Here is a 144,179-nt window from a genome sequence, read left to right on the forward strand (position 1 = left end):
ACAAAATCCAAAGGATATCACCATAAAGAAGTGATCAAAGGAAACACTGCCAATACTGGGAAAACAGACATCGTGTTTCCTGATCTGGTACACTGAAAAGGACAAGGCTGCACTTTCGTATTATCTTGGATGGGAGCAAAACAGCAACAATAAAAACAATAAACCACATAATCTGAATCTATTTATAAGGATATCTTATTGTATATCAAGTGAGGGAAATTTTACAAAATAATTGTCATGTATTGTATAAAAAATACCAAGGGAAAACAACTTGAAGGAAATCAGAGAGATTGTGTCCGAATGGACATTAAAGGGAGATGAGAAATAAATGTAATTTGTGCGACTTTATATGGTTCTGGACTGAAAAGACTAGATATAAAGGACATAAATAGGATGCTTGAGATCAGTAGGATGGCAGTTCTCTGCATTACACTGGTATTCCCTAATATGCCAGAGGTCCTCTCTAATGCAGTAAAGAAAATGAACATATAACAATTGGAAAAGAGAAAAGCAAGCTGTCCTTCCTTAACACAAGTCAGTATTTCCACAACTGTCCACCTTCACTAAAGTCCTACTCTGGATACCCTATTTACTCTTTCAACCCATCCCAAACCCCTGTTTTTCCTCAACTGTAACTTGCTCTTTTTCTCCCTTTTCATAGGAGCATCTCATTCTAATATTCCATGAAATCTAATTACCTAGGTGCAGTTTCCATCAACTACAATATTGCTTACATAAGGACTGACTCCTTTTTATGTCTTGGACGTGAATATATCCCATTTACTAGAATATGCCTTACTCACAAGATTGCTGCTATATTTCTTGAGACACTGAACACATATGACAATAGACCTGTGTTCTTCATTTGCATCACTTCGGATAGTTTTTCTAACTCCATTATGTCTTCTTTCCGTTTCATGATTTCTTTGCATAGTATTGTCATTGTAACAATCTTAATTCTTCCAATGCAAGAGCACAGGATATCTTTCCATTTCTTTATCTTCAATCTTCTTAATCAATGTTTTATAGTTTTCTGAATATGTCTTTCAAGCCCTCAGTTAATTTGCTACTAGGTATTTTGTTCTTTCTGATGTGATCTGAAGCAATTTTTTTTTTTTTTACTTTTTCTTTCTGATAGTTCATTATTAGTGTATAGAAATACAACAGATGTCTGTATATTTGTACTATATCCTATAGCTTTGCTGAATTCGTTAATTAGTTCTAAGAGTTTTGAGGTGGACACTAGGGTTTTCTATATAAAGTATCATGTTATCTGAAAATACTGTTTTACCTCTTACCTTCGAACTTGGATGCTTTTGCTTGTCTGATTGCTGGGGCTAGGACTTCCAATACTATGTGAAATAGAAGTGGTGGAAGTGGGCATCCTTCTCTTCTTCCTGAATTTAGGGGAAAGCCTTTCAGCTTTCCACCAGTATGATGTTTGCTGTGGGTTTGTCATAAATGGCCTTTATTGAGATATGTTCCCTATATACCCACCTGGATGGGTTTTCATCATGAATGGATGCTGAATTTTGTCAAATGCTTCTTCTCTGTCTACTGAGATGATCATGTTATTTTTCATCCTTCCTTCTGTTAATGTGGTGTCCTACATTGATTAGTTTTCTCTGTCCTCGGACTGGGTCACATCCACATCCCAAGGTTGAGTCTGTTCCTCGATTTTGGCTGCCCCACGTCTATTGCACACCTGTGGCATGGAGTTAGCAGGACCAGATCATTATTGGGTACAAAAGTCGGATCCTTCATAGGAAAGCCATCAATATTTGTTCCCAGTGAAACGACAGTCCTGTCCGGTCACATGTGGGGAGGGGGCGTCCTGAGCAGAACTCTTTGTGTCTGTGTGAGGGTGGCAAGAGGGTTTCCGAATGGACAAAGTGTTGAGTCCCCAAAGCAGGGTAGGGAGTGAGAGAGGAGCGCTGTGACCAGACTCCTCATGGCCTGAACCAGTCAACCTAGCACTGTATCCTAAATCCCTGTCCATTGCTAGGAGTTCACAAGCAGATGACACCCCTTCTCTCACCCTGAGTTTCTTCTCTAGAAATGGTCCATCTGTTGCATGATGACTGCACCTGTTCCTCCCATTATGTTACCATGTCAAACTCCTCCGAACCCCAGTGGCGTCCTTATCAGCTGCATTCATAGGGCATTTTCTCCACGGTGAACTCTCTGATGATGAATTAAGCTGCACTTTTGGATAAAAGATTTACCACATTCTTTGCACTCATGAGGCCTTTCTCCAGTGTGGATTTTCCTATGGGTACTGAGGATTTGTCTCTGGCTAAAAGATTTTCCACATTCACTGCACTCATAAGGCCTTTCTCCAGTATGAACACTCTGATGATTTCGGAGGCCAGACCTAGAAGTAAAAGATTTCCTACATTCCTTACACTCATAAGGCCTTTCTCCTGTGTGAACTCTCTGATGATTTTGGAGGCCAGATCTCGCAGTAAAAGATTTCCCACATTCCTTACACTCATAAGGCCTTTCTCCTGTGTGAATTCTCTGATGATTTTGGAGCCCAGCTCTCGCAGTAAAAGATTTCCCACATTCATTACACTCATAAGGCCTTTCTCCTGTGTGAACTCTCTGATGTTTAATAAGGCCAGAAATAACAATAAACAATTTCCCACATTCACGGCACTCATAAGGTCTTTCTCCAGTATGAACTCTCTGGTGATTTCGGAGGCCAGACCTAGCAGTAAACGATTTCCCACATTGGCTGCACTCATAAGGCCTTTCTCCTGTGTGAACTCTCTGGTGTATAAGAAGTTGACATCTATGAATAAAGGACTTCCCACATTCACTGCACACATAAGGCCTTTCTCCTGTGTGAATTCTCTGGTGTATAAGAAGTTGACATCTATGAATAAAAGATTTCCCACATTCACTGCACACATAAGGCCTTTCTCCTGTGTGAACTCTCTGGTGTATAAGAAGTTGACATCTATGGAAAAAGGATTTCCCACATTGGCTGCACTCATAAGGCCTTTCTCCAGTATGAATTCTCTGATGATTTTGGAGGCCAGACCTAGCTGTAAAAGATTTCCCACATTGATTACACTCATAAGGCCTTTCTCCTGTGTGAACTCTCTGGTGTATAAGAAGTTGACATCTATGAATAAAGGATTTCCCACATTCACTGCACTCATAAGGCCTTTCTCCTGTGTGAACTCTCTGGTGTATAAGAAGGTGACATCTATGAATAAAGGATTTTCCACATTCATTGCACTCATAAGGCCTTTCTCCTGTGTGAACTCTCTGATGATTTTGGAGGGCAGACCTAGCTGTAAAAGATTTCCCGCATTCATTGCATTCATAAGGCCTTTCTCCTGTGTGAACTCTCTGGTGTATAAGAAGTTGACATCTATGGATAAAGGATTTCCCACATTGGCTGCACTCATAAGGTCTTTCTCCAGTATGAATTCTCTGATGATTTTGGAGGCCAGACCTAGCTGTAAAAGATTTCCCACATTGGCTGCACTCATAAGGCCTTTCTCCTGTGTGAACTCTCTGGTGTATAAGAAGTTGACATCTATGGATAAAGGACTTCCCACACTGGCTGCACTCATAAGGCCTCTCTCCAGTATGAATTCTCTGATGATTTTGGAGGGCAGACCTAGCTGTAAAAGATTTCCCACATTCGCTGCACTCATAAGGCCTTTCTCCTGTGTGAACTCTCTGGTGTATAAGAAGTTGACATCTATGGATAAAGGATTTCTCACATTGGCTGCACTCATAAGGCCTTTCTCCAGTATGAATTCTCTGATGATTTTGCAGGACAGACCTAACTGTAAAAGATTTCCCACATTCACTGCACTCATAAGGCCTTTCTCCTGTGTGAACTCTCTGGTGTATAAGAAGTTGACATCTATGAATAAAGGATTTCCCACATTCACTGCACTCATAAGGCCTTTCCCCTGTGTGAACTCTCTGGTGTATAAAAAGTTGACATCTATGGATAAAGGATTTCCCACATTCACTGCACTCATAAGGCCTTTCTCCAGTGTGAACTCTCTTATGTTGAAGGAAATTGGACTTTTTGCTAAAAGATTTTCCACATTCACTGCATTCATAATGCTTTTCTCCAGTGTGAACTCTCTGATGTTGAATGAAGCTGGACCTCTGGAGAAAAGATTTAGCACATTTCTTGCATGCATAAGGCTTTTCTCCAGTGTGGCTCTTCCTATGCACACTGAGGTGGTGGCTTCGGCTAAAGGATTTTCCGCATTCGCTGCACTCATAAGGCTTTCCTCCAGTGTGAACTCTCTGGTGCTGCATAAGATTACAACTTTGGGTGCAGGCTTTCCCACATTTGCTGCACTCACAAAACCCTTCACTAGTGACGACTCTCTCACACATATCTGTGTGGCTGGAGGCTTTCTTGCCTTCTCCCCAGCTCCGATTAATTGTTCCACTGTGAAAAACAGCTTCACACTCGTGACTGTTGTTTCGTTCCTTCCTGATATTACTGGCCTGTTGCTGAAGTCCCATGTTGGCTGCTAATTTCTTCCCAATTTCACTGTACACAGAGAGATTCCCTGAAGCGTAGACTGTGAAGCTCTTCAAAAATGCAAGTCTCCCCACATCACATCGGAAGGGTTTCTCTCTAATGTGCTGCTTCCGGTGCTGTTGAAGGTTTGCAGTGAAATAGAACTGTTTCCCACATGCCCCACATGTGTATGCTTTCTGGCCCCTATTTGTTCCCTGCTCTTCAGCCAAGTGCAAAATGTCTCTCAAGACTGGGACGCACATCTTACAGGGCTGAGCCTTCTCAGGAGATGAACCTGCCCTGGGGGTCCTAATCTGTGATACTCCCTCCACACATATGTTCTCTTCAGAAGGTGTCTCTTCATCGACTCCACGCCAAGAACCTGAAAACAAAGACGTGATGGTGAAATTCATGTTGACGTTGTTGGATGGGGGTGACACCATCACAACTGTATGTCTGACACATGAAAGAACCAATCCACGGGACTGTGTTCAGCAAATGGAGTTGGGGTCAAATTGAGGATGCAGCTGTTCTGCATTATTGGGACTTAAGGTCACAGAATTGAGGAGGCCTCACCAAGCATAGGACACAAGGACTGGATGTGGCCCAAGGGTGAAAGGCATGTTCTACAATTCACTCCTCTGTCAATGGCTTTCACCAGGACCACATCTGCTGCTGATCTGTGATACTGTGCACAAGTATATGCCCATGCACCAGAAAATCCGACTGAAACAGTAGCTGGTATTCATGGAACATTAAAGTACACCTGCCTAATGCCATTCAACGATACCTGCACAATGTCATAAAGTACTATAGAGAAAACAATGTAAAGACTACATGAGAGAAGTGGCTTAGAGAGGTGGTAGGGAATAAATCCCAGGCTGCAGTCAGAATAAAAATGAGTAGTCGTAGAAATGACAAGTTGGCAGAGTACCAAGAATGGAGAAAAGACAAAAGAAGTGATTTGGGGCCACTGGCAATGGGGCTAAAACACCAGTCACACAAGATATGTTCCTGATATGACTTAAAACACAGACCTGATATCAAGCCCTCCCCCAGCTGCCATTCATCTTGGCCAGACTACCTGTGAGCTCTTTTTGCTGAGACCAGAGTCATGTCCATCCTGTGAAGCCCCAAGGACTCTCCATCTCCAGTTGAACAACTACATGGGACACAAATGACACAAGGCCTAATGGAATGTCAGGATGGGTGAGTGGCCAATACGAACCCAGAGGAACTAAGCACACAACAGACAAAAGAACGATATTTAAATACTACAAACAGAAACGTCAGTGGAGCCAGAGGGAAGGATGTACAGTGGATGGAGTACAAAATGCTAGGAAACAAAATGGAAACAAAATGTTAGGTGTTTTTCTCCCCACCTGAAAAACAGGGGATGGGTTAGGAATCCATCTCCCTACGTGAAAAACACTGGCTGGAGTAAAAGGTGTTAGGAATCCACTCCCAACCTGAACAACAGTGGATGGAGTACAAGGTGTTATGAATCCGTCTCCCCACCTGATTTTAAGGGCCAGTGTCTCTTTTCCTACTCTTCATTTTTCTGGTTTTTCGCTTTTGAAGAGTGAGATATTTAAAGACTAACATTCAAAATCAGCCATCAAAAGTCATAGTGCACCCCCAAGAAAGGCACAGTGAAAACCCCTTAAGTTTACACCTCATGTTGATATCCAGGAAAGAGTCACCTGAAAACTTCAACAACAAAGAGAAGCCCCCACCAGCAAACCCTTGTTAAAGTGAATACAGGATCTCCAGAGTTACCATATTATAAGATACAAATGCTCAGTTTTCAATGACAAAAACTTACAAGACATACAAAGAAACAGGAATGTATGATGCAATGGAAAATAATAAATCAACCGCAACTATAACTTATAAACAGGTACACAAAAAATAGATGGCGAACTAAATAGAAAGACTTAAAAACAACTGACTAAAGGATGTTCAAATAGCTAAAAAAACAAAACAAAACAAAACAGGTGTACAGAAAAAAAAATGTTGCCTGAACAAATTGGGAATAACAATAAAGAAAGAGAAAGTATAAGTATTGTAAAAATGGAAATTTGGGAACTGAAAAGTACAATTGCTAAAAAAAAAACAGGTGTACAGAAAAAAGTGTTGCCTGAACAAAGTAGGAATAACAATAAAGAGATAGAAAGTATAAGTATTGTAAAAAAGGAAATTTGGGAACTGAAAAGTACAATTGCTGAAGTGGAAAAAAAAAAAAAACCACTAGAGGGATTTGAAACAGAAAAACATAGCACACTTATGGATTGATATGAATAGGAACATCCAAAAATCTAAGTAAACTCCAAGCAGAATAGACTGTGAGAGCCATACTGCAGCACATTATAATAAAACTGTTGAAATGCAGAGACAAAGAATCTTGAAATCAGCAAGAGAAGTGACTCATTCCAGACAAGGGATCCCCAAGAAGGTTATCAGCACATTTCTAATCAGAAATCTGGCCAGAAAGCAGTGGGCTGATATATTTAAATTGTTGAAGGAAAACAATATGTCAACCAATAACCCTGCAGCAGGGAAACATCCTTCAAAAACTAAGGAAAATTAACATATTCCAACGTAAACAAAAGCTAAAGAAGTTCTTTAACACTAGCCTTGCCTTGCAGCAAATGCTAAATGGAGTCTTTCAGGTTGAAATGAAAAAAACACTAAATGGTAATTCAAAGTTATTTGAAAATAATGATCTCTGATAAAGGTAAATCCATAGAAAATTATAAAAGCTACTGCAATTGTAAGTTTATAACAGCACTTTTTCTTTTTCTACCTGATTGCACAGAATAATGCATTTAAAGAAACCGTAGTCTCAGGTTAAACACACTGCATACAAGTATGTAATTTTGTAAAATCAATACTAGAAAATGGTGGGGATAGAGCAGTACAGAAGGAGAGATGTTTTTGTAATGTTATTGATGGTAAGCTGGTGTAAATTAAAATTAGTATGTTGGTAGGTTTAGGATATAAAATGTAATCCCCATGGTAACTACAAATAATCATATAATGTACACAAAGGAAATGAAAAAACAATTAAAACATCACTAAACAAATTTAAATACAAAAGGAGAAAATAACAAAAAAATAAGGAACAACAAGCTCTAAGGCATACAGAAAACAAAGAGCAAAATGACAAAAATACCTCTTATCAGTAATTGCTCTAAATGTGAATGGATTAAACTCTCAAAGCAAAAGACAGACTGACAGATTTTTTTAAATGATCCAACTGTATGCTGTTGACAAAAGTCAATTAAATTGAAAATGAAAGGTTAGAAAGATATTTCATGCAAATAGTAACCAAAAGAACACAGGGGTGGCTATTATTCATATCAAACAATAAAGAAATCTAGGGACTTCCCTGGTGGTGCAGTGGTTGGGAATCTGCCTGCCAATGTAGGGGACACAAGTTTGATCCCTTGTCTGGGAAGATTCCACATGCCGTGGAGCAACTAAGCCCATGCGCCACAACTAATGAGTCCACGTGCCACAACTACTGAAGCCCACACGCCTAGAGCCTGTGCTCTGCAATGAGAAGCCACCACAATGAAAAGCCCGCGTGCCGCAACGAAGACCCAATGCAGCCAAAAATAAATACATAAAATAAATAAATTTTTAGAAAAAAGACCCAATGCAGCCAAACATAAATAAATAAAAAAATAAAAATAAGTATACATATTTACACACCTCATAATAGACCACCAAAAGATATAAAGCAAAACCTGACAGAACTGAAAAGAGAAACAGTTCTACTATAGTATGGGGACACTTCAATGCTCTGCTCTCAGCAATAGACAGGAACAATAGTTTAAATTAGATTAAGATCATACAAACTGTCCTCTCCAACTGAAACAGAATGAAGATAGAGATCAATCACATATGGAAAACTTAAATATCCACAAATTTCTGGAAATTAAACAACATGTTTTGAAACAACCAATAAGTCCATGAAAAAAAACTCACACAGGAAACTAGAAAATACTTAAGAGACTAAAGAAAACAATAATATAACATACTAAAACTTATAGGATGCCACAAAAGCAGTACTAAGGAGAAAATTTACATCTATAAATGCTTACATATAAACAAAGAAATATCATCAATCAACAACTTACCTTTACAACTTGAAGAACTACAAAACAAACAAACTAAACAAAGCCTTCTGAAAAAGGAAATGATGAAGATTAGAAAAACAAAATAGCCAGAACATTCTGTTCTTAACAAAGCCTGCCCTGAGTAGAAACTACTTAACCAGAGCCTAACCTACTGTCATTTTATCAGAGCCTAACTTACCTGGGAAAGAGGAAATACCCAACCACAGCCCCCAATACCCATCCTGTCCCAACTAAGGCAGGGAAAATTAAATTGAGAAGAAGTTGTGAAGTTCAGGATCCAGGCACACAGGCTCATTAAAAGATTGAAAATTAAATATAATATGAATGCTAACAGCAACATGCATGCTTCCACTCTCCACATCTTACCAACACATCAATAAAAGCCTATCTACAATGGTTCCTTTTAGGCAATACATCATGCCAGTTACAAAGAAAAAAATTACAGGGCCAACTAAAAGGCCAAAAAACAAATTTTGAAAAGGCAAAGGAAACTTCAGAACTAGAATCATGTATCACAGGTAGGGACTTCTCTAGGGATCCAGCAGTTAAGTCTCCACAGTTCCACTGTAAGGGGCACTGGTTCGATCCCTGGTAAGGGAACTAAGATCTTGCATGACAGGAAGGGAAGGGAGGGGAGGGGAGGGGAGGGGAGAGGAAGGGAGGGGAGGAAGAAAGAAAAGAGGGAGGGTGGGAGGGATATCACAGGGATGTTGGAATGATCAAATTGGTAATGTAAAACAATTATGATTAATATGCTAATTAATGCCTGCTAATGGATAAAGCAGACAGCATATAAGACAAGAAAGGCAAGGCAAGCAGAGATGAAAATTCTAATAAAGAACCAAAAGGAAATGCTAGAGATCAAAAAGAACAGAAGAGGAATGAAGAATGAATAGGATGGGCTTATTAAGACTGGACACAACTCAGGAAAGAATCTCTCAGCTTGAGGTTCTCGTAGTAGAAACTTCTAAAACTGAAAAACAAAGAGAAAAAGGACTAAAAAAAAAAAGAATATCTAAAAACTGTATAATACCTGCAAATGCTTTAACATACATATATAGAAACATCAAAAGGAAAAAAAGAATAAGGAATAGAAAAAATATTTGAAGCAATAATGATGGAGAATTTCCACCAAGTTGTCAGACACCAACCCACAGATTCAGGAAGCTCAGAGAACATCAAGCAGGTTTAATGCCAAAAAACTACACCTAAGCTGGGGCTTCCCTGGTGGCACATTGGTTAAGAACCCACCTTCCAATGCAGGGGACACAGGTTCGAGCCCTGGTCCAGGAAGATCCCACATGCTGTGGAGCAACTAAGCCTGTGTGCCACAACTACTGAGCCTGCATTTTAGAGCCCGCAAGCCACAACTACTGACCCCACGTGCCACAACTACTGAAGCCTGTGAACCTAGAGCCCGTGCTCCGCAACAAGAGAAGCCACGACAATGAGAAGCCCGCACACCGCGATGAAGAGTAGCCCCCGCTCACCGCAACTAGAGAAAGCCCGCGCACAGAAACGAAGACCCAACACAGCCATAAATAAATAAATATATTAAAAAAAAAAAAAACTACACCTAAGCATATCACATTCAAATACAGAAAAAAAAAATCCCAAAAGAAACCAGAGGAATAAACACTTTAGTTATGGGGAAGCAACAAAAAGAATAACATCTGAATTTTCAGAAATCATGCAAACAAGAAGAGAAAGGAGTGAAACATTTAAAGTTTGGGGTGGGGGTGGGGGTGGGGTGGCCAATGTCAGCCTAGAATTCAGAATGCAATAAAATTACTCTTCAACAGTGATGGTGAAATAAACACTTTCTTATATGCACAAAAATCGTGCGAATTCATTAAAAAAAGTTCTTTAGAGAGATGGAAAATAATACAGATCAGAAATTTGGGTTTCACAGAGAAAGAAAGAGCATTGTAGAATTTTAAAAGTTTCACTGACATATAATTGATGTGGAACATTTTATTTGTTTAAGCTGTACAACATAATTTGATATGTGTATACATTGTGCAATGATTACAATAAGTTTAGTTAACACCACAATACAATTTTTTTCTTCTGATGAGAACTTTTAGGATTTACTCTCTTAGCAAATTTGAAATACACCATACAGTATAATTAACTATAATCACTAAGCTATGCATTACATCCCCGGGACTTATTCACGTTACAACTAGAAGTCTGTAGCTTCTGACACCATTCACGCATTTCATCTAACCCTGTTCGCCCATCCCCTACTCTGGCAACCGCTAATTTCTGTGCTGTCTCTGAGTTTGGGGGTGTGTGTGTGTGTGTGGTTTTTTTTTTTCTTTAAAGATTCCAGGGACTTCCCCAGTTGTCCAGTGGTAAAGAATGTGCCTTCCAATGCAGGGGACGCAGGTTCGATTCCCTGGTCGGGAAACTAAAATCTGACATTCTGCGGGAAAACTAAGCACGCACGCCACAACTACTGAGCTCGCGCGCCTCAACTAGAGACTCTGCGTGCCACAAGTACAGAGCCCACAAACCCTGGAGCCTGTGCACCACATCTAGAGAAGAGAAAAACCTGCACACCACAACTAGAGAGAAGCTTGTGCTGCAACGAAGAGCCCGAGCGTCCCAACGAAAGATCCTGCATGCCTCGATGAAGATCCCGCGTGCTGCAACTAAGACTCGTCACAGCCAAAAGGAAAAGATTCCACATGTATGTGTAATTATGGAGTACAACTGACTCTTGAACAACATGGGTTAGAACTGCATGGGTCCACTTACACATGGTTATGTTTAATTAAATAAACACAGCACCACATGATCTGTAGTTGAATGAATCCACAAATGCGAAACTTCAGAATCACAGGGCTGACTGTGAAACTTCATCATCTGCAGATTTCAGTATATGCAGGGGCTCCTGGAATCAATCCTCTCTGGAAACTGGCAAACAACTGTATTTGTCTTTCCCTGTCAGACTTATTTCACTTAGCATAATGCTCTCAAGGTCCATCCATGTTATTACAAATGGCAGAATTTCTTTCTTTTTTAATAGTTGAACAATATTGAATAGTGTTCCATATGCAGCACATTTGTTACCCATTCATCCATCAATGGACACTTAGACTCTTTTCATGTCTTGGATAGTGTAAATAATGCTGCAATAAACAGGGGGTACAGATATCTTTTTTTTTTTAAATATATTTATTTATTTATTTTTGGCTGCTTTGGGTCTTCGTTGCTGCACACGGGCTTTCTCTAGTTGTGGCGAGCTGGGGCTACTCTTTGTTGTGGTGCATGGGTTTCTCATTGCGGTGGCTTCTCTTGTTGCAGAGCACAGGCTCTAGGCACGGGGGCTTCAGTAGTTGTGGCACACAGGCTTCAGTAGTTGTGACACACGGGCTTAGCTGCTCTGCAGCATGTGGGATCTTACCAGACCAGGGCTCGAACCTGTGTCCCCTGCATTGGCAGGTGGATTCTTAACCACTGCGTCACCAAGGAAGTCCCCAGATATCTTTTTGATATGATGATCTCACACCCTTTGGATAAACACACAGAGGTGGAATTGCTGGATCATACCGTAGTTCCTTAATTAATATTTTAAGGACTTCCCTGTGGTGCAGTGGTTAAGAACCTGCCTGCCAATGCAGGGGACATGGGTTCGATCCCTGAGCCGGGAAGATCCCACATGCCGCGGAGCAACTAAGCCCATGCACCGCAACTACTGATCCTGTGCTATAGAGCCTGCACACCACAACTACTGAAGCTCACACGCCTAGAACCCCTGCTCTGCAACAAGAGAAGCCACTACAATGAGAAGCCCATGCACCACAAAGAACAGTAGCTCCCACTCAGCTCAACTAGAGAAAGCCCACTCTCAATGAAGACCCAATGTAGCCATAAATAAATAGATAGATAGACAGATAGATAGATAGATAAATAAATAAATAATGTCGGGTGCAGGAATGGAGCAACCTTTGGGCAGTATGGATCCGTACCCTCACTTGGCCCAAGAGAGGGCAAGCAAGGAGGGATCTCTAAAGCGGACTGCAACACTGCTGAACCTGAATGGTCACCTGCAAGACTTTGGGGCTACAAGTTTCATGGCACTAAGGAGTAGGGATGCACTCTGCCTAGCCATTGTAACCGCAGCACGTAACCGCAGCACATAACTGCAGCACGTAACTTTAGGAAGAAAGCAGTGCCCATGGTCCAGATGTGAGAAGGACAGAACTACCTTGGGGAAAAGGAGAAAGGCAGAGCCTAGCTCAGAGGATGGGGATGGGTGTGAGGGCCTTACCCAGCATGCAGACAAGGGCAAAGTTCTCCAGCATGACATCAAGGTACAGGTGTATCTGAACCTCATCAAGAAGACACCATTCCTCGCAGGAGAAGTACACGGCCACATCCTCAAAGGTCACACTGCCCTGGTATAACAGGGACAAATATAACCATGAACAGTCTCATTCCTGAAAACCCACAGTCCATATTCCCACACATTTCCCCTACCACCCAACCAGATGGAGCCTCTCAAGACCTGGGGAAGAGAACCTCCCTCCTTTGATCTGAACCTCCCATTGCCTCCAGAATACACAGGTAGTCATTTCAAGTCTAACTCCAGTTCTTCCCTGTTTATTTCCATCAGAAAAAAGGAGACTTGCACTTACCTAAACAAGCTCAGCCTCACCTCAAAACACTGCCACAGGGACTTCCCTCGTGGTCCAGTGGTTAAGGCTACGAGTTTCCACTTCAGGGGGCACAGGTTCAATCCCTGGTGGGAGAACTAAGGATCCCGCATGACGTGTGGTGTGGCCAAAAAAAACATTAAAAAAACAACGCCACATACTGGTACCGGTTCCAGGAGTAACCTTCCACACCTCCTTCCATCAGTGGTGGGAAACTAGAACCCCCTCCACAAAAGCTGGCCTGCACTCAGGAAACCAAGTATGGGGTTGTCCAGGGTCCCCAAACCAAAGTGCTGGGAGAATGGCAGGTGAAGAACCCTAAGACACCTCAAATACACAGAATGTGTGCGTGGGGCGTGAGAACAAGTGAGGGACTGGGACAACCTCCACTTGCCCAAAGTGCTTCTCCAGCCCATGGAATCTGTGGGAAAAGGCAGGCAATGGAGGAAAGTGACCTAGGCAGTGCTTCAGGGGCTCACACCTTCCCTGGACCTGTGCCCAGTACCAGAGCCAGGTAAACTCTGGCTGACTTGCTAACCTCTCCTCTGTGCCTCCATCCTCAGTGCTCCCACTTACCAGTTGTGACCCTGAAAAAAGCCACAACTTCCCTCTGCCTCAATGTCCCCATCACTCCCCTACATTCTGCTTTCCGTTGAACACTTTGTAGAATTTTTAAAAGCCTAGCTCAGATTGTGCCCTTCCTTTGCTCAAAACTCTCCACCGCTCCCAGGGCCCTAAGAAGAGAAACACAACCACTCATCTACCACTCCAGGTGCAGCCTGGCCTCAAACTGCGTTCCTCGCAGAAACAAGATGGACTCCGGGCTCCCGAATATTCCCGCTTCAGTTGTATCTCCAAGCCTCACTCAAACCACATTACAACGGTGGTCAGAAATAGGGACGCCACCCCTGCAGGCCTCACCGTCCTGGACCAGACGCCTCTCACTCAGGGGTTTCGTATTTGGGTGGGGAAACGGGCAGGGGAGAACCCGGAGCCCGCAGCATTTACCTGAGCCGGGTCTCTCAGCGCAGCCGCCGCCATCGGAGCTCCTGGGCGGAGAGGAGTGGCGACAGTCGAGGGATCCGGTCGGACTTTGTACCGATGCACCCCGCAGGCGGCGGTGTCCCCAACAGTCAGGCCGTCCCTTTGCAGTGTGTACAAAGCCTCCTCCTGCGTCTTCTTAGCCCGTCACCTCGGTCCCATCACCGCACACTCCGACCTTCCGACTAGCTCCACGATCAAAATGGGCGCCACGAGGACGCCGGAAGTTCTTCTCCCGGAGGTTCGCCCTCCCGGAAATGCCCCCTTCCTGGATTTTCATTGGATGAACGTCGCTGCCCTAGCGCAAACTCTTCTGGGTAATGTAGTGCCAAGATCTCAGGGAAGGTCACCGCGCACCTGAATCGCCGGGAGAAAGACAAGCTGCACCAAGGAAGCACTGGAAAATGACCTCTAGGGCTGGAAAGGGGCTCCTATCTTCTTAAGGGAGCGGGGAAGATTTGTTGTTCTTTTTCTAATTCTCATAGATAGTAGTTTAGGGGCTCCAATCTTCTTGAGGGGGAAGGGAACCTTTGTCGTTCTTCTTTTTCTAATTCTCATAGGTAGGAGGTTAGGCTATTTATTTGAGATGTCTCTTGTTCCTTGAGACCTGCATTGCTATAGACTTCCCTCCTAGAATTGCTTTTGCTTCATCCCATAAATTTTGGAGTGTTATGCTTCAGTTTACATTTGTCTTAAGATATTTTCTGCTTTCCCATTTGATTTCTTCACTGACCCATTTGTTTTTTAGTAGCATGTTATTTAGACTCCACATATTTGTTCTTTTCCCATTTTTCTTATTGTAGTTGATTTCTGGAGAGATCCCTGCTCGCCTAGTGGTTAGGATTCAGTGCTTTCATTGCCGTGGCAGGGTTCCATCCCTGTTCAGGGAACTGAGATCCCACAAGTCGTGTTACAGGGCCCCCACAAAAAAATAATAATAATTACTGTAGTTGTGTTTTTGATGTCGTATTTTACATCTTTGTGCTTATCCTGTTGTGTGTAGTTCTACTTCCTTCTACATTTTAAAAAATCTACTTACCAGCTTATTTAAACGATCTTCATTCTTTACTATATATTTGCCTTCCCTAGTGGGATTTTCCCTTTCCTGAAGATTATTACTTATTTTCCATTTAGAGAAGACTCTTCAACACTTCTATTACGGTAGGATTAGTATTGATGAATTCTTTTGGGTTTTGCTGATCTGGGAAGTTCTTTATCTCTCCTTTTCTAAATGATAATCTTGCTGGGTAGAGTATCCTAGGTTGCAGCTTTCTCCCTTTCAGCACTTTGAATATATCCTGCCATTCCCTTCTGGCCTGCAAAGTGTCTGCAGAGAAAACAGCTGATAGCATTATTGGGATTCCCTAGTTTATGACTCTTTCTTTTTCTCTTGATGCATTGAGAACTCTATCTTCAACTTTTGCCATTTTCTTATGATATGTCTTGGTGTGGGTCTGTTTGGGTTCATCTTGTTTGGGAATCCTGTGTATCAATACTTCCTGTACCTGAATACCAGTTTCCCTCTTCAGGTAAAGGAAGTTTTCAGCTATAATGTCTTGAAAAATATTTTTGTTCCCATGCTCCCTCTCTTTTCCTTCTGGAACCCCTATAATTTGAATATTGGAACACAAAGTTATCCTAGAGATCTTGTACATTCCTTTCATTTTTAAAAAAAAGTGGTTTTTCTGTCTGCTTTCCTGATTCTGTGATTTCCATTATTCTATCTTCCAGACCACTTATGCATTCTCTGTATCTCTTCATCTGCTGTTCATTCCTGCTAGCGTGCTTTTTATTTGAGCCATTGAACTTTTTTTTTTTTTTTTTGGCCGCTCCACGCAGCTTGTCGGATCTCAGTTCCCCAACCAGGGATTGATCCCAGGCCACAGCAGTGAAAGCCCAGAATACTAACCACTAGGCAACCAGAGAACTCCCTTGAAGTATTTATTTTTCATTGGGTCTCCTTTTGTTTTCTAGTTCTCTGTTAAAATGTCCAGTGTTTAGGTCAATCATTTTTCCTAGTTCAGTTAATATTTTTATTACCAATGTTTTGAATTATTTACATTGTAACAGTTATTTCTGTTTCATTGTTTATTCTTTCAGGGGTTTTCTCTTCCTCTCAATTGAGAGTATTTCACTGGCAATTTTCATTTTATTTAACTTTCTCTACCTCTATACACTTAGGTGATACAGTTTCCCTTTGGGGTCTTGAAGGGGTGTCCTTCTGAGGGACTATGACTATGCAGAGTGGGTATACCCAATGCTTTTGGTGGGAGGGCTGGATTTGATGTGGGTGCAAGTCACGTCTTTCCTCAGAGCGTGATGGCAGCTATCACCACAGTAACGGCTGAGACTGGAGATTGAGGGACTACAGCCAGCACCGGGTGTGGGACCTGATCCCAAGTTGCAGGAACAGAAGCCATGAGGGTCAGGCTGGGGCTGGCTCTGTTCCCATTAAGTGTGTGTTCTTCCCTCTCCCCACACTGGGACTTTAGCCACAGGAAGGGAGTGCTGAAACAAGTGGAGTTTTCCTGCATACAGGGGTCTGGTATGCTGCCTGTGTAGGCCTCTGTGGCTACGCTCAGATGCAACCTAGGGTCTTTTCCCCAGTTGTGGCTGCCCGAGATCCAGTGCTGCACTGTGGCATGCAGTGGGCTGGAGCATTTTCTTGGCTTGGACAGGGTGCACTGGACTGGGGACCATGGTGAGGTGATCATGGTGAACTCAACAGCTGCTAGAGGCCTCTCTCTGTCCTGCACTGGAAACAAGACCTCTTGCTCTCTCACAGCTGATCAGTATCTCCACTCTCCCTCACTCCCGCTGTGTTGTGGCACCACTCCATAGGGAGGAGGCGGGCCCCTGTGGTTTCTGTGCATGTATGGTGGGGTGGATGAGCTGTGGCCAACCAGCTGCCATCAGAAGACTGGGCTGCTTCTGATATACCTGGGAAGTAAGTGCCAAGAATGGCTACCAAAGCCCCACTCTGACTCTGCACTGGGACCAGGTTGCCTCTGCTTCCAAAAGTCGACTCTTTTCCCAGGTCTTGGTGGCCACACACGCAGTCCCATGCTCTGGCATGGAGTTAGTGAGGCCAGAGCATTTGCTCCACTCTGACTTGGGTGTGCTAAGATCCTGGTCACCAGAAACCTGCAAAAACCTGCTAATGCAGACCTCTCTCTGCCTGGCCGCAGGGACAGGCATTTGCTTGCTCACTCCTCCCAAGCAAAGTCCAGGCTCCTCCAGCCTTTCTATCTGTCCCAGTGGTCCTCCACCCTGTCAAGGAGGCTTGTCTCCACAACATAAACACGAGGACTGGAACACCTAGTCTGTACTTCAAGCCACTCACTCCCCGGGGAGTGAGCTCACTGCCCGAGTGATCGCCCTTCCTCTCTGAGTCCCACATCTCCTGACCACATTGCTTTTCTTCCCTTCCTGCCCAATTACGTGTATATGTTTCTTACAGCCTTGGTTGTACAGGAGTCCTTCTGCCAGTTTTCAGTGAGGATTGTTCCAAAGTAAATGTATTTTTGATGTGTTCGTGGGGGAACGTGAGCTCCATGCCCTCCTACCCTGCCACCTTGATTTCCTCTCAGCTGGTCCATAATGAACAAAAACAACCAAACGAGAAATGAACCTATATTGTTTGGAGGACAAGCCTGCTTAGCCCAGTTTTATTAAGAAACCCGAAAAGGCAGTTTAATAAGAATAACTCCCCCACTGATGTCTGATCAAACATCCATTTCCTACCCTTGATATCTGATCTGAATAGCAAGATTCTTATTAAGTCGGTTTAGCAAGAACACCCGTTACCCTGTTTTCTGTTGGCAATTTTCCATCCACTGACTCCTTTATTCTACTTCTTGGCTATAAATCCTCAGCTGTCTTTACTTAATGTTGAATTCAATCTTTCAGTCTTTGGGGACTCCTTTAAAGAACACCTTGCCCATCCTGATACCCTGTGACCCTCCACCCAAGAGCCCTGCTCATACCCTACACCCTATGCTGAGGGACAAGAGTATATTTTACTGGGAACCAACATTGATGGCTTTCCTGTGAATGACCTCCAGCTCCACTATCCCCAGTGCACACCACCTCTCTGCAAACAGCCTCCCTCTTAGGAAGTTCTTCACAGGGACAGCAGCACCACCCAGCAACACACACAGGTCTTCGGTTTCACCTCAGATGTGACACAGGCCTCCACCACCACATGCAGTGATTTGTTTCCAAGGTCATGTCCATCTTCACGAACCTGCTTCATGATGTGCCTGTGTCCAAATTCTCCCAGTCACTATTCCGAGTACTGTGAGGGACCCTGAAGGACTAGGAATGTCCACTGTAGCCCTCTCCCAGTCCCCAAGTCTCTTCCTCCTAAATCTAGGACCCACTGCCTAACTGCTCCTCCTACCCACCAGAAAAATATGTCACCAAATAATGATTGCTAATCTTCAAGAACGTGCCCACATCTCCTCGGGACTCATGCTTGACAAACCTAAGTCTAAATGCTATGTGCTGAATGCAGGCTGACACCTCCCATAAAGCCTGTAAAACCCCACCCCAAGTCCTTCTGCTTGCTTGACAAAGCTGCTCACAGGTGTGAATCTCCAGGTTGTAACAAGGTGGTTACCCAGTCCCTGGTCTGAAAACCATCAGTGCATCATCATACCTGCAGTCATGTGGGACAAGTTGTTCTTTCCAAACCAGTCTGCACTCACCTCATCACACATTATCCAGGAGGACTGGGAGATTATCTGCAGCCCACACACCAGAATGTTGGGCATCCCTATCACATGCCTGCCACAAAATCTCGCTGGAGTATTTGTGAGTTTTGTAGCCACACCTGCTGTGCTGGGTCAGCACCTCCCACTTTATTTCCCAAGCAGGTTCTCACTTCTGTCATAAATCCTTTGTGCTGTGGTACAGGAGTTTGTAGGTCCAGGATGCATTGAAGTGTGTTAGCAATCAAAATCTGTCACAGTGTCCCCAGTTGTGCTGATATGCACTGATATTTAGAAAACTTTCGTGTGTAATAAAGTTACTGGAGTTATGAAAGGGCTCTTTTATTTTAGAAACACATTTTAAGAAATTATGTATTCAGGGGCTTCCCTGGTGGTGCAGTGGTTGAGAATCTGCCTGCCAATGCAGGGGACATGGGTTCGATCCCTGGTCTGGGAAGATCCCACATGCCAAGTGCTGCAATTACTGAAGCCCATGCGCCTAGAGCCCGTGCTCCACAACAAGAGAAGCCACCACAATGAGAAGCCCATGCACCACAAAGAAAAGTAGCCCCCACTCGCTGCAACTAGAGAAAGCCTGTGCGCAGCAATGAAGACCCAACACAGCCAAAAATAAATAAAATAAATTTAAAAAAAAAGAAATTTATGTATTCAAAGACATGATACCTGGGATTATAAATTGTAAAAACCACTAAGTAAATCACGATACACAAACACAAAAAATCTGCAAAAATACAGTAAATGATGTTAAGATACAGGAAGGTTCCTACACATTCCATTTATATATACATTTGAAAAAAGTTATTTCAAGAGTAGAATATGCTCTTGCATCAGTATTTTTAATTTTGAGGATGAATTAAAAATGACAGGAGGAAACTTGTTTCAGGGCTTTACACAAGTATCACAGTGTTAAAATGTACATTTAAGAATACATGTAATTTGGGCTTCCCTGGTGGCGCAGTGGTTGAGAATCTGCCTGCTAATGCAGGGGACACGGGTTCGAGCCCTGGTCTGGGAAGATCCCACATGCCGCGGAGCAACTGAGCCCGTGAGCCACAACTACTGAGCCTGCGCGTCTGGAGCCTGTGCCCCGCAACGGGAGGGGCCGCGATAGTGAAAGGCCTGCGCACCGCGACGAAGAGCGGCCCCCGCACCGCGATGAACAGTGGCCCCCGCTTGCTGCAACTAGAGAAAGCCCTCGCACGAAACGAAGACCCAACACAGCCAAAGATAAATAAATCAATAAATAAAGTAGAAAAAAAAAAAAGAATACATGTAATTTATTTTCAGTCAACTACACATACATTAAACGATTTTTAAAACAAATATGCAAAACCTGTCACTTTATAATCATTCTACTATGGTTTATTAGTGACATTCTTAAAATTATTTGTGGCTACTGCACCTGTAAGGTAGAAAAAGAATACAATGGTGGGCTCCTGGCAATGCTTCCCAACTCCATATTCAGTGACATTATGTTGTGTTGGCAATTTGACATTGGATATGCTGGGAGTATTACACCAGGGAAACTGGCAAAGACTACAAACCAGGATTTCATTTACTGTGTTCCTGAATATCTGGACTTAGGACTGAGGTAGGATATGGGAGTTCCCTGGTGGCCTAGTGGTTAGGATTCTGGGCTTTCAGTGCTTGGGCCTGGGTTTGATGTCTGGTCGGGGAACTGAGGTCCCACAAGCTGTGTGGTGTGGGGGAAAAAAAGGGGGGGGGGGTGAGAATAAAAAAAAGGAAAAAAACCTGAGGTAGCATATGTTAATAGTGCAGATTTATCTTTAACATATATAATGTATGTGGCCATTACATTATGCATAAGACCAAAATTAAGAAAAAATTGAGAACATATTCACTATGCCAAATTACAGTTCCATGCAGAAGTCACTCACATTGGGTAAATGTGTGAAATCTCACAGATACCTTTGTTGTTTCCCTGATCTCCTACTTGTCAAGGAAAGAGAAAATAGACAAGAACTCACAAAATAAAAGCAGGTAAAAGGCAGAAATAGAAATTTATCAAAACAAGATGTGCAGGTAAAAAATAGACACATTAAAAACAAAAAAAAAAAAACTCAAACTCAAGAATCCTGAGAGAGGGAATCCCCTGGCAGTCCACTAGTTATGGCTCTGCACTTCCACTGCAGGAAGCACAGGTTCAATCCCTGGTTGGGGAACTAAAATCCCACATGCCACAAAGTGCACCCAAAAAAAAAAAAAAAAATGAGAAAAAAGCAATTAAAATCATACTGATTTTATACCACGATTTTACAGTCTTCATCAGAGGGGTCAGCCTGCATTCAGTCTTAGCTTTTAAGTTAGGTTGGTCAAGTGTAGGTTGCAAAAGGGAGGCAGGAAAGTTCTTGCTGGTTAAAAATCATTATTTGGTGACTTACATTTTGGGGAGGGGGGGTGGGGGAGGAGCAGTAAGGGGATGGGAAAAGGGATTAGGAGGAAGAGCCTTGGGGACCAGGCCATGTGAGGGCCACAGCAGACATTCCTAGTCCTTCAGTGTCCTTCACACTGCCCAGAACAGTGAGCAGGTCAACTGCATAATGGGGAAACAGGGACATCCTGAAGTGGGTTTATGAAAAAGGAAAGGACCTTGAAAATGAATCACTGCATATGGCAGTGGAGCCAGTGTCACATCTGGGGTGACTCCAATGATCTTCTCCACAGTGCCTGGCTTGGTGTTGTTGTCACTGTAAGAACGTCCCAAGAGGGAGGGTGTCTGCAGGAAGGAGATGTACACTGGGAAAAATGAAGCTGGAGGCCCAGGTGGAGAAGAACACATCAGGTGTTGGTAGTTCATCGTCGGGACAAAGCAGATGGAGTCCCTGCTTGAAGCAGAAGAGAGGCCACTGGAAGGGTGCAGTGTAGAGGAAGCACTCTCATCAAAGGCCTGGCAGTAGTGAGGCCTTGTGGAATTCCCTCAACGTCTCTGGGCTGCACATGCCTTCCTTTACAAATGGGAATAAAAACACTATGAGCACTGGTTTGGTTGGGTAGATGAATGGAGTCATTTCCAAGAAAGCCATCAATGTTGTTTCCCAGAGAAAAGACAGCCTTATCCATCAGCATGGGGCTATGGTTATCATCAGGGCTCCTGGGGTGGGGGGCAAAAGTGTCCAGATGGACAACATGTCTTTGAGTCCTCAACGGGGGAAAGGGGGGAAGAGGACTGAAGTGACCAGACTCCCCATGTCCTGAACCAGGGAACCTGGCATTGAATCCAGATCGCTGTTCACAACAGATGATACATTCTCTCTGGGCCGCCACAGTTTGTCCCAAGAAAGGGTACATTTGCTGCACAGTAACTGCAGGGGTTCTTCCCACCCTGTTACAATCTCAAACTCCTTGAACATCAGTCCCATCTATATTCGCTATATTCATAAGGTCCTTTTACCCGTGTGAACTGATGTTTAATGAAGTGGCTCCTTTCAATAAGATTTATCACATTCCTTGCACTCACAAGGCTTTTCTCCAGTGTGGATTTTCCTATGGATATGGAGGAGCTGTCTTCGGCTGAAGGACTTCCCACATTCAGTGCACTCATAAGGCCTTTCTCCAGTGTGAACTCTCTGATGACGACGAAGGCTTGACCTATCAGTAAAACATTTCCCACATTCATTGCACTTATAAGGCCTTTCTCCTGTGTGAATTCTCTGATGAACATAAAGATCAGATATAATACTAAAACATTTCCCACATGCACTGCACTCATAAGGTCTTTCTCCACTGTGAACTCTCTGATGACGATGAAGGCTCGAGCTACCAGTAAAACACTTCCCACATTCACTGCACTCATAAGGCCTTTCTCCACTGTGAACTCTCTGATGATAATAGAGACCAGAACTAGTAGTAAAAGATTTCCCACATTCACTGCACTCATAAGGCCTTTCTCCACTGTGAACTCTCTGATGATAATAGAGACCAGAACTAGTAGTAAAAGATTTCCCACATTCACTGCACTCATAAGGCCTTTCTCCACTGTGAACTCTCTGATGATAATAGAAACCAGAGCTAGTAGTAAAAGATTTCCCACATTGACTACACTCATAAGGCTTTTCTCCACTGTGAACTCTCTGATGGTAATGAAGGCTCGTCTTAGCAGTAAAAGATTTTCCACATTTATTGCATTCATAAGGCTTTTCTCCAGTATGAACTTTCTTATGGGCACTGAGGTGTCCGTTTCGGCTAAAGAATTTCCCACATTCACTGCACTCGAAAGGCTTTTCTCCACTGTGAACTCTCTGATGATTACAAAGGATCGACCTATTACTAAAAGATTTCCCACATTCACTGCACTCATAAGGCCTTTCTCCAGTGTGAACTCTCCTATGATAATAGAGACCAGACCTAGTAGTAAAAGATTTTCCACATTCACTGCACTCATAAGGCCTTTCCCCACTGTGAACTCTCTGATGTGTAAGGAAACTAGATTTGTGGGTAAAAAATTTTCCACATTGGCTGCATTCATAAGGCCTTTCTCCAGTGTGAACTTTCTGGTGCTGACTATGGTTACTTCTTTGGGTGTAGGCTTTCCCACAGTTGCTGCATTCACAAAACCCTTCAGTAGTGAGGACTCTCTCATCCTGAATAAGTATTTCTGTGTGGCTGGAGAATTTGTTGCCTTCTCCCCAGCTGTGATGACTTTTCCCACTGTCAAAAACAGCTTCACACTCCTTACTGTTGTTCAGTTTCTTCCTGGTATTAGTGACCTGTTTCTGAAGTCCAATTTTGGCCACGTAGTTGTTCCCAATCTCCATGTAGGTAGAGAGATTCCCTGTTACATGGATTGTGCAGCTTTTCAAAAATGCGGGTCTCCCCATATCACAGCTGAAGGGTTTCTCTCTAATGTGCTGCTTCTGGTGCTCTTGAAGGTTTGCAGTGAAATAGAACTGTTTCCCACATGCCCCACATGTGTATGCTTTCTGCCCCCTATTTGTTCCTTGCTCTTCAGCCAAGTGCAAAATGTCTCTCAAGACTGGGATGCACATCTTACAGGGCTGGGCCTTCTCAGGAGATGAACCTGCACTGGGAGTACTGATCTGTGACACTCTTTCTGCAGATACGCTCTGTTCAGAAGGTGTCTCTTCATCCTCAACCCGGTGCCAAGAACCTGAAAACAAAGAAGTGATGGTGAAGTTCTTGTTCACGTTATTGGGTGTGAGTGACACCATCACAACAGTATATCTGACACATGAAGGAAGCAGTCCACAGGATTGTGTTCAGGAAATGGAGTTGGGGTCAAATTGGGAAAGGTGCTCTCACCAAGTACAGGACACAGGGACTGGATGTGGCCCAAGGCAAAAGGCGAGTTCTACAATTCACTCCTCTGTCAATGGCTTTTACCAGTACCACATCTACTGGTGACCTATCATAATATGCAGAAGTGTATTTTCAGGCCCCAGAAAATCTGACTGCAACTGGTAGCTGGTGTTCAAGAAATATTAAAGGATATATACATGGTTGAGGACATAAACAATACCAGTAAGTACTAAGGGGAAAACAATGTGAAGACCACATGAGATAAATGGGTTAGAGAGGTGGCAGGGAAATTATCCCAGGCTGGAGTCAGAATAAAAATGGGAAGTAGGGAATTCCCTGGTGGTCCAGTGGTTAAGACTCCATGCTTCCAATGCAGGGAGTGTGGGTTCAACCCCTGGTTGGGAAACTAGGATCCCACAGGCCGTGGGGCATGGTCAAAAAAAAAAAAGAAAAAGAAAAAGGACAAGTTAGCAGAATGTCAAGAATGGAGAAAGGACAAGAGAAGTAATTGGGGGCCACTGGCAATGGCCCTAAAACACTACTCAAATGAGATATGTTCCAGGTATTACTTCTCAACACAGACCTTATAACAAGCCCTCTCCCAGCTGCCATTCATCTTACCAGGATACCTGTAAGCTCTTTATACTGAAACTAGAGTCATGTCCATCCCATGAAACCACCAAGGACTCTCCATCCCCAGCTGAAAAACTACACGTGACAGAAATGATACAAGCCCTAACAGAGTCAGGACAAGTAAGTGGCCAACATGAGCCCAGAGGAACTCAGTACACAATAGACCAAGGAACGATATTTAAATACCACAAAAAGAACGTCCAGTGGAGCCAGAGGGGGTAAGGATGCACAGTGGATCAAGTACAGACTGTTAAGAATCCATCTCCCCACCTAAACAGGAACAATCTAACTGATGTAATTCTTTTGCAACTATGGAGTCTACTGAAGATTTGCAGTGTCCCACAAAACGAAGTTTGAACAGATGAAACTTTAAAACCAGAATCAGATATCACAGGAATGTTGCGATGATCATGCTGGGAATATAAAACAATTATGATTAATATGCTAATTAATGTCTGCGAATGGATAAAGCAGACAGCATACGAGAGCAGAAGGGCAATGTAAGCAGAGAGATGGGAAATCTAACAAAGAATCAAGAAATGCTAGAGAACGAGAACACCATAAGAGAAATGAAAAATGACTGTGATAGGCTTATTTATAAACTGGACATAAAGGTGAGGAAAGAATCTGAGCTTGATGTTCTCTTAGGAAAAACTTCCAAAACTGAAAAGAAAAAAGGACAAGACAAAAAAAAAAAATCCAATATTGGTGGGACAACTACAAAAGGTTTAACATACACATATGGAAACATCAAAAGGAAAAAGAGACAAAGGAACAGAAAAAATATTTGAGGCAATAATGATGGAGAATTTCCACCAAATTACTATCAGACACCAAAGCACAGATCCAGGAAGCTCAGAGAACATCAAGTAGGTTTAATGTGAAAAAACTACACCTAGGAATATCACATTCAAATGCACAAAAAAGTCCTGAAAGAAGCCATAGGAATAAACACCTTACCCACAGAGAAGCAACAAAAACAATTACAGTTGAATTCTCCTCAGAACTCATGCAGACAAGAAGAGAACGAAGTGAAACATTTAAAGTGCTCGGGGGCTTCCCTGGTGGCGCAGTGGTTAAGAATCTGCCTGCCAATTCAGGGGACACGGGTTCGAGCCCTGGTCTGGGAAGATCCCACATGCCGTGGAGCAACTAAGCCCAGGAGCCACAACTACTGAGCCTGCACGTCTGGAGCCTGTGCTCCGCAATGGGAGAGACCGCGACAGTGAGAGGGCAGCACACCGCGATGAAGAGTGGCCCCTGCTCGCCGCAACTGGAGAAAGCCCACACACAGAAACGAAGACCCAACACAGCCAAAAATTAATTAATTAATTAATTAATTTTTAAAAAAATTTAAAAAAAAAAAGTGCTTGGGGTGGGTGTGGGAGATGACCTTCAGCAACCCAGAATTTGGTATCCAGCAAAAATTACCCTTCAACACTGATGGTGAAATAAACACTTTCTTACATACAGAAAAATTGTGGGAATATATTAAAAGAAGTTCTTCAGAGAGATGAAGGGACTTCCCTGGCAGTCCAGTGGTTACCATGTACGCTTCCACTGCAGGGGGCATGGATTTGATCCCTAGTCGAGGAACTAAGATGCTGCATGTGGCACAGCATGGCCAAAAAAAAAAAAAAAAAAAGGACAGAGAAATGGTAAATGATATAGATCAGAAATTTGGGTTTCATAGAGAAAGGAAGAGCATCAGAATAAAAAATATTTTACTGACACATAATTGTTAAGGAACATCGTATATCTTTAAGCTGTACAACATGATTCTATATGTGTACACACTGAAATGACTACCACATAAGTTCAGTTGAATTATGTCTTACAATTTTCTTTCTTCTGACAAGAACTTTTAAGATCTACTTTCTTAAAAACTTCTAAATATACAATACAGTTTTGTTAACTAAAGTCACTATGCTGTGAATTACATCCCCAGGACTTAATCATCTTATAACTAGAAGTCTGTAACTTCTGAAACACTTCACCCATGTCATCTACCCACCTTCCCGCATTCTGGCAATCACTAATCTGTTGTCTGCATCTCAGTTTGGTGGTGGTGTTGTTGCTGTTTTTTCCAAAGATTTCCCATGTAAGTATAATCATGTAGTACAGTTAAACCTTGAATAACATGGGTTAGAATTGCTTGGGTCCATTTATTCAGGGATATTTTCCAATAAATGCACAGCACTACATGATCTTTAGTTGGATGAATCAAAAAATGGGAAACTTGGGCTTCCCTGGTGGTACAGTGGTTAAGAATCCACCTGCCAATGCAGGGGACATGGGTTCGAGCCCTGGGCTGGGAAAATTCCTACATGCCGTGGAGCAACTAAGACCGTGTGCCACAACTACTGAGCCTGCACTCTAGAGCCCACGAGCCACAAATGCTGAAGCCTGTGTGCCACAACTACTGAAGCCTGCACGCCTAGAGCCTGTCCTCTGCAACAAGAGAAGCCACTGCAATGAGAAACTCACGCACCACAACAAAGAGTAGCCCCCGCTCGTTGCAACTAGAGGAAGCCCACGTGCAGCAACGAAGACCCAACACAGTCAAAATAAATAAAATTAATTAATTAATCAATATTTTTAAAACAATGGGAAACTTCAGAATCACAGGGCTGACTATGGGACTTAAACATCCCCAGATTTCAGTATATGCAGGGGATCCTGGCACCAATCCTCTGTGGAAACATAGGGACAACAGGATTTCTCTCTCTGACTTATTTCACTTAGCATAATGCCCATAAAATCCAATCATGTTGCTGTAAATGGGAAAATTTCCTTCTCTTTTTAATGGTTGAATAAAACTGAATAGTATTCCATATATAAGACGTGTTTGTTATCCACTCATCCATCAATGGACACTTAGGTTGTTTCCATGTCTTGGATATTGTAAATAATGCAGCAATAAACATGGAGTACACATATCTTTTTGAGATGATGATTTCACTCCCCTAGATAAATACATAGAGGTGGAACTGATGGACCATATGGTAGTTCCTTTCTTAATTGTGTAAGGATTCTCTACTCTTTTCCATGTGGTAGAAATAATGTACATTCCCACCAACAGTGCACATGGGGTCCCTTTTCTTCACACCTTCTCCTATACTTATTTATTGTCTTTTTCATAACAGACATTATAACAGGTGTGAGGTGGTATCTCATTGTGGTATTAATTTGCATTTCCCCAACAATTAGTGATATTGAGCACCTTTTCATGTAGAAGGTCACCGTTTGCATATCTTCTTCTGAAAACTGTCTATTTAGATATAACAGTTTGTACAAAACAACAATAGCAACAGTGTACTACATCATGTATTTTTAAACATACCCATATATGTATGTTTACGTAAAATTAAAACAAAAGACAACAATAATACAATGGAGAAGATGGAAAATCAGGATTTTTTTAAAATTATGAGCTTTTTAAACTGCCCACGAAACCACATATTGTCATTTGAATGTGGGCTTGAATTAGCTGTAAATACATATTGGAAACTCTATCGCGACTACATAAAAAATGAAAAGGAACAAGTATAGATGATATGCTAACAGAGGAGAGAAAAAGGGTCATTCAAAATGCTTCATTAAAATCACAAAAAGAAGGGTGGAAGACTCAACTAGGAACAAAGAACAAGGGCAATGAAAAGAAAATGGTAACAAATATGTTAGATGTTTTTCCAACTGTATCAATATATTAAACATCGATAGTCTCAATGCACCAATTTAAAGACAGATTATCAGAGTGGATCAAAAAACAAGACTGAATTATATGTTGTCTCCGAGAAACCCACTTTAAATACAAAGATGCACATAGAGGAAGCTCCCTGGTGGTGCGGTGGTTAAGAATCCACCATCTAATGCAGGGGATGCGGGTTTGATCCCTGGTCTGGGAACTAGATTCTACTTGCAGGCCGTAACTAAGAGTTCGCACACCAAAACTAAGGAGCCTGTGAGCTGCAACTAAGGAGCCCATCGGCCACAACTAAGGACCCCACCAGCCACAATTAAGGAGCACACATGCCACAACTAAGGAGCACATGTGTCACAACTAAAGGAGCAAGTGAGCCACAACTAAGGAGCCCGTGAGCCTCGACTAAGACCCAGCACAACCAAAATAAAAAAATTTTTTTAAAAAGATGCTTAAAAATAAGATGCATATAAATTAAAAGTATGTCAATACAGAAAAAGAGGTCAACACAAATCAAAAGAAAAAAAAGAAAAGTGGTAGTAACTATACTGATATCACAGCAGATTTCACATAAGCAAAGTTATCAGGGATAATGAGAATGACACAATGGTAAAGGGGTCAATACTCCAGAATACACAACAATCCTTAACATGTCTGCGTCTAACAACACAATGTCAAAATATGAGGCAAAACAGACCTACAAGCAAAAAATAGATGAATCTGCTATAACACTTGGAGACTTCATTCAACACACCTCTATAAGAAATGAACAGATCCAGAAAATAAAAAATCCATAAGGATGCTGGTAAACTGAGGATCACCATCATCAGTCAACTGGATGTAACAGTCACCTATAGATTACTAGGCTACTCCATTCAAAAACAGAATATTCTTCTCAAACTGACATAGAACATTCACAAGATGGACTACATCTTGGGCCAGAAAACATACCTTAACAAATTTAAAAGAACAGAAAACATACAAGGTCAGTTCTCAGAACAAAGTGAATTACACCGGCAACCAGTAACAAAAGGATAGCTGTAAAATTGCACAACACTGATAAATTAAACAATACACTTCCAAATAAAACATGGGTCAAAGAAGAAATATTAAGATAAATTTTTAAGTATTCTGAAAGAAACAAACACAGCACTTGTCAAAACATGCAGATGGGGACTTCCCTGGTGGCGCAGTTAAGAATCTGCCTGCCAATGCAGGGGACATGGGTTCAAGCCCTGGTCTGGGAACATCCCACATGCCATGGAGCAACTGAGCCCATGTGCCACAACTACTAAGCCTGTGCTCTAGAGCCCACACGCCACAACTACTGAAGTCCACACGCCTAGAGCCCGTGCTCCGCAACAAGAGAAGCCACTGCAATAAGAAGCCTGTGCACCGCAGCGAAGAGTAGCCCCCACTCACTGCAACTAGACAAAGCCCACACGCAGCAATGAAGACCCAACACACCCAAAAATAAACTTAAAAAAAAAATGCAGATGCAGTGATAGCAGTGTTTATATGGCAATTGGTAGCACTGAATGCATATATTACATAAGATGAAAGACCTAAAATCAGTCATCTGTGCTTCTATCTTAGGAAACTAGGGGAAAATGAAACACAAAGGAAGAAGAAAAGAAATAATTTAAAAAATCAGTAGAGAAAAATCAACAAAGTCAAAAAAAAAGCTGGTTCTTTAAAATGCCCGATAAAATCAAAAACATGCTAGTCAGCCTAGTCACAAAAACAAGAGAGGACACAAATTACTAATATCAAAATGAAAAAGGAGGGCTTCCCTGGTGGCGCACTGGTTAAGAATCCGCCTGCCAATGCAGGGGACGTGGGTTCGAGCCCTGCTCTGGAAAGATCCCACATGCCGCGGAGCAACTAAGTCTGCGCACCACAACGACTGAGCCTGCACTCTAGAGCCCGCGAGCCACAACTACTGAGCCCGAGTGCCACAACTACTGAAACCCATGCGCCTAGAGCCTGTGCTCTGCAACAAGAGAAGCCACCCAATGAGAAGCCCACGCACCGCAACAAAGAGTAGCCCCTGCTCACCACAACTAGAGAAAACCCTGTGTGCAGCAACAAAGACCCAACACAGCCAAAAAAATAATAATAAAAAAAGTGCAGTTTGTTCAGTTTAAAAAAAAAAAATTAAAAAGGACACATGACTATAGATACAATGGATGTTCAAAGGATAATAATGAAATATATGAGAATCTCCAAGACCATAAATTTGAAAACCTAAATGAAATGGATCAACGCCCTGAAAGATACAGTCTACCAAACTCACACAAAAAGAAACAATCTAAATAGGTCTACATGTATTTAAGCAGTTAAGACTCCATGCTTCTACTGCAGAGGGCTCAGGTTAGATCCCTGATAGGGGGAGCTTAAGATCCCGCATGCCTTGGTGTGCGGCCCCTCCAAAAAAACCTAAAACTAAAACAACAAAAAAAAGAAATAGACAATCTCAATGGGTCTACATTTACTACAGAAATTGAATCAATGATGAATAGCTTTCCACAGGACTTCCCTGGCAGTCCAGTGGTTAAGACTTTGCCTTCCAATGCAGGGGGTGTAGGTTCAATCCCTGGTCAGGGAGCTAACATCCCACATGCCTCGGGGCCAAAAAACCAAAACATAAAACAGAAGCAATATTGTAACAACTTCAATAAAGACATTAAAAATAGTCCACATCCAGGGACTTAACTGGTGGCACAGTGGTTAAGACTCTGCGCTCCCAATGCAGGGGGCCCGAGTTCGATCCCTGATCAGGGAACTAGATCCCACATGCATGCCGCAACTAAGAGTTTGCATGCCACAACTAAAGAGCCTGCAAGCCACAACTAAGGAGCACACCTGCCGCAAGTAAGACGCAAAGCAACAAAATGAAGATTTAAAAAAAAATTTTTTTAATGGTCCACATCCAAAAAAAAAAAAAAAAAATCTTAAAAAAAAATTAATAACCTTCTAAATTTTCTGGGAATACAATTGGCAGACTTTGGTTCACTGGTCAAATCTGACAAACATTAAGGAAGATAGTACACAATTCTCTACAACTGCTTTCAGAATACAGAAACAGAGGGAATTCTTCCACACTAATTGCATCAGAACAGCATTACTCTAATATCAAACCAAAGACATTAAAAGAAAAGTATAGACCAGTATCTCTCATGAACATAGATGCAACAATCCTCACAAAATATCAGTAAATTGTTTCAAAAACAGTTGAAAAAGAATTATACGGGACTTCGCTGGTGGCGCAGTGGTTAAGAATCCGCCTGCCAGTGGAGGGGACACGGGATCGAGCCCTGGTCTGGGAAGATCCCACATGCCACAGAGCAACTAAGCCCGTGAGCCACAATGACTGAGCCTCAAGGCCACAACTACTGAGCCCGCGTGCCACAACTACTGAAGCCCACGCGCCTAGAGCCCGTGCTCCACAATAAGAGAAGCCATTGCAATGAGAAGCCCACACGCCACAATGAAGAGTAGACCCCGCTCGCCGCAACTAGAGAAAGCCTGTGCACAGCAACGAAGACCCAATGCAGGAAAGGAGGGAAGGAGGGAAGGAGGGAAGGAGGGAGGGAGGGAGGGAGGGAGGGAAGGAAGGAAGGAAGGAAGGAAGGAAGGAAGGAAGGAAGGAAGGTAGGAAGGAAGGAAGGAAGGAAGGAGGGAAGAATTATACACCATGACCAACTGAGAATGATCCACGTTACGCAATGCTGCTTTAACATTAAAAAATCAATTAATATAATCCGTGTCATCAACAGGTTAAAAACCAACTCATGATCTCATCAATAGATGCAGAAAAAGGATCTGACAAAATCCAACAGCCACTCATGTTAAAAATCTCCATATAGGGCTTCCCTGGTGGTGCAGTGGTTGAGAGTCTGCCTGCCAATGCAGGGGACACGGGTTCGAGCCCTGGTCTGGGAAGATCCCACATGCCGCGGAGCAACTGGGCCCGTGAGCCACAATTACTGAGCCTGCGCATCTGGAGCCTGTGCTCCGCAACAAGAGAGGCCCCGATAGTGAGAGGCCCGCACACCGCGATGAAGAGTGGCCCCCGCTTGCCACAACTAGAGAAAGCCCTCGCACAGAAACGAAGACCCAACACAGCCATAAATAAAAAAATAAATTAATTAATTAATTTAAAAGAATCTCCATATAATATAACCTAAAAATTGAAAAAAAAACACTTCAACTTGATAAACTAAATAAAACCCTATTGCTACTATCATATTTACTAGAGAAAAACTAGAACTCTCCCACTAAGATGAAGAAGGCAAGGATGTTCCCTTGTACAACTCACTTTCAACTTTACAGTGGAAGTCAAAACAAAGGCAATGAGATGAGGTTATTTAAATGGCATACTGATCAAGAAGGAAGGAATAAAACTGTCTTCATTCTCATATGACATGACCAGCTATGTAAAACACCCAAAAAATAGAGGAAAAAAAAAATTCCTGGAACTAAGAAGCAATTATAGCAAGCTTTCAGGACATAAGCTTAATATACAAAAGTCAATTACATACTATATACTATCAATGAACAAGTCAATTTGAAATTAAAAACACAATACCATGTAAATTAGCACCTGCTCAAAAAAAAAAAAAGAGAGCAAGAGAAAGAAATATTGAGTTACAGATCTATCAAAACATGTACAAGATATACATGAGAGAAACTATAAAACTTAGATAGAGAAATCATGAATTCCATGGTGGTCCACTGGTTAGGACTCCATGCTTTCACTGCCATGGGCCTGAGTAGGGGATCCCTAGTAGGGGAACTAAAATCCCTCAGGCCTCGCAGTGCAGCCAACAAACAAACAAATAATCAAACACTCTAATAAAGAAATCAAAGAACTAAATAAATGTAAACATATTTCACGTTCATAAACAGGAAAACCCAGTATCGTCAAGATGTCCGTTCTTCCCAACTTCATCTATAGATTCAATGCAACCCATATCAAAATATCAGCAAGTTATTTTGTGGACATAAATACTTTGATCCTAAAATTTATACAAAAAGGCAAAAGTCCCAAAATAGCCAACACAAAACTGAAGAAGAACAAAGCTGGCAGACTGACACTACTTAACTTTAAGACTTAGTATCTAAAGTAATCAAGCCAGTGTGATATTGTTGAAATGACAGAGAAACTGTTCAATGAAAAGTATTGAGAACCCAGAAATAGACCCATAGAAATACACTCAACTGACCTTTGACAGATGAGCAAGCGCAATACAATGGAGAAAAGTTAAGTCTTTTGAATAAATAGTACTGGAACAACCAAACATCACATGCCAAGAAATGAATTCTAGACACAAACCTTCACAAAAAATTAACTCAAAATGGATCACAGACCTAAATGCTAAATACAAAAAACTCTTAAAACTTAGTAAGAAAACAAAAACCCAAAGACCAAATGAGCAAAACACCTTAACAAACACCTCATTAAAAGAAGATATACAGGACTTCCCTGGTGGTGCAGTGGTTAAGAATCTGCCTGCCAATGCAGGGGACACAGGTTAGAGCCCTGGTCTGTGAAAATCCCACATGCCGCGGAGCAACCAAGCCCGTGTGCCACAACTACTGAGCCTGCGCTCTAGAGCCTGCGAGCCACAACTACTGAAGCCCGCGTGCCTAGAGTCTGTGCTCTGCAACAAGAGAAGCCACTGCAATGAGAAGCCCGTGCACCACAATGAAGAGTAGACCCCGTTCGCTGCAACTAGAAAAAGCCCACGTAGCAACGAAGACCCAACGTAGCCAAAAAAAAAAGATATACAGATGACAATTTAGCATATACAAAGATGCAAGGAAATGCAAATTAAACTGAAAAGTACACACTATTACATACCTATAAGAAGGGCCAAAGTCCAAACATTCACAACACCAAATGCTGGTAAGGGTGTGGAGCAACAGGAATTTCATTCATTGCTGACTGGAATGCTTAACAGATGCCAGTGTTGATAAACAGAAATTGGAACCTTGGAAAAAGGTCTTACAGAAACAGCTCATGGTCTGTTTTAGTAACGACCATGTCAGTGACAACAGTCTGTTGTGAAGTCAGGCACAAAAAAATGTCATGAACAGGAATGGAGCAAAACTTGGGTACCATGGATTTTGACATTCACCTGGGCAGAGAGGGCGAGCAAGGAGGGATCTATCAGACTAAGTGCAAGACTACTAAACCTAAATCCTCACCTGCAAAACTTTGGAGCTACAGGTGTCCCGGCACTAAGGAATAGGGGTACACTCTGCCTAGCCATAGTAACCACAGCACATAACGAAGCAATTGAAGAAGAAAGCAGTGCCTGTGTTCCAGATGTGAGAAGGACAGAGCTGCCCTTGGGGAAGAGAAGAAAGGCAGAGCCTAGCTCAGAGGATAGGGGTGGGTGTGAAGGCCTTACCCAGCATGCATATAACTGCAAAGTTCTCCAGCATGACATCAAGGTATAGGTGTATCTGAACCTCATCAAGAAGACACCATTCCTCCCAGGAGAAGTACACGGCAACATCCTCAAAGGTCACACTGCCCTGGTAAACAGGGACAAATAAAACCATGAACAGTCTCACTCCTGAAAACCCACAATACATCTTCCCACACATTTCCCCTACTACCCAATCAGATGGAGCTTCTTGAGACCTGGGGAAGAAAACCATCTTCCTTTGATCTGCACCTCCCTTTTCCTGCAGAATACATAGGCAGTCATTTCAAGTCTAACTCTTGCCCTTCCCTGTTTATTTCCACCGGAAAAAAGGAGACCTGCACTTACCTAAACTAGCTCAGCCTCACCTAACAGCACTTCCACATACTCGTATTGGATTCATGAGTAACCTTCCACGCCTCCTTCCATTGGTGTTGGGAAATGGGAAGCCCCTCCATAGAACCCAGCCTGCACTCAGGAAACTGAGCATGGGGTTCTCCAGGGTCCCCAAACCAAAGAGCTGGGAGAATGGCAGGTGAAGAGCCCCAATACACCTCAAATACAGAGAATGTGTGCGTGGGGAGTGAGAACAAGCGAGGGACTGGGACAACCTCCACTTGCTCCAAGTGCTTCTGCAGCCTGGGAACATGTAAGAAAAGACAAACTATAGAGGAAAGAGACCATGGCGGTGTTCCAGAGGCTCATGCACTTGTATGCATGCTGGGTAAGGCCCTCGCACCCAACCCTATGATCTGAGCTAGGCTCTGCCTTTCTCTTTTCCCCAAGGGTATCTCTGTCCTTCTCACAACTGGACCTCTGTCGGGTACCAGAGCCAGGTAACCTCGGGCTGACTGGCAAACCTCTCCTCCGTGCCTCGGTCCCCGGTGCTACCTCTTACCAGTTGTGACCTTGGAAAAGTCACAACTTCCCTCTGCCTCAATGATCTCATCACCCCCTACAGTCTGTGCTTCCACTGAACAGGCTCTGGAGTATTTTTAAAGGCCTAATTCAGATGGTGTCCTTCCTGTGCTCAAAACTCTCCACCGCTCCGAGGGCTCTCGGAGCCCTTCTCGGAGGGCTTTCTTCTCGGAGAAGAAAGGTACAACCTCTCATCTACCACTCCAGATGCAGCCTGGCCTCAAACTTTCTTCCTTGCAGAAACAAGATGGACTCCAGGTTCCCGGAATGTTTCTGCTTCAGTTGCATCTCCAAGTCTCACTCAGACAGAAAAAGGGAAAAGACCCCTGGAGGCCTCTCTGTCCTAGACCCGGGGCCTGGGATAAAGCGACGAGAACAGCCGCCTCTCAGGCGGGCCGTTCGTATCTGGGTGGGGAAACAGGCCGCGGAGAACCCGGAACACGCAGCGTTTACCTGAGCCGGGTCCCTCAGCGCAGGCGCCGCCATCGGAACTTCTGGACGGAAAGGAGTGGCGACAGTCGACCGACCGGGTCCCACTCTGCACGCACACTGCACGGGTCTGTCCCCGACCCTCAAAACCGCCCCGGTGCGCACAGACCCTCCTCTTGCGCCTCTTAGCCTGTTACCTCGCTCCCAACACCGCACACAGAAGCTTCTGACCATCTGGAAAGACTTCACCGTAACTAAAATGGCAGCCACGAAGAAACCGGAAGTCCCTCTCCCGGAGGTTCGCCCTCCCGGAAATGCCCCCTTGCTCGATTTTCATTGGATGAAAGTCGCTGCCCCTTAGCACAAACTCTTCTGGGTAATGTAGTGCAAAGGTCTCAAGGAAGGAAGCCCCACACCGGGAAGCACCTGGGAAAAAGCCAAGAAGCACCCGGAGGAGCACTGGGAAATGACCTCTAGGGCTGGGGAGGGGCTCCAGCCTTCTTAAGGAGGCGGGGGACCCATGGGGGCGGGGAGTGTTAAGAGCATTTAAGAGTCCTTAATGCTACTTATCAATGAAGTGTTTGGACATTATCTCAGAATCCTTTAAACCAACCCACGTTTAAACCCACTGGTAACAGGAACAAAAACTAAACATTATCCTATTGCTCCTGAAATGCATGCAGCCTGAAGAGTTAGTGATTTTGTGGGCTTTGTTCAGGGACCAGAAAAAAGTCAGACAGAACGCTGACTGGAAATATGGAGAGGAGATTTTGGACAGGCCTGCTTGGCAAGAGGGAGAGCACTGCTTCTCGTCCCCCTAGAAAAGGCTCTTCTGACTGCATAGTCAGTGATTGTGCCCAACTCAGTGACAAAAACTGATGATCAGGCCACCCACGATAGCTGTTCTCTTGCTCTTTGTACATTCCCTGCTCCACCAGTCTGATTCACCTACACCCTATTCACGTGAATGAACTTCCCTTACTATTGTTATTTTATTTATTTATTTATTTTGGCTGCACTGTGTGGTTTCTGGGATCTTAGTTCCCCAACCAGGGATCAAACCCAGGCCCACAGCAGGGAAACGGTGGAGTCCTAACCACTGGACCTCCAGGGAATTCCCTGACCTTCCCTCTTAATCATAAGGCCTAATCAGTCAATGCGTACCTACTTATCCTGGCCCCAGCTAGTGAATGTGCTAATCATTAGATCATATTTCACTTTGTATTTCCGCATTTTTATCTATTACTGAAAATGGTTTGATCTGATGTACAGAGGCTACCCAGAGGTTTCATTAAAAACAGAGCAGTTTCGCGTGCAACGCACAATTTTCTTAATATAGACTTTACAAAATTATCAATATTGGTGGATTCCTAACCCAAGATAGATTTTTCTGTTTTTTGGAAAAAATATAAGTATCAAACACACAATTGAATAACTGGCTGAGCTTAGAAGCACCTGTATATTAGGCAAGATTTACTTTCTCCAGATTACTCAGTGCCCATTTATCTGATACAGCTGAGCAGAAGATAGAGCTGAGTAGAAGTAGGTAATACATTTGTTTATCTTTCTACCATTTCTTTGTCTCAAATTAAAATCAATATCTCCTAGATATGAAAGTGATGTGCATGCCAACTTGGAAATAGAGATTATGTTCCTCACTCACACTGGAGCTGGGGTCCTGGAAAACTCCTCCTGCCTTTGTCTTCATAACTTCACCTTGCTCACCAGTTACAAGTTGAGACCCACTGATCAGACTGTCAACCAACTGATCTTGGCCAACAACTGTTTTGCCAAAAGCCTGCTTTCGGTTTTAAGGTTCGTTGGATTCGCTGGCAAAATAACCACTCGTCTCACACGAATAAACAGCTTCAATCAAATATTTAATAGAAAGTGATTTAACTTAACTTCAATATACAGTCATTAGAGGGAAAGGAATAAGAATATTAAGAGTATATAAATTTCAATATACAATCATTAGAGGGAGAGGAATATTAACAGAGTATATAACAGAGCATACATCACAGAATTGGGCCGACACCTACTTCCAGATCCAAGTGGCAGCTAGGAATTCCCTTGAACAGCAATCTGGAGTCCCAGCTGGGAACGTCCCGGGCGGTGAGTCCACCCCACGGGTGGGACTTCAGAGTGCTGCCCAAAGGAGTCCTGCTTTTAACACCAAGCCGCAAGCTGATAGTCATCAGCTTGCGTGCAAGTATGCAGCTCTGGCTATTATCGCAAATGTTTTGATACTTTAGTTGTAAGTCTCAGAATGTTCGCTGAATTGCGGGAACTGGCCAGATTCCCAAGTCCCAGGAAGCTTTGTGACTTACTCCCTTCTTTATCTGTTGTATCCCAAGACTGACTAGCACTGTTTCTGCTGACCTGTATGTAGTCTAGCAGCTCGATGTGTAGCTCTTTCAGAGTCTTTGTTTAGTCAAAAGCCTATTGTCTCTGAAGCCTGAACAAGACTATTTTATTAGCCTCCCCAACAACAACTTGGCTCTTTGCTCCAGAGGGATCCCACAGACAATGACAGCTTTTGGATTGAAACACTTCCTCTATGATCTTGGGTGTACATTTGTCTTGTATTTACAGAGTGGCCACAGGGGTTTCTCTCGGCACTACCTGCCTTCTGAGTGGCTTCCTGGCCATTAAGTTTTGCCCCAGAACCTCTTGGTGGATAGACTTCAGAATTCAATCCCCCCAAATGCATTGGCTTCTTTACTTTCCTTTTCTGGTTCCTTCAGCTGTTGGTAAATGTCTATATTCCTATGAACGTGATTGGTCCTGGAAACAGCACGTTTGTGTGAAAAAATTTTTTACATACTGTTTCTCAGCCACGTCAGACAGAAGTCTTGGCTTATTACATGCATTCATATTTTATCCCCTGGATGTTATTTGGGCTTCAAGATCTAGACCAGTGGGTACATGATATTTGTCCTGCACAGATACAAGCAGCGAGTCCAGTACAACCACAGCAACAGACTTTACCCCAGACCTCCCCACGTGGCCACAGCCACATGCACCATCCTTATCCTGGTGAGTTTCTTCATCTCTTTTTACTGTCTCTCTTCCATTTTGAGTCTTTGTGTTACTGTAATTGTAAATGCAGGCCGGTAGCTGATGGAAACATCTGTGCTACTAGCTCCGGATTTCCCAGCTTTCAGCCCCTTTGTGCTCATCAGCAGTGACACCAGTGTCTCTAGGTTCTTCTATGATTTCTGCTCCAAAAAAATTATTTTCCTAATATTGTTAAACATTTATGTCTTATTTCTGCAGTGAATCAATTAATTTTTTTTAAAGGGAAATTTGGATATCTACTCCTTCCTAGTTCAGCCACTTGAGAGGTCTGGACCTCAATTTGTTTTTAATTTATTTATTATTTATTTTTCTCTGCGTTGGGTCTTCGTTGCTGCGTGCAGGCTTTCTCTAGTTGTGGCGAGTGGTGCCTACTCTTCATTGCGGTGCTCGGGCTTCTCATTGCGGTGGCTTCTTTTGTTGCGGAGAATAGGCTCTAGGCGCACGGGACTCAGTAGTTGTGGTACGCGAGCTCAGTAGTTGTGGCTCGTGGGTTCTAGAGTGCAGGGTCAGTAGTTGTGGTGCATGGGCTTAGTTGCTCCGCAGCATGTGGGATCTTCCTGGACCAGGACTGGAACGCTTGTCCCCTGCATTGGCAAGCAGATTCTTAATCACTGCACCACCAGGGAAGTCCCTAATTTTCTTTTTTAACTTAGGTGATTGTCAGGTACAAATAATTATACAATGAAAAGGTGATTGGCTAAGGGTCTTTCAATTTTCATAAATTAATTGGGATATATTGGTGAATAAGAACAGATAAATTCTTGCATTTCTAGAGCTAATAGAATATCCAGAAAATGAAAATTTTATCTAGTTATACAGAATTTACTTAATCTAGTTATACTTTACTACCTAGTAGCCACTCTTGGGAAAGTTTTCATTAACTAATTGAGTACAATGGAAAGAAACAGGAAATTTAGACATAGAAGTTTGTGTCTTTATGTACTTGTATCTTATATGGTTACTTTAAAAACAAATTTTTAAAGCATATTCAGATCCAGGAGTTCCAGGTAGACGAAAAAGCACCTCTAGAGCCCCACACATAACTTTACAGAGCTATCAGAGATCTGAAGATATCCACCATGTTTGGAATGCAGAAATAGAGGAGACATATGGTGGGAGGAGAAACAATAAATATATGTAATGGTTGGTGCTGACTTATAAAACCAGTCCAAAGTTCTAATTTTGTCCAACAAATATATATATTACATATTAGCCATCCTAATTAGTGTCAGGTGGTCTCATGGTCTCAGTTTGTTTTTCTTTTTTTTCCTTTTTGGCCTTGCCACACAGCATGTAGGATCTTAGTTCCCTGACCAGAGATCAAACCAGTGCACCCTGCATTGGAGTCTTAACCACTGGACCACCAGGGAAGTCCCGGTCTCAGTTTGTTTGTTATTTAATTTATTTTATTTATTTATTTATTTTTGGCTGTGTTGGGTCTTCGTTACTGCGCATGGGCTTTCTCTAGTTGCGGCAAGCGGGGGCAACTCTTCATTGAGGTGTGCAGGCTCCTCATTGTAGTGGTTTCTCTTCATTGTGGTGCGCAGGCTTCTCATTGTGGTAGCTTCTCTTTTTGCAGAGCATGGGCTCTAGGCACACGGGGTCCAGTAGTTGTGGCTCGTGGGCTCTAGAGCGCAGGCTCAGTAATTGTGGCACACGGGCTTAGTTGCTCCACGGTATGTGGGATGTTCCCAGACCAGGGCTTGAACCCGTGTCCCCTGCATTGGCAGGCAGACTCTTAACCACTACACCACCAGGGAAGTCCTTGGCAGGCGGATTCTTTTTTTTTTTAAATTTATTAATTTATTTATTTATTTTTGGCTGTGTTGGGTCTTCGTTTCTGTGCGCGGGCTTTCTCCAGTTGCAGCAAGCGGGGGTCACTCTTCATCGCGGTGCACGGGCCTCTCACTATCGCGGCCTCTCCTGTTGCGGACAACAGGCTCCAGATGCGCAGGCTCAGTAGTTGTGGCTCACGGGCCTAGTTGCTCCGTGGCATGTGGGATCTTCCCAGACCAGGGCTCGAACCCATGTCCCCTGCATTGGCAGGTGGACTCTCAAGCACTGTGCCACCAGGGAAGCCCACAGGTGGATTCTTAACCACTGTACCACCAGGGTAGTCCCAGGGCTCTCTTATTTTAGAAATGCATTCTAAGAAATTATGTATTCAAAGACATGATACCTAGGATTATAAATGTTAAAAACTACTAAGTAAATCATGATACACAAACACAAAAAAATGTGCATAAACACTATAAATGATGTAAGATACAGGAAGGGTCCAACACAGTCATTCCATTTAAATATACATTTGAAAATATCTATTACAAAAGTAGAATATGCTCTTGCATCAGTCATTTTAATGTTGAGGATGAATTAACAATGGCAGGAGGAAACTGGTTGGAGGGCTGTACACAAGTATGTCAAAATGTATATTTTATTTATATTTTTTAAATTAAAAAAAAAATAAATTTATTTATTTATTTATTTTTGGATGTGTTGGGTCTTAGTTTCTGTGCAAGGGCTTTCTCCAGCGGCAGTGAGCAGGGGCCACTCTTCATCGCAGTGCACGGGCCTCTCACTGTCGCGGCCTCTCCCGTTGTGGAGCACAGGCTACAGACGCGCAGGCTCAGTAGTTGTGGCTCACGGGCCTAGTTGCTCCGCGGCATGTGGGATCTTCCCGGACTGGGGCATGAACCCGTGTCCCCTGCATTGGCAGGCAGATTCCTAACCACTGTGCCACCAGGGAAACCCCAAAATGTACATTTTAAATAGGCAAAATTTAAGTCAACTATTCATCCAGTAAATGATTTTCAAAACAACGATGCAAAACCTGTCACTTTATAATCATTCTACTAAGGTTTATTAGCTACCTTCTTAAAATTGTGGCTACTGTACCTGTAATGGTGGAAAAAGAATACAATAGCAGCCTACTGGCAATGCTTCCCAAATGAATGTTCAGTGAAATTATGTTGGCAATTTGACCTTGGCTATGGTTGGAATATTTACAGCACGGAAACTGGCAAACACTACAAACCAGAGATTAATTTACTGTGTAATTGAATGTCTGGACTTAACACTAAGGTAGCATATGTTAATAATGCAGATTATTCCTAAACCTGTATAATGTATGTGGCCATTACATTATGCATAGTATAAAATTGAGAAAAAGTTGAGAACATATTCTTTCACTATTCCAAATTATAATTACATTCAGAAAAGAAATCACTCACATTATTGGTGAATGAGTGAAATCTAACAGATGTCTTTGTTGTTTACCTGCTCTCTTTTGTCAAAAAAAGAGAAAATAGCCATATCTCACAAAATAAAAGTAGGCAAAAGATAGGAATAGAAATTTAACCAGACAGGACACACAGGTAAAAAAGAGACACATGAAAAACAAAATTCAACATCAACAATCCTAAGAAAGGGAATTCCCTGGCAGTCCAGTGGTGAGGACTCCAGGCTTCCACAGCAGGGTGCATGCGTTAGATTCCTGGTCAGAACTAAGATCATGCATGTTGTGTGATAGGGTCAAAAAAAAAAAATTCCTGAAATAAATGCAATTAAAATCACGATTAAAAAGAATACATTTATTTATTTATGTTTGTTTGTTTATAGCTACATTGGGTCTTCGTTACTGCGCACGGGCTTTCTCTAGTTCCGGCGAGTGGGGGCTACTCTTCGTTGTAGTGCATGGGATTCTCATTGCAGTGGCTTCTCTTTGTTGCGGAGCATGGGTTCTAGGCACGCAGGCTTCAGCAGTTGTAGCACGCGGGCTTAGTTGCTCCGTGGCATGTGGGAAATTCCCATCCCAGGGCTCTAACCCGTGTCCCCTGCATTGGCAGGGGGATTCTTAACCAATGCACCACCAGGGAAGCCCCTAAAATTATAATTGTTTTATACACAGGTTTTTAAGTCTTCATGGGAGGGGTCAGCCTGCATTCAGTCTTAGCTTTTAAGGTACGTTGATCAAGTGTGGGTCCCAAGGGGGGGAGGGCAAGTTCTTGCTAATTAAAAATCATCATGTTGGTGAGTTAACATTTTTCTGGAGGGATGGAAGGAACAGTGAGGCAATGGATCAAGGGCTTAGGAAGAGGATGCTTGGAGACCAGGCCACGTAGGGTCACACTGGACATTCTTAGTCCTTCCATGTCCCTCACACTTCCCAGAACAGTTTCATGTTGGCCACGTAGTTGTACCCAATCTCCATGTAGGTAGGTAGATTCCCTATTGTGTGGATTGAGTAGCTTTTCCAAAATGAGGGTCTCCGCATACCATATCGTACGGGATTCTCTCTAATGTGCTGCTTCTGGTGCTCTTGAAGGTTTGCAGTGAAATAGAACTGTTTCCCACATGCCCCACATGTGTATGCTTTCTGCTCCCTATTTGTTCCTTGCTCTTCAGCCAAGTGCAAAATGTCTCTCAAGACTGCAATGCACATCTTACAGGGCTGGGTCTTCTCATGAGACAAACCTGCCCTGGGGGTCCTCATCTGTGACACTCCTTCTGCAGATACGCTCTGTTCAGAAGGCATCTCTTCATTCTCAACTCCAGGAAAAGAACCTGAAAACAAAGAAGTGATGGTGAAGTTCATGTTGACTTTATTGGGGGGAGTAAGGCCATCACATTTCTACATTTGACAAGTCAAAGAACGAGTCCACAGGATAGTATTCACGAAATGAATTTGGGGCCAAATTGAGAAGCAGCTGCTCTCACCAAGTACAGGACACAAGGACTGTATGTGGCCCAAGGCGATAGGCATCTTCCACAATTCACTCCTCTGTCAATGGCTTTTACCAGGACCCCATCTCCTGGTGACCTGTGATAGTGTACAGAAGCGTATGTCCAGACCTCCAAAAATCTGACTGCAAACAAGTCTCTGACGTTCAAGAAATATGGAAGGATTCATTATGTTGAGGACACAAACAGTGTCAGTAGGTACTATGGGAAAAGCGGTGTAAAGACCACATGAGATAAGTGGTTTAGAGAGGTGTTAGAGAATGAATCCGAGGCCACAGTCATACTAAAAATGGGAAGTAGTAGAAATGACAAGTTGGCAGAATGTCACGAATGGAGAAAGTCGAGAGAAGTGCTTTGCAGCCACCGACAGTGGCACTAAAACGCTCTTCAAAAGGAATTCATACTTCCTGATATGACTTGAACACAGCCCTGATATCATAGCCTCTCCCAGCTGCCATTCATCATAATCAGGCTACCTCTGAGGCTTTTTGCTGAAACCAGAGTCATGTCCATCCCGTAAAGCCCCAAGGACTCTCCATCCCGATCTGGCCAACTACACGGGCCACAAATGATACAAGTCCTAACATAATCAGGATGGCTGAATAGCCAACACTGGCCCAGAGGAACTCAGTACACAATACACAATATTTAAATATTACATAAAGAATGTCTGGTGGAAGAACTTTCCTGGTGGTACAGTGGTTAAAACTCTTTGTTTCTAATGCAGGAGGCACAGCTTTAATTCTTGGTCGGGCATGCCACGCAGCGTGGCCGGAAAAAAAAAGAACATCCGGTGGAGCCAGAGGGAAGGATGTACAGTGGATGGAGTACAAAATGTTAGGAATGTATCTCCCCACCTAAACAACTATTGTACTGGCAGAATCTCATTGATCTAACTCTTTGCAACCATGGCGTCTTCTGAAGACCTTCAGTGTCCCACAAAACAGTTAGAAAAGACAAAGCTTCAGAATCAAAATCAGATATCACAGGGATGTGTGAATGATTACACTGGGAATATAAAATAATTATGACAAATATGCTAATTAATGTCTACTAATGGATAAAGCAGACAGCATACAACGCCAGAAGGGAAATGTAAGCTGAGACATGAAAATTCTAACAATGGACCAAAAAGAAATGCTAAAGATCAAGTACACTATAACAGGAATTAAGAATGACGTGATGGGCTTATTCATACCCTGCATACAGCTAAGGAAAGAATCTTTAAGCTTCATGTTCTCTTAGGAGAAACTTCCAAAACTGAAAAGTGAACTGAAAAATGACAAAAAATAAAATAAAAAAAATATCAGAATATACAACACGCTTGGGAGAGCTACAGAAGATTTAACACACATGTATGGAAACATCTCAAACAGAATGAAAAAAAGAAATGGAAGAAATAACTGAGGCAATAATGATGGAGAATTTCTAACAAAATGATGTCAGACACCAACCAACAGATCCAGAAAACTCAGGGAACATGAGGCAGGTTTAATGCCAAAAACACTACATCTTTAGGCTTACCACATTCAAATGCAGAGAAAAAAAGAAAACAACCTAAAAGAGGCTAAAGGAACCAACACCTTTCCCAAGAGGGGCCAAAAAAAAAAAACAATTACATTTGAATTCTCCTTAGAACTCAGGGAAATAAGAACTGAATGGAGTAAAATATTTAAAGTGGGAAGGGGGAGGGGACATCACCAACCTAGAATTTGGTAACCAGCAACATAAATCTTCAACACTGATGATGAAATAAACACGTTCTTAGACACAGAAAAATTGTGAGACTATATTAGAAGTAGTTCTTCAGAGAGGAAAAATGATATAGATCAAAACATTTGGGTTTCATAGAGAAAGGAAGAGCATCAGAGAAGATAAAAACTTTCATTGACATAAAACTGACATGAGACACTGTATTTCTTTAAGTTGTACCACATGATTTGATTTATGTATACACTGCTATGACTACCACAATAAGTTTAGTTAACATACATAGGTACATTTTTTTTTTCTTGTGATGAGAACTTTTAAGATCTACCCTTCTGGAAACTTCTAAAAATACAATACAGTTTTATTAACTAAAGTCACTATGCTGTGCACTACATCCCCAGGACTTACTCATCTTATAACTAGAAGTCTGTAACTTCTGACACCCTTCACTCACTTCATCTAACCACCTTGCCCCACTCTGGCAATCACTAATCCTTTGTCTGTATCTGAGTTTGGTGTTGTTCTTGTTTTAAAGATTCAACATGTAAGTATACTCATGTTGTACAGTTAAACCTGGAACAACATGGGTTAGAACTGCTTGGGTCCACTTGTACATGGATATTTTTCAACAAATATACACAGGATCACATGATCTGTAGTTGGATGAATCCACAAATGGGAAAACTTCAGAATCAGAGGGCTGACTATGGGACTTCAGCATCCACAGATTTCAGTATATGCAGGGGCTCCTGGAACCAATCCTCCATGGAAACAGTGGGACAAGTGGATTTGTCTTTCTCTCTCTGACTTATTTCACTTAGCATAATGTCCTCAAGGTCTATCCATGTTGAGGCAAATGGCAAGATTTCCATCTTTCTTTATGGTTGTATAATATTGAATAATATGCCATATATACCACATGTTTGTTAGATCCACTCATCCATCAATGGACACTTAGGTTGTTTCCGTATCTTGAATATCGTAAATAATGCTGCAATAAACCTGAGGTACAGATATCTTTTTGACATGATAATTTCACTCCCTGTGGATAAATACACAGAGGTGGAATTGCCGGACCATACGGAAGTTCACTTTTTAACTTTGTAATGATTCTCCATACTGTTTTCCATAGTAGTTGCAACAATGTACATTCCCACCAACAGTGCACAAGGGGTCCCTTTTCTCCACAACTTCACCAACACTTATTTCTTGTCTTTCTCATAACAGACATTGTAACATGTGTCAGGTGGTATCTCATTGTGGTTTTTTTTTTAATTTAAGAAAAAAATTTTAATTTACTTATTATTTATTTTTGGCTGCATTAGGTCTTTGTTGCTGTGTGCAGCTTTCTCTAGTTGTGGCGAGCAGGGGCTAATCTTCGTAGTGGTGCGCGGGCTTCTCATTGCAGTGACTTCTCTTGTTGCAGAGCTCAGGCTCTAGGTGCACGGGCTTCAGTAGTTGTAGCACACAGGCTCAGGAGTTGTGGTTCTCGGGCTCTAGAGTGCAGGCTCAGCAGTTGTGGTGCATGGGCTTAGTTGCTCCACAGCATGTGGGATCTTCCTGGAACAGGTCTCGAATCCACGTCCCCTGCATTGGCATGTGGATTCTTAACCACTAAGCCACCAGGGAAGCCCTAATTTTTTATTTATTTTTGGCTGCATTGGGTCTTTGTTGCTGCATGTGGGCTTTCTCTAGTTATGGCGAGCGGGGGCTACTCTATTGTTGTGGTACGTGGGCTTCTCATTGTGGTGGCTTCTCTTGTGGTTTAGCATGGCCTCTATGCGTGCCAGCTTCAGTAGTTGTGGTGCATGGGCTTAATTGCTCCACAGCATGTGGGATCTTCCCGGACCAGGGTTCAAACCTGTATCCCCTGCATTGGCAGGTGGATTCTTAACCCCTATGCACTCCAACGAAGTCCAGAAACCCACTTTATTTTTTTTTATTATTATTATTTTTTTCAGAAACCCACTTTAAATACAAACCTGCAGGAATTCCCTGGCGGTCCAGTGGTGAGGACTCAGCACTTTCACTGCTTTAGCCTGGGTTCAATCCCTGGTCAGGGAACTAGGACACTGCAAGCTGTGGTGCAGCCTAAAAAAAAAAAAAAATCCACCAATCATGATCTCATCAACAGATGTGGGGTCGGGGGCATCTGAGAAAATCCAACACCCATTCATGATCAAAATCTCTATTTCCTAGTAATCTAAAAATAGAAAAAAACTTCAACTTGATAATCTAAAGAAAACTCTACAGCTATCATCATATTTACTAGAGAAAAACTAGAAACATTCCCAGTAAGATGAAGAAAGCAAGGATGTTCCCTCTTACAACTCACTTTCGACTTCACACTATAAGTCATAACTAATGCAATGAGAAGAGAAAGTTGTATTAAAGTTATACTGATCAGGAAGGAAGGAATCAAACTGCCTTCATTCACAGATGATATAACCAGCTATGTAAAAATCAAAATATAGAACAACAACAACAACAAAAAATACTGAAACTAGGAAACACTTATAGCAAAGTTTCAGCATACAAGGATAAGATACAAAACTCAATCACTTTCCTATACATCAGGAATAAACAAGTGAAATGTGAAATTAAAAACACAAGACCATGTACATTAATACCCCTACCCCCGAACAAATGGAGAGAAAAAGGAAGAAATATTTAGTTATAAATATACCAAGACATGTACAAGATATACATGAGGTAAACTATAAAACTGTGATGAAGAAATCAAAGAACTAAATAAATGGAAAGATATTTCACGTTCATAAATAGGAAGATCCACTACAGTCAAGATGTCAGTTCTTCCCAACTTCACCTATAGTTTCAATGCAATCCAAGTCATAATCCCAGCAAGTTATTTTGTGGATATAAATAAATTGATCCTAAAGTTTACACACAGAGGCAAAAGTACTAGAATAGCCAACACCATACTGAAGAACAAAGGTTGCAGACTGACACTACTCAACTTCAAGACTTAGTATCTTAAAAAAAAAGAAAGAAAGAAAGAAAGAAAAAGTAAAATAAGACAGTATCTAAAGTAATCAAGCCTGGGAATTCCCTGGTGGTCCCTTGGTTAGGACTCCACATTTTCACTGCTGAGGGCCAGGGGTTCAATCCCCGGTTGGGGAACTAACATCCTACAAGAGGCCTAGCAAGCAAAAAAAAAGAAGTAATCAAACCAGCGTGGTATTGTTGAAAGCATAGAGTAACTAATCAATGAACAGTGTTGACAGCGCAGAAATAGAGCCACAGAAATACACTAATCAGACCGTTGACACATGAGCAAGTGCAATACAATGGAGAAAAATGAAGTCTTTTGAATAAATAGTACTGGAACAACCAAACATCACATGCCAAGAAATGAATTCTAGACACAAACCTTACACCCTTCACAAAAAATTAACTCAAAATGAATCATGGGTCTAAAAGTTAAATACAAAAAACCCTTAAAATTCAGTACAAAAACAACAACCTAAATACAAAATGAGCAAAACACCTTAACAGACACCTCATTAAAAGACATCCACGTGAAAATTTAGCATACACAAAGATGCAAGAAAATACAAATTAAACTCAAAAGCAGATACCAGGGCTTCCATGGTGGTGCAGTGGTTAAGAATCCGTCTGCCAATGCAGGGGACATGGGTTCGAGCCCTGGTCCAGGAAGATCCCACATGCCGTGGAGCAACTAAGCCCATGTGCCACAACTACTAAGCCTGCACTCTAGAGCCTGTGAGCCACAACTACTGAGCTTCCATGCTGCAACTCCTGAAGCCCGTGCGCCTACAGCCTGTGCTCCACAACAGGAGAAACCACCGTAATGAGAAGCCTGCGCACCACAACAAAGGGTAGCCCCCACTTGCCACAACTAGAGAAAGCCCATGCGCAGCAACAAAGACCCAATGCAGCCAAAAATAAATAAAAATAAAATAAATAAATTATTTAAAAAGTGAAGATACCAATACATACCTATAAAAATGGCCAAAATCCAAACACTGACAACACCAAATCCTGGTAAGGGTGTGAAGCAACAGGAATCTCATTCATTGCCGATTGGAATGCTTAATGGTAGAGTCCACCATGAAAGGCAGTTTGGTACTTTCTTACTAAACTAAACATAATCTTATATCCTCCAGCAATTGTACTCCATGGTATTTAGACAAAGGAGTTGAAAACGGACATCCACACAAAAACCTTCAAACAGATATTTACAGTAGCTTTATTCATAACTTTCAAAACTTGGAAGTAATCAAGAAGTCCTTCAGTAGATGAATGGATAAACATGATACATCCAGAGAACAGCAACATTATTTACAGCTAAACTGCAATGAGCTATCAAGTCATGAAAAGACATGCAGAAAACTTAAATGCATATTACTGTGTGAAAGAAGCCAAGATGAAAAGGCTACATGCTGTATGAGTCCAAGGATATGACATTCTCAAAAAGGGGAAACTAATGACAGAGTAAAAAAGTAATCAGGGGATACCAAGGAGTACGGGGGAAGAAGGGATGAACAGGAGGGGCACGGAGAATTTTTAGTTGAAAATTGAACACATTCTGTATGATACTATAATGGTGAATACATGTCATTATACATTTATCAAAGCCCACAGAATGTACAACACCACAAGTGAACCCTATCGCCAACTTTAGATTCTGAGTGATAATGATGTGTTCGTGAAGGTTCATCAATTTTAACACTCACATGGGGGATTTTTTGATTCAATGCAATCCCTATTAAAAACAATGACGCCTTCAAGAAACAGAAAATCTCAGATTCAAATTCACATAGATTCTCAAGGGATTTGATACAGCCAAAGCAATTGTGAAAAACAACAAAGTTGAAGGATTCACAACACATGAATTCAAACTTTCTTACAAAGCTACAGTAAGCAGAACAGTATAAAGTGCTACTGGCATAAAGACAGATATATACTCCAGTGGACTAGAACAGAGACTAGAGTATCTAAAAATCAGCCCTCAAATATATGATGCAATAATTACTAACAAGAGGATGATTTACATTGAAATAAGGACAGCCTTTTCAACAAATGGTGCTGGGAAAACCAGATACCCACCTGCACAACAATGAAATTAGAACCTTACCTAACACCATACACAAAAATTCAAAGGCCTAAACGTAATATATATATATCAAAGGCCTAAACTATAGGACAAAACAAAGGCCTCAAAATATATCAAAGGCCTAAACGTAAGAGCTAACACTAAAAATTTCTAAAAAAAAACAAACAAGAAAAGCTTCAAAATGTTGGATTCAGCCATGATTTCTTGCCTTTGACAACAAAGGCAAAAGCAACAAACCGAAAAATACACAAACCAACCTCATAAAAATGAACAATTTTGGTCTCATACCTTAATTTACACAATCTTATGTGTCAATTATACATCAAGAAAGCTGGAGGGAAAATGGAAAAAAATGAAAAACTTTTTAACATCAAAGGACACTATAAACACAGTAAGAAAGAAACCACAGATTGGGAGAAAACATTTCCAAAACACGTATACAAAAAGGGATTAAGGGCTTCCCTGGTGGCGCAGTGGTTAAAAATCCACCGGCCAATGCAGGGAACATGGGTTCGAGCCCTGGTCCGGGAAGATCCCACATGCGGCGGAGCAACTAAGCCCGCGTGCCACAACTACTGAGCCTGTGCTCTTGAGCCCGTGAGCCACAACTACTGAAGCCCATGTGCCACAACTACTGAAGCCAGCGTGCCTAGAGCCTGTGCTCCGCAACAAGAGAAGCCACCACAATGAGAAGCCCTTGCACCGCAACGAAGAGTAGCCCCTGCTCGCTGCAACTAGAGGAAGCCCGCGCGCAAAAACGTAAGACCCAACGCAGCCAATAAATAAGTAAATAAACAAACAAACAAACAAATAAATAAATAAAATAAAATAAAAAAGAATAGCTCAACCACTAAAACAAAACAACAAAAAAAAAGGGATTAATATCCAGAACCTATGGATAAATCTGTAATTCAACAACAACCAAAAAACCAGCTTGATTAACTAAGAAAAAAGGACTTGAACAGATATTTTTCTAAAGATATACAAATGGCCAATAAGCACACCAAAAGGGATGTAATTGAAATGGGAAAGATATACCATTTCACACGCATTAGGATGGCTATGATCAAAAGAACAGAAAATAACAGGGACTTCCCTGGCGGTCCAGTGGTTAAGACTGCATGCTGTCACTGCAGGGGGTGCAGGTTGGATCCCTGGTCATCACTTCTTGGGGAACCAAGGTTCTGCATGCCCCTCAGTGAGGGCAAAACAAAACAAAACAAAACAAAAGAACAGAAAATAACAGATTCTAGGTGGAGATTAACCAAGATGGCGGAGTAGAAGGACGTGCTCTCACTCCCTCTTTCAAGAGCACCAGAATCACAACTGGCTGCTGGACAATCATCGACAGGAAGACATTGGAACTCACCAAGGAGGATACCCCACGTCCAAGGACAGAGGAGAAGCCACAGTGAGACGGTAGGAGGGGTGCAATCAGAGTACAATCAAATCCCATAACTGCTGGGTGGGTGACTCACAGACTGGCGAACACTTATACCACAGAAGTCCACCCACTGGAGTGAAGCTTCTGAGCCCCACGTCAGGCTTCCCAACCTGGGGGTCCGGCAACGGGAGGAGGAATTCCTAGAGAATCAGACTTTGAAGCCTAGTGGGAATTGATTGCAGGACTTTGACAGGACTGGGGGAAACAGAGACCCCACTCTTGGAGGGCACACACAAAGTAGTGTGCGCATCGGGACCCAGGGGAAGGAGCAGTGACCCTGGGGGAGACTGAACCAGACCTACCTGCTGGTGTTGGGGGGTCTCCTGCAGAGGCGGGGTGTGGCTCTGTTTCACCGTGGGGACAAGGACACTGGCAGCGGAGGTTCTGGGAAGTGCTCCTTGGCATGAGCCCTCCCAGAGTCTGCCATTAACCCCATCAAAGAGCCCAGGTAGGCTCCAGTGTTGGGTTGCCTCAGGCAAAACAACTAACAGGGAGGGAACCCAGCCCCACCCATCAACAGTCAAGTGGATTAAAGTGGATTAGAGCTCTGACCGCCACAGCAACAGTCAGCTCTACCCACCACCAGAGCCTCCCATCAAGCCTCTTAGATAGCCTCAACCACCAGAGGGCAGACAGCAGAAGCAAGAAAAACTACAATCCTGCAGCCTGTGGACCAAAACCCACAGTTACAGAAAGATAGAGAAGATGAAAAGGCAGAGGGCTATATATCAGATGAAGGAACAAGAAAAAACCCCAGAAAAACAACTAAATGAAGTGGAGCTAGGCAACCTTCCAGAAAAAGAATTCAGAATAATGATAGTGAAGATGATCCAGGACCTCGGAATAAGAATGGAGGCAAAGATTGAGAAGACGCAAGAAATGATTAACAAAGACCTAGAAGAATTAAAGAACAAACAAACAGAGATGACCAATACAATAACTGAAATGAAAACTACACTAGAAGGAATCAATAGCAGAATAACTGAGGCAGAAGAACGGATAAGTGACCTGGAAGACAGAATGGTGGAATTCACTGCTGCGGAACAGACTAAAGAAAAAAGAATGAAAAGAAATGAAGACAGCCTAAGAGACCTCTGGGACAACATTAAACGCAACAACATTCGCGTTATAGGGGTCCCAGAAGGAGAAGAGAGAGAGAAAGGACCAGAGAAAATATTTGAAGAGATTATAGACGAAAACTTCCCTAACATGGGAAAGGAAATAGCCACCCAAGTCCAGGAGGTGCAGAGAGTCCCATACAGGATAAACCCAAGGAGAAACACGCCGAGACACACAGTAATCAAAATGGCGAAAATTAAAGACAAAGAAAAATTATTGAAAGCAGCAAGGGAAAAACGACAAATAACATACAAGGGAACTCCCATAAGGTTAACAGCTGATTTCTCAGCAGAAACTCTGCAAGCCAGAAGGGAGTGGCATGATATACTTAAAGTGATGAAAGGGAAGAACCTACAACCAAGATTACTCTACCCGGCAAGGATCTCATTTAGATTTGATGGAGAAATCAAAAGCTTTACAGACAAGCAAAAGCTAAGAGAATTCAGCACCACCAAACCAGCTCTACAACAAACGCTAAAGGAACTTCTCTAAGTGGGAAACACAAGAGAAGAAAAGGACCTACAAAAACAAACCCAAAACAATTAAGAAAATGGTCATAGGAACATACATATCGATAATTACCTTAAACGTGAATGGATTAAATGCTCCAACCAAAAGACACAGGCTTGCTGAATGGATACAAAAACAAGACCCATATATATACTGTCTACAAGAGACCCACTTTAGACCTAGGGACACATACAGACTGAAAGTGAGGGGATGGAAAAAGATATTCCATGCAAATGGAAATCAAATGAAAGCTGGAGTAGCTATACTCATATCAGATAAAATAGACTTTAAAGTAAAGAATGTTACAAGAGACAAAGAAGGACACTACATAATGATCAAGGGATCAATCCAAGAAGAAGATATAACAATTATAAATATATATGGACCCAACATAGGAGCACCTCAATACATAAGGCAACTGCTAACAGCCATAAAAGAGGAAATTGACAGTAACACAATAATAGTGGGGGACTTTAACACCTCACTTACACCAATGGACAGATCATCCAAAATGAAAATAAATAAGGAAACAGAAGCTTTAAATGACACAATAGACCAGATAGATTTAATTGATATTTATAGGACATTCCATCCAAAAACAGCAGATTACACGTTCTTCTCAAGTGCGCACAGAACATTCTCCAGGATAGATCACATCTTGGGTCACAAATCAAGCCTCAGTAAATTTAAGAAAATTGAAATCATATCAAGCATCTTTTCTGACCACAATGCTATGAGATTAGAAATGAATTACAGGGAAAAAAACGTAAAAAAGACAAACACATGGAGACTAAACAATACGTTACTAAATAACCAAGAGATCACTGAAGAAATCAAAGAAGAAATCAAAAAATACCTAGAGACAAATGACAATGAAAACACGACGACCCAAAACCTATGGGATGCAGCAAAAGTAGTTCTAAGAGGGAAGTTTATAGCTATACAAGCCTACCTAAAGAAACAAGAAAAATCTCAAGTAAACAATCTAACCTTACACCTAAAGAAACTAGAGAAAGAAGAACAAACAAAACCCAAAGTTAGCAGAAGGAAAGAAATCATAAAGATCAGAGCAGAAATAAATGAAATAGAAACAAAGAAAACAATAGCAAAGATCAATAAAACTAAAAGCTGGTTCTTTGAGAAGATAAACAAAATCGATAAGCCATTAGCCAGACTCATCAAGAAAAAGAGGGAGAGGACTCAAATCAATAAAATCAGAAATGAAAAAGGAGAAGTTACAACAGACACTGCAGAAATACAAAGCATCCTAAGAGACTACTACAAGCAACTTTATGCCAATAAAATGGACAACCTGGAAGAAATGGACAAATTCTTAGAAAGGTATAACCTTCCAAGACTGACCCAGGAAGAAACAGAAAATATGAACAGACCAATCACAAGCAATGAAATTGAAACTGTGATTAAAAATCTTCCAACAAACAAAAGTCCAGGACCAGATGGCTTCACAGGTGAATTCTATCAAACATTTAGAGAAGAGCTAACACCTATCCTTCTCAAACTCTTCCAAAAAATTGCAGAGGAAGGAACACTCCCAAACTCATTCTATGAGGCCACCATCACCCTGATACCAAAACCGGACAAAGACACTACAAAGAAAGAAAATTACAGACCGATATCACTGATGAATATAGATGCAAAAATCCTCAACAAAATGCTGGCAAACAGAATCCAACAACACATTAAAAGGATCATACACCACGATCAAGTGGGATTTATCCCAGGGATGCAAGGATTCTTCAATATACGCAAATCAATCAATGTGATACACCATATTAACAAACTGAAGAAGAAAAACCATATGATCATCTCAATAGATGCAGAAAAAGCTTTTGACAAAATTCAACACCCATTTCTGATAAAAACTCTCCAGAAAGTGGGCATAGAGGGAACCTACCTCAACATAATAAAGGCCATATATGACAAACCCACAGCAAACATCATTCTCAATGGTGAAAAACTGAAAGCATTTCCTCTAAGATCAGGAACGAGACAAGGATGTCCACTCTCACCACTATTATTCAACATAGTTCTGGAAGTCTTAGCCACGGCAATCAGAGAAGAAAAAGAAATAAAAGGAATACAAATTGGAAAAGAAGAAGTAAAACTGTCACTGTTTGTGGATGACATGATATTATACATAGAGAATCCTAAAACTGCCACCAGAAAACTGCTAGAGCTAATTAATGAATATGGTAAAGTTGCAGGATACAAAATTAATGCACAGAAATCTCTTGCATTCCTATACACTAATGATGAAAAATCTGAAAGAGAAATTATGGAAACACTCCCATTTACCATTGCAACAAAAAGAATAAAATACCTAGGAATAAACCTACCTAGGGAGACAAAAGACCTGTATGCAGAAAACTATAAGACACTGATGAAAGAAATTAAAGATGATACCAACAGATGGAGAGATATACCATGTTCTTGGATTGGAAGAATCAACATTGTGAAAATGACTATACTACCCAAAGCAATCTACAGATTCAATGCAATCCCTATCAAATTACCAATGGCATTTTTTACGGAATAGAACAAATCAGCTTAAAATTTGTATGGAGACATAAAAGACCCCGAATAGCCAAAGCAGTCTTGAGGGAAAAAAACGGAGCTGGAGGAATCAGACTCCCTGACTTCAGACTATACTACAAAGCTACAGTAATCAAGACAATATGGTACTGGCACAAAAACAGAAACATAGATCAATGGAACAAGATAGAAAGCCCAGAGATAAACCCACGCACCTATGGTCAACTAATCTATGACAAAGGAGGCAAAGATATACAATGGAGAAAAGACGGTCTCTTCAATAAGTGGTGCTGGGAAAACTGGACAGCTACATGTAAAAGAATGAAATTAGAATACTCCCTAACACCATACACAAAAATAAACTCAAAATGGATTAGAGACCTAAATATAAGACTGGACACTATAAAACTCTTAGAGGAAAACATAGGAAGAACACTCTTTGACATAAATCACAGCAAGATCTTTTTTGATCCACCTCCTAGAGTAATGGAAATAAAAACAAAAATAAACAAATGGGACCTAATGAAACTTCAAAGCTTTTGCACAGCAAAGGAAACCATAAACAAGACGAAAAGGCAACCCTCAGAATGGGAGAAAATATTTGCAAACGAATCAACGGACAAAGGATTAACCTCCAAAATATATAAACAGCTTATTCAGCTCAATATTAAAGAAACAAACACCCCAATCCAAAAATGGGCAGAAGACCTAAATAGACATTTCTCCAAAGAAGACATACAGACGGCCACGAAGCACATGAAAAGATGCTCAACATCACTAATTATCAGAGAAATGCAAATCAAAACTACAATGAGGTATCACCTCACACCAGTTAGAATGGGCATCATCAGAAAATCTACAAACAACAAATGCTGGAGAGGGTGTGGAGAAAAGGGAACCCTCTTGCACTGTTGGTGGGAATGTAAATTGATACAGCCACTATGGGGAACAATATGGAGGTTCCTTAAAAAACTAAACATAGAATTACCATATGACCCAGCAATCCCACTACTGGGCATATACCCAGAGAAAACCGTAATTCAAAAAGACACATGCACCCGAATGTTCATTGCAGCACTATTTACAATAGCCAGGTCATGGAAGCAACCTAAATGCCCATCAACAGACAAATGGATAAAGAAGATGTGGTACATATATACAATGGAATATTACTCAGCCATAAAAAGGAACGAAATTGAGTCATTTGTTGAGACGTGGATGGATCTAGAGACTGTCATACAGAGTGAAGTAAGTCAGAAAGAGAAAAACAAATATCGTATATTAACGCATGTATGTGGAACCTAGAAAAATGGTACAGATGAGCCAGTTTGCAGGGCAGAGGTTGAGACACAGATGTAGAGAACGGACATATGGACACCAAGGGGGGAAAACTGCGGTGGGGTGGGTATGGTGTTGTGCTGAATTGGGTGATTGGGATTGACATGTATACAGTGATGTGTATAAAATTGATGCCTAATAAGAACCTGCAGTATAAAAAAAACAAACAAAACAACTAATACTAAACTTTCATTGGGTTATTTGTATGGAAATATGTTAATATAAATGTTTCAGACATTACATGAAATTTCTAAAAATCTTATATTTGTATTTGTATGGAAATATGTATGGAAATATGTTAATATAAATGTTTCAGACATTACATGAAATTTTTAAAAATCTTATATTTGTATTTGTATGGAAATATGTATGGAAATATGTTAATATAAATGTTTCAGACATTACATGAAATTTTTAAAAATCTTATATTTGTATTTGTATGGAAATATGTATGGAAATATGTTAATATAAATGTTTCAGACATTACATGAAATTTCTAAAAATCTTATATGTTCTGGTATAATGTTATAAGTAATAATCCTAGTTATTACTTTAAAATGTATATCTCAGAAATAATTAATTTTCTTGTCAACTGCATTATTATGAACTTTCATCAAATCTTTAACCGTGGTCATTTTTAAGTCTTTTGTCATTTACAGACAGTTCTGGGTGTACTCTGATGATTTTGCAAATATGTTCCTATAAAAGGGTTCCATCTTCAAGAAATTCATGGAAAAGACTCTGACAAGTACAGGTTTCTGGTAACTGACTGTACTGCTGAACTGAATGAATAAGCATTTTCAGAACTCTAGTGAAAAACTGATGAACTCATAAAAGTGCTAACAAAAGATCAAGATGAAAAAAAAAATTAATTACATGGGACTGAGTGAACTGATGAGGATGAGTATAATTTTTGTGACTTTCTGTCTGAATTTAAAAAAAAAAAAATCCCACAAGGACTCAGAGGCAAAGAATATACAAATCAATTTTCACTGCAAAGTAAAGGAGCTGCTACAGTGGAGGATTACTGGACTGAATGTCAATATTATGACATAGTATGAGTGTGTTTCATGTTTGGTAATTGCAATCATCGTTGCTTTTGTTGTGGTCATCCACGTACAATGCTTGGTGTCAGTCTATTTATCTCTTGTAAAAATAAAATACAGTGTGTGTGTGTGAAAAAAAAATAAAAAAGAAAAAAAAAATTGATGCCTAATAAGAACCAGCAGTATAAAAAAACAAACAAACAAAACAACTAATACTAAACTTTCATTGGGTTATTTGTATGGAAATATGTTAATATAAATGTTTCAGACATTACATGAAATTTCTAAAAATCTTATATGTTCTGGTATAATGTTATAAGTCATAATCCTAGTTATTACCTTAAAATGTATATCTCAGAAATAACTAATTTTCTTTTCAACTGCATTATTATGAACTTTCATCAAATTTTTAACTGTGGTCACTTTTAAGTCTTTTGTCATTTACAGACAGCTCTGTGTGTACTCTGATGCTTTTGCAAATATGTTCCTATAAAAGGGTTTCATCTTTAAGAAATTCATGCAAAAGACTCTGACAAGTACAGGTTTCTGGTAACTGACTGTACTGCTGAACTGAATGAATAAGCATTTTCAGAACTCTAATGAAAAACTGATGAACTCATAAAAGTGCTAACAAAAGATCAAGATGAAAAAAAAAAATTTAATTACATGGGACTGAGTGAACTGATGAGGATGAGTATAATTTTTGTGACTTTCTGTCTGAATTAAAAAAAAAAAAATCCAACAAGGACTCAGAGGCAAAGAATATACAAATCAATTTTCACTGCAAAGTAAAGGAGCTGTTACAGTGGAGGATTACTGTACTGAATGTCAATATTATGACATAGTATGAGTGTGTTTCATGTTTGGTAATTGCAATCATTGTTGCTTTTGTTGTGGTCATCCATGTACAATGCTTGGTGTCAGTCTATTTATCTCTTGTAAAAATAAAATACAGTGTGTGTGTGTGAAAAAAAAAAAAAATAAATAAATAAATTACTTTTAAAAACCCGTGGAAAAAAAAAAAAAAGAAAATAACAGATTCTGGGACTTCCCGGGGGACGCAGTGGTTAAGACTCCGTGCTCCCAATGCATGGGGCCGGGGTTTGATCCCTGGTTAGGGAACTAGATCCCACATGCATGCCACAACTAAGAGTTTGCATGTCACAACTAAGTAGCCTGTGTGGTGCAACTAAGGAGCCCGCAAGCCACAACTAGGGAGCCCACCTGCGACAACTAAGACCTGGCACAACCAAAATAAATTAATTAATTAATAAGAAAGGAAAGGAAGAAAGGAAGGAGAGAAAGAAAGAAAGAAAGAAAGAAAGAAAGAAAGAAAGAAAGAAAGAAAGAAAGAAAGAAAGAAAGAAAGAAAGAAAGGAAAGAAAGAAAGAGAAAGAAAGAAAGAAAGAAAGAAAGAAAGAAAGAAAGAAAGAAAGAAAGAAAGAAAGAAAGAAAGAAAGAAAGAAAAAGAAAGAAAGAAAATAACAGATGCTGACGTGGATACAGAGAAACTGGAACCTTGAAAAAGTGTCTTGCAGCCACACTTCATGGTCTGTTGTAGTAGTGACCAGATCAGTGAAAATACTGTCACACAGTCACACAAAAAAATGTCAGGTACCAAAATGGAGCAAAACCTGGGTACCATTAATTTGGACAGTCACTTGGCCATAGAAAGGGCAAACAAGGAGGGATCTACCACCAGGTAGAGGGGAAGACTACTGACCCTAACAAGGCAACAGAAATAATAGCAAAAATAAACAAATGGGACCTAATCAAACTTATAAGCTCTGGCAAAGCAAAGGAAATCATAAGCCAAACAAAAAGATAACCTATTGCCAAATAATATAACTCTGAAAAGGGCTTAATTTTCCAAAATATATAAACAGCTATACAACTCAATAACAAAAAACAAACAACCCAGAAGACCTAAATAGACATTTCTCCAAAGCAAAAACACAGATGGGCAATAGGCACATGAAAAGATGCTCATCATCGCTAATTATCAGAAAAATACAAATCAAAACTATTCAATACAATGAGGTATAACCTCACACCAGTCAGAAGGGCCATCATTAAAAAACTACAAATAACAAGTGTTGGAGAGGGTGTGGAGAAAAAGGAAACCTCTTACACTGCTGCTGGGACTGTAAATTGGTACAGCCACTATGGAGAACAGTATGGAGGGTCCTCAAAAAATGAAAACCAGAGTTACCATATATTCCAGCAATCCCATTCCTCGCCATATATCCAGCAAAAACATGGTTTGAAAGGATACATGCACCCCAATGTTCAATGCAGCACTGTTTACAATAGCCAAGACATGGAAGCAACCTAAATGTCCATCGACAGTTGAATGGATAAAGATGTGGTGCTTATATACCATAGAATATTACTCAGCCATTAAAACGAATGAAATAATGCCATTCATAGCAGCATGGATGGACCTACAGATTGTCATACTGAGTGACGTTAAGTCACAAAGAGAAAGATATGCAGAATCTAAAAAAAAAGTTGATACATATAAACTTATTTAGAAAACAGAAACAGACTCACGGACATAGAGAATGAACTTGTGGTTGCCAGGGGGGAAGGGTGATGGGGATGGATAGTTAGGGAGTTTGGAACTGACATGTACACACTGCTGTATTTTAAATGGATAACCAGGGATCTACTGTACAGCAGAAATTAAAACAAAATTGTAAATCAACAATACTTCAGTAAAATTAAAAACAATCAACAAAAAAAGACTACTGACCCTGAATCCTTACCTGTAACTTCGGGGTTACGGGTGTTCGGGCACTAAGGACTAGGGATGCACTCTGCCTAGCCATAGTAACCACAGCACATAACCAAGGAATTTAAGAAGAAAGCAGTGCCCATGTTCCAGATGTGAGGACAGAGCTGCCCCTGAGGAAGAGAAGAAAGGAAGAACCTAGCTCAGAGGATAGGGGTGGGTGTGAGGGCCTTACCCAGCATGCATACAACTGCAAAGTTCTCCAGCATGACATCAAGGTACAGGTGTATCTGAACCTCATCAAGAAGACACCATTCCTCCCAGGAGAAGTATACGGCCACATCCTCAAAGGTCACACTGCCCTGGTATAACAGGGACAAATAAAACCATGAACGGTCTCACTCCTGAAAACCCACAATCCATCTTCCCACACATTTCCCCTACTGCCCAATGAGATGGAGCCACTTGAGACCTGGGGAAGAAAACCCCCCTCCTCTGATCTGAACCTCCCATTGCCTTCAAAACACACAGGCAGTCATTTGAAGCCGAAATCCTGCTCTTCTGTGCTGTTTATTCCCACCAGAAAATAAAGGAGACCTGCACTTACCTAAACCAACTCAACCTCACCTCAAAGTACTTCCACATACTGGTGTGGGTTCTAGGAGTAACCTTCCATACTCCCTCCATAGAACGTCTGGGTCTGCACTCAGTACCCAGAGCATGAGATTCTCCAAGGTCCCCAAACCAAAAAGCTAGCAGAATGGCAGGTGAAGAGCCCTAAGACACCTCAAATACAGAGAATGTGTGCGTGGGGGTCGAAACAAGTGAGGGATTGGGACAACCTCCATTTACCAAAAGTGCTTCTGCAGCCCTGGGAATCTGTGGGAACAAGCAGGCCATAGAAGAAAGTGACCATGGCGGTACTCCAGGGGCTCAGGCCTTCCCTGGTCCCCTGGCGGTACCAGAGCCAGGTAACCTCGGGCTGACTGGCTAATCTCCCCTGCCTGCCTCCGTCCCCAGTGCTACCGTTTATCAGTTGTGACCTTGGAAAAGCCACAACTTCCCTCTGCCTCAAAGTCTTCATCACCCACCTACAGTCTTTTCTTCCACTGAACAGGCTTTGGAGAATTTTCAAAAGCCTAACTCAGATCGTGTCCTTCCTTTGCTCAAAACTCTCCACCGCTCCGAGGGCCCTAAGAAGAAAGGTACAACCTCTCAGCTACCACTCCAGATGCAGCCTGGCCTCAAACTTGGTTCCCCGCAGAAACAAGACGGAGTACACGTCCCCGGGATGTTCCTGCTTCAGTTGCATCTCCAAGCCTCACTCACACCGCATACACTGGTGGTCAGAAATAGATAAACCACCCCTGAAGCCCTCACTGTCCTGGAGCAGACGTGACCAGGCGCCGCTCACTCGGGGCGTTCGTATTTCGGTGGGGAAACAGGCAGGCGAGAACCCGGAGACCGCAGCGTTTACCTGAGGTGGGTCCGTCAGCGCAGGCGCCGCCATCGGAACCTTTACGCGGAGCGGAGCGGAACGGCGACAGACCAGCGACCGGGTCGGAGTCGGCACGGTTACTCCCCGCAAGTGGCGGCGTCGTCCCCGACCCTAAGACCCGCCCGTGTAGTGCGCATAAACCGTCCACTTCCGCCTCCTAGGCCTCTCACCTCTTTCTCAGCACCGCACAGCGGAGCTATTGATCAGGTCCACAGTCTCAACAACAATCAAAACGTCCGCCACGAAGACACCGGAAGTCCTCCTCCCTGATGTTCTCCCTCCCGGAAATGTCCATTTTCTAGATTTTCATTGGATGAACTTCGCCTTAGCGCAACTTCTTCTGGGTAATGTAAGGGTAAAGGCTCAAGGAGTGGCGCTCCCCACTAGAAGCACCAGGAAAAAAGTCAAGTAGCATCGCGCGGAGCGCTGGGAAATCAACGGGGGGCAGGCGGGGAGGAGGCTCCATCCTTCTTAAGGTGTGGGGGATCCATGAGGGAATTGGCGAGATTTTTTTTTTTTTAATAAATAGTATCTGCTGTTAATTTTTTTTTTAATTTTTTAAATTTATTTATTTATTTATGGCTGTGTTAGGTCTTCATTTCTGTGCGAGGGCTTTCTTTAGTTGTGGCAAGTGGGGGCCACTCTTCATCACGGTTTGCGGGCCTCTCACTATCGCGGCCTTTCTTGTTGCGGAGCACAGGCTCCAGATGCGCAGGCTCAGTAGTTGTGGCTCACGGGCCCAGTTGCTCCGCGGCATGTGGGATCCTCCCAGACCAGGGCTCGAACCCGCGTCCCCTGCATTGGCAGGCAGACTCTCAACCACTGCGCCACCAGGGAAGCCCCATTTAAGAGTCTTTAATGCTACTGATTACTGAAGTGTTTGGACATAATCTCAGACTCCTTGGAGCCAACCCAAGTTTACATCCACTGGTAATTAGAAGCAAGTAAACATTATTCTATTGCTCTTGAAATGCATGCAGACTGGAGTGATAAAAGTAATTTTGTAAGCTATGGTCAGAGAAAAAAAAAAAAGCTACAGGACCGTAACTGGGAATACGGAGACGAGATATTCAGCAGGCCTGAGGCAGCTAAACAAGAAGGAAAGCACTACTTTTGGTCCCCCAGAAAGGCTCTCCTGCCTGCATCGTCAGTGATTGTGCCCAACTGAGAAAAGCTGAGGTATAATCAGGCACCAAAAATGGCTGTATTTTTGTTGTTTATACATCCCCTGCTCCACCAAGTCTGACTCACTGGCACCCTACTCACATGGCTGAACTTCTCTCTTAATCGTAAGACCTAATCAGTCAATGCCCACCTTCTTTCTCTAGCCACAGCTAGTGATCGTGTGTCTTTCTTTTTCTTCTTTCTTTCTTTTTCTTCCTTCCTTCCTTCCTTCCTTCCTTCCTTCCTTCCTTCCTTCCTTCCTTCCTTTCTTTCTTTCTTTCTTTCTTTCTTTCTTTCTTTCTTTCTTTCTTTCTTTCTTTCTTTCTTTCTTTCTTTCTCTCTTTCTTGGCTGTGTTGGGTGTTCATTGCTGCCCACGGGCTTTTCTCTAATTGCGGCAAGCAGGGGGTTGCTCTTCTTTGTGGTGCTCAGGGCTTCTCATTCTGGTGTCTTCTCTTGTTGTGGCGCATGGGCTCTAGGCGCGGGCTTCAGTAGTTGAGGGATGGGGGTCACAGAGCGCAGGCTCAGTAGTTGTGTCACACGGGCTTAGTTGCTGCACAGCATGTGGGATCTTCCCGGACCAAGGATCGCACCCACATCCGCTGCATTGGCAGACAGATTCTTAACCACTGCGCAACCAAGGAAGTCCTAGAAATTGTTCTAATCTTTAGTTCATAACTTTTTCACATTGATAGTTTATCAAAGGGACTGTGAGTGGCATACTCCTCTGCGGCTTTCCCTAAGAATTGATGAGCCAACCTCACATCAATTCTCTTTAAATCAGGTAAACTCCCTCTGCTCCACAGTAAAAAAGACTGCTGCCACTTCCTACCTAATGTGTCTGGACCATGGTGGAGTGTCTCTCATGGACCTTGCTCTGGATAAGTAAGATCCGTATCCATTAAACCACTGATGTCTCTGTCCTTGTCTCTGGGCTCTTTCTTTGGTCTTCAGGCTGGGCAATTATTGATATATTATCCTGCCTCTGGGACAAGACCCCTTACTCTCTCCCAGCTGATCAGTGTCTCCAGCCTCCGCCACTCCCGCCCTGCTGTGGCACCGCTCCACAGGGAGAAGGCAGGGCCAGTGTGGTTTCTCTGCATGTATGGTGGAGTGGGTGAGCTGTGGCCAAACAGCTACCGTCAGAGATGTGGGCTGCTTCTCATGTACTGGTGGAGCAAGTTCCCACAATGGCCACCGCAGCCCGATCTGGGCTCTGCCCTGGGACTGGGCTGCCTCTTCATCCATAAATGGAGTCTTTCCCTGGTCTTGACTGCCCCAGATCCAGCGACATGTTGGGGCATGGAGTTAGTGGAGCCAGAGCGTTTTTTCTGCTCTGGCTGTGGTGTGTGGTGAACCTGCTCACTGGAAACCGGCAGCTGCTGAAGCGGACCTCTCTCTGCCCGGTCCCAGAGCCAGGTGGGAGCATGCACACTTCCTCCAAACAGAGTCCAGGCTCCTCCAACCTTTCTCTCTGTCCCACTGGTCCTCCAACCGGTAAGGAGGCTTGCCTCTACCACATAGAACCTAGGACTGGGTCACCCAGTCTGTGGCTTGATCAGCTCACTGGCCAGGGTGGGTGTCTGCCCATGTGATCTCCCTTCTCCTCTGAGTCACACATCTTTTGACCCCAGTACTTTTCTTCCCTTCCTGTCCAATTACATGTGTATGTTTCTTACAGCCTTGGTTGTACAGGAGTTCTTCTGCCAGTTTCCAGGTACATATTGATTTCCTCTCAGCTATTCCTTAAGGAACAAAAGCAAACAAATGAGAAAAAAAACCTGTGTTCTTCGGAGGAAAAAAGGTCTCTTCCTTCTTTGAACAACAGGAACTGACAGACTCTGTCTAAGCTATATTTTATTTTTAAATATTTATTTATTTATTTAGGCTGTGCCGGACCTTCATTGTGGTATGCGCTATCTTTAGTTGCAGCATGCGGACTTCTCAGTTGTGGAATGTGAACGCTTAGTTGTGGCATGCATGGGGGATCTAATTCCCTGACAAGGGATTGAACCTGGGACCCCTGTCTCTTTGCCTAAGCTTTAGTCAGATTCCTTTGAGCTCTCTTCCCCACTGGTCCTTGGCCCTTCCCACATCCTTGCAGGGATGGCTTAGCTCAGTTTCAGAAAGAAAACTGCAAAGGTAGTTAGGTAAGAATAATCCAACCATTCATACCTGATCTTCTGATCAAATCCTCAATTCCTATCTTTGATATCTGATGTCTCTGGTCTTTCTTCAGCAAGATTCTTATTAAGTCAATGTAGCAAGAACCCTCCTCACACTTGATGTTTCCCATTAGTAATTTTCCATCCACTGAACCCTTCAATTTGCTCCTTGTCTATAAATCCTCAGTTGTCATTACTGTATCTAAAGTTGAACTAAAATTTTCTCCCATATTGTAATAATCTTGACACCTATCCCAGTGGTACTGAATAAAGAATGTCTTACCATTTTAATAAATATCAGAATAATTTTTTCCTTACCACTGTTAAATTCATTTCAGTTAAACCTGAACCTACTTCTATAGACACAGACAGAGGACGGGAGGATCCTAACCCACCTCCCAAAAGAGGCACCTAGGGGACCACCTGGGTACTCAGGGGCTTGCATGACACATGTACCCTCCCCTGTCCTCTAATGAATGGAAGGAATTGCTAATACTGCCATTCCAGGACTAAGGAAATGGAGAACAAGGGCTGGCAGGGAACTTCCTCAACGTCACAACCCCAGAGGGGGTCAGAGAGAATCCATGCAGAAGTCTCTGGACTCTGCAGCCCCCGGTCCTTCTTATGGCTTGGTCCAAGGACAACAGATGGTGTCAGGGGGTTTTGAGGAGTCCCATTCCCTTAGCTTGGAAATGAGGGAGGGGACCGAGGGTGTGTTTTTTGTTTATGGGGGTGTGTTGGCCATGCCACGTGGCATGTGGGCCCATAGTTTCCCAACCATGGATCAAACCTGTGCCTCCTGTAGTGGAAGCCCAGAGTCTTAACCACTGGACAACCGGAAGTCCCTGAGGGTGTTTAGATGTAGTAGGAAACCGAAAGGTAATGGAGGGCACTGGGGGTGGAGGAGTGTGAGGTGATAAGAGGGTAGGAGGATGCAGGTGCATTAATCTTGCAGCAAATGGACCATGTCTAGGGAGGAAACAGGCAGAGGGTGGCTGTCCTCTACTCATGATCTCCCAGCAAGGGACAGGGATCTGGGATTCAATGCCAGGTTGCCTGGTTCAGGGCATGGGTAGTCTGGTCACTGCACTCTGTTTCCCTCCCTGTCCAGCTTTGAGGACTCAAAGAACACCTTGTCCGCCTTGTAATTTGGAATAGTGAAAGAATATGTTCTCAACTTTTTCTCAATTTTATACTATGTCTCCCTCCCCCCAAGAGCCCTGCTCATACCCCAGCCCCATGCTGATGAACACAACTATCTTTTGATTGGGAACCCACATCAATGGCTTTCCTGTGAATGACCCCATTTATCTACCCAAACTGCCCAGTGATCAGTCTATTATTAGTCTTCCAGTTTGTGAAAGGAGAGGTCTGCACCTCAGAGAGGTTGAGGAGCTTCCACAAAGGCACACAGCTGCCAGGCCTCTGATGACAGTGCTTCCTCTACACTGCACAGGTGCACTGGCTTCTCTTCTACACCTCCCTGAATGGACTCCATCTGCTGTCTCACAACCATGAACTACCTACACCTGATGTCTGCATCTCCACCAGGGCCTCCAGCTCGACCTCCCCCAGTGTACATCTCCCTGCAAACATCTTCCCTTTTGTGAAGTTGTTCACAGGGACAGCAGCACCAACCCAGGAAACCACACAGGGTCTTCAGTGTCACCCCAGATGTGATACTGGCCTCCATCATATGCCATATGCAGTGATTTGTTTCCAAGGGTCTGTCCATCTTCTGCACAAACTCGCTTCAGGATGTGACTGTGTCCAAATTGTCCTGGTCACTATTCCGAGCACTGTGAGGGACACAAAATGACTAAGAATGTCCACTGTGGCACTCTCCCTGTCTCCAAGGCTCTTCCTCCTAACCCTCTCACCCATTGCCTCACTGTCCCTCCTACCCCAACAGAAAAATATGAATCACCAAATGATTGCTAATAAGCAAGAAGGTGCCCACATCTCCTCGGGACTCCCCGCTGACAAACTTTAGTCCAAATGCTAAAGGATCAGTGCAGGCTGACACCTCCCATAAAGCCTGTAAAACCCCACCCCAAGTCCTTCGCTTGACAAAGCTGCTCACAGGTGTGACTCTCCAGCTTCTAACAAGGTGTGACCCAGTCCCTGAACTGAACACCATCAGTGCATCATCAAACTTGTGGTGATGTGGGAGAGGTTGTTCTTTCCAAGCCAGTCTGCACTCACCTCACCACATGGATCCACGAAAACTGTGTGACTGTGTGTGGCTCACACACGAGAATTTTGAGCATCCCTATCACATACCTGTGCCACAATCTCCCTGGAGTGTTTGTGTGGCCACACTTGCTGTGCTGAGTCAGCACCTCCCATTTTATTTCCCCAACAGGGTCTCAATTCTGTCACACATCCTTTGTGCAATGGTACGTAAGTTTGTAGGTCCAGGCTGAATCAACGGGTGTTAGCATTCAAAATCTGTCACACAGTGTCCCCAGTTGTGCTGATATGGACTGATATTTAGAATACTTCCATGTGTAATAAAGTTACTGGAGTTATGAAAGGGCTCTCTTGTTTCATATATATATATATATATATATATATATATATATATATATATATACACACACACACATATATATATTTGGCTGTGTTGGGTCTTAATTGCTGCGCGCAGGCTTTCTCTAGTTGCAATGAGCAGGGGCTACTCTTCGAAGTGGTGCGTGGACTGTCATTGTGGTGGCTTCTCTTGTTGCAGAGAACGGGCTTCGGTAGTTGCCACACGTGTACCCTAAGGCGTGCGGGTTTCAGTAGTTGGGGTGCACAGGCTCACTTGCTCAGCAGCATGTGGGATCTTCCCGGACCAGGGATCAAACCCATGTCCCCTGCATTGGCAGGTGGACTCTTAGCCACTGAGCCACCAGGGAAGTCCCTGGCAGGTGAATTCTTAAACACTGTGCCACGAGGGTAGTCCCAGTGCTCTCTTATTTTAGAAATGCATTCTAAGAAGTTATGTATTCAAAGACATGATACCTAGGATTATAAATTTTAAAAACTACTAAGTAAATCTTGATACACAAACACAAAAAAATGTGCATAAAAACGATAAATGATGTAAGATACAGGAAGGGTCCAACACAGTCATTCCATTTATATATACATTTGAAAATATCTATTACAAAAGTAGAATATGCTCTTGCATCAGTCATTTTAATGTTGAGGATGAATTAACAATGGCAGGAGGAAACTGGTTGGAGGGCTATACACAAGTATGTCAAAATGTACATTTTAACTAGGTAAAACTTAAGTCAACTATTCATCCAGTAAATGATTTTCAAAACAAAGATGCAAAACCTATCACTTTATAATAATTCTACTATGGTTTATTAGCTACATTCTTAAAATTGTGGCTACTGTACCTGTAATGGTGGAAAAAGAATACAATAGAGGGCTACTGGCAATGCTTCCCGAATGAATGTTCAGTGAAATTATGTTGGCAATTTGACCTTGGCTATGGTTGGAATATTTACAGCACGGAAACTGGCAAACACTACAAACCAGAGATTAATTTATTGTGTAATTGAATGTCTGGACTTAACTCTAAGGTAGCATATATTAATAATGAAGATTATTCCTAAACCTGTATAATGTATGTAACTATTACATTATGCATAGTATAAAATTGAGAAAAAGTTGAGAACATATTCTTTCACTATTCCAAGTTACAATTACATTCAGAAAAGAAATCACTCACATTATTGGTGAATGAGTGAAATCTAACAGATGTCTTTGTTGTTTACCTGCTCTCTTTTGTCAAAAAAAGAGAAAATAGCCATATCTCACAAAATAAAAGTAGGCAAAAGATAGGAATAGAAATTTAACCAGACAGGACAAACAGGTAAAAAACACACACATGAAAAACAAAAATTCAACATCAACAATCCTAAGAAAGGGAATTCCCTGGTGGTCCAGTGATGAGGACTCCAGGCTCCCCCAGCAGGGGGCATGAGTTAGATTCCTGATCAGAAGAACTAAGATCACGCATGCTGTGTGACACGGTCAAAAAAAAAAAAATCCTGAAGAAATGCAATTAAAATCATAATTTTTTATAAATGAATTTTAAAGTCTTCATAGGAGGGGTCAGCCTACATTCAATCTTAGCTTTTAAGGTAGGTTGATCAAGTGTGGGTCCCAAGGGGGGGAGGGCAAGTTCTTGCTAATTAACAGTCATCATGTTGGTAAGTTAACATTTTTTCTGGAGGGATGAGAGGAACAGTGAGGCAATGGATCAAGGGTTTAGGAAGAGGATGCTTGGAGACCAGGCCAAGTAGGGCCACACTGGACATTCTTAGTCCTTCCGTGTCCCTCACACTGCCCAGAACAGTGAGCGGGTCAACCACATAACAGGGCAACAGGGACATCCTGAGGTGGGTATGTAAAGATGGACAGGACCTTGGAAACGAATCGCTGCATATGGTGGTAGAGCCCATGTCAAATCTGGGGTGACACCAATGACCCAGTCCGGACTGCCCGGCTTAGTGCTGCTGTCCCTGTGGAGAACCTCCCAAGCAGGAGGGTGTTTCTGGGAGATGTGCACTGGTGAAAATGAAGCTGGAGACCCTGGTAGTGATGCAGATGTCAGATGTGGGTAGTTCATAGTCAGGACACAGCAAGTGGAGGCCCTGATTGGAGGGGCAGGAGAGAAGACAGTGGATGGGTGCAGTGTAGAGGAACCACTCTCATCAAAGGCCTGGCATTAGTGAGCCCTTGTGGAAGTCCCTCAACCTCTCTGAGCTGGACACCCCTTCTTTCACAAATGGCAATAATAGTAACTGAATCACAGCACTGGATTGGTTGGGTAGATAAATGGAGTCAGTCACAGGAAAGTCATCAATATTGGTTCCCAGAGAAAAGATAATCCTGTCCATCAGCATGGGGCTGGGGTATGAGCAGGGCTCCTGGTGTGGGGGTCGGGGCACAGAAGTGTCAGGATGGACAAGGTGTTCTTTCAGTCCCCAAACCTGGAGGTGGCGGGCAGGGGAGGAGTGAAGTGACCAGACTCCCAATATCCTGAACCAGGCAACCTGGCATTGAAGCCCAGATCCCTGTCCATTTCTGGGAGATCACAAACAGATGACACATCATCTCTGTGTCTCAGTTTCCTCTCTAGAAAGGGTCCATTAGCTGCACGGGTTCTTCTCACTCTCTTACCACCTGGAACTCCTTCAATGTCACTGCCGGCCATGTTCGTGATATTCATAAGGCCCTTTCTTTAGTGTGAACTCTATGATGTTTAATCAAGTGGCACCTTTGGGTGAAAGATTTACCACATTCCTTGCACTCAAAAGGCTTTTCTCCAGCGTGGATTTTCCTATGGATGCGGAGGAGCTGTCTTTGCTTAAAGGCTTTCCCACATTCAGTGCACCCATAAGGCCTTTCTCCAGTGTGGACTCTGTGATGATCATAGAGAGAGGATCGACTAGTAAAAGACTGCCCACATTCACTGCATTCATAAGGCCTTTCTCCACTGTGAACTCTCTGATGACGAAGAAGGCTAGAGCTACCAGTAAAACATTTCCCACATTCACTGCACTTATAAGGCCTTTCTCCAGTGTGAATTCTCTGATGATCACGAAGGCTCGACCTAGCAGTAAAAGATTTCCCACATTCACTGCAGTCATAAGGCCTTTCTCCATTGTGAACTCTCTGATGATACCGGAGGCCACTCCTAGCAACAAAAGATTTCCCACATTCACTGCACTCATAAGGCCTTTCTCTAGTATGAACTCTCTGATGACACTTGAGGTTCAGCCTAGGAGTTAAAGATTTCTCACATTTATTGCACTCATAAACCTGTTCTCCAGTGTGAAATTTCTTATGGGCATTGAGGTGTGCCTTTTGGCTAAAGAATTTCCCACATTCACTGCACTCGAAAGGCCTCACTCCACTGTGAACTCTCCAATGATTGCAAAGGTTCGACCTACTCGTAAAAGATTTCCCACATTTATTGCACTCATAAGGCTTTTCTCCAGTGTGAACATTCATATGGGCACTGAGTTGTTCATTTCGGCTAAAGAATTTCCCACATTCACTGCACTCAAAAGGTCTTTCTCCACTGTGAATTCTCTGATGATTACAAAGGATCGACCAAGTAGTGAAAGATTTCCCACATTCACTGCACTCATAAGGCCTTTCTCCAGTGTGAACTCTCAGATGATAATAGAGGCCAGAGCTAGTAGTTAGAGATTTCCCACATTCATTGCACTCGTAAGGCTTTTCTCCAGTGTGAACTCTCTGATGTGCAAGGAAATTGGATTTGCGGGCAAAATATTTTCCACATTGGGTGCATCGATAAGGTTTTTCTCCAGTGTGAACTCTCTGATGTTCAATTAAGTTCCACTTTTGGATGAAAGATTTAGCACATTCCTTGCATTCATAAGGCTTTTCTCCACTGTGGATTTTCCTATGTGCTCTGAGGTACTTCCTTAGGCTAAAGGATTTCCCACATTCACTGCAGTCATAGAGCGTTCCTCCACAGTTAACTCTCTGATGTGTAAGGAAATGGGATTTGTGGCTAAAAAATTTTCCACAATGGCTGCATTCATAAGGCCTTTCTCCAGTGTGAACTTGCTCATGCTGAATAAGGTTAGTTCTTTGGGTGAAGGCTTTCCCACATTCTCTGAACTCACAAAACCCTTCAGTAGTGAGGACTCCCTCATCCTGAATAAGTACTTCTGTGTGGCTGGAAGCTTTCTTGCCTTCTCCCCAGCTGTGATGACCTTTTCCACTGTGAAAAACAGCTTCACACTCCTTACTCTTGTTCAGTTTCTTCCTGGTATTAGTGGCCTGTGGCTGAAGTTCCATGTTGGCCACGTAGTTGTTCCCAATCTCCATGTAGGTAGAGAGATTCCCTGTTACATGGATTGTGCAGCTTTTCAAAAATGCAGGTCTCCCCATATCACAGCTGAAGGGTTTCTCTCGAATGTGCTGCTTCTGGTGCTCTTGAAGGTTTGCAGTGAAATAGAACTGTTTCCCACATGCCCCACATGTGTATGCTTTCTGCTCCCTATTTGTTCCTTGCTCTTCAGCCAAGTGCAAAATGTCTCTCAAAACTGGGATGCACATCTTACATGGCTGGGCCTTCTCAGGAGACGAACCTGCCCTGGGGGTCCTCATCTGTGACACTCCTTCTGCAGATACGCTGTCTTCAGAAGGTGTCTCTTCATCCTCAACTGCAGGAAAAGAACCTGAAAACAAAGAAGTGATGATGAAGTTCATGTTGAGTTTATTGGGGGGAGTGAGGCCATCACAAGTCTACATTTAACAAGTGAAAGAACCAGTCCACAGGACTGTGTTCAGGAAATGAATTTGGGGTCAAATTGAGAAGCAGCTGCTCTCACCGAGTACAGGACACAAGGACTGGATGGGGCCCAAAGCGAAAGGCGTCTTGTACAATTCACTCTTTTGTCAATGGCCTTTTCCAGGACCACATCTCCTGGTGACCTGTGATACTGTACAGTAGTGTATGTCCATATATACACTACGAAACGTAAAACAGATAGCTAGTAGGAAGCAGCCGCATAGCACAGGGAGATCAGCTCAGTGCTTTGTGACCACCTAGAGGAGTGGGATAGGGAAGGTGGGAGGGAGATGCAAGAGGGAAGGGATATGGGGATATATGTATACATATAGCTGATTCACTTTGTTATACAGCAGCAACTAACACACAATGTAAAGGAATTATACTCCAATAAAGATGTTAAAAAACAAAAAAAACCAGAAGTGTATGTCCAGGTCTCAGAAAATCTGACTGCAACAGGTCGCTGGCGTTCCAGAAATATTAAAGGATCCCTTATGTTGAGGATACAAATAGTGTCAGTAGGTACTATGGGAAAAACAGTGTGAAGACCACATGAGATAAGTGGTTTAGAGAGGTGGTAGGGAATGAATCTGAGGGTGCAGTCAGAATAAAAATGGGAAGTAGGAGAAATGACAAGTTGGCAGAATGTCACGAATGGAGAAACACGAGAGAAGTGATTTGTAGCCACTGACAATGGCACTAAAACACTAGTCAAGAGGAAGTCATACTTCCTGATATGACTTAAACACAGACCTAATATCAAGGCCTCTCCCAGTTGTCATTCATGTTAATCAGGCTACCTCTGAGGCTTTTTGCTGAGACCAGAGTCATGTCCATCCCATGAAGCCCAAAGGACTCTCCATCCTGATTTGACCAACTACACGGGACACAAATGATACAAGTCCTAACATAGTCAGGATGGCTGAATAGCCAACACTGGCCCAGAGGAACTCAGTACACAATACACAGTATATAAATATTACATTTTATGTCTGGTGCAGGGACTATCCTGGTGGTCCAGTGGTTAAGACTCTTTGTTTCTAATGCAAGGGGCACAGGTTTAATTCTTGGTCGGGCATGCCACGCACTGGGGCCAAAAAAAAGAACATCCGGTGGAGCCAGAGGCAAGGATGTACAGTGCATGGAGTACAAAATGTTAGGAATGTATCTCCCCACCTAAACAACTATTGTACTGGAAGAATCTAATAGATCTAACTCTTTTGCAACCACGGCATCTTCTGAAGATCTGCAGTGTCCCACAAAACAGTTTGAAAAGACAAAGCTTCAGAATCAAAATCAGATATCACAGGGATGTTTGAACAATCACATTGGGAATATAAAATAATTATGACTAATATGCTAATTAAAGTCTACTAATGGATAAAGCAGACAGCATACAATGCCAGAAAGGAAATGTAAGCTAAGAGATGAAAATTTTAACAAAGGACCATAAAGAAATGCTAAAGATCAAGTACACCATAACAGAAATGAAGAATGACTGTGATGGGCTTATTCGTACCCTGGACACAGCTGAGGACAGAATGTTTGAGCTTCTTTTTCTGTTAGGAGAAACTTCCAAAACTGAAAAATGAACTGAAAAAATACAAAAAATAAAATTTAAAAAAAAACACCCGAATATACAACATCCGTGGGACAACCACAAAAGGTTTAACAAACACATATGGAAAAATCTCAAACAGAAAGAAAAAAAGAAATGGAAGAAATACTTGAAGCAATAATGATGGTGAATTTCTAACAAAATGATGTCAGACACCAACCAACAGATCCAGAAAGCTCAGTGAACATGAGGCAGGTTTAATGCCAAAAACACTACATCTTAAGCTTATCACATTCAAATGCAGAAAAAAAAAATACTAAAAGAGGCTGAAGGAATCAACACCTTTCCCAAGAGAAGCCAAAAAAAAAAAAAAAAAAAAAACAATTACATTTGAATTCTCCTCAGAACTCAGGGAAATAAGAACTGAATGGAGTAAAATATTTAAAGTGGGAAGGGGGAGGGGACATCACCAACCTAGAATTTGGTAACCAGCAACATAAATCTTCAACACTGATGATGAAATAAACACGTTCTTAGACACAGAAAAATTGTGAGACTATATTAAAGGGAGTTCTTCAGAGAGGAAAAATGACATAGATCACAAATTTGGGTTTCATAGAGAAAGGAAGACCATAAGAGAATAAAAAACTTTCATTGACATAAAACTGACATGGGACATTGTATTTCTTTAAGTTGTACAACATGATTTATGTATACACTGCTATGAGTACCACAGTAAGTTTAGTTAACATATATAATTGCATATTTTTTCGTCTGATGAGAACTTCTAAGATCTACCCTTTGGAAACTTCTAAATGTACAATACAGTTTCGTTAACTAGAGTCACTATGCTGTGCACTACATCCCCAGGACTTACTCATCTTATAACTAGAAGTCTGTAACTTCTGACACCCTTCACTCACTTCATCTAACCACCTTGCCCCACTCTGGCAATCACTAATCCTTTGTCTGTATCTGAGTTTGGTGTTGTTGTTGTTGTTTTAAAGATTCAACATGTAAGTATACTCATGTAGTACAGGTAAACCTGGAACAACATGGGTTCACACTACTTGGGTCCACTCGTACAGAGATATTTTTCAACAAATACACACAGGATCACATATCTGTAGCTGGATGAATCCACAAATGGGAAAACTTCAGAATCAGAGGGCTGACTATGGGACTTCAGCATCCACAGATTTCAGTATATGCAGGGGCTCCTGGAACCAATCCTCCATGGAAACAGTGGGACAAGTGGATTTGTCTTTCTCTCTCTGACTTATTTCACTTAGCATAATGTCCTCAAGGTCTATCCATGTTGAGGCAAATGGCAAGATTTCCATCTTTCTTTATGGTTGTATAATATTGAATAATATGCCATATATACCACATGTTTGTTAGATCCACTCATCCATCAATGGACACTTAGGTTGTTTCCGTATCTTGAATATCGTAAATAATGCTGCAATAAACCTGAGGTACAGATATCTTTTTGAGATGATGATTTCACTCCCTGTGGATAAATACACAGAGGTGGAATTGCTGGACCATATGGAAGTTCCTTTTTGAACTTTGTAAGGATTCTCCATAGTTTTCCATAGTAGTTGTAACAATGTACACTCCCACCGACAGTGCACAAGGGGTCCCTTTTCTCCACAACTTCACCAACACTTATTTCTTGTCTTTTTCACAACAGACATTGTAACATGTGTGAGGTGGTATCTCACAGTGGGGTTTTTTTTCCCTAACTTTTCATTTATTTTTGGCTGCATTGTGTCTTAGTTGCTGCATGTGGACTTTCTCTAGTTGCGGCGAGCGGGAGCTAGTCTTTTGCTGTAGTACGCGGGCTTCTCATTGTGGTGGATTCTCTTGTGGCATAGCATGGGCTCTATGTGCGCAGGCTTCAGTAGTTGCAGCACGCAGGCTCGATAATTGCAGCACGCAGGCTCGATAATTGCAGCACACAGGCCCTAGAGTGCATAGGCTTCAGCAGTTCTGTCACATGGGCTCAGTAGTTGTGGCGCAGGGTCTAGGGCGCACTGGCTTCAGTAGCTGTGGCACTCGGACTCAGAAGTTGTGGCTCATGGGCTCTAGAGCGCAGGCTCAGTAGTGTGGCACAGGGCCTTAGTTGCTCTGCAGCACGTGGGACCTTCCCGGATCAGGGATCTAACCCTCATCCCGTGCAGTGGCAGGTGGATTATTTTTTTTTTAAATAAATTTATTTATTTATTTATTTTTGGCTGCGTTGGGTGTTCGTTGCTGCATGTGGGCTTTCTTTAGTTGCCGCAAGCGGGGGCTCTTTTCGTTGTGGTGCGCGGGCTTCTCATTGCGGTGGCTTCTCTTGTTGTGGAGCATGGGCTCTACGCGCATGGGCTTCAGAAGTTGTGGCACACAGGCTCAGTAGTTGTGGCTCGCAGGCTCTAGGGTGCAGGCTCAGTAGTTGTAGCTCACAGGCTTAGCGGCTCCTTGGCAGGTGGGATCTTCCCAGACCAGGGCTCAAACCCGTGTCCCTGCATTGGCAGGTGGATTCTCAACCACTGCGCCAGCAGGGAAATCCTCATTGTGGTTTTGATTTGCATTTCCTGACCATTAGTGATATTGAGCATCTTTTCATGTAGCTGTTGCCTATATGCATGTCTTCTAAGGAAGAATAGTAACTGTATACTCCATTATGCATTTTTTAATTAATGAATTTATTTATTTTTGGCTGCATTGTGTCTTCATTGCTGCATGTGGGCTTTCTCCAGTTGTGGCAAGTGGGAGCTACTCTTTGTTGCGGTGTACAAGCTTCTCATTGCAGTGGCCTCTCCCGTTGCAGAGCACAGGCTCTAGGTGCACAGGCTTCAGTAGTTGTGGCATGCAGGCTCAGTAGTTGTGGCTCACGGGCTCCAGAGCACAGGCCCAGCAGCTGTAGCACATGGGCTAGCTGCTCCACGGCATGTGGGATCCTCCCAGACCAGGGCTTGAACCTGTGTCCCCTGCATTGGCAGGCGGAATCCCAACCACTGCACAACCAGGGAAGCGCAATTATGCATTTTTAAACACACCCATTTATGTATGCTTATGTAAAATTAAAACAAATGAGCACAATAATACAATGCAGGAGAGATACCAATTAGGATTTTTTAAAATTATAAGGTATTCAAACTACCAAGGAAGCCATACAGTGTTATATGAAAGTGGACTTCAATCAGATGTAAATACAGAGTGCAAACTCTAGTACAACTACATAAAAAAAATGAAAAGAAACGAGTATATCTGATATGCTAACAAGGAGAGAAAATGCAATCATACAAGATGCTCGATCTAAACAATAAAAACAAGAGTGGAAGACTAACATAGGAACAAAGAATAAGGGCAATGGTAGAAAATGGTAACAAATACATTAGATATTTATCCAACTATATCAATATATTAAACATTGATAGTCTCAATGCACCAATGAAAAGAGATTATCAGAGTGAATCCATAAGCAGGAGTCAGCTATATGTTCTCTCAAAAAAACCCACTTTATTTATTTATTTATTTTACATCTTCATTGGAGTATAATTGCTTTACAATGTTGTGTTAGTTTCTGCTGTATAACAAAGTGAATCAGCTATCTGTATACGTATATCCCCATATTCCCTCCCTCTTGAGCTTCCCTCCCACCCTACCTACCCCACCCCTCCAGGTCGTCACAAAGCATCAAGCTGATCTCCCTGTGCTATGCAGCTGCTTCCAACTAGCTATTTATTTTACATTTGGTAGTGTATATATGTCAATGCTACTCTCTCACTTCGTCCCAGCTTACCCTTCCCCCTCCCCGTGCCCTCAAGTCCATTCTCTACATCTGTGTCTTTATTCCTGTCATGCCCCTAGGTTCATGAGTACCATTTTTTTAAGATTCCATGTATATGCATTAGCATATGGTATTTGTTTTTCACTTTCTGACTTACTTCACTCTGTATAACAGACTCTAGGTCCATCTGCCTCATTACAAATAACTCAATTTTGTTCCTTTTTATGGCTGAGTAATATTCCATTGTATATATGTACCACATCTTCTTTATCCATTCAACTGTCAATGGGCATTTAGGTTGCTTCCATGTCCTGGCTATTGTAAATAGTGCTGCAATGAACACTGTGGTACATGTATTTTTTTCAATTCTGGTTTTCTCAGGGTATATGTCCAGTAGTGGGATTGCTGGGTCATATGGTAGTTATATTTTTAGTTTTTCAAGGAACCTCCATACTGTTCTCCACAGTGGCTGTATCAACTTACTGCATGCGTGCTTTCTCTAGTTCCAGCAAACAGGGGCTACTCTTCATTGCAGCATGCAGGCTTCTCATTGTGGTGGCTTCTCTTGTAGAATACGGGATCTGGGCACGCGGACTTCCATAGTAGCAGCACACAGGCTCAGTAGTTGTGGCTCACAGGCTTAATTGCTCTGTGGCATGTGGGATCTTCCTGGACCAGGGATCAAACTCGTGTCCCCTGCATTGGCAGGTGGATTCTTAACCAATGTGCCACCAGTGAAGTCCAGAAACCCACTTTAAATACAAATATGTTAGAATTCCCTGGCAGTCCTGTGGTTAGGACTTGGCACTTTCACTACTTTAGCCCAGGTTCAATCCCTGGCCAGGGAACTAAGACACTGCAAGCTGTGGCACAGCCAAAAAAAAAAAGAAAAAAAAATCCGCCAATACATGATCTCATCGACAGATTCGGAAAACCAGATCTGGCAAAATCCAGCACCCATTCATGATCAAAATCTCCATCTCCTAGTAAACTAAAAATAGAAAAAAAACTTCAACTTGACAATCTAAATAGAACCTTATAACTATCATCTTTACCAGATGAAAAACTAGAAACTTTCCCAATAAGATGAAGAAGGCAAGGATGTTCCCTCTGGCAACTCCCTTTCAACTTTATACTATAAGTCATAATTAATGGACTGAGAAGAGAAAGTTATATAAAAGTTATACTGATCAGGAAGGAAGGAATCAAGCTGCCTTCATTCTCAGATGATATAACCAGCTATGTAAAAACCAAAATATACACCAAAAAAAACCCCAAAACAAATCCTGGAACTTGGTAGCAATTATAGCAAGGTTTCAGGATACAAGGAAATTATACAAAAGTCAATCACTTTCCAATACATCAAGAATAAACAAGCGAAATGTGAAATTAAAAACACAAGACCATGTACATTAACACCCTCCTAAACAAGTGGAGAGACAAAGGAAGAAACACTTAATTATAAATCTACCAAGACATATATAAGATTTACATGAAGGGGGACTTCCCTGCTGGCGCAGTGGTTAAGAATCTGTCTGCCAATGCAGGGGACATGGGTTTGATCGCTGGTCCATTAAGATCCCACATGCTGTGGAGCAACTAAGCCCATGAGCCACAGCTACTGAGCCTGTGTTCCAGAGCCTGCAAGGCACAACTACTGAGCCCACGTGCCACAACTACTGAAGCCCGTGTGCCTAGAGCCCATGCTCTGCAACAAGAGAAGCCACCGCAATGAGAAGCCTGTGCACCGCAATGAAGAGGAGCCCCTGCTCGCCGCAACTAGAGAAAGCCCACACGCAGCAAGAAAGACCCAATGCAGCCAAAAATAGATAAATAAATAAATATAAAAAGAAAAAAATCTACATAAGGGAAACTCTAAGACTCTGATGAAGAAATCAAAGAACTAAATAAACGGAACTAAATAAATGGAAAGATATTTCACATTCATAAATATGAAGACCCAGAAGTCAGTTCTTCCCAATTTCACCTAGACTGCACCTAGATTCAATGCAATCCAAATCAAAATCCCAGCAAATTATTTTGTGGACCTAAGTAAATTGATCCTAAAGTTTATACAGAGAGGCAAAAGTCCCAGAATAGCCAACACCATACTGAAGAACAAAGGTCGCAGACTGACACTACTCAACTTCAAGACTTAGTATCTTAAAAAGAAAAAGAAAGAAAAAAAGAAAAAGGAAAAGAAAAACAAAACTTAGTATCTAAGGTAATCAAGCCTGGGAATTCCCTGGCACCCCTTGGTTAGGACTCCGCACGTTCACTGCTGAGGGCCCAGGGTTCAATCCCTGGTTGGGGAACTAAGAACTTATAAGCTGCATGGCATGGCAAAAAAAACCCAAAAAAACAAAATGTAATCAAGCCAGTGCGGTATTGTTGAAAGGATAGAGAAACTGATCAATGAACAGTATTGAGAGTGCAAAAACAGATCCACAGAAATAAACTCATCTGACTTTTGACAGATGACAAGTGCAATACAATGGAGAAAAATGAAGTCTTTTGAATAAATAGTACTGGAACAACCGAACATCACATGCCAAGACATGACTTCTAGACACAAACCTTACACCCTTCACAAAAAATTAACTCAAAATGGATCATGGACCTAAAAGTTAAGTACAAAAAAACCTTAAAATTCAGTACAGAAACAACAACCCAAATACAAAATGAGCAAAACACCTTAACAGACACCTTATTAAAAGAAGATATACACATAACAATTTAGCATATACAAAGATGAACGGAAATGCAAATTAAACTCAAAAGCAGATACCAATACATACCTATAAAAATGGCCAAAATCCAAACACTGACAACACCAAATGCTGGTAAGGGTGTGGAGCAACAGGAATTTCATTCATTGCCGATTGGAATGCTTAATGGTAGAGTCCACTTTGAAAGGCAGTTTGGTAGATTCTTACTAAACTAAACATAATCTTATATCCTCCAGCAATTGTACTCTGTGGTATTTATACAAAGGAGTTGAAAACGGACACACACACACAAAAACCTTCAAACAGATATTTACAGTAGCTTTATTCATAACTTTCAAAACTTGGAAGTAATCAAGAAGTCCTTCAGTAGATGAATGGATAAACATGATACATCCAGAGAACAGCAACACTATTTACAACTAAACTGCAATGAGCTATCAAGTCATGAAAAGACATGCAGAAAACTTAAAATGCATGTTACTATGTGAAAGAAGCCAAGATGAAAAGGCTACATACTGTATGAGTCCAAGGATATGACATTCTCAAAAAGGGGAAACTAATGAGACAGTAAAAAAGTAATCAGGGGATACCAAGGAGTACAGGGGAAGAAGGGATGAACAGGTGGGGCACGGAGAATTTTTAGTTGAAAATTGAACACATTCTGTATGATACTATAATGGTGAATACATGTCATTATACATTTATCAAAGCCCACAGAATGTACAACACCACAAGTGAACCCTATCGCAAACTTTAGATTTTGAGTGATAATGATGTGTTCATATAGGTTCATCAATTTTAACACTCAGATGGGGGATTTTTGATTCAATGCAATCCCTATCAAAAACAATGACGTCTTCAAGAAATAGAAAAATTCAGACTCAAATTCACATAGACTCAAGGGATTCGATACAGTCAAAGCAATTGTGAAAAACAACAAAGTTGAAGGATTCACAACACATGAATTCAAACTTTCTTACAAAGCTACAGTAAGCAAAAGAGCATAAAGTGCTACTGGCATAAAGACAGATATATACTCCAATGGAATAGAATAGAGACTAGAGTGTCTAAAAATCAGCCCTCAAATATATGATGCAATAATTACTAACAAGAGGAGGATTTCCATTGAATAAGGACAGACTTTTCAACAAATGGTGCTGGGAAAACCAGATACCCACATGCACAACAATGAAATTAGAACCTTACCTAACACCATACATAAAAATTCACTCAAAATATATCAAAGGCCTAAACTTAAGAGCTAACACTAAAAAGTTCTTACAAAAAGCAAACAAGAAAAGCTTCAAAACGTTGGATTCAGCCATGATTTCTTGCCTTTGACAACAAAGGCAAAAGAAACAAAACAAAAAATAAACAAATTGGACCTCATAAAAATGAACAATTTTGGTTGCATACCTTTAATTTACACAAACGTATGTGTCATTATAGCCCAAGAAAGCTAGGGGAAGAAAGGAAAAAACTGAAAAACTTTTTAACATCAAAGGACACTATAAACACAGTAAGAAAGAAACCACAGATTGGGAGAAAACATTTCCAAAACATGTATATAAAAAGGGATTCATATCTAGAATCTATGGATAAATCTGTAATTCAACAACAACCAAAAAACCAACTTGATTAATAAATAAAAAAGGACTTGAACAGATATTTTTCTAAAGCTGTACAAATGGCCAATAAGCACACCAAAAGGGATATAATTGAAATGGGGAAAATATACCATTTCACACCCATTAGGATGGCTATGATCAAAAGAACAGAAAATAACAGGGACCTCCCTGGCAGTCCAGTGGTTAAGACTGCACGCTGTCACTGCAGGGGGCGCAGGTTCGATCCCTGGTCATCACTTCTTGGGGAACTAAGATCCTGCATGCCCCCCAGCAAGGCCGAAACAAAACAAAACAAGAGAACAGAAAATAACAGATGCTGGAACATCCTGGGTGGAGCAGTGGTTAAGACTCCGTGCTTCTAATGCAGGGGGTTGGGGTTCGATTCCTGGTCAGGGAACTAGATCCCACAGGCATGCCACAACTAACAGTTCGCAGGCCACAACTAAGGAGTCTGCAAGCCGCATCTAAGGAACGAGCGAGCCACAACTAAGGAACCCGCTAGCCACAACTAAGACTTGGTGAAACCGAAATAAATAAATAAATGTTAAAAAAATAAAAAGAAACAAAAAACCGGATGCTGGCGTGGATATAGAGAAATTGGAATCTTGAAAAAAGGTCTTGCAAAAACATCTTATAGTCTGTTTTAGTAGTAACCATGTCACTGACAACACTGTCACACAGTCAGGCACAAAAATATGTCAGGTACAAGAATGGAGAAAAACTTGGGTACCATTCATTTGGACAGTCACCTGGCCAAAGAGAGGGCAAACAAGGAGGGATTGATCAGGTGGATGGCAAGACTACTGACCATGACAGTCTCCCAAGGCAACAGAAATAAAAGCAAAAATAAACAAATGGGACCTAATCAAACTTATAAGCTTCGGCACAGCAAAGGAAACCATAAAGAAAACAAAAAGATATCCTATTTACAAATAATGTGACTGACAAGGGCTTAATTTCCAAAATATATAAACAGCTTTACAGCTCAATAACAAAAAACAAACAACCTAGAAGACGTAAATAAACATCTCTCTAAAGCAAAAACTCAAATGGGTAATAGGCACATGAAAAGATGCTCACCATCACAAATTATCAGAAAAATACAAAACTATTCAATACAATGAGGTATAACCTCACACCAATCAGAATGGCTATCATTAAAAAGCCTACAAATAGGGGCTTCCCTGGTGGCACAGTGGTTAAGAATCTGCCTGCCAGTGCAGGGGACACGGGTTCGAGCCCTGGTCTGGGAAGATACCACATGCCACGGAGCAGCTGGGCCCATGAGCCACAACTACTGAGCCTGCGCGTCTGGAGCCCGTGCTCCACAACCGGAGAGGCCGCGACAGTGAGAGGCCCGCGCACCGCGATGAAGAGTGGCCCCCGCTCGCCGCAACTGGAGAAAGCCCTCGCACGGAAACGAAGACCCAACACAGCCATAAATAAATAAATTAATTAATTTAAAAAAAAAAAAAAAAGCCTACAAATAACAAGTGTTGGAGAGGGTGTGGAGAAAAAGGAAACCTCTTACACTGCTGCTGGGACTGTAAATTGGTACAGCCACTATGGAGAACAGTATGGAGGGTCCTCAAAAAATGAAAACCAGAGTTGCCATATATTCCAGCAATCCCATTCCTCGCCATATATCCAGCAAAAACATGGTTTGAAAGGATACATGCACCCCAATGTTCAATGCAGCACTGTTTACAATAGCCAAGACATGGAAGCAACCTAAATGTCCATCGACAGTTGAATGGATAAAGATGTGGTGCTTATATACCATAGAATATTACTCAGCCATTAAAACGAATGAAATAATGCCATTCATAGCAGCATGGATGGACCTACAGATTGTCATACTGAGTGACGTTAAGTCACAAAGAGAAAGATATGCAGAATCTAAAAAAAAAGTTGATACATATAAACTTATTTAGAAAACAGAAACAGACTCACGGACATAGAGAATGAACTTGTGGTTGCCAGGGGGGAAGGGTGATGGGGATGGATAGTTAGGGAGTTTGGAACTGACATGTACACACTGCTGTATTTTAAATGGATAACCAGGGACCTACTGTACAGCAGAAATTAAAACAAAATTGTAAATCAACAATACTTCAGTAAAATTAAAAACAATCAACAAAAAAAGACTACTGACCCTGAATCCTTACCTGTAACTTCGGGGTTACGGGTGTTCGGGCACTAAGGACTAGGGATGCACTCTGCCTAGCCATAGTAACCACAGCACATAACCAAGGAATTTAAGAAGAAAGCAGTGCCCATGTTCCAGATGTGAGGACAGAGCTGCCCCTGAGGAAGAGAAGAAAGGAAGAACCTAGCTCAGAGGATAGGGGTGGGTGTGAGGGCCTTACCCAGCATGCATACAACTGCAAAGTTCTCCAGCATGACATCAAGGTACAGGTGTATCTGAACCTCATCAAGAAGACACCATTCCTCCCAGGAGAAGTATACGGCCACATCCTCAAAGGTCACACTGCCCTGGTATAACAGGGACAAATAAAACCATGAACGGTCTCACTCCTGAAAACCCACAATCCATCTTCCCACACATTTCCCCTACTGCCCAATGAGATGGAGCCACTTGAGACCTGGGGAAGAAAACCCCCCTCCTCTGATCTGAACCTCCCATTGCCTTCAAAACACACAGGCAGTCATTTGAAGCCGAAATCCTGCTCTTCTGTGCTGTTTATTCCCACCAGAAAATAAAGGAGACCTGCACTTACCTAAACCAACTCAACCTCACCTCAAAGTACTTCCACATACTGGTGTGGGTTCTAGGAGTAACCTTCCATACTCCCTCCATAGAACGTCTGGGTCTGCACTCAGTACCCAGAGCATGAGATTCTCCAAGGTCCCCAAACCAAAAAGCTAGCAGAATGGCAGGTGAAGAGCCCTAAGACACCTCAAATACAGAGAATGTGTGCGTGGGGGTCGAAACAAGTGAGGGATTGGGACAACCTCCATTTACCAAAAGTGCTTCTGCAGCCCTGGGAATCTGTGGGAACAAGCAGGCCATAGAAGAAAGTGACCATGGCGGTACTCCAGGGGCTCAGGCCTTCCCTGGTCCCCTGGCGGTACCAGAGCCAGGTAACCTCGGGCTGACTGGCTAATCTCCCCTGCCTGCCTCCGTCCCCAGTGCTACCGTTTATCAGTTGTGACCTTGGAAAAGCCACAACTTCCCTCTGCCTCAAAGTCCTCATCACCCACCTACAGTCTTTTCTTCCACTGAACAGGCTTTGGAGAATTTTCAAAAGCCTAACTCAGATCGTGTCCTTCCTTTGCTCAAAACTCTCCACCGCTCCGAGGGCCCTAAGAAGAAAGGTACAACCTCTCAGCTACCACTCCAGATGCAGCCTGGCCTCAAACTTGGTTCCCCGCAGAAACAAGACGGAGTACACGTCCCCGGGATGTTCCTGCTTCAGTTGCATCTCCAAGCCTCACTCACACCGCATACACTGGTGGTCAGAAATAGATAAACCACCCCTGAAGCCCTCACTGTCCTGGAGCAGACGTGACCAGGCGCCGCTCACTCGGGGCGTTCGTATTTCGGTGGGGAAACAGGCAGGCGAGAACCCGGAGACCGCAGCGTTTACCTGAGGTGGGTCCGTCAGCGCAGGCGCCGCCATCGGAACCTTTACGCGGAGCGGAGCGGCGACAGACCAGCGACCGGGTCGGAGTCGGCACGGTTACTCCCCGCAAGCGGCGGCGTCGTCCCCGACCCTAAGACCCGCCCCTGTGTAGTGCGCACAAACTCTCCACTTCCACCTCCTGGGCCCCTCACTTCGTTCCCAACACCGCACAGCGGAGCTATTGATCAGGTCCACAGTCTCAACAACAATAAAAATGTCCGCCACAAAAACACCGGAAGTCCTCCTCCCTGATGTTCCCCTCCCGGAAATGCCCCTTTCCTAGATTTTCATTGGATGAACGTTCCCTTAGCGCAATTTCTTCTGGGTAATGTAGTTCCAAGGCCTGAAGCAGTGGCGCCCCACACTGGAAGCACCACGAAAAAGCCAAACAGCACCGAGAGAAGCGCTGGGAAATCAGCTGGGGGTGGGGGGGAGCGGGGGGGGGGCGAGGAAGCGGCTCCATCCCTCTTAAGGTCGGGGTGGGGATACTTGAGGGAAAGGGGGGGATACTTTAGAGCATTTATTTAAACTCAGACTCCTTGAAGCCAAACCACGTCGACATCCAGTGGTAACTAGAAGTAAATAAACATCCTATTGCTCTTGAAATGCGTGCACCCTGAAGTGCTAGAGTCATTTTGTAAGCTATGTTCAGGGACAAGGAAAAAGACAGGACCCTGACTGAAAATCTGGAAAGGAGATATTAGGCAGGCCTGATGCAGCTAAACAAGAGGGAAAGCACTGCTTTTGGTACCCCCAGCAAAGGCTTTCCTGGCTGCATAGTCAGTGATTGTGCCCAAGTCAGTGAGAAACACTGACGGATGATCAGGCCACCCAAAATGGCTGTATTCTTGCTCTATGTACATCTCTGCCCCACCAGTCTGACTCACCTGCACCCTACTCACATGGCTGACCTTCCCTGTTAATCATAAGGCTTAATCAGTCAATGCCTACCTTCTTGCCCTAGCCACAGGTAGTGATTGTTCTAATCTTTAGATCATAACTTCTTCACATTGATACTTTATCAAAGGGACCGTGAGTGGCATACTCCTCTGCGGCTTTCCCTAAGAATTGATGAGCCAGCCTCACATCAATTCCCTTTAAATCAGGTAAACTCCCTCTGCTCCACAGTAAAAAAGACTGCTGCCACTTCCTACCTAATGTGTCTGGACCATGGTGGAGTGTCTCTCATGGACCTTGCTCTGGATAAGTAAGATCCGTATCCATTAAACCACTGGTGTCTCTGTCCTTGTCTCTGGGCTCTTTCTTTGGTCTTCAGGCTGGGCAATTATTGATATATTATCCTGCCTCTGGGACAAGACCCCTTACTCTCTCCCAGCTGATCAGTGTCTCCAGCCTCCGCCACTCCCGCCCTGCTGTGGCACCGCTCCACAGGGAGAAGGCAGGGCCAGTGTGGTTTCTCTGCATGTATGGTGGAGTGGGTGAGCTGTGGCCAAACAGCTACCGTCAGAGATGTGGGCTGCTTCCATGTACCGGTGGAGCAAGTTCCCACAATGGCCACCGCAGCCCCACCTGGGCTCTGCCCTGGGACTGGGCTGCCTCTTCATCCATAAATGGAGTCCTTCCCTGGTCTTGACTGCCCCAGATCCAGCGACATGTTGGGGCATGGAGTTAGTGGAGCCAGAGCATTTCTTCTGCTCTGGCTGCGGTGTGTGGTGAACCTGCTCACTGGAAACCGGCAGCTGCTGAAGCGGACCTCTCTCTGCCCGGTCCCAGAGCCAGGTGGGAGCATGCACACTCCTTCCAAACAGAGTCCAGGCTCCTCTAACCTTTCTCTCTATCTCACTGGTCCTCCAACCAGTAAGGAGGCTTGCCTCTACCACATAGAACCTAGGACTGGGCCACCCAGTCTGTGGCTCGATCAGCTCACTGGCCAGGGTGGGTGTCTGCCCATGTGATCTCCCTTCTCCTCTGAGTCCCATATCTCTAGACCCCAGTGCTTTTCTTCCCTTCCTGCTGGATTATGTGTGCATGATGCTTACAGCCTTTGTTGTACAGGAGTCCTTCTGCCAGTTTCCTGTTAGTTTTCAGTGAAGATTGCTCAACCGTAGCCGTATTTTTGATGTGTTCATGTGGAGAAGTGAGCTCATGTCCTCTTACACTGCCACCTTGATTTCCTCTCAGCTGGTCCGTAATGAACAAAAACAACCAAATGAGAAATGAACCTATATTGTTTGGAGGACAAAAGGTCACTTCCTTCAACACCAGAGAATGACAAAGGCTCTCTCTTTGCCTAAGCTTTAGTCAGACTCCTCTGAGCGTTCTTTCCCACATATCTTGGTCTTTGACCCATCCTTGCAGGGCCTGCTTAGCCAAGTTTTATCAAGAAATCTGCAAAGCCCGCTTAGTAAGAATAACTCCCTCAGTGATATCTGATCAAACACTCATTTCCTATCCTCGGTATCTGACCTCTATGGCAAGATTGTTAAGTTGGTTTACCAAGAACACCTCTTACCCTGTTTTCTGTTGGTAATTTTCCATCCACTGACCCGTTCACTCTACTCCTTGGCTCTAAATCCTCAGCTGTCTTAAAGTTGAACTCAATATTTCACCTATATTGTCAGAAGCTTGACACCTATCCAAAATATTGATAGTTCTGAATAAAGAATTCCTTACCATTTTAACAAGTGTCAGAATAAATTTTTCCCTTAACACTGTTAAATCCATTTCAGTCAAACATAAATCTACTTTCTGTAGACACGGACAGAGTATTGGGAGGATCCTTACACACCACCAAAAACGGCACCTAGGGAGCCACCTGGGCACTGAGGGACTCGGATCACACATGTACCCTCCACAGTCCTCTAAATCCATGGGAGGTATTGATAATATCCCCATTTCAGACCTGAAGAAATGGAAGGGCTGAGAGGGGACTTCCTCAAGGTCACAACCCTAGAGGGGACTCAGACAGAATCCACAAAGAGGTCTCTAGACTCTGCAGCCTCTGCTCCTTGCTGTGGCTGCTCAAAGGGAACAAATGCTGTGAAGGGGATTTGAAAAGTCCCAATTCCTACCCAAGGAACTGTGGGAGGGGACCCAGGGTGTTCAGATAGAGCAAGAATCAGAAAGGTCACAGAGGGCACTGGGGTTGTAGTTTAGGTGGAAACAGGGTGGGAGGATGTAGGGGCATTTATCCTGCAGCAAAAGGACCATTTCTTCAGAGGAAACTGTGGCCCACATACAGGGTATCTTCTGCTCTGCTTGTGAACCCCCAGCAATGGACTAGGAATTGGGATTCAATGTTAGGTCACCTGGCTCAGGTCACAAGCAGTCTGGTCACTGTAGTCCTCTTTCACTCCCCAAGCAGGTTTGGGGACTCAAAGAACACCTTGTCCATCCTGACACCCTCTGTCCCCTTCTCCCCAAGAGCCCCGCTCATTCCCTCTACCCCATGCTGATGGACAGGACTATCTTTTCACTGGGAACAAACATTGATGGCTTTCCTGTGAATGACCCCACTTATCTACCCAACCTGCCCAGTGCTCAGAATCTATTATTATTTTTCCCATTTGTGAAAGGAGGGGTCTGCAGTTCAGCAAGTTTGAGGGACTTCCAGAATGGCATTCAGCTGCCATCCCTTTGATGAGAGTGCATCCTCTACACTGCACAGGTGCACTGGCTTCTCCTCTGCACCTCCCTGCACAGACTCCATCAGCTGTGTCCCGACCATGAACTACCCACACCTGACGTCTGCATCCACACCAGGGCCTCCAGCTCCACCTCTCCCAGTGTACATCTCCCTGCAAACACCTTCCCTTTTGTGAAGCTGTTCACAGGGACAGCAGCACGAACCCAACAAACCACACAGGGTCTTCAGCATCGCCCCAAATATGACACGTACCTCCACCATATGCCATATGCAGTAATTTGTTTCCAAGGTCGTGTCCATGTTCTTCATGAACCCACTTCAGAATGTGCCTGGGTACAAATTGTCCTGGTAAGTATTTCAAACCCTGTGAGGGTCCCTGAACGACAAAGAATGTTCACTGCAGCACTCTCCCTGTAACCAAGGCTCTTCCTCCTAACCCCCTCACCCATCTCCTTACTGCTCCTCCTACCCACCAGAAAAACATAAATCACCGAATGATTGCTAATCAGCAAGAACGTGCCCACAACTCCTCAGGACTCACCCTTGACAAACCTTTGTCCAAATGCTAAGGGCTGAATGCAGGCTGACACCTCACATAAACCCTGTAAAACCCCACCCCAAGTCCTTTGCTTGATAAAGCTGCTCACAGGTGTGAATCTCCAGCTTGTAACAAGGTGGTGACCCAGTCCCTGAACTGAACACCATCAGTGCATCATCAAACTTGCGGTGATGTGGGAGAGGCTATTCTTTCTAAGCCAGTCTGCACCCACCTCGTCACACGGATCCACCAGAACTGTGTGATTGTGTGTGGCCCACACGCCAGAATGTTGAGCATCCCTATCACACGCCTGTCCCACAATCTACCTGGAGTGTTTGTGTGGCCACACCTGCCATGCTGGGTCAGCACCTCCCATTTTATTTTCCCAAGAAGGTTTCATTTCTGTCACACATCTTTTGTGCTGTGGTACATGAGCTTGTACGTCCAGGCTGCACTGAAGGGTGTTAGCATTCAAAATCTAACACACTGTGTCCCCAGTTGTGCTGATATGCAGTAATATTTAGAATACTTTCATGTGCAATAAAGTTACCAGAGTTATGTGAGGCCTCTTTTATTTTAGAAATACATGCTAAGAAATTATGTATTCAATGACATGATACCTGGAATTATAAATTTAAAAACCACTACATACATGATGTTACACAAGCACAAAAATGTGCATGATATGATAAATAATCTAACATAGGGGTAAGATCCAACAGTCATTCCGTTTATATAAACATTTGAAGATAGTCATCACAAAAGTAGAATATGTTCTTGCATCAGTTATTTTTAAAAAAATATTTATTTATTTGGCTGCATAGGGTGTTAGTTGTGGCATGTAGGATCTTTCGTTTCTGCGCCCGGGCTCCGTTCTATTTGTGGCACATGGGCTTAGTTGCCCCGTGGCATATGGGGTCTTTGTTCCCTGACCAGTGATCCAACCCGGGTCCCCTGCATTGGAAGGCAGATTCTTAAACATTGGACCACTAGGGAAGTCCCTTGCAATAGCAATTTTAATGTTGAGGATGAATCAAAAATGGCAGGAGGAAACTGGTTTCAGGGGTGTGCACAAGTATCAGAATGTCAAAATGTACATTTCAAATACTTGCAATTTATTCTAAGTCAACTATACATTCATGAAACGATTCTTAAAACAAATATGCAAAACCTGTCACTTTATAATCATTCTACTATGGTAACTACATTCTTAAAATTATTTGCTGCTGCTGAACCTGTAAGGTGGAAAAAGTATACAATGGTGGCCTACTGGCAATGCTTCCTAACTCCGTGTTCGGTGACATTATGTTGGCAATTTGACATTGGCTATGGTGGGAAATTGGCAAACACTACAAAACAGGGCTTCATTTACTGTGTAATTGAATGTCTGGACTTAGGACTGAGGTAGCATATGTTAATAATGCAGATTTATCTTAAACATGTATAATGTATGTGGTCATTACGTCATGCATAGTAAAAAAAATTGAGGAAAACATGAGAACCTATGCTTTCACTATTGCAAATTACAATTACATTCAGAAAAAAGTCATTCACATTATTGGTGAGTGAGTGAAATCTCACAGATGTCTTTGTTGTTTCCCTGCACTCCTATTTGTCAAAAAAAAAAAAGAGAAAATAGGCAAATCTCACAAAATAAAAGTAGGCAAAAGATAGGAATAGAAATTTAACCAGACAGGACACACACTAAGTCCTGGTTAGGACTTAGTTTGCATGATATGAAGACAAAATGCTAAGATGCCTAGATGTTTCAACCAACAAATGTAATATAATAGAGTTACACTTTGAATGAGTTAATGTGAAAAATTATATGTAAATATAATTTCTATACATTTTGAAGTATGGATTTTTCGTTATACTTCAAGTTTGTTGCTAAAGATATTTTTAATAACAATAAACATATGTGAAAATGAGGGCTGAACACTCCATTGTCTTCAAGAAAGAAGGGTGAAGTTGGAGAGCTGAAAGCAGAGGTGGGTTTTGATCTTCTGTTCACTCGCTGTTAATTTTGGGAAGAAGGACTTTATTATGGATCTCAAACTCTTCATCTGTGAAGGAATTATCTTTCTGCTTCCTCTGTTCATGGGTATGAAGTGAGCATTAAATGCAATAATATATGTGAATGAATAAAGAGCATTTTTTTTAATTATTTATTTTTATTTATTTATTTATATATGGCTGTGCTGGGTCTTCGTTTCTGTGCGAGGGCTTTCTCTAGTTGTGGCGAGCGGGGGCCACTCCTCATCGCGGTGCGCGGGCCTCTCACTGTCGCGGCCTCTCGTTGCGGAGCACAGGCTCCAGACGCGCAGGCTCAGTAATTGTGGCTCACGGGCCTAACTGCTCTGCGGCATGTGGGATCTTCCCAGACCAGGGCTCGAACCCGTGTCCCCTGCATTGCCAGGCAGATTCTCAACCACTGCGCCACCAGGGAAGCCCAAAGAGCATTTATTGAGAAAAAAAAAAAAAAAAAACCTCAACATCAAGAATCCTGAGAGATGGGGTTTCCCTGGTGGTGCAGTGGTTAAGAATCCGCCTGCCAATGCAAGGACACGGGTTCGAGCCCTGGTCCGGGAAGATCCCACATGCAGCGGAGCAACTAAGCCCGTGCGCCACAACTACTGAGCCTGCACTCTACAGCCTGCGTGCCACAACTACTGAAGTCCGCATGCCTAGAGCCCGTGCTCCACAACAAGAGAAGCCACCGCAATAAGAAGCCCGCACACCGCAACGAAGAGTAGCCCCCGCTCGCCACAACTAGAGAAAGCCCGGGCACAGCAACGGAAGACCCAACGCAGCCGAAAAATTAATTAATTAATTAAAAAAAAAAAAAGAATCCTGACAGAAATCAATTAAATTCATGATTCCATAATGCCATTTTACAGTCTTCATTGGAGATGTCCGCCTGCATTAAGACTTAGCTTTTAAGTTAGGTTGGTCAAGTGTGGGTCCCAAAGAAGGGTGGGCAAGTTCTTGCTGATTAACAATCATTGTTTGGTGACGTACATTTTTCGATGGTGGTGGGGGAGGATCACTGAGATGATGGGTAGAGGGGTTAGGAGGAAGAGCCTTGGGGACCAGGCCACATGAGGGCCACAGTGGACATTCTTAGTCCTCAGTGTCCCTCACACTGCCCAGAACATGAGTGGGTCAACTGCATAATGGGGCAACAGGGACATCCTGATGTGGGTTTAGAGGAAGATGGACAGGACCTTGGAAACGAATCACTGCATATGGCGGTGGAGCCCGTGTCAAATCTGGGATAACAACAATGACCCAGTCTGGAGTGCCTGGCTTAGTGCTACTGTCCCTGTGAAGAACTTCCCAAGTGGAAGGGTGTTTCCGGGAGATGTGCACTGGTGGAAATGAAGCTGGAGACCCTAGTTGAGATGCAGACGCCAGGTGTGGGTGGTTCACAGTCAGGACACAGCAAATGGAGGCCCTGCTCGGAGGGGCAGGAGAGAAGCCAGTGGATGGGTGCAGTGTGTAGAGAAACCACTCTTATCAAAGGCCTGGCAGTAGTGAGCTCTTGTGGAAGTCCCTCAACCTCTCTGGGCTGCACACGCCTTCTTTCACAAATGAGAATCATAATAATCGAATCTGAGCACTGGTTAGGATAGGTAGATAAATGGGGTCACTTACAGAAAAGTCATCAATGTTGGTTCCCAGAGAAAAGATACTCCTGTCCATCAGCATGGGTCTGGGGTATGAGTAGGGCTCAATAGGGTGGGGGAGGGGAGGTTATGGGGTGGGGCAGAAGTGTCAGGATAGAGAAGGTGTTCCTTCAGTCCCCAAAACTGGTGTGGGGGGGTGGAGAAGTGAAGTGACCAGACCCCCCCATATCCTGAACCAGGTAACCTGGCATTGAATCCCAGATCCGTGTCCATTGCTGGGAGATCACAAACAGATGATACATTCTCTCTGTGCCTCAGTTTCCTCCCTAGAAAGGGTCTATTTGCTACATAATAACTGCACAGGTTCTTCCCACCCTGTTACCACCTCAATTTCTCCAACATCAGTGCCATCCACATTCTCTGCATTCACAAGGCCTTTTCTGCACTGTGAACTCTCTGATGTTGAATCAAGTGGTACCTTTGGGTGAAAGATTTATCACATTCCTTGCACTCATAAGGCTTTTATCCAGTGTGGATTTCCCTATAGATACGCAGAAGCTGTCCTTAGCTAAAGGATTTAGCGCATTCGATGCACTAATAAGGGCTTTCTCCACTGTGAACTCTCTGATATTCAATTAAGTTCCACTTTTGGGTGAACGATTTATCACATTCGTTGCATTCATAAGGCTTTTCTCTGGTGTGAATTTTCCAGTGGGCAGTGAGGTACTTCCTTTGGCTAAAAGATCTCCCACATTGGCTGCACTCATAAAGCCTTTCTCCACAGTTAACTCTCTGATGTGCAAGGAATCTGGACTTGTGGGTAAAAACTTTTCCACATTGGCTGCATTCATAGGGCCTCTCTGCGTGTGAACTTTCTGGTGGTGAATAAGGTTAGTTCTTCGAGTTCAGGCTTTCCCACATTCTCTGAACTCACAAAACCCTTCACTAGTGAGGACTCTCTCACCCTGAACAAGTATTCCTGTGTGGCTGGAGGCTTTCTCGCCTTCTCCCCAGCTGTGATGACCTTTTCCACTGTGAAAAACAGCTTCACACTCCTTACTGTTGTTCAGTTTCTTCCTGGTATTAGTGACCTGCTTCTGAAGTCCAATTTTGGCCACTAATTCCTTCCCAATCTCACTGTACATAGAGAGATTCCCTGATGCGTAGACTGTGCAGCTCTTCAAAAACGAGGGTCTCCCCACATCACATCAGAAGGGTTTCTCCCTAATGTGCTGCCTCTGGTGCTGTTGAAGGTTTGCAGTGAAATAGAACTGTTTCCCACATTCCCCACATGTGTATGCTTTCTGCCCCCTATTTGTTCCTTGGTGTTCAGGCAAGTGCAAAATATCTCTGAAGACTGGGACACACATCTTACAGGGCTGGGGCTTCTCAGGAGACAAACCTGTGCTGGTGGTCCTAATCTGTGACACTCCTTCTCCAGATACAGTCTGTTAAGATGGTGTCTCTTCATCCTCGACTCCATGCCAAGAACCTGAAAACAATTGTGAAGTCCATGTTGAGTTTGTTACGGGGGAGTGACACCATCACAATTGTACATCTGATACATGAAAGAACGAGTCCATGGGATTGTGTTCAGGAAATGGAGTTGGGGTCAAATTGAGGAAGCAACTGCTCTGCAGTATTGGACCTTAAGGTCACAGAATTGAGGAGGCCTCACCAAGCACAGGAAACAAGGACTGGATGTGGCCCAAGGGTGAAAGGCATGTTCTACAATTCACTCCTCTCAATAGCTTCCACCAGGAACAAGTCTACTGGTGACCTGTGATTCTGTGCACAAGTGTATGTCCAGGCCCCAGAAAATCTGACTGCAACAGGTATCTGGTGTTCAAGGAATATTACAGGATACCTATGTGTTTCAGGACATAAACAATGTCAGTAGTTACTATGGGGAAAACAGTGAGAGGACCACATAAGTGGCTTAGAGAGGTGATAGGGAATTAATTCCAGGCTGGAATCAGAATAAAAATGAGAAGTAGTAGAAATGAAAAGTTGGCAGAATATCAAGAATGGAGAAGGCGGGACATCCCTGGTGGTGCAGTGGTTAAGAATATGCCTGTCAATGCAGGGGACACGGATTTGATCCCTGGTCCGGGAAGATCCCACATGGCAAGAAGCAACTAAGCCCGTGTGCCACAACTACTGAACCTGCGCTTTAGAGCCCGTGAGCCACAACTTCTGAGCCCGCAGGCCACAGCTACTGAAGCCCGCTCACCTAGAGCCCGTGCTCTGCAACAAGAGAAGCTACCACAATGAGAAGCCCGTGTACCACATGGAAGAGTAGCCCACGCTCGCCACAACTAGAGAAAAGCCTGCGCACAGCAACGAAAACCCAACGCAGCCAAAAATAAATAAATTTAAAAATAAAAAAAGAATGGAGAAGGGACAAGAGAAATGATTTGTGGCCACTGGCAATGACACTCAACCAGGATAGGTTTCTGGAATGACTTGAACACAGACCTGATATGAAGCTCTTCCAGCTGCCATTCATCTTGGCCATGCTACCTGCGAGCTCTTTTTGCTGAGACCAGAGTCATGTCCATCCCGTGAAGCACCAAGGACTCTCCACCCCCAGTTCAACAACTACATGGGAGGCAAATGATACAAGTCCTAACAGAACAGTAGGACATGTGAGTGGCCAACACTGGCGCAGAGGAGGAACTCAGCACACAAAAAGGGACACTATTTAAATACTACAAAAAGAAGCTCCAATGGGGGCAGAGGGAAGGATGTACAACAGACGGATTCCATCTCCTCACCTAAACAATACCTGTACTTACAGAATCTAACTAATGTAACTCTTGGAACTCTGGAGTCTATTAAGGTCTATCTGTTGAAGATTGAGAAGACCTTAAGTTTACATCTCGTGTTGATATCACAGGTCATCACAGCTGGGGAGAAAGCAAGAAAGCCTCCAGCCACACAGAAATACTTGTTCAGGATGAGAGAATCCTCACTAGTGAAGGGTTTTTTGAATGCAGTGAATGGGGGAAATCCTTTAGCCGAAGCCAGTATCTCACTGTCCATAGGAAAATCCACACCGGAGAAAAGCCTTATGAATGCAGCCAATGAGGAAAATTTTTTACTCGTAAAGCCACTTTCCTTATACATTGAAAAATTCACACTGGAGGAAGGTCTTATGAGTGCAGTGAATGTGGGAAATCTTTTAGCATAGGACAAAACCTCAATACCCATAGGAAAATCCACCCTGGAGAAAAGCCTTATGAGTGCAAGGAATGTGATAAATCTTTTATCCAAAGGTGCCACTTGGTTCAACATCAGAGAGTTCACAGTGGAGAAAGGCTTTATGAATGCAGCGAATGAGGACGGCACTGGGGTTGGAGGAGTTTGGGGTGGTAACAGGTGGGAAGACGCAAGTGTAGTCACCGAGCAGCAAATGGACCATTTCGAGGGAGGAATCTGAGGCACAGAGAGGGTGTGTCTTCTCATTGTGATCTCCCAGCAATGGACAGGTATTTGGGATTCAATGTCAGGTTGCCTGTTTCAGAACAAAGGGAGTCTGGTCACTGTAATCCTCTTTCCCTTCCAACCCAGCTTGGGGACTCAAAGAACACCTAGTTCACCCTCCGTCCCCCCTCCTGCTCATACATTGCACTCCATGCTCAATGGCCAGGATTATCCTTCTACTGGGAAACAACATTGATAGCTTTCCTGTGAATGATCCATTTACCTACCTGATAATGTCTGGGCCTGCTACCTCCATGTCAGAGCATTGCACCAGGCTTAGGGCAGCCAAGACTAGAGAAAAGACTTGACCTTCAGATGCAGAGGCCCTTGGATCCCAGGGCAGAGCCCGGATGGGGCTGCATCCGCCATTGTTGGCACTTACTTCACCGGGACATCAGAAGCAGCCCAGATTTCTGAGGCTAGCTGCTTGGCCACAGATCACCTACCCACCATACATGTAGAGGAACCGCACAGTCCCTGCCTTCTCCCTGTGGAGCAATGCCAAAACAGAGCAGGAGTGCTAGAGAGGGGACATACTGATCAGCTGTGAGAGACCAAGGGTCCTGTCCCCAAGGCAGGGCAGAGAGAGGTCTGACTGTGACTGCCTCACCATGTGCCCCAGCCCAGGGCACCCCTGCCCAAGTCAAGCAAATGCCCCACGGAGCACTCTGTGACATAACTCAGAGAAATATTTTTTTAGATCTGTCTCTTAAGGCAAAGGAAATAAAAGCAGGGAATTCCCTGGCGGTCCAGTGGTTAGGGTTCCGCGCTCTCACTGCCGAGGGCCCAGGTTCAATTCCTGGTCCGGGAACTACAATCCCACAAGCCACACTGTGTGGCAAATAAATAAATAAATAAATAAATAAAAGCAAAAATAAACAAATGGGACCTAATTAAATTTAAAAGCTTCCCCACAGCAAAGGGAACCATTGACAAACCAAAAAGACAATCTATGGAATTGGATTAAATATTTGCAAATGATGACCGACAAGGTGTTAATATCCAAAATATATAAACAGCTCATGCTACTCAATATCAAAAAACAAATAATCTCATCAAAAATGTGCAGAAGACCTGAATAGACACTATCCCAAAGAAGACATACAGATGGCTAACAGGCAAATGAAACGATGTTCAACATTGCTAATTATTAGAGAAATGCAATCAAAACAACTATGATATATCACCTCACACCTGTCAGAATGGCTGTTAGCAAAGAGTCTAAAAATATGTTGGAGAGGATGTGGAAAAATAGGGGACCCTCCTACACTGTTGGTGGAAATGTAAATTGGTGTAGCCAATGTTAAACAATTTGGACGTTTCTCAGAAAACTATAATTAGCACTACCATATGATGCAGCAATTCCACTCCTAGGTATATCTCCAGGAAAATATGAAAACACTAATCTGAAAAGATACGTGCACCCCAAAGTTCACCACAGCACTATTTACAATAGCCATGATATGGAAGCAACCCAAATGCCCATCAACAGACGAATGGATAAAGAAGATGTGTGTGTGTGTGTGTGAAATGGAATATTATTCAGCCATAAAAAGAATAAAATTCTGCCATTTTCAGCAACTTGGATAGACCTAGAGAATACTGTGCCTGGTGAAATAAGTCAGACAGAGAAAGACAAATACTGTATGATATCATTTACGTGCAATTTAAAAACAATACAAATGAATGACACAAAATAGAAACAAACTCACAGATATAGAAAACAAACCAGTGGTTACCAAAGTAGAGAGGGAAGGGTGGTGGGGCAAATTAGGCATATGGGATTAAGAGATACAAACTACTATGTATAAAATATATAAGCAACAGGGTTATATTGTATAGGACAAGGAATTTTAGCCATTATTGTGTAATAGCTTTTAATGGAGTATAATCTGTAAAAATACTGAATCACTATGCTGTACACCTGAAAATAGTATAATATTATTTTAAAAATAAAAAATTTCAAAATTAAAAATAAATAAAAAATGAACAGGTGAATTTTCCGTGGAGAATTGATAAAAGATGATATTTTCTGGATGGTACAAACCACCATACATTTAATAAAGGGAATTTCTATGAAAAGAGTTTTGTACGATTTATGAGATGGTCACTCAGGGGTGGCCACAAGAAAAGACAGAGGACGGCTTCCCTGGTGGCAAAGTGGCTAAGAATCTGCCTGCCAATGCAGGGAACACTGGTTCGAGCCCTGGTCCAGGAGGATCCCACATGCCGCGGAGCAATTAAGCCAGTGTGCCACAACTACTGAGCCCACGTGCCACAGTTACTGAAGCCCATGTGCCTAAAGCCCATGTTCTGCAACAAGAGAAGCCACCACAATGAGAAGCCCGTGCACCGCAACGAAGAATAGCTCCCGCACACTGCAACTAGAGAAAGCCTGCGCAGCAACGAAGACCCAGCGCAGCCAAAATACATAAATAAGGCCGCTGCCCGCCACCTCTGGGAGCCTGGGAAAGGAAAACCGTGAGTGAGCGAACGACTCAGGCCCCGGTTGGCGGCAGCGGCGGCCGGGGCGGGGGAGCTGCCGTTGAGGGGGGCAGGCGGCTGGAGCGGCGGCGGTGGTCTGCACCAGCCATGTCGAATAAAAACAAGAAGGAGAAAGAATCACCAAAAACAGGGAAAAGTGGAAAAAGTTCAAAAGAAGGACAAGACATAATAGAATCAGAGTGCTACTGTCTAAGAGCTGGAGCTACAGAGCTTGAAATTACCATTGAAAAATACTGAAATGTTGGGCCCTTCAATACTTCCTCCTAAGGATCCCAGAGGCAACATGGCATATTAACATGACAGTTGGCAGATCACTGTGTATATTTTGCAGGCGCACAAATTGAGGCACTTCCGTTCCTCTGAACTTGGAGTTGACCATTGCTTTTCCATTGTTGTCTCTCTCACCTCAATGTTCCTCTCTGTTCTTCACTTCTAGTCCCACCTCCTTACTAAGTGTAATTGACTCACGCGGGTCAATTAGACCATTACACACACTCTCTTCCTCTCTTGTCTGCTGATACTACTCTGAACTCGAATATTTTAACCTGAACCGTTCACACAGGTTTGCAGTTCCTACACTGCTTTTCAAACCTTTCTGAAGTCACGTCACCTTCACAGTCAGCGTTGGCTCAGGTTACCCTGTGGACGCCCCTCTGTTAGGACAGTTAGCACACCCAGGGCTGTCCAGCCAGAGAGGTGCAGAGCAGGTGCTGGTCCAGGGCAGAGAAGTAATCCCAACAGAGAAAACGTTAAAGAACTTGGCCTGCGGTTGACTTAATACACCACTTCAAGTGTGGGGAAGGTCCTTACACAAAAGTCCTGGCCGGTGATAATCTGGCTTCAAGCAAAACAAAGGAGTAGGTGGCTAACTTTGCAGACCACTTTGTGGTTAGAACAGGGGGACATTTGATGGCGTGGGTTTTTAGCAAGAAGTCTTGCAGTAAAGGATACAGTGCTTCAGCAAGGGGCTTAGTGAATAAAATGCTGACTCCTGATGGCCATAAACGATGGCACCTAACTTCTGTGGCCCTATTTCCTCATCCCTAAAACGACTTGGTGAGTTTCAGATTTGGCCATTTTTAAGTATATGGGATAGATTAGGAGTAACCTCTCTTGAAAGTTTTCCCTGCAAGATATCTGGCAGGATATGTCTTCCCATGTAACAAAATACCATTAAAAGTCATAACTGCTGCTGCGCAACTTTTGTATTTTAGTAGAAACTCCTATTCCTTGAACGATGTGTATTGGGACATCTTTCTTTGCTTTTTTCCTCTTTCAAATAGAATGTTTAATGTTTGACTTGCTTATCCATACGTGTCCTGGGAATCAGTTTCCGCCCAATACATCCTGCTGGTTTATTTCATAGCACACTTTTAAGGAGTGAGGATGCAAATGCGCTCACAGGTAACTTGACCTTGAAAAACTGTGGAGATTGACAGAGGGAACTCATCTTTGAGCAGCTGTTCTCAGTGCAACATTCAGATCTGTAGAAATGTAGCTAGGCTCATTGGATGAACATTTAGAATCCTAGTAAATTGCTCAGAGATTCCTAAAGTCCATTTTAGAGGATCAGACCATGCAACCATGGTTTTTGATATCGTTATTTTAATTTGTGTACTGTGTCAAAAGTTACGTTTTAGAAAGTGTTCGTGCGTTTTGTAAAGTGATTCGTTGTAAGCACATTAAAGGTCGTTCGAGTGTTTAAATAATTAATTAATTAATTAAATTTATTTTTAAAAAATAATAAATAAATAATAAAAAGAAAAGAAAATGAACAATTGATCCAAATGCTGAAATAAGAGAAACCTTATAGATCTTTAACAAGAGTAGAAAAAACATTTTTTTCTTTTTTGGTGCAGAAATCAAAGAACTTAGAGACACAGGTGTCACTGTTGATGAGCACAAACGGGCTGAAAGCTGGGAAACATGAAGCTAGTAGCACAGAGATGTCCATCAGCCACTGGCCTGGATTTACAATTACAGCAACACAAAGATTCAAAATGGAAGAGAGACAGTAAAAACAGACGATGAAGCTCACCAGGATCAGGATGGCGCATGTGGCTCTGGCCTCATGGGAAGGTGTGGGGAAATTCTGTTGCTGTGAATGTGTTGGACTCGCTGCTCGTGCCTGTGAAGGACAAAGATCATGTACCCAGTAATCCAGATCATGAAGCCCAAACAATAATATCCAGGGAAGAAAATATGAATGCCTATAATCAGCCAAGATAACTGTCTGACATGACTGAGGAACAGTATCCAAAATTTTTTGAATGCAGCCCTCCAGAGAGCTCCATCACATGTACTGGTGACATTACTGTAAATAAAGTATGTGATCTCCCATTGTTTACTTAGTTGACCCCAAGTGAATGCCCAGGTAGCCAAGGGTCCAGGAGAAGGGTGCTTTCCTTCAGCACTGTGGCATCTGGCAAGAGCCTGAGGACAGGGAAGGCTACCTCTTCCTGCAAGTGGGATACACCAGAGCTCCAGGAATGGCTCCATCATGTATCAAGGCCTTGATGGTCATTCTGAGTTTATGGGGTGTTGCTTTCATGACCCAGGAAATAATAGGTAACTGGGTGCAGAGTATCACAGGTTCAGGTCCTGTGAAAGCCTTCCTTTCCAAAAGAGTTCAGTAAGCAGCCCGCAGTTGTTGCTTTCACGGCATGTCATGTGAAGTTGAAACAGGCAGCAGTTTGCACAAGAAGCACCTGGGCAACTTACTGCCATCCTGGGCCCAGAGACTCTACAAAGCATAGGAGGTGGGTGCAAGAGCTTCCACCTTGGAGTCTCCAGGAGGCACCAAAAGAAGCGCCCATTTTATGGTCAGCCATCGGAACTGACTCCAGGACCTTCTGTTGTAAAGGCCCCAAAGTAGGCTGATTTTTGGGTGACTGCGTAAATAAGCCTTAGTAGTCAATGGAGAATATGTTGCCTCTAGAAGCCAAAAAGATCCAATAGGTTTGGCCCGTCTTACATTGATGGAAGCTGACAAAATCAGAAGTTGCTTTTAACTATATCAGCAGTAGAGTAGCCCTTAGGCACACTGGATGAAGCTAAGAAATCCTCTGGGGTGGCTTCCCTGGGGGCACAGTGGTTAAGAATCCGCCTGCCAATGCAGGGGACATAGGTTCGAGCCCTGGTGCGGGAAGATCTCACATGCCGCGGAGCAACTAAGCCCGTGTGCCACAACTACTGATGCCTGCGCGCCTAGAGCCCATGAGCCACAACTACTGAGCCCGTGTGCCACAACTACTGAAGCCTGTGTGCCTAGAGCCCATGAGCCACAACTAGTGAGCCCACGTGCCACAACTACTGAAGCCTGGGCGCCTAGAGCCTGTGCTCTGCAACGAGAAGCCACCGCAATGAGAAGCCTGCGCAGCACCGCAACGAAGAGTAGCCCCCGCTCGCCCCAACGAGAGAAAGCCGGCGCATAGCAACGAAGACCCAACACAGCCAAAAATAAATAAATATATTAAAAAAAAAAAAAAGAAATCCACTGGGGTGGCATGACGCTGAAATCTGTGTCAGGCAGTGGCCCGTCTGCTCTCTGCAAGTGCAGTGATGAATATGTGTCCCGCATGAGTGTCTAGCAAATCCCCTCACGAGGGGATGTCATCAATGTAGCGCCATACTTCGGTGCCTGAGGACAGCTGGATCCAATTAACTTCTTGTCAGTTGAGGAGGTATGTGATGGCTGAACCATTGAGGTACCTCATGGGCAACTAAGTATAGAGGTGTATAGTATTGAGTTCCTATGTAGGTGAAGGAGAGGCTGTTGAAAGAGGCACTGGCTAGAATACATGTAAGAGCAAAGTATTGGCCTGTGAAGATTGAATGGCACGTTCATTTGAATTATGTGAGGTATAGGGGCCTCAATGGATGCGACCAGGGTATCAGTAATCCACCATGAGATGCCATTCTTCGTAGGACACTTAGTATCTATGGTGGTGTCTCATATGTAAACAAAATTGGTTACTTCTCACTTCAAGTTAATGAACCTGATTTGTATGTTAAAGATATTTTTTGATATGTCTTCAAAATGATTTCTGACCTTTTCTCATTTAATTGATTAAATTATGTTATTTTGCCTACTACTTCCTTTTGTTATTTCGTGTTTTAATTTACTTGGAAAAGTTCATATAAATACATATGAGGGTAAATATAAAACAAACGCTTCCCTCCCCACCTGTATGAGTCTGAAAGGAAACACATTTATGGCTGTAGATCCTTCTGGAGACATTCGGATTCACTTACATATAGTAACATCTTTTCTCACTCCATTGATCTGAACTTCTGGCTGTTTGACTCATGCCCATAGTGCTCTTTTAGCCTCTTCCAGATGCCTGCAAACATCTGCGTGATTGTAGCTCCAGAGATGTGCTATTCAAGGTCCAACTCTGGACTTCCCTGGCGGTCCAGTGGTTAAGACTCCACGCTCCCAGTGCAGGGGGCACGTGTTCAATCCCCAGTTGGGGAACAAAGATCCTGCGTGCTGCACGACGCAGGCAAAAAAAAACAAAAAACAAAAAAACGTCCAGTCCTGGATCTGTGAATGATAGGCAGCTATTTTCTTCCCAAAACATTAGTACTAATTGGACTTGTTATTATAGATTGTATGAAATATGGACGACTGAAATGTGACAGAGAAAAACAGACTTCAATAAATCCTAGTTTAGATGCACTGGATAACTTCAGGAATTAGGGGCTAAAATTTGCTCCTCTAAAATATGGATGATAATACTGAGAATGCTAAAGCATAATAACACTTTAAACTATAAGTATGCTCCCTGAGTTTTCAAATTTACTCAAGTTCCCACTCACTTATGGAACCTTAATCACTATAAATTATGTTGGCTTACTTGTGAATTTTCTGTCAACAAGAACAAAGACACAAACTTCCAGAGGATTCATACTGAAAAGACTATGGTTTTGACTCCAGAATAAACTGCTGTAAAACTGCAATTTTTAATTTAATATGCATTCTTTCTGATCCTTTGTGAGGAAAATAGCCTCAAAGTTAGGTTGCTTTTTTTTCTCAAAAATTGCCTGTATTCAAACATCTTGCCTGCTCTGTTTCTTGAACTGAAGTATTTAACTGAATAAGTGCCATTATTATAGACTGTCATTTGTTTCCAATGAAAATTTTGGTTTCGGGGTGTAAACATGCATTAAAACATGAAAATGTACATGCTAAATATGTGCAGTCTATATGTTCAGTCAATTATACCTTCATGAAACAAATATTCAAAACTTGTCACTTCCTAATAATTTTACTATGTTTTATTATCATCTGTGTTCTACAGGTTATTTGTAGCTACTGGAATTAGAATGATGTACCTCTATGAACTCTTCCCAGCTCCATGTTCAGTGACACCTTGCTGGTAGTTTGAAACTGTCCATGGTGGCAGTATTTGTATCAGGCAAACTGGAAAATACTACAAACCAGGACTTCATTATATTATTCAAAGTCTAGATTTAAGAATATGTGAATAATGCAGATTAAATTTAAAGTATATAAATGGTTTTTGTGGTAATTACATTGTATGTAGCATGCAAAAAAATTGAGGATAAAAATAAGCTATTTATTTGTTAATGAAAAGAAAAATAGTCAAAAGATATGAACAGACATTTTACCAAGAAGATATACAAATGGAAAATAAACCATGAAAAAAATGCTCAACATCACGAATCCTTAGGGAGATGCAATTAAAACTACTGGTTGCTTAAATTCAAAATTTAAGGAAATTCAAAAGAATGTGGAAGCATTTTACAAGCTCCTGGTGGGTATGCAAAAGCAAACAACAATTTCAGGTCACAGTCTGGCAGCTTCATAAGTTAAACATTCACCTATTCTATGACTCAGGCATTATACTCTGAGTTAGTAACACAAGGCAAGTGAAAATACATACATACATATAGAATTACACACAAATGTTCTAGCACCTTTATTTACAATAGCCAAAACTGGAAATAACCCAAGTGACCATAACCAGACAAATGGATAAACAAATAGCATAAGTATAGGAAACATATTACTCAGCAATAAAAAAAATGAACTGCTTATATATGGATCACTGAAGAATCTCAAAATATTTATGAATCATGAATGAAACCAGAAAAAAAAAGTAAACATTTCATGAATAAAATCATATAAAATTCTAGAAAATACAATCTACTATAAATAAAAGTAAATGAATGGTGATCTGTGGGTGGGGGAGAGGAAGGACATTATGAAATGGCATGAGGTAAACTGGAGATGATAGACATGTTCATTATCATGATTATGATGAGGCTTTGTGGTTTTATATGTAAAAATTTATACACTTCAAATAGATACAGTATATCACATGTCAACTATACCTGAATAAAAATTTACAAAATGGTTCAAAAGAAAAATCTAGATCTCTCACTTTTTTCAGAAAATCAGGTCTGGGGAATTTCCCTGGCAGGTCCAGTGGTTCACTGCCGTGGCCTGGGTTCAATCCCCGGTCAGGGAACTAAGATCCCACAAGCCGCATGGCACAGCCAAAAAACAAAAATTAACAGACAAACAAAAATCAGGCCTGGCAATCCTATATTGCTTCTCTTTTCTGATGACCTTGGAGGAGCAGCCTTGCCTTAGTGGTAGCAAATACTGATGAGTAGTAGATTCCTTCCCACCTGAACTAACAGGAATGTTGGCTGGTCACAGAGCCACACTGTGGACTAAGGCAGCAGTCCCCAACCTTTTTGGCACCAGGGACCGGTTTCGTGGAAGACAATTTTTCAACAGAGGGGGGTTGGGGGGTGGGGTGGGGTGTGTGATGGTTCAGGCGGTAACGTGAGCAATGGGGAGCAGCAAATGAAGCTTCACTCACTAGCCCGCCACTCAGCTCCTGCTGTGCAGTCCGCTTCCTAACAGGCTGCTGATCGGTGCCAGTCCAAGGCCCGTGGGTTAGGGAACCCTGGACTAAGGGATTCCCTTTCTCTCTCTGTTTCTCTGCCTCTGTAGCAATGGCCTTTATGTGAACATCCCAGAGAGGCTATAGGAATCCAGAAAACCAATAGCTTATTTTCTTTCACAATGACCTCAGCTCCAAAAGATACACTTGCCTGGAGGTTCTGAGAATTTCTGGGCATCTGTGCCCACTGATACTGCACAGTCACAGTCAATGGAGCATTTGTTGATGCAATTTTAGAAGGGGCATACTCCATCTACTCCACTGCACTCTCCTCCACTCCAGGGTTCCTTTACCAAGATGGTTCCCCCTGGCCCTAGCCTTACAGTGGCATTATCTAGTGAACTCTGGGGATCAGGGCATGTGGTTCTTTTGCAGGATAACTGCTGAGCATTATGTGATATTTACTGTGAATAAGAAAAACAATTTGTGTTGTTATCAGAAGCACTGGGGGCTGTCATAACTTCCTGGCTCCTCAGGGTGTTTTCTGAGCCCAAAAATCCTGATACCCAGTCCACAAATTAGGACCCTAAAACCCTGCAGTCTTTCCTAGGAGACCCTGGGCAACAATGTATTTACCTTAGGCCAAAACCAGAAACAGTTATATTCTTAATCATACTAACATGTGAGACACACAAAGCATGGGACCCCCCATGAGAGCTGTGCAGTCCTTAATGTTGGTAGAGCCCAGTTGTTTTCAGATCACCTCACACAGTGAATAGAACCCCAAGACCAAAGGTGGCTTAAACATTAATGCCTTTATTATTGCAAAATGCAGAGCAATAGGAGGCATGCAGTTCCCAGCTTGGTGACTCAGAGGCTGGGAAAATCCAAGACAAGTGTCACCATAAACTAACATGTCCCTGAAAATGCAGTTCTTCCTGGCAAGTCACCAATAGAACTCAGACTGGGTCCACTGGGCCCAAACTGGGTCGGGTCCAGGCCCTACTTTGGAAATGGGAAGGGAATGAAGATCCCACAAGAGCTAAGACTACTCATTACATCCCCCACAAACAGGGATGGGACAGAAGTCAGCTTCCCTGAACATGTTGGGAGGTAACTTTTGCACATTGCGTGAACCTGCCGGGTAACACAGGTGAAATGAATTCTGCCACACTGGCAGTGACATAAAGCTAGAAAGAGCCTGGCAGGAAATAAAGTATAACAGAGCTCCTTAAAGATTCCTACATAACTGGGATTTTAGGGCAGTCTCCCCAATGCAGATTTTTGGATGTATGGGCTTTAATTCAGGTAAATGGCTCCCTCACAACTTCTCTCCTCCAGTGTAATTATACTAGAAGGAAACTGCACATACCAGCTATCTATGGCCCTTCACTAGTGTGAAGTCTCTCGTGTTGAATGAGGTTATTTTTGCAGCTGAAAATTTTTTCCAACATTCACTGCACTCAGGACCTTTTTCCAGTGTGAACTCTCTGGTGCTGAATGAGGCTGGAACTTTGGCTAAAGGATTTTCCACAGTCCCCACACTCATACGGCCTTTCTCCTGTGTGGACTCTCAGGTGTTTAACGAGGTTAGATTTGCAGCTAAACGATTTCCCACATTCACTGCACTCAATAGGCCTTTCTCCAGTGTGAACTCTCCAGTGGTTCTTGAGGTTGGAACTATGGCTAAATGATTTTCCACAGTCCCCACACTCATAGGGCCTTTCTCCTGTGTGGACTTTCCGATGTGAACTAAAGCTGGAGCTTTGCTTAAAGGATTTCCCACATTTACTGCACTCATAAGGCCTTTCTCCAGTATGAAGTCTCCTGTGGTGAATGAGGCTGGAGCTTCGGCTAAAGGATTTCCCACATTCACCGCACTGATGAGGCCGTTCTCCAGTGTGAACTCTCTGGTGGTAAATGAGGCTAAAGTTTTGGCTAAAGGATTTCCCACATTCACTGCACTCATAAGGCCTTTCTCCAGTGTGAATTCTCTGATGCTGAATGAGGTTAGATCTTTGACTAAAAGACTTCCCACATTCCCTGCACTCATAAGGTTTTTCTCCTGTGTGAACTTTCCTATGGCTATTGAGGCTATAGCTCTGGCTAAAAGATTTCCCACATTCACTGCACTTATAAGGCCTTTCTCCAGTGTGAACTCTCTGATGTATAATGAAGCTGGAAAGGTAGGTAAAGAATTTTCCACATTCATGGCATTCATAAGGCCTTTCTCCAGCGTGGACTTTCTGGTGCTGAATGAGGTTACATCTTCGGGTACAGGCTTTTCCACATTTGCTGCACTCGTAAAGCCCTTCTCTAGTGAGGACTCCTTGGGCCTCAACAAGTGTGTCTGTGCAGTTGAGGGCTTTTTTGCCTTCTCCCCAGTTCTCATGCTTTTTTCCACTGTGAAAGACAACCTCACACTCATTACTGTTGTTCGGCTTCTCCTCAGTGTGAATGACCTGTTGATGGAAAAATCCCATGCTGGCTAAGAAGTCCTTCGCAATCTCCACACATATAATGGATTTCCCTGACAAGTGGGTTGTGCAACTCTTTATATACAAGTCTCGGTCCACAGAACTTCTGATGGGTATCTTTCCAATGTGCTGCCCCTGGTACTGCTGAAGGTTGGGAGTGAAATAAAACCGTTTCCCACACGTGTATGGTTTCTGCCCAAGATGCATTCCCTGGTGCTCAGGCAAGTGCAAAATATCTCTCAAGATTGGGCCCCACATCTCAAAGGGCTGGGCCTTCTGGGGAGATGAAATTGCTTTAAGAGTCCTGATCTGTGACACTCCTTCTACAGAAATGCTCTGTTCAGGAGATGCTTCCTTATCTTCCACTTCATGCCAACAGCCTGAAAAAGTGATGGTGAAGTACATGTTAACCATATTGAGAGGGGGCAAAACAATCACAAATGTAAATAGATGCATCAAAGAATCAGGCCATGAAACTGTTCTCAGGAAAAGAAAGTTGGGGTCAGCTTGAGGAAGCAGCTGCTGTGCACCACTGGGTCCCTAAGGTCACAGGATGGTGCGGGCCTCCCCAAGCACAGGACATGAATAAAGGGTGTGGCCCAGGGGGAAAGGCATGTTCTACAGCTCATTCTTCTGTCAACGGCTTTTAGCAGGATTACATATGCTGACGACATGGGATGCTGTGCAGAAGTCCAGTCCAGTCCCAGAAAAATCTGACTGGAACAAAGGTAATGGGTGTTTAAGGATAATAAGACACGTGCACACTTTAGGACACTACAAAGTGGGAATGCACTAAGGAGGGAACAGTGTGAGGAATAAGTGAGGTAAGCAGTCCAGAGAGGTGGGGAGTAGCTCTCAGCTGGAGTAAGAATAAAAATGACTAGTAGAAATGACAAGTCAGCAAAGTGTTAAGAATGGAGAAGGGAAAGTAGAAGTGAGGTGTGGCCACTAGCAATGGCACCAAAACACAATTAAACAGGACAGGTTCTTGGTATGATTTCGACAAAGCCCTGAAGTGATGTCCTCTCTCAACTGCCATTCATCTGTGTCAGGCCTGCTCTGAGCCCATCTTGTTGAGAATGGAGTCATGTCCATCCTGTGAAGCAGAGGACATTTTCTGTAGCCCCACCTGAGGATCTGCATGAGACCAAGAGGATCCAATTCCTAAGGGAATGACAGGACAAGTCAGTAGCCAATACTGTCCCAGACAACTCAGCACACAATAGACTACCAGAAAGCTGTTTAAATACTACAAAAAAGTTCCTAAGGACAGACAGAGGTAAGAGAGCAGAAAAGTAAGAACCAGCAATGTGTCTTCCCTTCTGGACAACTATACTGGTAGAATCAATCTGATGTAACCCCTCTGCAATGCTAAACTGCTTTAATTTTGATCACTTTCAGCTCTTAGCATGGTAATGGTATTCATCCTCCAACTCCCCTAACTCTGAGCCCTGGGGCAGGCACCATGTATGTGTTCCTGGAGAAGCTTCTAGGAGCCAGGGTGGGCAATAAGGCGTCTGTCCTCCAAATATCAGAAATCTGTGCTCTTTTTGCTGCTTCTAATGATGGTAGTGCTACGGAGTTGGGCAGCCATTGTTGTAAACCACACTACCAATGTTGCAAAGGCCCTCCCCTCACTAGCTGAAGCAATTTCACAGGGGATTTAAAGGGCAGGCGTCTATTCCGTCCACCCCCCTCACACCATTTTTCTCTTAGTCCCGTTTTGATAGGCAGAAATTCAAGGACTAAGGCACTCAAAATCAATCATATATACAGGGGAATTTACAAAGTCACCATGCATATCTGGGTAAGAAAAAAACCTGAGCAGACCTTAAATTTATACCTCAGACTGATCTCCAGGATGGAGACACCCTACCAATAAACAAACAAACAGAAAGACAAACAAACAGATCCCAGCAAACCCTAGGAAGAGGGAGAACTGAATCTCAAGTTACCACAATGTAAGACACAAACACCCATTTTTCAATAACAACAAAAAAAATCACAGGACATACAAACCAACAGGAAAGCATGGCCCTTTCTAAGGAAAAAAAAAAAACCCACAAATCAATAGAAACCATCCTTCAGAAAGACCAAATGGTATACTTATTAGAGAAAAACTTGAAAACAACTAAACAACTATTTTAAAAGATGCAGAAAGAGCTAAAAGAAAATATGGGCAGGGACTTCCCTGGCGGTCCAGTGGTTAAGACCCCATGCTTCCACTACAGGGGGCATGGGTTCGATCCCTGGTTGGGGAACTAAGATCCCACGTGCCATGTGGCCAAAAAAAAAAAAAAATTTAAAAAAATATGTGGGCAAAGTTAAGAAAATGCTGCATGAGCAAAACAGAAATACCAATAAAGACATAAGAAACATAAACAAACGAAAAAGAAATATCAGAGCTGAAAAATGCAATATAACTGATTGAAAAAAAATCACTAGAGGGATTCAAAAGCAGATCTGAGCAGTGAGAAGAAACAATCGGTGAATTTGAAGACACTGCCTCTGAAGACAGAAAGAAAAAATACTGAACAGAAGCAAAGAGCATAAGGGCCTGTGGGATACCATCAGGTAGACCAACAAGCACAATGTACACATCCAGAAGTAAAACAGAGAGACAAAAAGGCAGAGACCTTATTTGAAGAAATTACAGCTGAAAACATCCCAACCTGATAAAATAAAAATATAAACATCTAAGAAGCTCAACAAACTCCAAGCAGGATAAATTCAGAGACCCATCATGCAGCACATTAGAATCAAACTGTCAAAAGCCAGAGGCAAAGAGAGAGTCTTGAAAGCAGCAAATCAGAAGCACACATCACATATAAGCAATCCCCAACAAGATTATGAAGAGATTTCTCATCAGAAACCACACAGGTCATAAGGCAGTGGGTTGATATATTCCAAGTATTGAAGGGGAAAAAAAATCTGTCAACCAAGAATTCTATATCAAGAAAAACTGTCCTTCAAAACTGAGGGGAAAATTAAAACATCACAGATAAACCAAAGCTGAGGGAGTTATTAGATGTGTCCTGCAAAAAATGAAATATTCTTTACAATATTATAATATATATAAAATTTTAATATTAACAAATAATATTAAATGTTAAAGGGACTCCTGGTTGAAATGAAAGAACACTAGTTAGTAAACAAAGAACAAAGGTCTCAGATAAAAGTAAATACATAGACAATTATAAAAGCACTTTTATAATAACTTGAGTTTATAACTCCACTTTTTGTTTTCCATAATATTTAAGAGATTAATGCATAAAAAACAATTACTGGTCTAAGTTTCTGAATACACAACATATAAAGATGTAATTTTGCAACATCAATAACTGAAAGGGGAGGGGACCAAGCTATATAGAAGCAGAGCATTTTGTTAAAATATTGGTTTTTTTAAATTAATTTTTATTGGCATATACTTGATTTACAATGTTGTATTAGTTTCTGCTGTACAACAAAGTGAATCAGTTATACATATACATAAATCCACTCTTTTTTAGATTTTTTCCCATATAAGTATATATAGTACTGAGTAGAGTTCCCTGTGCTATACAGTGAGTTATTATTAGTTATCTATTGCATATATTGTAGTGTGTATACATCAATCCCAATTTCCCAATTTATCCCTCCACCCCCTTTCACCCTTGTTAAAATATCATTGAAGCTAAAAGGGTATAAATTCAAATAATGTGTTATAATTTTAGCATGGTAAATGTAATTTCCATGGTAACCAAAAAGAAAAAAATAGCTATAGAAAGTACACAAAGGAAACGACAAAAAATTTAAACATTTTACTACCAAAAAATCAGTGGCACACAAAAACAGTAATGAGGAAACGAGGGACAAAAGAGACCAAAAGACGTGTAGAAAACAAATAGCAAAATGACAGAATTCCCCCCTCATTAGTAATTATTCTAAATGTCAATGGAATAAAATTTCTGAGCAAAAGAGAAATTGGCAGAATGGATAAAAGAACATAATCCAACTATTTGCTTTCTACAAGATACAACTTGCCAGGATGGTTCAACATAAAAAATTCAGGGATTTCCCTGGTGTTCCAGTGGTTAAGAATCCACCTTCCAACGCAGGGGACGCAGGTTCGATCCCTGGTCAGGGAACTAAGATCCTACATGCCGCGGGGCAACTAAAGCCCTCGAGCCACAACTACTGAGCCTGCACGCCACAATGAAGCACGCACCACAATGAAAGATCACATATGCTGCAAGGAAGATCCTGCGTGCTGCAACTAAATATTTTAAAAAGATACAAAATTCAGTGTAATATATCACATTAACAGAATGAGGAAAAAATCATACCACCTCAATCAATGCACAAAAACCACATGACAAAATTTAATACCCTTTCATGATGAAAATACTCAACAAACTATCAATAGAAGGAAACTAGTTTAACATAATAAAAGCAAAGGATTTAAAATCCATGACAAATATTATACTCAACAGTGAAAGACTAAAAAGTATTCCTACAATATCAGAAACAAGAAAAGGACACCAGCTTCTGCCACTACTATTCAACATAGTACTGGAAATTCTAGACAGAGCATTAGGCAGCAAAGACAAAAGGCATCCATAGCTCATGAAATTTTAAAGATTCCACCACAAAACTGTTAGAATAAATGAATTCAGCAAAGGAAGAGGATACAAATTAAACAGCTGTGGGAATTCCCTGGAGGTCCAGTGGTTAGGACTCAGCGCTTTCACTGCCAAGGCCTGGGTTCACTCCCTGGTCCGGAATCAAGATCCTCCAAGCCAGGCAGTGTGGAAAAAAAAGAATTAAGCAGTTGTTTTTTTTTTTTTTTCCTCCCAGCAACAGAGACATCAACGGTTTAATGGATGGGGGAGCTTACAAATCTGAAGCAAGGTCCTGAAGTGACACCCCACCCTGTACGGCGGACAATGGGCAGGACATGACAGCAGTCTTCGCTCCCAGGGGGAACGGAAGATTACCAGCTATAGCGGAACTGGCATCAGGTGGGCTCATTAGTTACCAGGGAAACCAGTAGAGGGGCAAACCCCTCACCACCCCTTTGATAAGAATGATCACTAGCTGGGGCCTGGGGCAAGTGAGTAGGAAGGTCAGTCATGTGCATAGGGTATAGATGAAGCAGGCACTGGTCGGGCAGGGGATGTACAGAGAGCAAGAGAACAGCCATCTTGAGTGGCCTGACCATACACTCTACCCCTACACACACTGCACGACCCTTACAATCTTGGTCTACCCTCTTACGCGATATCCCTGGGGTCAAGTATGTAGGGGGCACTGCAACCAGATACCACAAATACAATACAGACAGCAGCAGCCTCAGAGTATCAAGATACCTACTATGCTCAGAAGAGTCATTTGCCAGGATGTGGGCAAATTTTGGAGCCAAGAGCTTACCAGGTCGATGGAAAGAGAGTCAATAGTAGGAGTGCCCTGTCCAGTTATCAGGAAGGTAAGGCCACCCCGGGTTTTCACAAACCCAGAGCTACCCCCATAGGGAGGTCCGGATTTTAAAGAAACATTCTGGTGGCCTAGCCAAGGGTCAGCAGTCACACTACAGATCTGTCTTTCCATGCTAGGTTGAGTGCCATTAAGAGTGGACCCATTAGGTCCTTCCAAAGAAAAAACAGTTAATCCCACTAGTTGGACTTGTGTGTCCAGAAGCCAGCCTATTCCATTCCACACAGCATAGCCAAGGGAGGCTCATGGGCAGTCAGTTGTATAGTAACGTTTACCAACAGGGGTCCTTCTTCTTCTTCTTCTTTTTTTTTTTTTTTTTTAATTTTTGGCTGTGCCACAAAGCATGCGAGATCTTAGTTCAACAGGGCTCCTTTTGATGTACTGGCATGCGGGGCAGGAATATGGTGAGAGTCTTTCTCCCACATTGTCAGTAGTCCCCACATAGTCATAGTAGCCAGGTCAATTTTTCATGGAAGTCCAGAGAAGGTTGACAATGGCATCTTAGACTCACTTCGCAGTGAGGCCAGTGTTGCTGCTCAGTCGTGGAATAGATTTCCTCTTTCAGGCTAGAGATGAAATTTAAGACATCTAACAGGCACAGCACAGGGGAGATTATGACAATTAAGCAAAACACAAGCAGTAACCACATTCTGAGATAACACACCTGCCTGTGGTTTTTCTCCTAGTCTGTGTAACAGTTCAAAAACTCAACTTTCAATAACACAAGAACGTGACTAAAATCATGTATACAATGGCCCCTTAGTTTCACCTTGGATGTCTGAACAAGTTACTCCATTTTGACTTTCAAATCCATTCCCTTCCTCAACGGCCAAAGCAGGTGTACAATGCACGTCTGAAAGACCACAAATAGGCTGCTCTGGTCAGTAAAATTTAAGTTAAGCCAGAATGACTTCCCTATACCTCAACACATGGAGATTTTTCCATCATTTCCCCTTCTGACTGCAAATCTCTCAGTAGAAAGCACTGATGACTAAAATATCCGTCCCTCTTTGCTGGGGTGCTGGCTCCTACCCCAGGTTCAGATCATGTCCCTCGGTGCTGGGCCTCCTTTATATTTGCCTAGTCATACAAGGTGGGGGAAAACCAATCAGATCTCATGAACAGGCTCAGAGGAATGTTAATGGGCAAACACTTTATAGGCCACATATTTCTTTCCTTCTTTTTTTTAATAAATTTATTTATTTATTTATTTATTTTTGGCTGCATTGGGTATTTGTTGCTGCACACGGGCTTTCTCTAGTTGCAGCGAGCGGGGGCTACTCTTCACTGTGGTGCGTGGGCTTCTCATTGTGGTGGCTTCTCTTGTTGCAGAGCACAGGCTCTAGGCACGTGGGCTTCAGTAGTTGTGGCTCGCGGGCTCTAGAGCGCAGGCTCAGTAGTTGTGGTGCATGGGTTTAGTTGTTCCGTGGTATGTGGGATCTTCCTGGTCCAGGGCTCGAACCCGTGTCCCCTGCACTGGCAGGCGGATTCTTAACCACTGTGCCACCAGGGAAGCCCTAGACCATATATTTCTTATACCCAATTGTCACACAAGCATTGTACATGTGCTTTTAGTAGCAGACTTAAAGCAAGCAGTGTCACACTTCATGTGACACACTGTCACACTGTCACACACTCTGTGACAATTTCACTAGATAATTTTCTTTCCATCCAGAACATCAGGGCAAAAGTACGGCTAACACAATAACTTTCATAAATACAAACCTCAATTAACAGAACTAGAATTTAATATCCACTAAAACATAGCCTTTTTTCTCCTTGAAATTACCCTCATCTCCACCAAACACAGCCAAATCGAAACTAATTTGTTTGCAAAACAAGTGTGGTCAATTGACCACCTAGGCTCCTCCAAACTGGTTGTGGTGGAATTCCTCAGAAGGAGTGTCAGACCGAATTCCCAAAAGGCCTCTCAAGGCCAGGAAAGCCATGCCAAAGGCCTACCACCAGATTATGCCTTGGTGGATTTTTCTCTTCTAGAAATCCCCAAAATATTGAGATTCCTGCACATGCCAGGAGCCAGCCTTTTCCATTCCCCTGATAAGGCTGCTCGGAACCCAAGAGTCCCCAGTTTCTGGAGGCACCAGGCAAAGAGAAAAGAAAAATGTTTCAATTCTACGCACAGGTGTAGTTTACCCAATTGCTGTAAGTCATAACTAACTTCAGGGGAAGGGCTTCCCTCCACACGTATGAAGCAAGGTCCTGGATCGACACCCCACCATGTGTGGCAGACAGCGGGCAGGACGTGGCAGCAGTTTTCCACAGTTGTATTTCTACACACTAACAATGAACAATCTGAACAGGAAACTAAGAAAAAACTCCACTTATAAAAGTATCTATCAAAAGAATAAAATGCTTAGAAATAAACTTAACTAAGGAAGTAAGACTTGTACACTAAAAAGTATAAAACACTGCCAAAAAAAAAAATTAGACAGTGAATGGAAAGACTTCTATGCTCATAAATTGGAAAACTTAATATTCTGAAGATGTCGATATGACCCCCAAGCCATCTACAGACTCAATGCAATCCCTATCAAAATTCCAATGACGTTTTCTGCAGTAATAGAAAAATTCATCCTAAAATTCATATGCAATCTCAAGTGACAGCAAATAGCCAAAACAATCTTGAAAAAGAAGAACAAAGTTGGAGGAGTCACAACTCTAAATCTCAAGTATCAGTGTGAAGCTACAGTAATCAAAACCGTGTGATACTGGAATCAAGGCAGACATACAGACCAATGGCACAGAATAAAGAGCTCAGAAATAAATTCTCACATATATGGTTAAATGGTTTTCAAAAAGGAGGCCAAGACCATTCGACAGGGAAGGACAGGTTTTTCAATACATGATGCTGGGAGAACTGAATACCACATGCTTAAGAATGAAATTAGATGGATACCAGGTACATAAATTAACTCAAAATGGATCAAAGATCTAAACTTAAGAGCTACAAATATAAAACTCTTCAAAGAAAACAGAGGAAAAGCTTCATGACATTGCATTTGGCAATGATTCCTTGGAAACAAAATCAAAGGCACAAGGAACAAAAGGAAAACAAACTGGACTTCATCAAAATGAAAAACTTTGGTACATCAAACGATGCTAAGAACATAGTAAAAAGGCAACTTACAGAATGGGAGATAATGTTTGCAAGTCACATATCTGATAAAAAATTAATATCCAGGATATATAGAGAATTCCTAAAATTCAAAAACAAAAACATCAAGCAACTTGATTCAAAAATCGGGAAAAGACTTCAACAGACAGTACTCCAACGAAGATATACAAAAGGGTAATAAGCACACAAAAAGATGCTCAACATCACCAGCTGTTAGGGAAATGCAAATCAAAACACTATGATACCGGGACTTCCCTGGTGGTGCAGTGGTTAAGAATCTGCCTGCCAATGCAGGGGACACGGATGCAATCCCTGATCCGGCAAGATCCCACATGCTGCAAAGCAACTAAGCCTGTACTCCACAACTATTGAGCTTGGGCTCTAGAGCCCGCAAGCCACAACTACTGAGCCCACATGCCACAACTACTGAAGCCCGTGCACCTAGAGCCCATGCTCTGCAATAAGAGAAGCCACCGCAATGAGAAGCCCGCGTACCACAACAAAGAGTAGTCCCCACTCGCCACAACTAGAGAAAGCCCGCGCCCAGCAACGAAGACAAAACGCAGCCAAAAATAAATAAATAAATGAACATATCTGCTTTAAAAAAACAAAAACAAAACAAACAAAACACCCCACTATGCTACCACTTCACACCAATTAGGATGGTTATCACCCACAAAAAACAGAAGTGTCGGCAAGGATGGGAGAAACTAGAACCTTTGTGCAGCTGTAATTTTAATTCTATTAAAAATAGATTTATCATAAGATGAAGCAATTCCAATTTTCCGTATATACCCAAAAGAATTGAAGCAGGGACACTAAATATCTGCACACCCATGTTCATAACAGCATTATACACAAGAGCCAAAAGGTAGAAGCACTCAAGTGTCCACCGATGGAATAATAGTAAACAAAATGTGGTACATTCATAAAATACAATATTATTCAGCCTTAAAAAGAAAGGAAATTCTGACACATACTACAACACAGATAAACCTTTAAGATATTGTGCTAAGTCAAAAAAGCCAGACCAAAAAAAAACAACTGCTGATGATTCCACCAATATGAGACACTCAGAATAGTCAAATTCAGATACAGAAAGTAGAATGGTGGTTGTCAGTAGATGGGGGAAGTTACCGATTAAGGGGAACAGAGTTGAAGTTTACAAGAAGAAAAACTTCTGTGGATGCATGATTGTGATGGTTGCGCAATGAGAATTACTAAATGCCACTTAGAAGTGGTAAATATTTTGTTTTGCAAAATTGCCACAACTAAAATAAAGTAAAAAGAATCTTAGCAAAGGAACTTTCAAGAACATTTGTGTAACTAGTGACTATATAAGTGACTACACTTCCAGGCACAGTCAGGAACAAATAAATGTGAGGTACAGGAAGGGAGCAATACTAGGGTGCCATGGAACCAGACAGTCACCCAGCGAGAGAGAGGGCATGACAGGTGGGATCCATTACGCTGACCTAAAGAACAGCGATACCAAATCCTTCCCTGTAAGGCCTTTGGCGCAGTAGGCGCTGGAGTGATAAGGATGAGAAGTAGGCATGCACTCAGCTCACCCCTTGAACCACAGCACATACCCAGGCAACTGGGGAAGGAAGCAGTGCCCATGGTTTAGATGGAGACATACCTGACCCTGGAGAAAAGAGAAAGGCCAAGCCTTGCCCAGGGCATAGGGGCAGGTGTAACAGCTTACCCAAGGAAGATGTAAGTGCAAAATTCTCCAGCATCACATCGTGGTACAGGCATCTCTGAGCCTCATCAAGGAGAGCCCATTCCTCCCAGGAGAAATACAGGGCCACATCCTCAAAGGTCACACTTCCCTGCCAGGATAGAGACAGATGAAATCATCAACAGCCTCACTCCGGAAGACCCACAATCTATCTCCTCACACATCTACCCCATGTCCATCCTCCTTCTAAGATCTCAGAGGAGATTCCAGACTCTGGTGCCACTGGTGTCTGCTGTCTTCTCATGCTCCCATTAACCACTGTGTTCACTCTGCTGTCCACTCTGCAACCAGACGGAGCCTGTTAAGACCTAGATGCGAACACCTCCCTCATCTGATCCAGACCTCCCACTGCCTGCAGAACAGATGCCTAACCTCACAGGCAATCACTCCAAGTCTGACTCTTACTCCCCACACCCAGTTTGTTCTCACCAGAAAGGAAGGAGACCTGCAATTCCCTGAACCAGCTTAGCCTCACCTCCAAGCACTTCCCGTTTTTGTGATAAGCTTCCACATCTCTTTCCATTGGTGGCCTGAAATGGGAACCCCTCCATCAAACCCCTGGACTCAACTCAGGACCCTGAGCTAGGATTCTCTAAGGTCCCCACACCCAAGGGCTGGGAAAATGGCAGGTGACAAGTCTCATGACACCACAAATTTGGAGAAAATAGGGGTTGGGACCAGTGAGGGAGGACGAAACCACCACTTACCTGACTAGGTTCCAAAAGCACTTCTGCAGCCATGGAAACCTGTGGGAAGAGGCAGGTCTTAGAGGGATGTGAGCATGGCATCCTTCCAGGGGCTCAGGCCTTCCCTGAACCCCTGGGGGTCACCAGAGTCAGGTAATCTCGGGCCGACCATCTAACCTCTGCATTGACTCTCAGCAGTTTTGTGTCCTTGGGGGAAAAAACCCTTAACACCCTCTGCCTCAATGTCCTCAGCAGCCCTACAATTTGTGCTTCCACTGAACAGACTCTGGGGATCTTTTCAAACTTAACTTAGATCATGTCTCTTTTCCGCAAAAATTTCCATGGCTCCAAGAGCCCCAAGAAGGAAGGTACAGCTCCTCAGCCTGTCACTGCAGGTGCGACTCTACCCACACTTTGTTCCCTGCAGAAGCAACACGGACCCCAAGTTTCCCCAATCCTCCCGGCTCAATCCGACCTCCCAGCCTTTGCACCTGCCGGTCCGTCCGCCTGTGACCCTCTGCCACGCGCCATCACACCGTCTGTCAGAAACAGGACCCCACCCACGGCCGCCTCACCGTCCTGGACACCGGGGCCTGGGCTGCGGGCACGAGAGCAGGCGCCCCGCACTCGGGGCTTTAGTGTCTGGTGGGGTGAGGGCGGTGAGGGCGGTGAGGGCCGGGAGGACGAGCGTTTACCTGAGGCGGGTCCCTCGGTGCCGCCGCCGCCGCCGCCACCTGAGCCACAAGCCGGGGCAGAGAGGGGACAGCCGAGCGTCCCGAACGGACCGGGCACCAACGTCTCCAGACCGGCCCCGCAAGCGGCGATGTGCCCGACTATAGAACCGCCTCTAGTCACTGGGGACAAAGCCTCTTCCCGCGCTTCCTCTGTCTGTCACCTCAATGCCGACTCTGCGCTCTCTGCCTCCTGACCCCGAGGACCGCCAAAATGACCGCCACAAAATACCGGAAGTCCCGCCTTCGCCCAGTGCGCCCTCACGGAAATGCCGAAAGTCTGGCTGTTCATTGGGTGTTCGTCGCTGCCGCTCAGCTCATAGCTTTCTGGGTAATGGAGTTCCCGCCGCCACACAGGCCCGCAGGAGCGGCGCCTTAGCTGGACTCTCCCAGGGAAAGGGTCAAGCAATGCCCCGGGGCTGCTCAGAACTGACGGCCTTGTTCTTCTAGGTCGGAGAGAAGCTTCGCTTCCTCTTAAAGGGGCGAAGGCCAATTTCTGGGGGGTCCGAAGTGCATTTAGAAATCCTTCAATGCCATTAGACATATATACACTACCAAATGTAAAATAGATAGCTAGTGGGAAGCAGCCGCATAGCACCTGGAGATTACCTCGGTGCTTTGTGACCACCTAGAGGGGTGGGATAGGGAGGGTGGGAGGGAGGGAGATGCAAGAGGGAAGAGATATGGGAACATATGTATATGTATAACTGATTCACTTTGTTATAAAGCAGAAACTAACACACCATTGTAAAGCAATTATACTCCAATAAAGATGTTTTAAAAAAAAAGAAAAAAAAGAAATCCTTCAATGCTATTGATCTCTGAAGTGTTTAGATATTCGGATTCCATGCGAACATTGTCTGGTAGATGCGAACATTGTCTGGTAGATGCAAGTGATTATACATTCTTATTATCCTGTAAATGCACGCAGACTGAGGCATTAAAGTCATTTTATATATACCCCAAAGTCAAAATTATAATTGAGGTAAATTAATTCAGATATATCTAGTTTCTATTCCTGTCCCTCCACATTGTTTAATCTCTGCCCCTCTATATCATTACTTATTGAAGGTTATAGTTCATTCTTTGTTTTTAATGTAATTGTATAGATAGATAGGTAGAGAGAAAATGTGTATTTATCTACATTATTTATATTCTTATTCCTTCACAATCATAAGAATAATTGTAGAATTACAATTCTATAATTGTAGAATTGGAAAAAAGTTCTTTTGAGGTGGATTACCTCATCTTCCTTTGAGAACTGGAGAAGGCCCATGTGACAGATGGTCCCATTGGTACCGACCAGACAATTCCACACTTACTGCTTCTGATTACATTTCTGGGGAAGGTTGTAACTGCAGCTATGTTAGGTATTAAGTCTTGGTGTTAGCACGAGTGACTCCACTTAGAGGCTGTTGTTTCTGGTTTAGCAAAGTGAAAAGTCTGATAATTCTATCTTGTGGAGAAAAGCAATGTTTATGCCATGGTAACTTTTCTGAATTCTGTCTGCACATGAATGCATCGCTCTGTGTTTGCCTGTGTATTCATATATATATATATTCCTATTTTTTTGTTTGTTTAGTAAAAGGGATTCATAATTTGTGTATAGATATGTTGTTTGCTCACTTAACAAGAGTTATTCTTATTTACTATTATATCGCCAATTCTAGCAGAATAATTTGGACTGACAATCATGTAATTTAAGAAATTAAAAATACAAATTACTATTGATCCAACTGGAGAAATCAGAAGACTTATAGCTGTTTGAGCTAGATTAGGAAACTTTTTTTCCTGGTTCAGAAATCACGGAAGAACTTAGAGACATGGGTGTCACTGCTGATGAACACAAAGGAAAGCAGGGAAAATGATGCTATTAGCACAGAGGTGTCCCTTAGCCACTGCTTTGGATTCACAATAAGAGTAATGCAAAGACTCAAAATGGAAGAGAGACAATAAACGTAGACAAAGGAGCTCACTATAATCAGGGTGGTGCGTGTGGCTCTAGCCTCATGGGAAGGTCTGGGGGAGAGTCTGTTGCTGTGAATGTGTTGGACTTGTTGCTTGTGCCTGTGAAGGAAAAGGACCATGTACCCACTAGTCCAGATCATGAAGCCCAAACATATAACATCCATGTAAGATAATATAACTGCATGTAATAAGCTGATAAATTTATCAGGCATGAGTGAGGAATGGTATCCATAATTTGTTTTTACACTTATATTTTTGCTACTTCTTGGACCAATTACTCTAATAGGAATGCAGACATTTAGCAAGAGTTGTAGGATCCAGAACAGAAAACTACAGAAGCCAATACACTTTGTGGATCGAATTCTGAAGTACACCCACAAAGAGGTTCTGGGGCAAAACTTAATGGCCTAGAAACCACTCAGAAGGCTGGTAGTGCTGAGAGAAACCCCTCTGGCCACTTTGTGTAAATAGAAGACAAGTTTACATCCAGCATCATCCAGGAAATATTTCAATCCAAAAGCTGCCATTGTCTGTGGGATCCGTCTGGAGAAGAGAGACAAGCTGTTGGCTAAGGCCAGTGGTTGACAATCTGATCTGTGGATCTCAACTCCTATCCAGTCAACAAAGTGAAGTTTAAATGACAAAGGAAGGAGGATTTTCCCAGGATCCCATCTCCAGTCTGAGTGAGGAAGATGATTTCCATTTCCAGGTTGGCATTCCCTTACTTTCTTCTTCTTTTTTTTTTTTTTTTAATTTATGTTTGGCTGCGTTGGGTCTTCGGCAGGCTTTCTCCAGTTGTAGTGAGCGGGGGCTATTCTTTGCTGTGGTGTGCGGGCTTCTCATTGCGGTGGCTTCTCTTGTTGCAGAACATGGGCTCTAGGCGCGCGGGCTTCAGTAGTTGTGGCACGCGGGCTCAGTAGTGTGGCACATGGGCTTAGTTGCTCCACGGCATGTGGGATATTCCTGGACCAGGGCTCGAACCTGTGTCCCCTGCATTGGCAGGTGGATTCTTAACTACTGCGCCACCAGGGAAGTCCAACCCTTCACTTTCGTATCTAGGAGATATTGATTTTAATTTGAGATAGAAATAAATGAATAAATGCTAGAAAGATAAATGAACATAAATGTGTCACCTTCTTCTGCTCAGCTGTATCTACTGCTGAACATAGCACATGATTTCCTCTCTTTTGGTAACACATTTGCTTACTTTAACTGGATTATAGCAGTACATACTTATGGGTGCAGTGGTTATTAATTAAGGTCTTATGATGGAATTCATCCAAGTGTTCATATGAGGGGGTATTTGAATAAAGGATGCACCATTCACACAACATATTTTCCTACAGCCATGAACTGAATGAAGATCATTTTCCTCCATATATGATATTACCTTCAGGATTTATTCTTAAGTGAGAAAAGGCAAGTGGGTTAGGAGATGTTTAGTATTCTACAATTATTCTTATGATTGTGAAGGAATAAGAATATAAATAATGTAGATAAATACACATTTTCTCTCTACCTATCTATCTATACAATTACATTAAAAACAATTAAAGAATGAACTATAACCTTCAATAAATAATGATATAGAGGGGCAGAGATGAAACAATGTGGAGGGACAGGAATAGAAACTAGATATATCTGAATTAATTTACCTCAATTATAATTTTGACTTTGGGGTAAATTTAAATATTTCACTTATTTATTAAACTATATTATATCAAAATGAAATTAAAACAATCAATCAAATTTACTGACAAAAGTAAAACAAATATATAAATCTCATTGTGTAATAAAGTCGTAGTCTATCCATACAAAATAGTAATACTTAAAGTACTTTTTTATTTTTGGCCTCACTGCACAGCTTTCAGGATCTTAGTTCCCCGACCAGGGATCCAACCTGGGCCCCCGGCAGTGGAAGCACAGAGTCCTGACCACAGGACCTCCAGGGAATTCCCCAAGTACATTTTTAAAAACAGTTTGGACTATACATTTGTACTGAAACATAGCTATGCAAAATCCCTATGGAGATTTAAAAAATTTACTCATGTTTATATTTCAAGAAAATATTTATATTTAAAATTAATAAGTACATTATACAAGAGATTTGTCACAGTTTGATCAAAAGTTAGAAAAAATGAAAGGAAACAATTTAAGTAAAAATTATATCATTTTAAACTTGATTGGAAGAATGAACTTAAACTTGATCTATATTTGTTTAAATCATATATGTATATTCTATCTCCTCTCATTAAAGGGATCTACAGATGATAGCCCTGTCCTGAGTAATTACCATCCAAATTACTCAGGCTGTGTTCTCCAAATGCACTTTCTCATGAAAGAAAATAGCATCTTTAAAAAAATTGCCAATTCCAGATCTAGTGCAGGAAATGTTCAAGACGGAACATCTATTCAATCCAGGACGCAAGGACAGTCTACCACACAACTGGGGTCATGTAAGAATGAGGATGCCACAGGATTCAACTTGAAAAGCATCCCCCTCCACAGTCATGATACAAATTAAATCTCAAAGAAAATTACCTGGACAAGTTTTAAACGCATCAAGTACTTTAAGTAACCACATGCTCGTAATGCTACAAAGCCAGAGTCAGAAGCCTTTCAGAAAGTTAAGGAATTGACTAGTTATTCTGGAAACAGAAAAATAAAGGGAAATATGAATGATTTCTACTGTCTTTCCAGTACAGACTATTTCAGGGTAATCAAATAGAGGATGCAGAAAAGTTTTTTGTAGAAGGATTCTAAGTGAAAATACAAAAATGATAATAGAATATTAACATTCTGCTTCCTCTAGTATAGTAGTGTATCTACAGAATGATCATCAGTGACAGCTGCAACCAACCGATCACAGGCTGTGGGAAATTGATACTGGATCACATGGTCGTGCTGATCAATCCTCATGTCACAGAAAGGGCTACATACAGCCTGTCATAATGGCCCTCCATTGTAGGCAATGAGAAGGACATTGTACCGCCTGGGAAGTATCCTTGACAAAAAGCTGAACCTGCATTAGACCACCCTTTGGAGCAAATTATGCATTTATTGGCCATTTGGAAGAATGTATTAGACAATATCAAAAAGCTGCAATTAGATAGTAGAATGATGGAAATGATCTTGTACAAATGATCCATTTTCTTCTCCACGAAAAAAAAAGGTTTTGAAGGAGGGAGAAATATTAATTACAAGTGGTCTAAAAGACAAAATGACTGGATCCTGATTCAAATGATCTAAAACGGAAATTTTCTGCGGGGAGGAAATTTGTTATGTGTAAACTGTGACCATGTATTTGATGTCACTGTTATTTTTGTAGGTGTGAAAAGCACATAAATGTTCTGCTCATGAATGAATTCCATGTTTTAGAGATACATTCATGATTATTTACTTTTAATTTTTTAAAAAAATATTTTCTTTCTTTTTAAAAAATTAATTAGTTTATTTATTTTTGGCTGCGTTGGGTCCTGGTTGCCGCGCGCCGGTCTTCTCTAGTTGCCGCGAGTGGAGGCTACTCTTTGTTGCAGTATGCGGGTTTCACATTGCGGTAGCTTCTCTTGTTGCGGAGCATGGGCTCTAGGTGTGCGGGCTTCAGTAGTTGTGGCTCATGGGCTCTAGAGCACAGGCTCAGTAGTTGTGGCGCAGGGACTTAGTTGCTCCGCGGCATGTGGAATCCTCCTGGACCAGGGCTCAAACCCGTGTCCCCTGCATTAGCAGGCGGATTCTTAACCACTGCGCCAACAGGGAAGCCCCCGTTTAGATCTTTAACATGTAGTCAGTTGAATTTTGTTTATCAACAACCTTCTATTTTATAAATGTACAGAGAGTAGTACTCCTTAATAAACAATAGCCAATGTTATATTTCATACAAGAGAAACTGTCAACTGTGCAGTACAAAAAGGAATGTGCATGTGTAAAACAGATTTATGTTTTTTAGATAAAACGATTTAATGTTTTATGGATAAGACGGTGTTTCTCACTGAGTTGGGCATAATCATTAATCATTGACTACCAGGAAGGAGAGGCCCAGATCCCACCACATCCGGCTTCGTCAGAGCCGTCCAATATGCCTCCTCTATCTTGTCTACTGTGGCCTAGGTGATTTTTTTTTTTTCTTTAAATTCCCGGACAAAACGTACTAAAGCTCACAAAAAAGACTTTAATGCCTCAGTCTGCGTGCATTTACAGGACAATAAGATAATGTATAATCACTTGCATCTACCAGACAATGTTCGCATCTACCAGACAAAGTTCGCATGGAATCCGAATATCTAAACACTTCAGAGATCAATAGCATTGAAGGATTTCTAAATGCACTTCGGACCCCCCAGAAATTGGCCTTCGCCCCTTTAAGAAGAAGCGAAGCTTCTCTCCGACCTAGAAGAACAAGGCCTTCAGTTCTGAGCAGCCCCGGGGCATTGCTTGACCCTTTCCCTGGGAGAGTCCAGCTAAGGCGCCGCTCCTGCGGGCCTGTGTGGCGGCGGGAACTCCATTACCCAGAAAGCTATGAGCTGAGCGGCAGCGACGAACACCCAATGAACAGCCAGACTTTCGGCATTTCCGTGAGGGCGCACTGGGCGAAGGCGGGACTTCCGGTATTTTGTGGCGGTCATTTTGGCGGTCCTCGGGGTCAGGAGGCAGAGAGCGCAGAGTCGGCATTGAGGTGACAGACAGAGGAAGCGCGGGAAGAGGCTTTGTCCCCAGTGACTAGAGGCGGTTCTATAGTCGGGCACATCGCCGCTTGCGGGGCCGGTCTGGAGACGTTGGTGCCCGGTCCGTTCGGGACGCTCGGCTGTCCCCTCTCTGCCCCGGCTTGTGGCTCAGGTGGCGGCGGCGGCGGCGGCACCGAGGGACCCGCCTCAGGTAAACGCTCGTCCTCCCGGCCCTCACCGCCCTCACCGCCCTCACCCCACCAGACACTAAAGCCCCGAGTGCGGGGCGCCTGCTCTCGTGCCCGCAGCCCAGGCCCCGGTGTCCAGGACGGTGAGGCGGCCGTGGGTGGGGTCCTGTTTCTGACAGACGGTGTGATGGCGCGTGGCAGAGGGTCACAGGCGGACGGACCGGCAGGTGCAAAGGCTGGGAGGTCGGATTGAGCCGGGAGGATTGGGGAAACTTGGGGTCCGTGTTGCTTCTGCAGGGAACAAAGTGTGGGTAGAGTCGCACCTGCAGTGACAGGCTGAGGAGCTGTACCTTCCTTCTTGGGGCTCTTGGAGCCATGGAAATTTTTGCGGAAAAGAGACATGATCTAAGTTAAGTTTGAAAAGATCCCCAGAGTCTGTTCAGTGGAAGCACAAATTGTAGGGCTGCTGAGGACATTGAGGCAGAGGGTGTTAAGGGTTTTTTCCCCCAAGGACACAAAACTGCTGAGAGTCAATGCAGAGGTTAGATGGTCGGCCCGAGATTACCTGACTCTGGTGACCCCCAGGGGTTCAGGGAAGGCCTGAGCCCCTGGAAGGATGCCATGCTCACATCCCTCTAAGACCTGCCTCTTCCCACAGGTTTCCATGGCTGCAGAAGTGCTTTTGGAACCTAGTCAGGTAAGTGGTGGTTTCGTCCTCCCTCACTGGTCCCAACCCCTATTTTCTCCAAATTTGTGGTGTCATGAGACTTGTTACCTGCCATTTTCCCAGCCCTTGGGTGTGGGGACCTTAGAGAATCCTAGCTCAGGGTCCTGAGTTGAGTCCAGGGGTTTGATGGAGGGGTTCCCATTTCAGGCCACCAATGGAAAGAGATGTGGAAGCTTATCACAAAAACGGGAAGTGCTTGGAGGTGAGGCTAAGCTGGTTCAGGGAATTGCAGGTCTCCTTCCTTTCTGGTGAGAACAAACTGGGTGTGGGGAGTAAGAGTCAGACTTGGAGTGATTGCCTGTGAGGTTAGGCATCTGTTCTGCAGGCAGTGGGAGGTCTGGATCAGATGAGGGAGGTGTTCGCATCTAGGTCTTAACAGGCTCCGTCTGGTTGCAGAGTGGACAGCAGAGTGAACACAGTGGTTAATGGGAGCATGAGAAGACAGCAGACACCAGTGGCACCAGAGTCTGGAATCTCCTCTGAGATCTTAGAAGGAGGATGGACATGGGGTAGATGTGTGAGGAGATAGATTGTGGGTCTTCCGGAGTGAGGCTGTTGATGATTTCATCTGTCTCTATCCTGGCAGGGAAGTGTGACCTTTGAGGATGTGGCCCTGTATTTCTCCTGGGAGGAATGGGCTCTCCTTGATGAGGCTCAGAGATGCCTGTACCACGATGTGATGCTGGAGAATTTTGCACTTACATCTTCCTTGGGTAAGCTGTTACACCTGCCCCTATGCCCTGGGCAAGGCTTGGCCTTTCTCTTTTCTCCAGGGTCAGGTATGTCTCCATCTAAACCATGGGCACTGCTTCCTTCCCCAGTTGCCTGGGTATGTGCTGTGGTTCAAGGGGTGAGCTGAGTGCATGCCTACTTCTCATCCTTATCACTCCAGCGCCTACTGCGCCAAAGGCCTTACAGGGAAGGATTTGGTATCGCTGTTCTTTAGGTCAGCGTAATGGATCCCACCTGTCTTGCGCTTTCCCTCTCTGGGTGACTGTCTAGCACCATGGCACCCTGGTATGTCTCCCTTCCTATAGCTTACATTTATTTTTGTCTGACTGTGTCAGGAATTGTAGTCACTTATATAGTCACTGCTTACACAAGTGTTCTTGAGAGGTCCTTTGCTTAGGTTCTTTTTACTTTATTTTTTAAAGGTTTATGTTTCTTTCTCTTTTTTAAAATATTTATTTGTTTATTTATTTATGGTGTATTTTCTTTTGGCTACATCTGGTCTTTGTTGTGGCATGCGGGATCTTCGTTGCAGTGCATGGGCTCTTCGTTGTGGCACGTGGGCTTCTCTCTAGTGTGGCGTGCGGGTTTTCTCTCTCTAGTTGTGGCAAACGGGCTCCAGAGCGCGTGGGCTCTGCAGTTGTGGCGCGTGGACTCCAGAGCGTGTGGGCTCTGTAGTTGAGGTGCACGAGCTTAGTTGCCCCGCAGCATGTGGTATCTTAGTTCCCCAACCAGGGATCCAACCCATGTCCCCTGCATTGTAAGGCGGATTCTTTACCAGTGGACCACCAGGGAAGTCTCTTTACTTTATTTTAGTTGTGGCAAAATATACAAAACAAAATATTTACATTTCTAAGTGGCATTTAGTACACTCTCATTGTGCAACCATCACAGTCCTGCATCCACAGAACTTTTTCATCTTCAGACTGAAACTCTGTTCCCCTTAATCAGTAACTTCCCCCATCTACTGACAACCACCATTCTACTTTCTGTAAATATGAATTTGCCTATTATGAGTATTCCATGTGGGTGGAATCAGACAGTAGTTATCCTTTGATGTCTGGCTTACTTTACTTAGCATAGTATCTTAAAGGTTCATCTATGTTGTAGTATGTGTCAGAATTTGCTTCCTTTTTATGACTGAATAACATTGTATATACCACGTTTTGTTTACCCATTATTCTATCAGTAGACAGTTGGGTGCTTTTGCCTTTGGCTCTTGTGAATTATGGTGTTATGAACATGGGTGTGCAGACATCTTTTAGTGTCCCTGCTTCAGTTCTTTTTGAGTATATACCCAGAATCAGAATTGCTGCATCTTATGATAGTTCTTTTTTAAATTTTTTGAAGAATCACCGTAGTGTTTTCCATAGCAGCTTCACAAAGGTTCCAATTTCTCCCATGCTTGCCTACACTTCTTTTCTGTTTTTTTTTTTGAGTAATAACCATCCTAACTAATGTGAAGTGGTATCTCATTGTGTTTTGATTTGCATTTCCTTGACAGCCTAGTGATGTTGAGCATCTTTTCATGCACTTATTGCCCATTTGTATATCTTTGGAGAAATATCTGTTCAATTTTTTTGCCAATTTTTGAATCAAGTTGCTTGGTGTTTTTGTTGTTGAGATTTAGGAATTCTCTATATATTCTGAATGTTAACCCTTCATCAGATAGGTGATTTGCAGATATTTTCTCCCATTCTGTGGGTTGCCATTTATTATGTTCATAGCATCCTTTGATGTACTAAAGGTTTTCATTTTGATGAAATCCAGTTTGTATTTCTTTCGTTCCTTGTGCGTTTGTCGTATCCAAGGAATCATTGCCAAATGCAGTGTCATGAAGCTTTTCCACTATGTTTTCTTAAGAGTTTTATAGTTGTAGCTCTTAAGATCTTTGATGCATTTTTAGTTAATTTATGTACCTGGTATCCATCCAACCTCCTTCTTTTTTTTTTTTTAAGGTTTCCTGATAGGAGAGATATTACTGCATGGTCTAGGTTGGTTTCTTTTTCTTTCTTTCTTTTTTTTTGGAGTTCAGGAAAGATTTGTGAGGGTGTGACATTTAATTAGTTTATTTATTTATTTATTTTTGGCTGTGTTGGGTCTTTGTTTCTGTGCGAGGGCTTTTCTCTAGTTGCGGCAAGCGGGGGCCACTCTTCATCGCGGTGCGCGGGCCTCTCACTATCGCGGCCTCTCTTGTTGTGGAGCACAGGCTCCAGACGCGCCGGCTCAGTAGTTGTGGCTCACCAGCCTAGTTGCTCCGCGGCATGTGGGATCTTCCCAAACCAGGGCTCAAACCCATGTCCCCTGCATTGGCAGGCAGATTCTTAACCACTGCACCACCAGGGAAGCCCCCAACCTCTTTCTTATGCATGTGGATATTCAGTTTTCCCAGCATCATGTGTTAAAAAGTCTGTCCTTCCCCGCTGAATGTTCTTGGCCTCCTTGTTGCAAATCATTTGACTGCATATGCGAGAGTTTATTTCTGAGCTCTTTATTCTATCCCATTGGTCTATATGTCTGCCTTGATTCCAGTATCACACTGGGTTTTTTTTTGTTTTTTTTTTTAAAGATAGTAGTCATCTTTTCTTTTTTAAATTTATTTATTTATTTTTGGCTGTGTTGGGTCTTCGTTTCTGTGTGAGGGCTTTCTCTAGTTGCAGCAAGCAGGGGCCTCTCACTATCACAGCCTCTCTTGTTGCGGAGCACAGGCTCCAGACACGCAGACTCAGTAGTTGCGGCTCACGGGCCCAGTTCCTCCGCGGCATGTGGGATCTTCCCAGACCAGGGCTCGAACCCGTGTGCCCTGCATTGGCAGGCAGATTCTCAACCACTGCGCCACCAGGGAAGCCCCACACTGTTTTGATTACTGTAGCTTTTCAGTAATATTTGAAATTTAGAATTGTGACTCCTCCACCTTTGTTCTTCTTTTTCAATATTGTTTTGGCAATTTGGTGTCTGTTGAAATTCCATATGAATTTTAGGATGAATTTTTCTATTACTGCAGAAAACATGATTGGAATTTTGATAAGAATTGCATTGAATATGTAGATGGCTTGGATAGTATTGACATCTTCACAGTGTTAAGTCTTCCAGTCCATGAGTATAGAAATCTTTCCATTTATTGTCTGTAATTTTTTTTAGCTGTGTTTTGTAGTTTTTAGTGTACAAATCTTACTTCCTTGGTTAAGTTTATTTCTAAGTATTTTATTCTTTTGACACGTACTTTTCTTTTTTTTTGGTTGTGCCAAATCTTAGCTTAGCTGCGGCTGGTTGGCTCCTTAGGTGTGACGTGCGAACTCTTAGTTGCAGCAGGCACGTGGGATCTAGTTCCCTGACCAGGGATTGAACCCACGTCCCCTGTATTGGGAGGTGAATTCTTAACCACTGCACCACCAGGGAAGTCCCTTGACAGGTACTTTTATATGTGGAATTGTTTTCTTAGTTCCCTGTTCAGATTGTTCATTGTTAGTGTGTTGAAATATAACTGATTTTTTTCATTTTCTATTTATATTTTCTTCCTTTGCAAACTTCAATTATTCTAAGAGTTTTATGGTGGAATCTTTAAGATTTCATGAGCTGTGGTGAGTTTTACTTCTTCCTTTCTCTTTTGGATGCCTATTTGTCTTTCTTGCCTAATTGCTCTGTCTAGAATTTCTAATACTGTGTTGAATAGTAGTGGTGAAAGCTGGCATTCTTTTCTTGGTAGTGATATTGGAGGAATAGTTTTCAGTCTTTTACCATTGAGTTTAATATTTGCTGTGGGTTTTAAATTTTTTGCTTCCATTATGTTAAGCTAATTTCCTTCTATTCATAGTTTGTTGAGTATTTTCATCATAAAAGGGTGATAAATTTTGTCAGATGGTTTTTGTACATTGATTGAGGTGATATAATTTTTTTTCTTACTGTTAAAGTGACATATTACACTGATTAATTTTGTATGTTGAACCATCCTGGCATTCTAGAAATAAATCCCAGGTGTTTATGGTGTATAATCTTTTTACTATGCTGCTGAATACAGTTTGCTAGTATTTTGTTGATTAATTTTGCACCGATAATCATCAAATGTATTGCCCCGTAGGTTTCTTGTAGTGTCTTTGCCTGTTTTTTTATATCAGGGTAATAGTAACAGCTGCAGGTGACCTAAATTAAAGCAATTTTGCATTGCAAAGTAGTTACATCAGATTGATTCTACCATTGTAGTTGTTTTCCAGGTGGGAAAAATACCTGGTTTTACTACTCTGCCACCTTCCCTTTAGCTGTGCCCATGGGTACTTTTTGTAATATTTGAAATATCTTTCCTGTGATCTGTTGTGTCTGAGTTGTCTGGGACAGTATTGGCTACTGACTTCTCCTGTCCTTCCCTTAGGATTTGTATCATCCACCTCTCATGCAGTAGCTCAGTTGGGGCTAGAGGAAGAGTCCTCTGTGCTTCCCAGGATGGATATGATCCCATTTTCCACAAGATGAGCCCAGATGGGGCCTGACCCAGATAAATGGCTGTTGGGGGAGGACATGACTTAAGGGCTTGGTTCATATCAATCATATCAAGAACCTGTCCTGTTTTAATTGTGTTTTGGTGATGCCATCACCAGTGGCCACACCTCATCTCCATCTTTCCTTCTCCATTCTTAACACTTTGCTGACTTGTCATGTTTAATACTAGTCATTTTTATTCTGACTCCAGCTGAGACTATTCCCCACCTCTCTGGACTGTTTACCTCACTGATTCCTCACACTGTTCCCTCCTCAGTGCTTTCCCACTTTGTAGTGTCCTAAAGAGTGCACATGTCTAATAATCCTTAAACACCTGTTACCTTTTTTTCAGTCAGATTTTTCTGGGCCTGAACAAGACTTCTGCACAGCATCACGTCATCAGCAGATATAATTCTGCTAAAAACCATTGAGAGGACTTCCCTGGCAGTGCAGTGGCTAAGACTCCACACTTCCACTGCAGTGGTCACGGGTTCGATCCCTGCTTGGGGAACTAACATCCTGCATGCCGCATGGCACGGCCAAAAAAAGAAAAGCTGTTGACAGAAGAATAAGCTGTAGAACATGCCTTTCCCCTGGGCCACACCCTTTCCTCACGTCCTGTGCCTAGTGAGGCCTGCACCATCCTGTGACCTTAGGGACCCAGTATTGCACAGCAGTTGCTTCCTCAAGCTGACCCCAACTTGCTTTTCCTGAAAACAGTTTCATGGACTGATTCTTTGATGTGTCGAGTGACATTTGTGATGATTTTGCCCCCTCTCAATAAGGTTAACATGTACTTCATCATCACTTCTTTACTTTCAGGCTGTTGGCATGGAGTAGAAGATAAGGAAGCACCTTCTCAACAGAGCATTTCTGTAGATGGAGTGTCACAGATCCGGATTCTCAAGGCAGGTTCATCTCCCCAGAAGGCCCAGCCCTTTGAGATGTGTGGCCCAATCTTGGGAGATACTTTGCACTTGCCTGAGCACCAGGGAACACATCTTGGGCAGAAACCATACACGTGTGGGAATCGATTCTATTTCTCTGCCAACCTTCAACAGTATCAGGGGCAGCACATTGGAGAGATACCCATCAGAAGTTCTGTGGACAGAGCCTTGTTTATAAAGAGCCACACAACCCATGTGTCAGGGAAATCCTTTTCCTGTAGGGAGATAGGGAAAGACTTCTTAGCCAGCACGAGATTTTTCCATCAACCAGTCACTCACACTGAAGAGAACCCAAACAACAATAATGAGTGTGAGGCTGTCTTTCACAGTGGAAAAATGCACCACAACTGGGGAGAAGGCAGGAAAGCCTTTAGCTGCACAGACACACTTGTTGAGGACCAAGGAGTCCACACTAGAGAAGGGCTTTATAATTGCAGCAAATGTGGAAAAGCCTGTACCCGAAGATGGAACCTCATTCAGCACCAGAAAGTCCACACTGGAGAAAGGCCTTATAAATGCCATGAATGTGGGAAATCCTTTACCCAAAGCTTCAGTCTCAATAGCCATAGGAAAGCTCACACTGGAGAAAAACTTTATGAATACAGGGAATGTGGAAAATCTTTTAGTCAAAGATCCAAACTCATTCAGCATCAGAGAGGTCACCCTGGAGAACGGCTTCATCAGTGTGATGAATGTGGAAAATCCTTTAGCCGAAGCTCCACTCTCATTCACCACAGGAGACTTCATACTGGAGAAAGACCTTATGAGTGCAGTAAATGTGGGAAATCCTTTAAGCAAAGCTCCAGCCTCAGTTCACATCGGAAAGTCCACACAGGAGAAAGGCCTTATGAGTGTCAAGAGTGTGGAAAATCATTTAGCTGCAAATCTAACCTCATTATCCACCTGAGAGTTCACACTGGAGAAAAGCCTTATGAGTGTCAGGAATGTGGAAAATCCTTTAGCTGCAAATCTAACCTCATTAACCACCTGAGAGTTCACACTGGAGAAAGGCCTTATGATTGTGGAGAGTGTGGAAAATCCTTTAGTCAAAGGTCCATCCTCATTCAACATCAGAGAATTCATACTGGAGAAAGGCCTTATGAATGCCATGAATGTGGGAAATCTTTTAGCCGAAAGTTTAGTCTCGTTTACCACCAGAGAGTTCACACTGGAGAACGACCTCATAAGTGAAGAGAATGTAGGAAATCTTTTAGCTGCAAATCTAACCTCGTTGAACACCTGAGAATTCATACTGGAGAAAGGCCTTGTGAGTGTGGGGACTGTGGAAAATCCTTTAGCCAAAGTTCCAGCCTCATTCAACATTAGAGAGTTCACAGTGGAAGATGTCTTACAAGTGCAGTGAATGCAGGTAATCTGTTAGCTGCTAATCTGATCTCATTCAATACCAGAGCCTTCAGACTAGTGAAGTGCCGTAGATATGCTGGGATGTACAGTTTACTTCTAGTATAATTACGCTGGAGGAGAGAAGTTGTGAGGGAGCCATCTGCCTGAATTAAAGCCCATATATCTGAAAGTCTGCAGCGGGGAGATTTCCCTAAAGTTCCAGGTATGTGAGAATCTTTAAGGAACTGTTTTATAATTTCTTACCTGCCCAGGACCCTTGCCAGCTTTATGTTAGTGCCATCTATGGCAGAATTCATTTCACCTCTATCACCTGGGAAGTCCACAATGTGCAAAAGTTACCTCCCAACATACTCAGGGAAGCTGACCTCTGTCCCATCCCCATTTGCGGGGGAAGTGATGAGTAGTCTTAGCTCTTATGGGGTCCTCATTCCCTTCTCATTTCCAAAGTAGGGCGTGGACCCGACCTAGTCTGGGCCCAGTGGACCCTCTCTGAGTTCCATTGGTGACTTGTCGGGAAGCACTGCATTTTCAGGGACACGTTAGTTTCTGGTGACACTTCTCTTGGATTTTCCCAGCCTCTGAGTCACCAAGCTGGGAACTGCATGTCTCCTATTTCTCTGCATTTTGTAATAATAAAGATATTAGTGTTTAAGCCACCTTTGGTCTTGGGGTTCTATTCACTGTGTGAGGTGATCTGAAAACAACTGGGCTCTACCAGCATTAAGGACTGCACAGCTCTCATGGAGGTCCCATGCTTTGTGTGCCTCACATGTCACTATGATTAAGAATATAGCTGTCTTTCTGGTTTTGGCCTAATGTACATTGTTGCCCAGGATCTCCTAGGAAAGACTGCAGGAGACTGCAGGGTTTCAGGGTCCTAATTTGTGGACTGGGTATCAGGGTTTTTTGTGGGCTCAGAAAACACCCTGAGGAGCCAGGAAGTTATGACAGCCTCCAGTGCTTCTGATAACAACACAAATTGTTTTTCTTATTCACAGTAAATATCACATAATGCTCAGCAGTTATCCTGCAAAAAACCACATGCCCTGATCCCCAGAGTTCACTAGATAATGCCACTGTAAGACTAGGGCCAGAGGGAACCATCTTGGTAAAGGAACCCTGGAGCGGAGGAGAATGCAGTGAAGTAGATGGAGTATGCCCCTTCTAAAATTGCATCAACAAATGCTCCATTGACTGTGACTGTGCAGTATCAGTGGGCACAGATGCCCAGAAATTCTCAGAACCTCCAGGCAAGTGTATCTTTTGGAGCTGAGGTCATTGTGAAAGAAAATAAGCTATTGGTTTTCTGGATTCCTATAGCCTCTCTGGGATGTTCACCTAAAGGCCATTGCTACACAGAGAAACAAGCATAGAGAGAAAGGAGATCCCTTAGTCCAGGGTCCCCAACCCACTGGCCTCGGACCGGCCCGCTCCTAGGCTTGTTAGGAAGCGGGCTGCACAGCAGGAGCTGAGCAGCGGGCGAGAGAGTGAAGCTTCATCTGCCACTCCCCATTGCTCACGTTACTGCCTGAACCATCACACACACCACCCCATCCCCCAACCCCCTTCCCCTGTCCGTGGAAAAATTGTCTTCCACAAAACCAGTCCCTGGTGCCAAAAAGGTTGGGGACCGCTGCCTTAGTCCACAGTGTGGCATTGTGACCAGCCAGCATTCCTGTTAACTCAGGTGGGAAGGAATCTATTACTCATCAGTATTTGCTACCACTAAGGCAAGGCTGCTCCTCCAAGGTCATCAGAAAAGAGAGGCAATATAGGATTGCCAGGCCTGATTTTCTGAAAAGAGTGGGATATCTATATTTTTCTTTTGAACCATTTTGTAAATTTTTATTCAGGTATAGTCAACATGCAGTATACTGTATCTATTTGAAGTATACAATTTAAATTTTACATATAAACCCATGAAACCTCATCATAATCACAATAATGAACATGTCTCTCACCCCCAGTTTACCTCAGGCCCTTATCCTCCCCAGGCCTCCAGGCCATCATTGATTTACCTTTATTTATAATAGATTATTTTGTATTTTCTAGAATTTTATATGATTTTATTCATAAAATGTTTACTTTTTTTTTTCTGGTTTCGTTCATGGTTCATAATTATTTTCAGATTCTTCAATGATCCATAGTAGTTCATACCTTTTATTGCTGAGTAGTATCTTTTCTATACTTATACCATTTGTTTATTCATTTGTCTGGTTAAGAGAATTTGGGTTACTTCCAGTTTTGGCTATTGTGAGAAAAGGTGCTAGAACATTTGTGTGTAATTCTATGTGTATGTATATATTTTCACTTGTCTTGTGTTAGTAACTCAAAGTATAATGCCTGAGTCATAGAATAGGTGAATGTTTAACTTACAAAACTGCCAAATGATGACCTAAAATTATGGTTTGCTTTTGTATACCCACCAGGTTTATGTAAAATGCTTCCACATTCTTGCCAATACTTGGTATTGTCAGTCTTTTTTTTTTTTTTTTTTTTTTAAAGCTATCATGAGCATCTCTCAGCTCTTGTGTTTTGTTTTGTTTTTTTTTTAATTATTTATTTATTTATTTTATATTATGGCTGTGTTGGGTCTTCGTTTCCGTGCGAGGGCTTTCTCTAGTTGCGGCAAGCGGGGGCCACTCTTCATCGCGGTGCGCGGGCCTCTCACCATCGCGGCCTCTCCTGTTGTGGAGCACAGGCTCCAGACACGCAGGCTCAGTAATTGTGGCTCACGGGCCCAGTTGCTCTGCGGCATGTGGGATCTTTCCAGACCAGGGCTCGAACCCGTGTCCCCTGCATTGGCAGGCAGACTCTCAACCACTGCGCCACCAGGGAAGCCCTATTGTCAGTCTTTTGAATTTACACTTTTAGTAAGGAAGCAGTAGTTTTAGTTACATCTCCCTAAGGATTCATGGTGTTGAGCATTTTTTTCATGTGTTTATTTGCCATCTGTTTATCTTCTTGGTGAAATATCTGTTTATATCTTATTTTACTTTTTTATGTTGTGACTATTTCCCTTTTCATTAACAAGTAATCAGCTCATTTTTGTTCCTCAATTTTTGTGCCTTCTGTACAATGTAATTACCGCATACACCATATACTTACAATTTTAATCTGCATTGTTCCTATATTCTTAAGTCTAGGCTTTCAATAATACAGTTAAGTCCTGGTTTGTAGTGTTTTCCAATTTCCCTGATATAAATACTCCCACCATGGCCAATTTCAAACTGCCAACACGATGTCACCGAACATGGAGTTGGGAAAAGTTGCCAGAGGTCCATCATTCTAACTCCGCCATACTGTTCCAGTAGCTACAATAACCTGTAGGACACAGATGATAATAAAACATAATAAAATTATTTGGAAGTGACAGGTTTTGAATATTTGTTTCATGAAGGTATAATTGACAACATATAAACTGCATGTATTTAAGGTGTACATTTTGATGTTTTGATACATGCTTACACCCTGAAACCAAAATTTTCATTGGAAACAAAAGACAATCTATTGATATAATAATGGCACTTATTCAGTTAAATTATTGAGTTCACTACTTCAATTATGCAAGAAACAAAAGTAGAGCAGGCAAGATATTTCAAGTACAGGCAGGTCTTGAGGAAAAAAAAAACCCAAACTTTGAAAATGTTTTTCTCACAAAGGATCAGACAGAATGCATATTAGGGAATTCCCTGGCGGTCCAGTGGTTAGGGCTCTGCACTTCCGCTTCAGGGGGTGTGGGTTCGATCCCTGGTCTGGGAACTAAGATCCCACATGCTACTCAGTATGGCCAAAAAAAAAAAGCGTATTAAATTAAAAGTTGAGATGCAGTTTTCCAGCATTTTATTTTGGAGTCAAAACCATACTGTTTTCAGTATGAATCCTCTAGTATTTTGTGTCTTTGTTCTTGTTGACAGAAAAGCCATAAGTAATCCAACATAATTCATAATAATTGGGATTCTGTAAAGTGATTGGGGAATTTCAGTACATTTTAGAACAATCAGAGGGAGCACAGTTATAATTTAAAGTGTTATTAGCTCTAGACATTCTCAATATTATCACCCATATTTAACAGGGGAGCAGATTTTAGGCCCTAATTTCTAAAGTTATCCAGTGTATATAAACTAGGATTTATTGAAGACTCTTTCTCTCTATCTTTTTGTGTTTGTCACATATCAATTGTCCATATTTGTTGCATACTGTAATAACAAAATATAATTAGCACTAATGTTTTGGGAAGAAAATAGTTGCCTGTTGTCCACAGGTCTGGGGCAGGATCTTGAAGGGCATATCTCACAAGCTACAAACGTACAGCTGTATACAGGCATCTGGCAGGGGCTAAAAGAGCACTATGGGAATGAATCAAACAGCCAGGAGGTCATATCGAGAGAGTGAGAACAGATGCTACTGTATGTAAGCAAATCCAAATGTTACTGAAAGGATCCTCAACCATAATTGATTTGTTTCATACATATACAGGTGGGGAGGAAAGTGTGTGTGTTAAATTTATCCTCATGTGTATTTACACGAACTTTTCCAAGTAAATTTAAACACGAAATAAAAAAAGGAATTAGTAGACAAAAATAACACATTAAATGAGAAAATAAAATGACCAGAAATCATGTTGAAGACATATCAAAAAAATATCTTTGACATACAGATCAGGTTCATTAACTTAAAGTGAGAAGTAACCAATTTTGTTTAGATCTGAGACACCACCATAGAAGTTAAGTGTCCTAGGAGGAATGGCATCTCATGGTGGATTACGGCTACATTGATCCCAACCATTGAGGCCCCTATACCTCACATAATTCAAGTGAATGTGCCATTCAATCTTCACAGGCCAATACTTTGCTCTTACATGTATTCTAGCCAGTGCCTATTTTAACAGCCTCTCCTTCACCTACATAGGAACTCAGTACTATACACCTTTACTTAGTTGTCCATGGGATACCGCAACGGTTCAGCCATCACATACAACCTCAACTGACAAGAACTTAATTGGATCCAGCTGTCCCCACGCACCCAAGTATGGCGCTACGTTGATGACATCCCCTCATGAGGGGATTTGCTAGACACTTGTGCAAGGCATACGTTCATCGTTGTGCTTACAGAGAGCAGATGGGCTACTGCCCCACATGTTTCAGCTTCATGCCACCCCAGTGGATTTCTTAGCTTCATCCAGTGTGCCTAAGGGCTACTCTATTGCTTATGTAGTTAAAGGGCAACTTTCCCTGGCCTTCCCTTTAAAATACCAACTCTAGAGACTTCCCTGGCGGTCCAGTGGTTTTTTAATTAAAAAAATAATAAATACTAACTCCAGCCATTCAGGATGGTCACTATAAGGTCCTGACCAAAATTCCTGTTGGCAATATATTAATTCTTGGTTGCTCATGTCAAATGCTGTTTTCAAGATTTTAGCCCCCAAGGTCTATTGGTTTTATTTCCCTAAATACTTCTCACTTCTGCAGGCATATCCTCCTCCATATCAGACTTCCCTCTCTTTATATGACTTGTAGTATCTGCATTTGGGGACCACATATAACCTTTTGGCCTCCTGCCAAAAAAAATTCTGTATCTTGATTGTGGTTGTGCCTACATGATTCTACACGTGATAAAACTGCATAGAACTACACACATGCACACACGTAAAAACGGTGAACTGTGAAAAAGATAGGAGGATTTAACCAATGTCAAATTCCTTGTTTTGATATTAAGGTTACATAAGTTGCTACCACAGAGGAAACTAAGTGAAAGATACTCTATACTATATCTGCAACTTCCTGTGACTATACAGTTATTTCGGAATAAGACATTGAAAAAAACAAAACAACAGATCATGTGTCTTGTCTTGCTAAATCCCCACAACTTCCCAGAGCAGTAAGAATACAATCCAAATTTCTCATCATAGACTCCAAAATACATGCAGCAGCCCCTGCCCCGCTCATCTCACTACCTACCAGTCTCCCGCTCCAGCCCTGCAGTCTTTCACTCGATACCAACAAGCCAAGCTCTCACTAACCTTGGGGTGTTGATACATGCTTTTCTCTTTGCAGGGAATTTTTTTTAAATTAATTTATTTATTTATGGCTGTGTTGGGTCTTCGTTTCTGTGTGAGGGCTTTCTCTAGTTGCGGCAAGCGGGGGCCGCTCTTCATCGCGGTGCGCGGGCCTCTCACTATCGCGGCCTCTCTTGTTGCAGAGCACAGGCTCCAGACGCGCAGGCTCAGTAATTGTGGCTCACGGGCCCAGTTACTCTGCGGCATGTGGGATCTTCCCAGACCAGGGCTCGAACCCATGTCCCCTGCATTGCCAGGCAGATTCTCAACCACTGCGCCACCAGGGAAGCCCGTTTGCAGGGAATTTTTCTTCACTTTCGCACCTGGATGGAGTCTTCATTGCACTGCGTAGCTGTGCAGTTCAATGTCCCATTTTCCCACATTTACAGATGTGAATGCTGAGTACTGAGGAGAATGGACATGACCAAGGTCAGCCAGTTGGTAAATGGCACAGCTCAGGCGAATTAGAAAAACAGTCTGTCTCTAGAGTCCAAGCACTTAGCTACTAGCCCACACTGCCTTGCTTCACATGTGAATTGAGAAAAGAAGATACAAGGCCAAGCAATCCAGTTCCAAGCTTCATCTTTTGTTTTATTATGAAGACAATAATATGTTCTCTTTAAAAAAAAAACAAAATATATATGGAAATGCAAAAGGCCTATAATAGTCCAAGCATTTTCTATTTTCTAAAAGAGAACAAATTTGGACTTTAAAGACCTGATTTCAAAACTTACTATGAAGCTGTAGTAATGAGACTGTGTGGTATTGGTGAAAGGGTAGACAATGGAGCAATGGAAGAGTCCAGAAATA

At 42.7% G+C, this 144,179-nt stretch overlaps 5 protein-coding genes and 1 long non-coding RNA gene across 8 annotated transcripts; 1 reads left to right on the top strand and 5 right to left on the bottom strand.

The window, feature by feature from the left end:
* Positions 1-1,174: 1,174 nt before the first annotated feature.
* Positions 1,175-36,742, bottom strand: LOC137753614 (zinc finger protein 814-like). Of its 2 annotated transcripts, XM_068528898.1 has the most exons (4): positions 36,512-36,742; positions 35,123-35,249; positions 22,700-24,218; positions 1,175-4,306 (listed from the first exon to the last, which is right to left on the bottom strand). In XM_068528898.1, the coding sequence occupies exons 1-4, from the start codon at positions 36,719-36,721 to the stop codon at positions 2,155-2,157; spliced, it is 4,008 nt and encodes a 1,335-aa protein (XP_068384999.1). In that variant the 5' UTR covers positions 36,722-36,742; the 3' UTR covers positions 1,175-2,154. The 2 variants fall into 2 exon arrangements, with proteins under 2 accessions (XP_068384999.1, XP_068384998.1); XM_068528897.1 differs by lacking the exons at positions 22,700-24,218; positions 35,123-35,249; positions 36,512-36,742 and adding exons at positions 12,932-13,058; positions 14,325-14,547 and having other exon boundaries at positions 1,175-4,889.
* Positions 36,743-43,179: 6,437 nt separating this feature from the next.
* LOC137753620 (uncharacterized) lies at positions 43,180-63,434 on the bottom strand. The gene is made up of 4 exons (XR_011071522.1): positions 63,338-63,434; positions 62,096-62,222; positions 48,001-48,109; positions 43,180-44,131 (listed from the first exon to the last, which is right to left on the bottom strand). It is a non-coding gene; the product is annotated as an uncharacterized lncRNA (long non-coding RNA).
* A 7,061-nt stretch (positions 63,435-70,495) lies between these two features.
* On the bottom strand, positions 70,496-87,576 carry LOC137753615 (zinc finger protein 211-like). 2 transcript variants are annotated; one of them, XM_068528900.1, is made up of 3 exons: positions 87,326-87,576; positions 85,883-86,021; positions 70,496-73,905 (listed from the first exon to the last, which is right to left on the bottom strand). In XM_068528900.1, exon 3 carries the CDS (start codon positions 73,832-73,834, stop codon positions 71,915-71,917), a length of 1,920 nt encoding a protein of 639 aa, XP_068385001.1. In that variant the 5' UTR covers positions 73,835-73,905; positions 85,883-86,021; positions 87,326-87,576; the 3' UTR covers positions 70,496-71,914. The 2 variants fall into 2 exon arrangements, with proteins under 2 accessions (XP_068385001.1, XP_068385000.1); XM_068528899.1 differs by lacking the exon at positions 85,883-86,021 and adding an exon at positions 86,084-86,210.
* A 19,753-nt stretch (positions 87,577-107,329) lies between these two features.
* Positions 107,330-122,457, bottom strand: LOC137753616 (zinc finger protein 211-like). The gene is made up of 4 exons (XM_068528901.1): positions 122,218-122,457; positions 121,544-121,582; positions 120,801-120,927; positions 107,330-110,864 (listed from the first exon to the last, which is right to left on the bottom strand). Exons 2-4 carry the CDS (start codon positions 121,574-121,576, stop codon positions 109,471-109,473), a joined length of 1,554 nt encoding a protein of 517 aa, XP_068385002.1. The 5' UTR covers positions 121,577-121,582; positions 122,218-122,457; the 3' UTR covers positions 107,330-109,470.
* Positions 122,458-124,049: 1,592 nt separating this feature from the next.
* LOC137752525 (vomeronasal type-1 receptor 1-like) lies at positions 124,050-124,939 on the bottom strand (the record flags this gene model as incomplete). The annotated part of the gene is given in 2 exon segments (XM_068527201.1): positions 124,050-124,801; positions 124,804-124,939. Coding segments are annotated over 2 exon segments (888 nt in total), but the record flags the coding sequence as incomplete, so codon positions are not given.
* A 3,914-nt stretch (positions 124,940-128,853) lies between these two features.
* Positions 128,854-137,959, top strand: LOC137753455 (zinc finger protein 211-like). Its single transcript, XM_068528685.1, has 4 exons — positions 128,854-129,093; positions 129,729-129,767; positions 130,384-130,510; positions 135,822-137,959. The coding sequence occupies exons 2-4, from the start codon at positions 129,735-129,737 to the stop codon at positions 137,135-137,137; spliced, it is 1,476 nt and encodes a 491-aa protein (XP_068384786.1). The 5' UTR covers positions 128,854-129,093; positions 129,729-129,734; the 3' UTR covers positions 137,138-137,959.
* Positions 137,960-144,179: the final 6,220 nt, after the last annotated feature.

Source organism: Eschrichtius robustus, chromosome 19 (genome assembly GCF_028021215.1).
Source record: "Eschrichtius robustus isolate mEscRob2 chromosome 19, mEscRob2.pri, whole genome shotgun sequence".
NCBI lineage: Eukaryota > Metazoa > Chordata > Mammalia > Artiodactyla > Eschrichtiidae > Eschrichtius > Eschrichtius robustus.

What these genes read in the sequence shown, in the direction of transcription:
- LOC137753615 (XM_068528899.1), bottom strand. Translation starts at nt 87,358, where the DNA reads ATGGCGGCGCCTGCGCTGACGGACCCACCTCAG. An exon ending in CGCTGACGGACCCACCTCAG is followed by an intron (nt 86,211 to 87,325) that starts GTAAACGCTGCG and finishes CTGTTATACCAG; the next exon opens with GGCAGTGTGACCTTTGAGGA. An exon ending in TGCAGTTGTATGCATGCTGG is followed by an intron (nt 73,906 to 86,083) that starts GTAAGGCCCTCA and finishes CTTTGTTTTCAG; the next exon opens with GTTCTTTTCCTGCAGTTGAG.
- LOC137753455 (XM_068528685.1), top strand. Translation starts at nt 129,735, where the DNA reads ATGGCTGCAGAAGTGCTTTTGGAACCTAGTCAG. An exon ending in TGCTTTTGGAACCTAGTCAG is followed by an intron (nt 129,768 to 130,383) that starts GTAAGTGGTGGT and finishes CTATCCTGGCAG; the next exon opens with GGAAGTGTGACCTTTGAGGA. An exon ending in TGCACTTACATCTTCCTTGG is followed by an intron (nt 130,511 to 135,821) that starts GTAAGCTGTTAC and finishes CTTTACTTTCAG; the next exon opens with GCTGTTGGCATGGAGTAGAA.
- LOC137753614 (XM_068528898.1), bottom strand. Translation starts at nt 36,721, where the DNA reads ATGGTCAGAAGCTTCTGTGTGCGGTGTTGGGAGCGAGGTAACAGGCTA. An exon ending in CGCTGAGGGACCCGGCTCAG is followed by an intron (nt 35,250 to 36,511) that starts GTAAACGCTGCG and finishes CCTGTTTACCAG; the next exon opens with GGCAGTGTGACCTTTGAGGA. An exon ending in TGCAGTTATATGCATGCTGG is followed by an intron (nt 24,219 to 35,122) that starts GTAAGGCCTTCA and finishes CTTTGTTTTCAG; the next exon opens with GTTCTTGGCACCGGGTTGAG.
- LOC137753616 (XM_068528901.1), bottom strand. Translation starts at nt 121,576, where the DNA reads ATGGCTGCAGAAGTGCTTTTGGAACCTAGTCAG. An exon ending in TGCTTTTGGAACCTAGTCAG is followed by an intron (nt 120,928 to 121,543) that starts GTAAGTGGTGGT and finishes CTATCCTGGCAG; the next exon opens with GGAAGTGTGACCTTTGAGGA. An exon ending in TGCACTTACATCTTCCTTGG is followed by an intron (nt 110,865 to 120,800) that starts GTAAGCTGTTAC and finishes TCACTTTTTCAG; the next exon opens with GCTGTTGGCATGAAGTGGAA.